The sequence below is a fragment of the Triticum aestivum genome, chromosome 2D, assembly GCF_018294505.1.
Source record: "Triticum aestivum cultivar Chinese Spring chromosome 2D, IWGSC CS RefSeq v2.1, whole genome shotgun sequence".
In the NCBI taxonomy this organism is placed as follows: domain Eukaryota; kingdom Viridiplantae; phylum Streptophyta; class Magnoliopsida; order Poales; family Poaceae; genus Triticum; species Triticum aestivum.
The window spans coordinates 354,842,192-354,986,370 of NC_057799.1; positions in this window are offsets into that span (position 1 = coordinate 354,842,192).

Genomic DNA, 144,179 nt, shown 5'->3' on the forward strand with positions numbered 1-144,179 from the left:
TCGTAGGAACTTTTCTATTGAATATACGCTAATGTTTATTTTCCTTTGAAATTATGGGAGTATAGGAATCCATTCATATGAACCAAGTGGCTCTAAAGCTATGAAAATGATATCATGTTTATTTCCTTTGAAATGTGGAATATATGAATCTATTCCTATGAACCAATTGGCTCTAAAGGAAAAAATCCTATAAAAATCATATCATATAGAGTTCCTATGATATTCCTCCACACCAAAGGATGGTTGAAATTGTTGCAGGTGGTACGACGGTCTTTCTTTGTAGACTCCTCCCCCATCTTTATAGTTACCTCTCGAAGATGAATGAAATGATATGTACTGGGTATTCTATATGTGCATTTTGGCACACGAAAACTCGGTAAAAGTTTGCTTTAGCGCTTGCTTTACTAGGGTTCCTCTCTTTCACTCTCTCATGCTCTCCAGATCTAAGCAAGACATAGGTGGCCACACTCTCTCTCTGCTCACGGCCGGTCACAAATCCAGCCAGATGCAACGTTCACGCTGTCGTCGGTGGTGAGGGAGGAAACCAATGGCTGCCCACGCGTCCCGATCGGCGGCCGTGCCGTTCTCTCCGAGAGAGCACCGGCTCGGGAGGGCCTCCGACCCCTTCTTCCTCCCTGCGGTATTGTGGCCAAGATGCGGCCTCCCGACGCCGTCTTTGCCAGATGCCGACGACCCTCAGGTATATATTCCTTCGAAACCTGCCTTGCTCTACTGCCCCAGCTCCCCACATGGCTGCGTGTGGATATTTTTCTACTTTCGTCGGCTGTTCCAAAGCCACCTAGACTTTTACTATTATTAGAGGTAAAGCTAGTTCATACAGTCAAATCTAAGAGTTGGTTCAAACAGGGAAGAAAGTGGGAAAGCTATAGCATGAATCTAGGACTTGGTTCTAAGAGGAAACGGCGGAAAGTAGTAGATACTGGCTACCCAACCGGTCTCTTGGTTGAAAATGCAAAGAAAGCATGGTGGATGGCGAAGGGTGGGGGGAAGTGGACCTGTCTCTTGGTTGAAAAAGGAAAGAAAGTTAGGGGTGTTGGGGGACAACGCAAATGAGAATGAGCAGGTCTAGATTTCCTGTGCTAACATAGGAAAATGTCGTCGAGGAGATAAAAAATGGGACAAATGCATACATGCTGCCTGAGTGTTTGCCGCTCTCGACAACCACATCTGCCTCACCACTTTATGCCCCTGCTGTCCCTACGCCCATATCGCTACCGTTAATGTAAAATCACATGAAGCATTAAGCAATGCCACCTAATGTCACTATAAGTAATGGTCTAGTGCCGTCGATAAATTGAAGCAATGCCACTACCATTTTATGAAGTGCTTCCGTCTTGCTTTATTTCCCATGAATTGTGTTTTTGCAGTTACACTTAAATCTCACACCGCTAACATTGCTTCATCCCAGTGGAACTGCACAAATTTGATTGCACATTTACTGACCATGTGCTACTCTCATGACAGTAATACTAATGCTATTGTTCTGCATGTTAATCTAGTGGCAGTGTTGATGTGATGTGATGCTACTTACTTAAGGGCACTTTCATACTGTCAATCTAGTGCCAATTATAACACAATAGATGCTGCTGTTAATCATACGCCACTGCAAATATCTGTCACTGTTTAAATAACCGTATTTCGTATTTGCGCAAACAGGGATGTCTGTCTCCATATCGTTTCTCTCTGTGGAATCGAAAGTACACACCTCAGTTTTTGTACAACTGCACAAAATGATATGGCTATTCCTAGCTGCCGTCCTCTAACCACCACTCTTCCAGGTATTACTACATTGGTAGTAACTAGGTAGAATGACCAACGTAATCTAAAAGAAGCTGATTCGTACGTTTTACTTCTTGATTGCAGTGCAGGGATGAGCGAAAACAACTGCATCCTAGTCCAGAATGCACTTTCTACGAGGTGATCCATGGATCGAGGACTAGCTGGCACGGCTGCACGGAGGTTTTTGGGATAGGTGCGCCGACAAGAGGCATTGTGGTCTGCTTATTTATGCAAATAGCGATGCTTAAATTTAGTGAAACACACAAGAATTTCAGTTGGTCAGTACACTACATGGTTCAGTTCAGCATTCCAGCCGAGAACACAATTATAATTGGTTATTCTGGAATGAGAGAACCTAACCTTGGATGGTGGCAACAAGAAAAAACCAGAGTGAACTCCAGGAAATTTAAGCCTGCCGGGAGGCCCTTTGCTCAGAGAAGCCTTGCTTGTTTTTTCCTGATTTGTAAACCTTCTCACAACTTTGCCTTTTGCTATGAACTAGTATATGTTTGTTATGTTCTATGAATCATTGAGATGTATAAAATTGCTTAACTTATGCTTTTCAAGTTTTTTATGAAGCCGAGTTTAATGTGAGTGTTACACATGAACGCTGGACTAGCGTGTGAACGTTTGGAATTTACATTGTGGCCTGAGTTAACTGCATGAACCACTGTAACAAGATACATAGGAGTAGTTGCTTATTTGTCAGACATCAGATTATTGATTGTTAGCTGGTCGATAGCCTAGTGTTGAAGCGAGCTGAGCCAATGTGCCGTGTTTTGCACAACTGCTTACAAGTGTGGTAGCACCAACAGTGTTTACAAGTACTTATGTATACGTCAACGCACAGTTCTCGAACGAGTACTCTATTTCATCAAACACAAACTGCTCGTATGATAAACCGTGACAACTTATGTCTTACCATTCCATATTCATGAAAAAACTAGTGAGGACGCATCTGTTTTGGCAACAATTACGATGGTTCTCACATGATTCACGGGCACACAAAAGTAGCAGCAGTTCCCATAGACGGATTCAAACAGAGTACTAGCCCCAGAGGGCTCGATAATAGGCAAGGTTCGGATAATTAGACACAATCCAAACTACTATTAAACACTAGCTGGGGCAACTATTTCATGCCTCGATCTAATTTGGGCTGGACACAAGACGGACCTTGCCATGAACATCATCGAGGATGTCCGGCAGCAGCTCAATCATGTGAACCTTCATGAAGATAACCTTGTGTCCTTGCCACTCATAAACTTGTTTGTGGAGGCATGCCATGTCATCTTCCTGCGTAAGCTTGACAAGAACAGTATGCCTCACAAAGGAAGGAGTAGCTTTGAACTTCTTGTGCTTCAGTACACCTTGGACAACACGCCTGACAACAGTGAGGCTGGAATACAACTCGACATCGGCATAAGCGCAAATGGCTTCCAGGATCCAACAGCCTAAGAACTCTGTTTTCCCAGTGCGTATATTCAGGTCATCCGCCTCATAGCGAGTGACATGTACAACCACACAATCCTTGTCTGCATCAGGGCTCTAATTGAAACAGAAACAAATTCTGAATTACATTCCAGTATAAGAAACACAAGTTATTTAAACCACTATGTATAGCATGGCATCGAAGCTAATAGAATTTTGCATTATTCATCACCACATACTTAGATGAAAAACCACAATCAAGATTGGCAAAGAAGAAAATCACCTTGGGCAGCTCAGCAGGGGGGGACACATCCTCGAAGGAGGAAAACTGCTCCTGCAGGGCCACGGGGGCTGTAACCTCAAACAGGGTGTTGACCATCTCAGTAGTGGTCGTGAGCGTATATGGGGTCGGCTCGGTGGCTGCCGCCATCTTCTTGGAGCTCTCTGTCTCGTGGGCATCAGCCTCCCGCGTCTGCTCCAATATCGGTAGATCTTTGCCTGGTTCTCCTTGGTCCATTATGAAACTGACGAATACTAGGAGACCACTGAAAGGAAAACACAATCTCAATGAAAATGAAACAAAAAAGAGAGTGAGGATCGGTTATGGCTTTGCAAAAGTTCTTTTTTTTATCTGAACGAAAATATACCAACATCACGGATCCGCTTACCTTCCCTTCGTTGGGAGAGAAGAACAGTGGCAGATGCGAGTGTTGGCTTTCTTGAAGACGGTGAGGGAGAAGGGGATTCAGCGAAGAGTGAAATGATGGTTGCTTCGTCTGTCAAACTTACACTGCGGGGAGGTGGGGTTTTGTGATACGACGGCTCGTTACTGCCGTGCTACAACCGGGGTGACTCTCCGCCTGCATACTGTATTCTAATTTGGTGGATGGCATTTGCGCCCGCGCACTGCATGGCCTGCATGTCGGTGAACAAAAGTAAAACGACATTCAGTAGAGGGAGACGTTTCGATGACCTGGGAGGAGCCAGAAGCGGTAGTGTATCCACTGTACTAGTAGTAATTGTTTTTCTGGGTAGCTGTAGAGTGTCTCCACTGTACAAGTAGTAATTGTTTCTCTGGGCCCAAGACAAAATAGCCCATCCACCCTAATAAATAATAAAATCAATTCAAAAGCCCATATATTTACTTAATGAGAGGCGCTACCCACACCCAGCACACCGCCCCCCAAAAAACCTGGGTGCTCTTCTTCCTCCTCACTCCCACCCACCTCACGTCAGATCGCTCCACTCGTACCCCCAAATTCCTCACCTCACTCCTACAGAAAATCTCAGCTCCCCTTCTTCCTCACTACTATAGAAAAACCCCAGCCCCCCTTCTTCTTCGCTCGCACTACAACTAGGCTCGTCATTCGTTACTCTGCTCAAATCCGTGAGCGCGACGTGACGCCCTCGAGGAAAATGGAGTCGGCTGACCCCAGCGCCAAGAAGATGAGGCTCCCGCCAGCGGCGACGCGTGTTGTTGATCCCGCACCCGACAACGCGGGGAGAATCGGCGACCCCGCCCCCACCAGATCCCAAGAACCCGTAGAATCTCGGGTGGACCGCATCAGCAATCTCCCGGACGCCGTCCTTGGGGAGATCATCTCGCTTCTCCCCACCAAGGATTGCTGCTGCACCCAAGTCCTCTCAATTTGGTGGCGCCCTCTATGGCGCGCCGTGCCCCTTAGTCTCGACTGTCGTCAGCTATCTCTCTTCAATGATTTCGAAATCCCCAGAGACATCATCTCCTCCCACCAGGGCTCCGTTCAAAGCCTCTGCATCCCGTCATGCTACCTGAGCAAGCATACCATGCCCTGCACGGTGGACGCCTGGCTAAAATCCACTGAATTCACAGAACTACAGCTGCTTGAGTTCTACTATTCCCCTGGAAATCACCTACCAGATACCGAACGCCATCTACCTGTGCCCTCAGCACCGATGTCCATCTCGCGGTTTTCCTCCTCTCTCCACACCGCCACCTTTCCGCTGTGCTACCTACCAGACAATCTGGTACTAAACCTTCGACTCCCATTTCTCAAGAAACTTTCACTTGTGCGGGTTCGTATATCGGAGGCCTCATTGCACAGCATCATCCACTCCAGTTGCCCTGCCCTGGAGTGCTTGGTGCTTGTTTTCACAGTTAGAATCGGTTGTCTCCAAATGAAGTCGCCTAACCTTGTAAGAATTGGAATTTCTTTTGACGGAAGGCACCTCATCATCCAAGATGCCCCTTCACTTCAAAGGTTGATCCTTGATTCTAGTTATTCACCGTCGCAAATAACCGTCCTCTCTGCGCCTAAACTGGAGACCTTGGGTGTAATACATGATCTCTGTGCTCATTTCAAGATGGTGTTTGGCTCCACAGTTCTTCAGGTACTTATATTATCATCTACACTTGTAACCATAAGCTGCATTTTAAATTTCTGTGCATAAGTTATATATCATCTTGGAGTACACATTTTGTACTAATATTATGTTCTATGCTCAATGAAGAGTTTCTCCATGGATAGCCTATCAATGGTGCTGGATTCTGTCAAGATCTTATATATCCAAATGAATAGTTTTGATCTGAACAAGATTATTGGCTTGCTGCAATGCTTTCCATGTCTAGAGAAGTTGTATATAAAGGTGATAATTTCACGCACATTGGAAGCCCGCATATAGTGTACTAGAATTAACCGTTCAGCTGTTGCTATTTCATCACACTTTTTTTAGACCTTAACTGTTTTCAATCTTCATGTCTATTTAGGCAACAGGACGGGGTAAGAAAGTTATAACCAATCGGTGGATTCGTAAGCACCGGGATTTTCTCACTTCTCATGACATTCGATTGAAGACAATAACGCTAGAACGATATGTAGCCAACCATGCAAACACTAGATTTGTCACATTCTTCCTGCTGAATGCGAGGTTACTATTGTCCATCAGGCTTAAGTTTATCAGCAGCATGGTTTTGACGGATGGGTATGTCGAAGAGCAAAAAAGGAGTTTCAGGTGGGCAAAAGAGCTTCTGAACATGCCGGGCTTCTATTTACAACATATTGTGGTCATAATCCAGTAAATTTTACGACCCAGGATGTTCATTCTATGGACCTGACCGATCCATTTGACTATGACTGCCGAAAATAGTGCTGGAGTTAGATGTTGTTGCCCTTTTCAACCTGGGTTTTGTCTAAACCTGATGAACAATTAACCCTCGTGCTTTTGTACAGTTTGTAAGTTGGAGTTAGATGTTCTTGCCCTTTTCAACTCGGCTGTGACTGTCATATTTTCTTTGAAACAAGGCAAATGGCTTGCCATTCGTTTAATTTAGAGTGGAATATTGTAACAAATCCCAACCAAGGGAAATAACATCACTCTCGCCGGCTGCTTGAGCTCACTGTGCATTACAGAAGCCAAGTGATTAGCCCCACCAGCACCCACAAACTTATTTCGAACTTACACACCAAATGGGCTGTTAATTTTCATAGGAAAGGCTACATGACCATGACAGATTTGGATTCTGACATTTGGGACCCACGAGGAAATAGCCTATCCAAGGTGGTGTCGAATTACTAGCTAGTCAACAAATGGTTCTGCCTACCAACCATTGGATTGACATCCAACATCTGTCGCGTATCATCTATCTCTTGTCTTCTTCCTCCAGCCGCCCAAACCAAACCACCCCGTCGGCTCCGCCTGCTCCCGCCTCCCATGGTTGGCTGCGCCTCCGTCGCCCTACCGTACCCTCCAACGTTGGCCCGTCCTTCCCTCTATTCCCCCACACGTCCTGTTATTCTCCGGCGACGTCAGCCCCAACACGCACCCGCACCCGAACCAGTCAACCCTCGTACTCCCCTCCGCCTGCGACTGGACCGGTGCATCTTCCATGGCTCCTGTTCGTTCCGTCCGAGGCCTCACCGTCGTCCTCGGCCTTGGTTCGCTCGCTGTGCGCGGTGCGCCGCCCTCTTGCGTTGTCAACGTCATCAACAACTGAGACTACCAAGAAGATGACTGTACATGGAGAGGATGACAGTAGGGACCCACCAGTGTCATGGCAGTACGCAAGCAAGTGTCGTTATTACAAGCCCAAAAAATGGTTCCTCCTAATGGTTGGACATCTGGGGCTCACGCCATTGTCAACGTAGTCAATAAATGAGAGAATTACACAACGAGCGGCTGACACCAGGGACCCAGCAGGTCGTGCAGTTGTTATTTACTTTTTTTTGAGGAACAAGCAGTTATTTATACTAATTTTAGCAACAGATCAGGGTAACAACGGGGCTGTGCGGGGGCTGTGGCCCGTCTATCCAGGGTTTTATTTATGTTTACCACATCATGAGCCCAGTTGTGTTTTTTTTTTCTTGCTGAAAATGGCTAGCCCAGTTTTGTTTTTTTAAGAAATACCCAAACGAGGCCTACTTGCTTTTTCAGCCCTGTCGGGCTGCAAATCTTTCAAGACGAGAAGAGTTTCATTCGGTTTGCCCAGAAATGGGTTGTACATTTTTAAAACACATCAAACCGGGAATTAGTTTCAATTTTTTTCATTACAAGATTTTAAATTCCATTGATTTTTATGCGTGGACAATTATTTGGATTTTATATTTATATAAATTATTTTTCAAAATAGTTTGAATGTGACTCGATATTTCGGGATTAAAAACAATTGACCGCACCGAAATATGCAAAATTCCGTACAATTTTTAACCGTGGCCACAATATGGGGTGTAATGCTATCAAAAAGAAGATGGGCTCCAAAAAAATTCTTAAGAATTAGCAAATGGGCTGTAAATTATTAGAAATAATGGCAGATGGGTTGTATGCTGTTTTCCACAGATTTGAGGCTGACTTGTGCGCCTACTACAGGTTGACGCGTATGCTTCCCTAAAAAAAGGATGACGCACACGCAATGCCATGTCAACTTAGTCAACACACGAGAGCAGTGACTGTTGGATGTCCATCCAAAGGCCGTCGTGCTTCTTCAATCTCTGCTCTTCCTGCTCCAGCCGCTCAAACAAGCACCAGCGGGACTGCCTGCTCCCTCCTCCCGCGGCCGGCTATGCTGCCGCGCAGGCCTCACCGCCCCATCGTACTCCCATCGCTGGCTTAGCCATCCCTCTACTCACCCACACCTGCTGTTATTCTCCGGCGACGGCAGACAAACCAGTAAACCATCGTACTCCCCTTCGCGTGGGAAACAACTGCCGAGTCTTCCCTGGCTCCGTGTCGTTCCCTTCCTATCCCTCGCCATCGTGCACCGCCCTGGTGCTCTCGGCGCGGCATGGTCAACGAGGTCAATGAACGACATCCATCGGAAGTGGACTGTACGTGGAGAGGCTGATAGCTGGGTCCATGGACGCACGCAAGGAAATGCCTCCTTATTACGTGCAAAATAATGATTCCTCCACCTGACAGCTGGGACCCACCGGAAGGGCCTCTGTATTTCATGAAAAAACGTTCCCCCTGCTGACAGGTCAGACCCACCAGCTATATCTTCGCACGCAAGGAAGTGCGTCCTTATTACGCACAAAAAAGTGAATACCCCCTGCTAGCTTGGACCCAACATAGTGGGAGGCTGACTTGTGGGCCTACTAAGTTGATAGGGACGGAGGGCTTTGTCAACTTAGTCAATATGAACGATTCTAGCTCCAGTGACAGTACAATGTCCATCGAACGGCCATCGTGCTTCTTCAACCTCTAGTCTTCTTGCTCCAGCCGCCCAAAGCAGCGCCAGTCGTGCCGCATGCTCCTGCCTCCCGTGGTCGGCTGTGATGCCGCGGAGGCCTCACGCCCCCTACTACTCCCACCGCTAGCCAGGCCCTGCGGCGACGGCAGCCTCACACCGCAGTCGAACCAGTGAACTCCCGTACTCCTCTCCGCGTGGGCATCCACTCCCGTGTCTTCCTTGGCTCCGCGTCGTCCCCTTCCTAGGCCTCGCCGTCGTCCACTGCCCTTGTGCTCTCGGCGCGGCATGGTCAACGTGGTGAAGGAACGACTTCTATCGGAAGAGTACTGTACGTGGAGAGGCTGACAGTTGGGTCCATGGCCGCAGCAAGGAAGTGCCTCCTTATTACGTGGAAAATAATGATTCCTCCACCTGACAGCAGGGACCCACTAGACGGGCCACCGTATTTCACGAAAAAAATGTTTCCCCCCTGACTGCTGGGACCCACTAGCTACGTCTTCGCACGCAAGGAAGTGCGTCCATATTACGGGAAAAAAACGATTCGCCCCCTTGACTGCTGGGACCCACCAGCTACATCTTCGCACGCAAGGAAGTGCCTGACAGTCGGGACCCACCTGGTCGAAGCGTACGTAGCATTGTCATTCTGGTCGCGAACATGTATGTACATATGATCGGTCGGTCTGCAGGCTGCAACGATGAACCATGGCCGTGTAAGGAAGGGCTCTTGTCATAGTAGAGGCGCGCACGTGTCGTAGTAGAGGCACGCACGTAGCATGTACACGTACGTACAGCGGCCAGGGTGTAAGAAAGTAAATACGGCCACGTACGTACATACAGGCGGGGTCTCGAACGCCTACTCGCGCATACGTATGGCCAGGGCTCCTGTACATGGCTGGGACGAAACAAAGAAACTGCATCGTCGTCGTGTTCATGGGGAGGCAACGAAATGCATCGTGTTCATCGGGAGGCAACGGAACGCGTGCTATTCATCGGGAGCCAACCGGCTTGGACGGAACATCCGAAGGAAACAAGGCCTGGTGTACTGCAGAACGGAGGAAACGTCCTTGTGTTCGACCGGCCATGGTCAAAATGGGATCATATTCATCGAGAGGGGTCTGGCGTACCACAAAACGGAGGAAACGGACTTCTCTTGGACCTCCTACGGTCGAAACGGGGTCCTGTTGATCGGGAGGGGTGTGGCGTACCGCAAAACGAAGGAAACGGACTTGTGTTGGAGCGCTACGGTCGAAACGGGGGTCCTGTTCATCGGGAGGGGTGTGGTGTACCGCAAAACGGGACTCCACGGGATACTGTTCATCTCCACCGTCGACCTCCTCCTGCCTCCACGGGCTACTGTTCATCCACCGTCGACCTCCTCCAGCCTCCACCTGCGACTGTTCATCCATGGGCTCCTATTCATCCAGCCTCCACCGCGCGCTCCTCCACCGGCTACTGTTCAACCAGCCCTCTCCACGGGGTCCTGTTCAACCACCCCTCCACTGGCTACTGTTCATCCAGCCCTCCACCGGCTACAGTTCAACCAGCCCTCCACGGGGTCGTCCTGTTCATCCAGCCCTCCACGGGCTCTTGTTCATCCACCCCCAACCGCTCGATCGATAGGGGTACTGTTCATCCAGCGGCAACGACCTCTACTACCACGGGGTCCTATTCATCGGCCCCCCACCGGGAACTGTTCATCAAACCCCGCAACAATGCTCATTGTTCATCCAGAGGCAGTAGTTAACAGCAGTAGCGAAGGAATCGCTCGATCGGGTTCAGTTCACAGCCATCGATCGATCGCTCGGGTTCAGTAACGCGTAGCCTGCAGTGCAATCGCTCGGGATCAGTACGTGAATGCCTTGCTCGGGTTCAGTTAGAGCCCAACGCCTCGCACCCACGCACGTACGTGTACAAGAGAAAAACGCATCGCTCGGCCCCCGACCACCCACCGTAACCGGGAACTCCCCGATATTTTCCGCGCCCTCGCTTCTACCACGGTTGTTTCCGTCATGGACGGCCCAAAGAATGTCATGCAGCTGTGTCTCCGGCCCGCCCATGACGAAAAGCCCATTTTCTGTCATGATTTTTTGTCATAGAAGTAGGAGCCCACCACATCTATGATGATACCTGGTTTTGTCACAATTATCGTCATAGAAGTGTCATAAGCATGAAAGAAAAAAAATTGTTCGGCTCAAAATGTCACGGATGTGTCTTTTTTTTGTAGTGAAACTTTGCGCGCGGTGCCGCGGACACCATTCACTTTGAACGATTGTGTGCATCGCAAATGATTCTTCTACTTTACGCGCATGGGATGAGTTTGATAATTCAAATTTCGGTGGAAATTTCCCCGGGTACCTCATTGCATAATTTAACATCTCTTGCTAATTTGGGCACACAAAAGAGAGTACAACACAGATACCACACTTACTAAATCGAGCAATTTTAGTAATTGAACAAAGCCAGTTGATCTAAACATTGCTGTAACAAAAGACCAGCATTAAAACAAAGCCTAAGTACGCATAATTTTAACAAATCCGCCGCTGCGCCGTCCTATGCATCGCCGATGTGAGATGAGACGTCGATGACTTGTCCTGGCGACATGCCGCCGTTGGTGGACTCCGCTTCCCCCCTGCTGAAGTCGACCGCTTCCTCAGCACCGCCCTCAAGGTTGTAGTACTCATAGTAGTGGCTGCGCCTGAGCTCGTGTTGGTACTCCACCGGCGATTCCTCGACGGACAGGCTCATATCTACCTTGACCTTGGCCACGCGCAACTCCTCCTCCCGGCGCTCCTCGATCTCCGCCGCCTCCTGCATCTCTAGCTCCCGCTCGGCGATCTCATGAGGAAGCAGGTGCTTTATGGCCACCGTTGCCTTTTCGGACATGGGTTGCATGCTGGATTCCGAGGTGGCCTGAAATATCTTGGCGTGTGCGTCCTCGATCTTGGCATGGATGGCCTCGACCCGGGCCAGGGCGGCACAGACGGCAGCTCGAGCACTCTCGGCGTTTGCAGCCGCCGTCGCAGCAGCAGCTGCAGCCGTCTCAGCTGCTGTAGGTGCCATGTCGGCTGCCGCAGACGCCCTCTCGGCGGATGCGGCTGGGCTCAATGCGGATGCAGCGGCGCTCTCGGCGTAGGCGGCCGTGCTCTCGGCACAGGCGGCGGCGCTCGGGGAGGACGCGGCCATCGTACGGGCCTTCACGAAGCGTTTCCACGGTGTCATCTTTGCAAGCAGAGGGTGTGGGAATGGGGATCGAGATTCGTGGATTCAGGGGTTGCCGGCACTGGAGCAGACGAGCCGATGAAGCTTAAGGAGGAAGACTTAAATAAACCCAGAAATTTTCATCGCAAATGGTTCCTACAAAACAACTGTGTGTGATGTTCTGGTTATTTTTTATTAGCTGTGAAAGACGAATTTGGAGTAAAGTGGCAACGGATGGTGTTTTAAATGTACGAGAAAATTTCTTGTACTAATACAACTGTCATGTCAAATTTTGGAAAATTTCAGGGGTCATTTGACCTTTTAAGACATTTAAGTGATTTTCTAGCCATTTAATGACCGTAATTCAAATTTGAACTACATGTACATGCAGCAGCTAACCATAACGGTTTGAAAAGTCATATTTTGTGTACTTGTGTGCGATTCAATTCCATGTGCAGTAAATTGGAAGGAATTTTCAAACATGTTGGTCTAACGGCTATGACACAATTAAGGATGGAGTGCCATGGCATTTAAATTCCAAAAAAATAAAGAAAGATCAGAAACACATGAAACCTTGCTTGATGTAATGTCATGCTGCCAAGATGATGTGGTAAACAATTTGGCATGTTTAACGAAAGTTTGGACACACACCCCTCACAGACCGAAGCAACTCACTAGAAGGCTCGTGGTTCCGAGAGGGAACAATGCATGTTTGATGATGAACGGGAGATAGCTTCCCCTTACGGCCTTCAATATTTTTCTACATTTAACGTGCACTAATTCAACAATCATGTGAAAATTTGGAATATTTCAGGGGTCATTTGACCTTTTAAAGACATTTAAGTGATTTTTTAGCCACTTACTAACCGTAATTCAAATTTGAACGACATCTACATGCAGCGGCTAACCATAACGGTTTGAAAAATCATATTTGTGTACTTGTGTGCGAGTTAATTCCATGTGCAGTAAATTAGAAGGAATTTTCAAACATATTGGTCTCACGGCATGGACACATGCATAGAGTGCCATGGCATTTTAATTCCAAAAAATTAAAAAATTGTCAGAAAAACATGAAACCTTGCTTGGTGTAATGTCATGCCACCAAGATGATGTGGTAAAAAATTTGGCATGTTTAGCAAAAGTTTGGACACACACCCCTCACAAACCGGAGCAACTCACTAGAAGACTCGTGGTTCCGAGAGGGAACATTTCATGTTTGATGACGAATGGGAGATAGGTTCCTCTTACGGCCTTCAGTTTTTTCTATGTTTAACGTGCCCTACTACAACTGTCATGTGAAAATTTGGAAAATTTCAGGGGTCATTTGACCTTTTAAAGACATTTAAGTGATTTTCTAGCCATTTAATGACCGTAATTCAAATTTGAACTACATCTACATGCAGCGGCTAACCATAACGGTTTGAAAAATCATATTTGTGTACTTGTGTGCGAGTTAATTCCATGTGCAGTAAATTAGAAGGAATTTTCAAACATATTGGTCTCACGGCACGGACACATGCATGGAGTGCCATGGCATTTTAATTCCAAAAATTAAAAAATGATCAAAAAAATATGAAACCTTGCTTCATGTAATGTCATGACACCAAGATCATGTGGTAAAAAAAATTGGCCTGTTTGACGAAAGTTTGGACACACACCCGTCACAAACCGGAGCAACTCACTAGAAGGCTCGTGGTTCCGAGAGCGAACAATACATGTTTGATGACGAACGGGAGATAGCTCCCTCTTACGGCCTGCAATTTTTTTCTATGTTTAGCGTGCACTACTACGACTGTCATGTGAAAATTTGGAAAATTTCAGGGGTCATTTAACCTTTTAAAGACATTTAAGTGATTTTCTAGCCATTTAATGATCGTAATTAAAATTGAACTACATCTACATGCAGCGGCTAACCATAACGGTTTGAAAAATCATATTTGTGTACTTGTGTGCGAGTTAATTCCATGTGCAGTAAATTAGCATGAATTTTGAAACATATTGGTCTCACGGCATGGACACATGCATGGAGTGCCATTGCATTTTAATTCCAAAAAATTAAAAAGTGATCAGAAAAACATGAAACCTTGCTTGATGTAATGTCATGCCACCAAGATGATGTGGTAAAAAATTTGGCCTGTTTGACGAAAGTTTGGACACACACCCCTCACAAACCGGAGCAACTCACTAGAAGGCTCGTGGTTCCGAGAGGGAACAATGCATGTTTGATGACGAACGGGAGATAGCTTCCTCTTACGGCCTTCAAAATTTTTATACGTTTAACGTGCACTACTACAACTGTCATGTGAAAAATTGGAAAATTCTAGGTGTCATTTGACCTTTTAAAGACATTTAAGTGATTTTCAAGCCATTTAATGACCGTAATTCAAATTTGAACTACATCTACATGCAACGGCTAACCATAACGGTTTGAAAAATCATATTTTTGTGTACTTGTGTGCGAGTTAAAAAATCATCAGACGATGTAAATATCTGGTGTTCAAAAAAGAAAATGTAAAGATCTGGCAAGACAACCGGCCCCCACACGATTGGCACTCTGTTTCGCATCTCGAGGTTTGGTAGGTGAGTGGTGGGGGTTATTAATCAGACAGGGATCTGTAATGGAAACCGTCAGCTATTTAGTTCACACACGGATTTTGGTGCAAAAATCATGTGTAATTCAAACTACAGTACTTGTAAATTCCAGCGACCGGCATGTGTACTGTTCCCGTCAATCTAGATTCCGACCGCCAATAAATACTACCTTGCTCATGTCGTCCCACCTGCATTCTCATCTACATCCTCCCCTCGCTCGCCCCCTCTCTCTCTCTCTCTAATCTCTGCCATGGCACCACCGGTCTGCCCACGCACCGACGAGGAGTCGCCGCCCCCGAGGATGCTCACTCGAAGAGCAGTGACGAGGACCCCTACGCGCTGCCGGGCGAGGTTGCGTCGGACCCCCCAACTTTGGATTGGTTTTGGGGCCAGTACAACCTTTGTCTGTGGAAGTCGCTGCCTTCGGCTGAGAAAGCCAGGCAAGTGGCGTCCAAGAAGGAGATGGCGTAGGAGGAAGCCAGGTACCAGGCAGCCTGTGAAGCCCGTGATGCCACCTGGAAAAATGAGGCGGTGGAGCTTTGGGGGCGGGCGCGTCATCGTGCAGAGGTGTACGAAGACGGGTACTTCACGAGGAAGATCAAAGGCGCTAGGTGCCTCATCGCTGCGTGGAGGTGGGCCGATAAGCTCCAGCGTGCCACCGACATGGAGCTCCGGTGGGCGCCCACCAAAATGGCAAGATCGTTCGTGCTCGTCCGCCAGCAAGAGGTAGATCGGTACATCAAGTGCTACGAGGCGGAGGAGGCAGAGTACTGCCTCCACGCTGGGAAGACGCCGCACGCCAGGGAGCTGCTGGCGAGGGGCTACTGGAATACTGCCCCATGAGGGATTATTAGTTTTAGTATTGTTCGTTTTCAATTTTATGCATTTTACCTAGTAGTTAAGTATCATCAAGTATATGTGATGATATTATATATATTCTGTGATGAACTAATGAACAATTAATATATATATATATTATGAATTCCATTTTCTATCTGTTTTTTATATTAATTTGAATCTAGCTGTTATCATCCACATATACAGAATGGAAAGCATATATATACACATTGAAACAGAACATATAAGAACGGAAAACAGAGTACACACAATGAAACAGAGCAGTAAACAGGGCAATACTATGATTGCTGTGAATACATAGCTATCCACGTCAAAATGACTCAACAAAATAAAACACGTCCATGAGACCATGACCAGCAGCCCTTGCCTACGGTAGCTCTTGGCTCTGCCTGAACTCGTGTAGGCATTCGTCCAAGCGGCCGACATGCTCGCGGTACATCTGGAGCGCGATCTCGAGCTCCAAGTTGGCTATTTCATCGGAGATCACCAGCTCGAGGATGCGACGGTCATGTTCCTCTACTGCGCCCAGGTGGACACCTAGGCCAAGGAGGCGATCGAGCCTACCGACCAGTGCGTTGGCATCGAGCGGGCCGCAGACAAGGCGAACGGCGCGACCCATGCGAACGGCACGGCGGGCGTCCGGTGAAAGTACGGCGCGGCCGGCCTCTGGTGCAAGTACAGCGCAGACGGCTTCTGCCCACTCCTGGCGAGGAATGGGGGTCCTGACGGGACGTGTACCCAGCTGCGATGCCCTGTCGCCAGTAGGCAAGCGCAGATGGATCCGCTCTTGTTGTGCGTTGCGCCGCGCCTCTTGCTCTGCGGTGCTCCAATGGCCTCGCCATGCGGCGAGCCGCAACCTATCGGCATGGACGCGCCTAGCTTGCTCTGCTGCTCGCCATCGATCATGTTGTGCGGCGAGCTGCAGCCCCTCAGTGCTGGCATGCCTATCCTGATCCGCGGCGCTGAAGCGCTATGCACCAAGGGTCTGCTCAACCCTGGCGATGACGCGCATCACGGCATCGTCAATCGCGTTGCCATGGTGCCTACTCATTTTCCTCGTCGATGAGGTTGATAGCAGAGGCGGCGCTTTGGTGGGTTGGCATGCTTGGAAAAGGTGGATGTGCTACAGGCGGCGCTTGTTGCCTCCGTTCGTCGCACGCTGCCTAGGTTTGTTTACGCGCAATATCGCTAGGTGGCGGGAAACCGGTGAGGAAATGGCGGGAAACGGTGGCGTGTTCATAAAAGGCCCTCAATTAATGGAAACTTAGCATAGAAGGAACATCGAGCTAGCACAAGAAGTAGATGATGATCAGATGATCATTTATCCTAGTTAATTATGCATGTAATAGTTTACTTTGGTGTGTGGAAATGTCATGTGTGTACTAGCCACCTATGTAATTGGATGTTTGCCGCGTATTACACACATCTTGTTTATGTGAAACGTTTCTGTTCTCTTAGCTCAACTCAAACAGTTTATCGGAATGAACTTATGCCCTCCATTGCACACACCTTGATCTGGCTGAACCGTTTCTGTTGCGTTGCCTAACCGAAAATAGTTCATCCGAGTGAACCGTATGCCGTATATTGCACACACCTTGATCTGGCTGACCGTTTCTTTTGTGTTACCTAATCACAAATAGTTCATCCGAGTGAACTGTATGCCGTATATCGCACACGCCTTCATCTGGATGCCCATTTCTTTTGTTCTGCCACATCGTAAACAGTTAATTGAACTGAACCGTATGCCCCTCATCGCACATGCAACTAAAATCTGAACCGTATTTGATATATCCTTCATCGCAAACGTTTTGCATCTTTTTTGATGGGTTTTTTACATCACCGTTTGCGATTAATGCATCACACACAGTTTCCTCAAAGGGTCTCTGATCGTAGTGTCGTGTTAGCAGCATCCTGCAGCAGTGACACGATATATGTTGTCGGGCTCAAGGTGAGTCTGTCATCCTTATGCTAAACCAACATCTTTCTCGTTCTAGTGATGCCGACCACAAACCGAATTATCTCATAATCCTTGTCGCACGCCCATGCTTATCTTGGTCGGACCACACGAGGGGCCCAGAGTATATCTCTCCTGATTGGAGGGCAAATCCATCTTGCCAGACCATGTCTCGCAGCATGGTCTGGACAAGCCCAAAATCTACCTTTATAACTACCGAGTCACGGAGTAGCGTTTGGTCGCCCAAAGCAAGTCTGTCACCATCCCGGGTACATGCGCCAGCTCAGGTCTTAGGACATAGAACGTATGTTGTACTAGAGACTCACAGATGACATATCGCTGCGTCTCATAGGTGGGTCAGTCCGAGTCGGACCTTATCTCGACTCGGATCCGACTACGTCGAATCCGACCAGATACTTTCGAGTCCATATTATTCGGCTAGCATCCAATGCTCCATGGCAAATGAGACCGAGCCATCCATCGTGTCATATGCTAGTCTAGTCGGCTACGCATCCACACAGCCCTTTCGACTAGGGACCTTTTAGCACAGTTATCATACAATGTATACTCCCACAAACAAGTCACGTACTTGCTGATACACATCATTGATAACGTCCAAGGACTATCTCTATTCATAAACACATGGGAAATATCATCATACATGATTGCCTCTAGGGCATATCTCCAACATTTCCAACACGCAACTTCTTACCGCATCTTTTGGACTTTGCAAAAAGCTCGGCGAGACCATCCTCCTCCGTAACTAATTGTGCATCATAGTTGGCCCAGATTGGAGAGCGTCTCGGATGAACGTTCTGATTTGGATCAGCCATGTTCACTAGTACGCGTCGATGCTATACAAATGGTTTTTAACCCCTTTCCGCGACGGCATTTGGAACCGTCGCCAAGTGAGTGTGGGCGATATGGGGTCCTTCCCACACGACCCAGAAACCATTGGGGATGGGCGAGGGGCTACTGACGATCGCCATAGAATAAACGTATGAGAAGCCGCCCCAGTCCCACATGTTACATCTCGACGTTACGTTTCTGATCAGAGAGACATCCCAAACGATTACACCGCTATAGTCGTGTGAAAAAGGTGGACATCAACATTTAATCTGCTGATATGTTTGTGATAGGTACGTTATCGCACACGGTTCAAGAATATAAAATGTGTGCGGTGCCTCTACCAACGCCAACGTGTCCATTTCCATAACTGTGTGAGATTGCTATTCTTATCACACACACACACACTGGTTTGAAACGTTGCCATATTACCATGAATCGCACATGCATATGATATGAAACTATGTGTGCATCCGTCGGGCATCGCAATTCATGTCAAACAACCGTCTGTTCTCTTTTTTCATCGCACACGCTATTTTCTTTCTAACCGTGTGCACATTATTTTATTAGCTCCTGTATATTTTTCTTTTTTCCTATAATTTATTATTCGAATTGGAAATTTTGAAATACGAAACGTGCAATTCAAATTCTCAGCACAATGGTTCAACAACGAATCCATAAATAAAATTGTTAGTACAATATGTTCAGTAATTATGGGATTAGACATCAATTAACTATGATGAATACCGCCTTTAAATATTGTGGGGTGAAGACACAAGTGTAAATCATTTTGACTGCTGATGGTGTTGAAGAAGCGGAATGCCCATAATGCGCCTTCCTTCATGTCATAGGCACAAACCACTTTTGTCCAACCCCTTGTGACGATCGCCCGCCCATCCTTCACCGCCTTCAGGAAGACTTCTAGAGCATTATCATGGTAGCATGAATTATATACTTTAACGTTAGTTGCCTCCAATCTGGTCATGTAGTTTGCAAGGTAATCATCAGTAAACAGCTTCGGAAACCACTGAAAAGAGAAAAATATCAGATACTAAGGTCTACTAGCTAGAGTAACTTGTTGTGGGTAGGGGGGAAAGGCAACACATTACTTACCATCCTAAAGATCACTGTTGTCTTGGACAAAGTGTAAATAAAGAGCTTAATTGCAATCACTCGTTTCTTTGGCCTAACAATCTTTCTTAGTTTCCTCACTTGACGCTTGTTCATGAATATCTCATTGCTCCATACGCAAAAGGGATCATAGCGTGGATCAGTACCGCTCATATATGTACCTACAAGCAACTAGTAAATGTTAGAAGCTAAAGTAAGATTGCACAAATGATGTAAAATACAACTACCTACATTCCTAAGTACAAGTATTTTTTTAGAGATTCAATCTGAACTACACACGGATGTATATAGAATTATAGATATTGTTTAGATTAGAATCTAGATTCACTCATTTTGCTCCTTATGTAGTCTATATTGGAATCTCTAAAAATACTTATATTTAGGAATAGATGGTGTATAAGACACGGGATGCAGCTAACCTCGACGCAAACAACAACATCACCCATTGTAGCCCTGTCTAAGTACATGGAAAGCCAATGTTAACTACAACAGGGTTAACATCCACCAAAAATAGCAAATGGTAATAAAACGGCAACATCTGTAGTGATATCTTCATTGCGAAAGAGTAGCACTCTAGCAAAGGGATGGATTAAAAAATGGATACAACTGTTAATTGCAACAGGCTTAACAACATCCTAATTCATGTTTTGTAACTTTGTAGCATTGAAATACAACTATTTAAAAATGGATACAACTGTTAATTACAACAGGATTAATGGCCATTGAAACCGGTACTGATAAAAATGCAATTGGCAGAGTTAAACATCACAAGGCAGGTGCTGCCAGAGCAGATAATGGCCTAGTTGTCTATAAAAAGGTAGGGAAAATAGCTAAAACATGTTATGCATGTTTACTACAACATGCTTAATACGTCGACCGTACAAAACATAGCCATTAATTGCAACTGGTATTGGTAAGATTGAACTGGTGAGTACATACTTGGTAAGTCCTGATAGGTAGTTGTTGGGGCATTCATCTTGGCCAGAGCCCGCCCAAAGTCAGCGGCGGCGGAGGCGAGCTGTTCCTCTGGGTCGAAGCATGGATCAGTGCCACTGACATGTGTACCTACAGGCAACAAGTAAATGGTAGAAGTTAAACTGCAATTGCACAAATGATGTGAAATACTGTAAGACATGGGATGCAGCTAACCTCGACGGCAAACAACAACATCGGCCATTATGGCCCTGCATAAGTACATGGACAGGCATGTTGTGCAACAGGGTTAGCATCCACCAAAAATAGCAAATGGGCAGCATCTCTAGTATATCTTCATTGCGGAGAGTAGCATGGTAGCAAAGGGACAGATTAAAAAATGGATACAATTGTTAATTGCAACAGGCTTAACATCATCCTAAGTCATGTTTTGTAAGTTTGTAGCCATTGAAATACAACTGTTTAAAAATGGATTCAACTGTTAATTGCAATAGGCTTAGTAGCCACTGAAACCGGTACTGATAAAAATGTCATTGGCAGAGTGTAACATCACAAGGCAGGTGCTGCCAGAGCACAAAATGGCCCAGTTGTCTATAAAAAGGTAGGAAAAGTAGCTAAAAGGTGTTAGGCATGTTTACTAGAACATGCTTAATACATCGACCGTACAGAACATAGCCATTAATTGCAACTGGTATTGGTAAGATTGAACTGGTGAGTACATACTTGGTAAGTCATGAGAGGTAGTTGCTGGGGCACTTCATATTGGCCAAAGCCCGCCCAAAGTCAGCGGCAGCGGAGGTGAGCTGTTCCTCCGGGTCAAAGCGTGGATCAGTGCCACTCACATGTGTGCCTACAGGCAACCAGTAAATGGTAGAAGTTAAACTGCAATTGCACAAATGATGTGAACTACTATAAGACATGGGATGAAGTTAACCTCGACGGCAAACAACATCATCGTCCGTTATGACCCTGCGTAAGTACATGGACAAGCATGTTAAGTACAACAGGGTTAGCGTCCACTAAAAATAGCAAATGGGCAGCATCTCTAGTGATATCCTGAGTCATGTATTGTATGTTTGTTGCTGGTATTGGTGAAATTGAGCTGGACACGGTAATATTTGAACATCACACAGTTGTGCAGTACTGAAATAAACAAGGCACGAACATGCTTAATACATCAACCGTACAAATCATAGCCGTTGCAAGTGGTATTGGTAAGATTTAGCTGGTTAGATCTTACCTGTTAAGTCCTGGGGGTAGTCCCTGGGGCACTTCATCTGGGCCAGAGCCTGCACCATGTCGGCGGCGGCGGAGGTGAGGTGTTCCTCCGGGCCAACACGCACAGCGGCCATCGCGCCATGGACCGCCATCAGCTCCTGGTGGTGGGGAGTTGGAGGCATGAGGATGTTTCGCAAGTGCCATTTAAGCAATAAGGCTGGGGCCATGATAGAGATCGGTGGGTTACCTGACCAGATCCGAATAGAACGTAGATGTGGTTGAAGCTGTGGTTGCGGCGGCGGCGGTTTGAGTGCCGGTAGGGGGAAGCGCCGGGGGGGAAATACCAAGGAAATTTAATGGGTGGGGATGTGGTTGGAGGAACTTGAAACTTGGGAGGGGGAAACACACAACACAGACGAACCGCGTAAAATACTCGTGTGCAAGAAAACATAAAATTGGCAGATCCCGTCTCCAAAAAAATGTACACGTGTAGTTGATTTTTTTCGGTCAATGGTACGTCTGGTTTATTAGCAAACATCGCACAAATAACTGACTTATGGATCATTAACGCAAAAAACGCAGACGGGTACGGTATAGAAACCGTGTGTTTTGTGATATTCTAATGATTAATGTAAAAAACGCACACGGGCACACATGCTAATCAATGCTCAAAGCCCTCAAAGGATGCCCTTACCGACATTGTATGTTAATACTACAAACTTAAAGTACTACTGGTAATTTTCTCTAATACTACAAACTTAAACTACTTCTCACATGTTGCCATCGGGGCATGTTGGCCAGACGCCGGCGTTCTTCTTCCCGACCTTGTAGGCGGCAGCCCACCGTGCTTCGATCTTCGCCAAGCTCTCCTCACCATGGCGTGCTGCCTTTTCTTTCTTGCGGCGGCGTGACTCTTTCTTCTTGACTGCTTTCTGCCTTTTCCGCTCTTTTGTTCGGCTTTGGCCGCCTCTAGATCCACCGCCCATTCGGCCATGGCAGCCTCAAAGTCCGCCCATGTAACTATGTGGCTGCCGGCGACGATGAACTCGGCGCGGCGAGATGCCATCGCTTCCTTACCATGTGTGCAGTCACGGGCGGCGAGGAACGTGGTGCGGTGGGATGCCATCGCTTCCTTACCAGTTACAGTGAGCCGCAGTGCCATGGAAGACGCGTGGGGAGAGCTCTAGGACGGAGGGGTCGGGCAGCCGTACAGTGCGGTGGTATTCAAGAGCTCAATGAAAAATGACAATAGAAATTTGGCTTCCCTTACAATTTTGCTCGTTCATTATCGCACATGGTTCATCTCTGTCGCTTCCGAAAATAGTGTGCGCTGAGCCTATTGTGTGTTGCGTTATGATTGGCCGGAACCCCAGCCACGTGGATCGCGTGTGTGCACCGTAGGATGCTCCGCAATCGAACAACAATCCACGTCCCTCACATCACACCCGTGCAGATGTAGCTGGATTGGATTTATATGCGCTAAATGCCTAGAAAATGCACATAATCCCCTAAACATGCAAATGAGCCCGGAAAAATGCCAAATTTGAACACGATGATTTGCAGGGTGTATGTTCATCATAGAAAAAAACTCCAGGGCAAAGAACAAATAAAATTTGGATTCCCCTTCAATCTTGGTGATTTTCCTCTCGAAAGCATGGAACTTCCTTGGTGATGGTTCGATTTATGAAGGGCGTGCATGACGACATAAGCCAAACCTTCTCAAATTTTTACCAGGGCATGGTGAGGTCATACCATGGCACCATGCCAGGCGTCATGTTTTTCAAGGATTTATTTCATTTTTTCTATAGTTGAAAACACAATAAACAAACGTTTGTGGTTGACTCTTGCCACATATTTCATCGAAATATCTGTCCATTCCTTGTAAAAGGCATGTGAATTTACTAAATGGCACAAGCATGGTTTTCCAAGCCGTTTTTGTGCACCCTTTCATGCACCGATTGTTTGAACTTGAATTATGTGCATTAATGCCTAGGAAATGCACATAATCCCCTAAATATGGTAAATGAACCCAGAAAAGTGCCAAATTTGAACACGGTGATTTACAGGGTGTATGTTCATCGTAGAAAAAAACTCGTGGACAAAGGACAAAGGAAATTTGGATCCCCCTTCAATCTTGGTGATTTCCCCTCGAAACCATCAAACTTGCTCGGTGATGGTTCGATTTATGAAAGGCGTGCATCACGACATAAGGAAAGCATTCTCCAATTTTTACCAGGGCACGGTGAGGCCATACCATGGCACCACACCAGGCGTCATGTTTTCCAACCATGTATTTCATTTTTTGTATAGTTGTTAACCCAGTAAATGACGCATTTATGGTTGACTATTGCCACACATTTCCTTGAAATATCTGCCCATTCCTTGTAAAAGGCATGAGAATGTAAAAAATAGCACGAGCATGGTTTCCCAAACCATTCTTGTGCACCTTTTCATGCACAGATTGTTCGAATTTGAATTATATGCATTAATGCCTAGAAAATGCACATAATCCCAAAAATATGGTAAATGAGCGCGAACAAATGTCAAATTTGAACACGTTGCATTTGAGGCGGTATGTTTGTCGGCGTTCTGGGAACGGGGGTCCCCAGACTTGCCTGCCTGCGGCCCATGGTGTGGCTGAGCCAGCAGGCCGTACGGCCCATCTTCATCAACAAGGCATCCAAGACCCTCGCGAGGCGGACGACGCAAGACCTCCTCAGGAGTGGCCTAGTCAGGCAGGCTCACGAGGAGCGGAGATATCAAGGCGGGGCAAACCCCACAAGGCTCTCGTGACGTGAGCCATGACGATCGGCGCCAGGCGAGCGCCAGCGAGCGCAGCGTCCTTGTTTCCTCTTTGGTGCTAAGGAGGCCAGCGCAGGCGAGGAGTACCGAGGCATCAGGAAAATGTTGCTATATCGGTGCAATGAGACCAAGACCAGGAGGACGGCAAGAAGGAGGTCATCGTGGAGCCCAAGACGGCGTAACCACCAGAACCTTTCGCAGGCGAAGACCACTTTTGACAGGATAGCTTGTACTAGCTGTCCCCCTTCAAATTTGCCCGCCGTTTTTGGCTCCCTTCCCGTTCAATATTTGGGAAGAGGACCAGGGCCTATATAAGTAGAGCTAGCCACCACAGTAGGGGGATCAATCAGTTCACCCAGCTCTCACCCGCTAAGTCACCAAGCACAGGAACACCTCAACCTCAGGAGGCTGTTCTTCCCCTTGTACTATTCATCATCAGCCCTAGAGGCAATCCACCACCACCACACTGGAGTAGGGTATTACACCACAACGGTGGCCTGAACCAGTATAAATCCCGTGTCTTTCTGTGCCGTGAGTTCGTCGAGTTCGTCTGCGAGATCTTAGCGAGCTAGGGCGTAGATCGGTAGGAGGGAAAGACTTCGCGCGCACCCCAGTGTTCGAACCTTAAGGGTTTGCCGGAACCCCACATCCGACATTTGGCGCGCCAGGTAGGGGTGCGTCGGAGCTTCTTCTCCGCCAATCGACTTGCCGACGCTCCGCGATCAAGATGTCCGGCGACCCAAGAGCTGACTCCGACCGCTGGGCAGCCTGGCCGGCCCGGGCGACGACGCCCGCTCATGAAGACCTCGACCCCGCGCTCCAGGCAGCGCGGGCGTCGTCCAACGCTGCAGGGCACGGGCGGCGTGGCCAGACATCGTCCACCCCCACTCCACGACAGGTACGAGCCGCTGCAAGGGCAGCAAGCCACGCCGAGGGAATGGCGCCGCACTCGCGGGGAGAGCAGGCGAACATGCGGGCATCGCTCACCGTGGCAAGGGAGCTGCTGCGGTGCCGGCTGATGGAGAGCGGCCGGGACACGCTGCTGGAATGCGTTGCTGAGCTGCTGGACGCCTCGGCCTCGGGAGCGCCGCCTTTCTACTATCGACTCCTTTCCAGGCCGTTACGGGGACTCATGGCGGGCCTCACCACACCCACGCACCGTCAGGCGCGCATGGGGGCTTCGTCAACACCAGCGTGGCCGGCAGCGCCAGAGGCTCTGCCGCCTTCATACCACCCGCATCAAGCACGAGCACAAGCATCGCCCCCCATGGTCCCGGCGAGATGCCACACTACTATCCTCAGGACGCCACGCTGGTCCGGGCAACATGGAGTGTGCGGCACTACGGCGAGGTGTTCGGGGTAATAGCCCCGGAGGCCTACGTGCCCCGCATGACGGACCAGGAGTACACAACGGAGGACGACCCCGGCTCGTTCGTTGGGGAAGATTGGGAAGAAGGGGCGCTAGGAATCGAAGCCTTCCAGGAACCTCCGGGGGACCACCACGACCGCGTGTGCAACGACCACTACAGGGTACCCCTAGTCCCTCAGGAGCAAGCTTACACTAACCATGAGTCGCAGGAGGAACAGATCACCACGACGGCCGGCGGCCCCAGCTCGACGGCCTCCCTGCCGGCAGGGGGATCACGTTGGGGGCTGCAGGAGAGGGGTCGAGAGCCAGGCCCCTCCCCACGGCGCGCGAAGCCAGGGGACACCCGGAGGTAGGCCCTCTGCCGGGGAGGCTTCAACGACCCTTCCCCAGGCAGAGGACCTGTGGTCGCCGAGGGCACCGCTGGCGTCCTCTTTCCCTCTTTTGTGTCGTCCCGGTGACCGGTCGGCTCAAAGGAGGTCAAGGGTGGCGCAAGGCGGGGCCCTCGTCTAGTGATATGAAGCAAGGCCGGTACCTGTGAAGAAGTCCCAGTGCCTGTGAAGCTCGCCGCCCGTGACACTCTCACATAATAATGAGTTGGGGCTGTACACGCCCCGGAGTCTCAGGGGTGCCGGCCTCAGGCCCTGGGGCTCCCTCCCACGCCTAGTGGCAGCACTTAGCTCCGCGCTGGTGAGAAGGCTTGAAGACCAGAATACTAGACTAGGTGCCGGATGCGGCCTTTCGCTTTGGATCTCTCTTTCTGTAGCTTTGCTTTCTGGATCTGGATTTAAGTTGAAGCCGAGTTTTTATCGTTGCGTGCGGGGGGTGCCTTTTCTCGCTCGAGCCCTTTAGGGCGTATCGACCCGATGCCGCAGGACTGTTCCTAGCCTCGAGGAGTGAATCCGAGAGGCGTGACTAGCTCGATGGAGCGAGTACTTTAAACTGTAGTGAAAAGTACAGATCGACCGGAAGGTAGGTTAGGGAGCGGAATAGTTTATAACGGAGAGAGCCTTTCCTTTAGAATTTCTTGCTTTTTGGATCTCGTTCCGTCTGGGACTCATGTCCGTCGCCTTCCCCTCACGAGCTCCTCGCGAGCGGGACTGCGCGAAGCACGTGCACGCCAAGCGCGCGCTAGCACTGCAACTGGTGCTCATCTCTTGTGGGGCCCCTTCTGATGGGGCGACAAGCTCTGCAGGATTCTCAGAAACTCGACGCCTCGCGACCCAGCTCGAAGCTGGCGCTGACTAAGGTAAACCATGACAGAAAACTCGCACCTGGATTCATGAGGACACAAACTCACATCGCATAGGAAAGTAAAAACTGCAATTTGCTTACATGAGGGGCTCCCCCTCTCAAAATGCTCTTACAAGTTTTCCAAGGGCCATGCCCGAGTTTTGTGTGCAGGATGAAACGACAGGAGAACATGGGATCAGCCAGAAATGTCGCTCGCTACATCACCCGCGGACGCATCACTCGCGTCGTCATCGTCTTCGTCGGCATCGTCGCCACCATCGGCGATGCCCCCGTCGCCGTCGTCAACCACGTCGCCTTCGTCTGCGACGACCACCACCGCGTCATCCTCCGAAGTGAAGGCCCTGACCAACGCGTCCACATTGTCCTCAACCCAACGCGCCAGGTCGCCCCGGACGACCATGGGTACGGGGGCGATGGCGGCGTAGAAATCAAAGTTCGGGTCGGCATTCAGGAGGTGGCTGAAGACACGGGAGAAAGCGCGCTCAAGCAGGCCACGACCCCTTTCCTCCACAAGCTGGCGAGCTCTGGCAACTCGAGCCTCCAGGCGCGTCACCACCTTGGTGAAGAAGGTCAGGTGGCTCGCATAGTCATTCGAGTGAGGGGTCGGTGCATCCCCGTCGCAAATATGGCCCAGGGCGGTATTGGCCCTGTTCCGGAGCTCCTGAAGCATGGGGGCATGCTCGCGCTCCAGGGTTCATCGTTGGAGCACCTCCTCCGTGTTTTGCCGTTCGACGGCCTCAGCGTCACCAACCCGCCTCCGAAGGGAAAGCAGCTCGGCGCGGGCGGAGGCCAAGTCCGCCTGCGCCGTAACCTGGGCGGCGGCTGTGGCTCCCGCACGCTTCTCAGCCTTATCCAACCTGGGCCTGAGGGCAGCGGCCCTGCCCGCGTCCTCCGTACCGGCGAGCTTCAGCTTCAGGTCGTACCTACCCTCCAGGTCTGCACGAACCTCGGCCACCCGGCGATCCACCTCCTCCTCGACTCTGGCCTCGCGAGCCCCGACGACATCTTCTGCTTGAGCAACTTGACGCTCCCTCCTCTCCAGTTGCTCGAGCTCGAGGCTGCGCTCCACGGCTTCCAGGGCCAGCGCCTCCTCACGCTTCCAGACCTCCTTTTCCTTCGCTAGCGTCCCCCTCAGCGATGCAAGAGCGGCCCTGCGTGCTTCCACCTGCTACTCAAGGGACGCGCTCCAGGCCTGGAGCTCCCACGCGCGCTTCTCCGCAGCCTCGCAACGGCGGTCAGCCTCGTGAGCCTCTTCCCAGGCTCGCGAGCGGGCTTCGTGGGCGACCTTGAGGGACGCCTCAGCCTTCGCATTCTCCAGGTCGTGCTGATAGAGACCGAGGTTGATGGCCACTCTCAACTTGCGCCGCTCCTCCACCAGCCGGAGACCTTCAGCCTCAAGGCGTGAGTCGACACCCGTGAGTTCTTCACCAAGTCGACTCATCGCGCCCATCGCCTCCTGGAAGAGCTCGTGACGAACTACGCTCCGCCCACGCTCGAGCTCGAATGCTCGGCCCACCTCGTCCTCCACCTCGGGGGCTGCGGGCGGGGCGCCAAGCAGCGCACCACCTCCAGGCAGGGGGCTGGGGGCTGGCACTGCACCTGACGTCAGCCAGTCCTCGCGAGGAGCCCGAGCCAATCGGGGCACGCTGCTTGAAGAGGAGCCGAAGATCAAAGCCAACCAGCTACTGTCCGTGAGCAAAGGAGGAGTCTTGGGCATGCCCGCCAAGCTCCACGCCAGACCGTGGGGGAGGGGTGGCCAAGCCGCGGGCTCAGCGCGCCATGAAGGCGGAGACGCTCCCCCAACCGACCCCTCTCCAGGGGCGGTAGGCGGACCAGGAACGCTCAGGGCCGATGGGGGAGTTGATGAAGGAGGAGGCCGCTTCTCGGAAGATGCAACAGCTTCAACGGAAGGAGTCGTGAAGGACTTACGTCAGGATAAGGAGACTACACGCAGGAAGCCATGACAACAAGATACTTACGTGTCAATAGCGATGTACTTTCGCCGCTTCAACGGCCCGAAGATATTGCTGCCGCTAGGGGATCCTTTCCTCTTGCGGAGCTCCTCGAAGTCCACACAAAGATGACCGAAACGCTGGACATGACGGCCGGTGCGCGGCGGGGCCGAAGAAGATCCCGGAAGGATGTCTTCAGGGGTGCCCGATTGCGGCGAACAGCCGGGCACCGTCTCACCACAACCTCCCGAGGCTCCTGGAGCCTTAGCCTCGGGAGCTGCATGCCACGCCTCCTCAGTGATCAACGCCTCAGGAGGGGGGTCGCAAGCCCCCGAGGACGACACCCTAGGATCACCACTCGGCATGTGCTCCTCAGTACTCGAGCCATCGGCCCTCGTCGGAGCTCGCCCTCCCGCACCTTCACCTGGGGCGAGCTCGGCACCGGCGGCAAAGAAGGGAACCACAACGACGGGGTTCTCACGGGACCCCACCAGGCCGATCGGGCGCAGCCCCCACTCATCAAAGGAAGGCATGCTCGCGGCAAATGCGGCTTTGTTCTCACAGCGGTACAATAGGCAGCTGTTTCTGGGCATCTCATCCGGCAGAGGGATACCCGATAGGACCATGAGCACCGTTTGTCACATCGCAAGAGGAAGCCCCTTCTCCTGAAACCTCATGTGGTCCTGGCTGCGGAGCAAGTCCCACATCGGGCTGGAGCGGCGCTGAAGTGGGATGACTCGACGCTTGATGAACTGCTTCACCACCATGGGCGCGGTCACGCCGAGGTCCTTCAACCACCTCATCCTGGCCAAGACGGGGGCAAGGCAAGGGCTCGTGAGCTTATGATGGCCCTAGCCGGAGTTTGGAATAGCAGGCCCCGCCGGAACTTGGAGCAGAGGGCTGAGCACGCCGACATCAACAAACACCCATCGTATGCGGAACTCGCTCGTGGATGAAGGAAGCTCGAAGTCAATCCCCGCGCCCGCAGTCGCGGCCACGGCCTGGAAGCCCATGCACCCCGAGCTCTGCCGGGGACCGGTCAAATGCAATGAGAAGAAATGGCGGAGGAGGGCCACGGAAGGAGCGATGCCCACCATGGCCTCGCACAAGAAGGCGAAGACGACAAGAAGGGTCACATATTGAGGGTCGAGATGGAGCATGTGGATCTGATAATGCTCGAGCACCGCGTTGAAGAAGGTGTAGAAGGGAGGAATCAAACCAGCCCAGAGGGCATCAATGAAGATCGGGACCTCAGTGGCTGCCCGAGCCATGCGAGTGTGAGATGCGGGCCAAGCCGCTATCTCTCCCCACTCGTTGAAACTGGAGGCAAGCATGGGGCGCACCTTGTCCATGGCCTCGTCGTTGAGCACCCGAGGCCGTCCGAGCGCCGGCTCAAAGGACGGAGGCGCAGTTGGCAGAGACAGAGGCTTCTTCCCCTTTTCAACTTGTTTCGGTGCCATGGCAATGAAGCAGGCGGAGCGCAAGTCAGATTGGAAGGGCAAAGCAGGGCCTCGAGGAAGCAGGGAAATTGGAAGAGCCAGGCGTGGGCAAAAGAAGGATAACTGTGTGAGATGCGGGGGCCGCATAGCCAGGCGATTCAAGGGTAGCGTGGGGAAGCGGAGACGCCCACGTCCAATCAACCGCCACCCGTCAACCGAGGCCGCAGACTTTTGCGGCCCGCGGTGCTTCGAACTTGACCCTTGGCTTCGCCGCGAAGCCAAGCCCAAGCGCACCTTGGGCCCGAGGGCTACTGTCGGTGTTCTGGAAACGGGGGTCCCCAGACTTGCCTACCTGCGGCCCACGGCGTGGCTGAGCCAGCAGGCCGAACGGCCCATCTTCATCAACAAGGCATGCAAGACCCTCGCGAGGCGGACGACGCAAGACCTCCTCAGGAGTGGCCTAGTCAGGCAGGCTCACGAGGAGCGGAGATATCAAGGCGGGGCAAACCCCACGAGGCTCTCATGACGTGAGCCATGACGATCGGCGCCAGGTGGGTGCCAGCGCGCGCAGCGTCCTTGTTTCCTCTTTGGTGCTAAGGAGGCCAGCGCAGGCGAGGAGTATCGAGGCATCAAGCAAAGGTTGCTATATCGGTGCAACGAGACCAAGACCAGGAGGACGGCAAGAACGAGGTCATCGTGGAGCCCAAGACGGCGTCACCACTAGAACCTTTCGCAGGCGAAGACCACTTTTGTCAGGATAGCTTGTACTAGCTGTCCCCCTTCAAATTTGCCCGCCGTTGTTCGCTCCCTTCCCGCTCAATATTTGGGAAGAGGACCAGGGCCTATATAAGTAGAGCTAGCCACCACAGTAGGGGGATCGAGCAGTTCACCCAGCTCTCACCCGCTAAGTCACCAAGCACAAGAACACCTCAACCTCAGGAGGTTGTTCTTCCCCTTGTACTGTTCATCATCATCCCTTGAGGCAATCCACCACCACCACACTGGAGTAGGGTATTACACCACAACGGTGGCCCGAACCAGTATAAATCCCGTGTCTTTCTGTGCCGTGAGTTCGTCGAGTTCGTCCGCGAGATCTTAGCGAGCTAGGGCGTAGATCGGTAGGAGGGAAAGACTTCGCGCGCACCCGAGTGTTCGAACCTTAAGGGTTTGCCGGAACCCCACATCCGACAATGTTGATTGTTGGAAAAAATTGAATAAAAAACTAGGACAAAAATTTGGATTCCCCTTCAATCTTGGTGATTTCCCTCTCGAAAGCATGGAACTTCCTCGGTGATGGTTCGATTTATGAAGGGCGTGCATGACGACATAAGCCATACCTTCTCAAATTTTTACCAGGGCGTGGTGAGGTCATACCATGGCACCATGCGAGGCGTCACGTTTTTCAAGCATTTATTTCATTTTTTCTATAGTTGAAAACACAACAAACAAATGTTTGTGGTTGACTATTGCCACACATTTTGTCGAAATATATGTCCATTCCTTGCAAAAGGCATGAGAATTTACTAAATAGCACGAGCATGGTTTTCCAGGCCGTTCTTGTGCACCCTTTCATGCACCGATTGTTTGAACTTGAATTATGTGCATTAATGCCTAGGAAATGCACATAATCCCCTAAATATGGTAAATGAACCCGGAAAAGTGCCAAATTTGAACATGGTGATTTGCAGGGTGTATGTTCATCGTAGAAAAAAACTCATGGACAAAGGACAGAGGAAATTTTGGATCCCCCTTCTATCCTGGTGATTTCCCCCTCGAAACCATGAAACTTCCTCGGTGATGGTTGAAAGAACATGCGGTGCCCCCATGTTTGGTTTTGGTAATTGATGACAATCTCTATGGACTAATGGTTGCCTTGAGTTATATTTGAAGGATTTGTCCATAGGCATTTCTTTAAGTTCATGTGTTGGCTTCAAGGAGTTTATGTGGTGACCAAGGTGTCATTAAGGAATTATCCAAAGATTGGTCATGTGAGAGTTGAGCTTATTGCAAGCATGTCTTGGAGAAGAAGATTGTGTGATCATTCTTGTATATCTTCAAGACATCATCCAAATGAAGAGAGTTGAAAAGATTCATGGTTGATCAAGACTAAGTCAAGAGTGAATCAACTTGATCAACTCACAAAGCATAGAAGATGTACCGAGAGGGATCAAGTGATCCCATGGTGTGGTGAGCATTGTCAATTACGCTTTGTGTACTAACCCATGATCTTCGTGAGAGTTCTTTGTGGGGTTAGGTTGCGGTGTGCAAGTTCAAGTGAAGCATCATGAAGAGATCAAATGCTTGAAGCTTTCCATCCATTGTGGTGACAATGGACTTGTGAAGATGTTGCGGTGTGCAAGTTCAAGTGAAGCATCATGAAGAGATCAAATGCTTGAAGCTCGCCGTCCATTGTGGTGACAATGGACTTGTGAAGATGTGCGGAAGAGTGGCTCACCCATAGTGGAGCATGGGGGAGCAATCAACTAGTCTTCATCGAGCCAACGCAACCAAGATAGGTGGTCCAACTTGAGGGAGTCAAGATCGTCATCATCTAGCTCAAGTGGACCATGTGCAAGGCAAAGGTTTGCTCTTGATAGGTTTTCTATTTTACCGGTCTCATGATGGTAGGTGGGAGACCGGGTTATAGGATCGATTGCCATACTATCAAGGGGGGCTCTCGATGAGTAGCTTGATCGTATCGTTCATAGAGAGCTCAAACCATTGCATCCTTGCATCATCTTTATTGGTTCTTGTTTGGTTCTTCTCTTTGTGAGTTTTGGAGCTTATGGTCATCTTGATGACAAGCTCGAGTTCATCGAAAACAGAGTTCACTCGCATCTTCTATGATGTTTTCGATGTTGGAGGTTATGCAGGTTCTTCTCGGTTGGAGGTTTCACTCACTGTTTTGATGCTACTCGTCTTCCTCTATCCAACAAGCTTGAGTTTGCTCAATTCGGAGCTCATATGCAGAAGTTATGGCAGTTTTGGTTTCCTAGCGGTAGTACCGCGGGCCGGAGCGGTAGTACCGCTTGGGTGCTACAAGCAGTAGTACCGCTCTAGAGCGGTAGTACCACTCCTGAGCGGTAGTACCGCTGGTAGCCCCCAGCCGTAGTACCGCTGCGGTCTCGTGCTAGTACCGCCTCGATTCGAGGGGTCTTTTTTCGTGTCGGGTTTTACGGTGCTGGCCACGACAGTGGGGGCCGTTGTACCGCTCGTATGCGGTAGTACCGCCCTGCCACCACGGTAGTACCGCTCTAGGCCCAGCGGCAGTACCGCGAGGGGGAGCGGTAGTACCGCTTATAGGGGCAAGCGGTAGTACCGCTGGCCAAGCGGTAGTACCGCTCTCTGTGGGGCTGAAGTGGGGGTAACGGTTGGATTGTTCCCCCCACTATATAAGGAGGTCTTCTTCCCCAATGGACATTATCTCTTGAGCTCGTGTTCTTCCCCCATTGTTGACCTTCTTCGAGCTTGCTAACTCTCAATCCCTCCATGGATTCTTGCTAGTTTTTGAGGGAAAAGAGAGAGGAGATCTAGATCCACATTTCCACCAATCACTTTCTCCTCTATGTGAGGGGAACCCATTGGATCTAGATCTTGGAGTTCTTGGTGTTCTCCTTCTTGTTCTTCCTCTCATTTTCCTCCCTAGCATTAGTTGCTTCGGTGGGATTTGAGAGAGAAGGACTTGGGCACTCCATGTGCCCTTGCCATTGCATTTGGTGCATCGGTTTGAGTTCTCCACGGTGATACGTGGAAGTTACAAGTTGAGAAGCTTATTACTCTTGGGTGCTTGGTACCCTTGAGCTTGTTCCTCTTGGGTGCTTGGGCGCCCTAGACGGTTGGTGGTGTTCAGAGCTCAATCATTGTGGTGTAAAGCTCCGGGCAAGCGCCGGGGTCTCCAATTAGGTTGTGGAGATCGCCCTGAGCAATTTGACGGGTTCCGGTGACCGCCCCCAAGGGTTGCCAAAGTGTACGGGTTCGGTGACCGCCCCCAAGGGTTGCCATTTGTACGGGTTCGGTGACTGCCCTCAAGGGTCCCTTAGTGGAATCACGGCATCTTGCATTGTGCGAGGGCGTGAGGAGATTACGGTGGCCCTAGTGGCTTCTTGGGGAGCATTGTGCCTCCACACCGCTCCAAACGGAGATTAGCATCCGAAAGGGTGTGAACTTCGGGATACATCATCGTCTCCGCGTGCCTCGGTTATCTCTTACCCGAGCCCTTTACTTATGCACTTTACTTTGTGATAGCCATATTGTTTCTTGTTATATATCTTGCTATCACCTAGTTGTTTATCTTGCTTAGCATAAGTTGTTGGTGCACATAGGTGAGCCTAGTTGTTGTAGGTTTGTGCTTGACAAATTAACCGCTAGGTTTATTCCGCATTTGTTCAAGCCTAAACCGTAATTATTTTAAAGCGCCTATTCACCCCCCCTCTAGGCGACATCCACGATCTTTCAATGGTTCTATTTATGAAAGGCGTGCATGACGACATAACGAAAACATTCTCAAATTTTTACTAGGGCACGGTGAGGCCATACCATGTCACCACACCAGGCGTCATGTTTTCCAAGCATGTATTTCATTTTTGTATAGTTGTTAACCCAGGAAACGACGCGTTTATGTTTGAGTATTGCCACACATTTCCTTGAAATATCTGCCCATTCCTTGTAAAAGGCATGAGAATGTACTAAATAGCATGAGCATGGTTTTCCAGACCGTTCTTGTGCACCTTTTCATGCACCAATTGTTCGAATTTGAATTATGTGCATAATTAATGCCTAGAAAATGCACATAATCCACTAAATATGGTAAATGAGCCTGGAAAAATATCAAATTTGAACACGTTGCATTTGAGGCGGTATGTTGATCATTTGAAAAAACTAAATGACAAACTAGGACGGAAATTTGGATTCCCCTTCAATCTTGGTGATTTCCCTCTCGAAAGCATGGAACTTCCTCGGTGATGGTTCAATTTATGAAGGGCGTGCATGACGACATAAATCAAACCTTCTCAGCTTTTAACCAGGGCACGGTGAGGCCTTACCATGGCACCATGCCAGGCGTCATGTTTTTCAAGCACGTATTTCATTGTTCTACAGTTGATAGCCCAGTAAATGACGCGTTTGTGGTTGACTATTGCCACGCATTCCCTTGGAATCTATGCCCATTCCTTGTAAAAGGCTTGAGAATTTACTAAATACCACGAGTATGGTTTTTCCAGACTGTTCTTGTGCACCTTTTCAAGCACCAATTGTTTGAATTTGAATTATGTGCATTAATGTCTAGAAAATGCACATAATCCCCTAAATATTGTAAATGAACCCGAAAAAGTGCCAAATTTGAACAGGGTGTTAGCAGGGTTTATGTTCATCGTAGAAAAAAACTCATGGATGAAGCACAAAGGAAATTTGGATTCCCATTCAATCTTGGTGATTTACTATCGCACACGATTCATCTCCGTCGCCTCTGTGAACAGTGTGTGTTCACTCACACATCCAAAAGGAAAAAAGAAAACCCTCGCCCACTTTGTCCCCACCCACTCGCCGCGGACTCCTCCACAACTCTTGTAAGTGCATCTAGTGCCCCTTAGTGATTTTGGTGTATTAAAGACTTATAGGTTAAGGGACTAATGCGTTTGTGAGTGTACACATGTCTATAAGTCTATGAGGAGTTTGATATTTACAGAGAAAGTCGACCCCTAAAAATGAATGTCTTCAATTGAAGACTTTGGCTTTCTGAAGACTTTGAAAGTGAAGAAATTGGTGTGACCGTGAAGACTTAATATTCATGCAAGGAATATGAAGCGTGAAGACTTTTGTTTTCATAGTTTCATTTTCTCTTTCTTGAGTCATAGGAAACACCATACTGTTAAAGGGGGTCGAGGTAAAACTAAGGAAAAGTTTCCAAGTGATGCTCATCTCAAAATCCTACACCTACCAATCCTTTCGAGTGAAGCCATTGGAAATCTCATACAGTTCAGTCAATTTCTTCAGTGACAGAGACGAAAACCTTCTGGTCTCTGAGGAATTTGTTCTAACTGAGGAGTTAGGAATTCGCAAGTGCGGATTTCCTACAAGTGAGGAACATGATAGCCCTGAGGAATTTGAGAGCTAAAATTTCCGAACGTTGTTGTGCTACGCGCCAGCTGTCCCAAAATATCTACCCACCTAACGGTCATATCATTGAAGGGCATTTATGTCTTATCATGTTGGGCTGCTCCCTAGGCTATAAATAGCCGCCCCCTACAACCACTAGCTGGTTGGCTGCTCTGAGAGAAACTGACACTTGACATTGAGAGCATCCCATCCTCCGATGACTTTGAGCGAAAATCATCAGTGAGGAAAACCCAAACCCAAACACCTACAAACCCAAAGTGATTGAGCATCACTGAAGAGATTGTTCCTGTGTGGAACCGATGCTTGCTACCTTTGAGGACTGTGCATCCTCCAGACGGTTAGGCATCATGGTCTAGAGCCTCCAAGAGGAAATTGTGGATCACCGAGTGCCCGGGTCTCTGAAGGTTTAGAAGTCACCTGAAGACTTACCACGAGTGATTGGGAGAGGTATGTGTGACCTTAGCTCAAGGAGAATACGGTGAGGACTGTGTGTCATCAGGTTTAAATACCTAGCCGCTCCAACCAGACGTACGACTGTCACAGCAGTTGGAACTGGTCTACCAAATCACTGTCTTCTCCGAGCTACTGGTTCTATTTCCTCAACCCTTTCATTTCCTCATTACTGTGTTGTTGCACTTGATTGTTACTGTTTGAAGAATTTGATTGAAGACTTTCTCAATTTCCTCAATCCTATTTCTTCAGTTTGTTTGTCTTCAGCCTGCTTATCCTGTGTTTATGCTTCCTGTACTCAGTGCTTGTTTTCATTTCATCATGATGACTGTGCTACTGCATTGTTATGCTTATATTTGAGTAATTATTCCGCTGCTATTTGTTCGTGACATAGGAATTTCCTCACCTTGAAATTCCTCAGTGACGAATTTGTAAAAATCGTCTATTCACCCCCCCTCTAGGAGATATAACGCACTTGCAATTGGTATCAGAGCAAGGTACTCCCTTGTTCTGTGTGATTTTGGTTTAACCGCCTAGAGTTTTAGTTATGTCGACCGCAGGTATGATCAAGGTCTCTGCTGGGTGTCCTACCTTCGATGGTACGGACTACCCTTACTGGAAGAATAAGATGCGAATGCATCTTGAGGCAATTGACAACGATCTCTGGTACGTTGTGGAAAATGGCGTTCCCTCTGTCACTCCTACCATCAACGCTGCTGATGTGAAGAGATTCAAGCAACTTGACTCTCAAGCGAAGAACGTCATATGTGGCCATCTGAGCAAAGGGCAGTATGGCAGAGTGAGTGCTTTGGAGACAGCTAAGCTTATCTGGGATAGGATGTCCAAGGTCAACGAAGTAGTCTCAACACAGCGTGACTCTCGAGTTGACGTTCTTTGCAATCTCTTCAACCGCTTCAAAAGACTCGACAATGAAAATGTTCAGCAAACCTTCGATCGCGTCACTGACATCTCAAATGAGCTTCAAGCACTTGGTGCCACTGACATCACCGACCATGAGGTGGTGAAGAAATTGCTGAGATCGCTTGATTCCTCATTTTACACTCTTGCACCGAGGATACAAGAAAGTGGAGACTACAAGTCACTTGATCCCGCTGATATCCTCGAGAGGCTAAACACTCATAAGTTCCAACTTGCTGAGAAGAGAGGTCTCTATGGGACGAGCTATGGCAGATCACAGGCTTTGAAGGCCAAGGAAGTCTCTGAATCTGAAGGTGAGGATTCTGGTAGCAGCCTTGGTGATCCTGAAGAACTGAGCCAAGAGCTAGCAATGCGCGTGAGGAAATTCCAGAAGTTCTCAAGATGTGGTCGCTTTGGTAAATCCTCAAGAAGTGATGCATGAGATCAGATTCCTCATCCCGTGACTACAAGAAGAGAACTTGCCACAAATGCAAGAAACCTGGTCACTATATTCAAGATTGTCCTATGTGGGAAAAGGAATCAAAGAAGAAGAAATACAAGGATTACAGTTCTGATGACTCAAAGAAGAAGAAGAAATCCTCGAGGTCTTCATCTCACAAGAAGAGCATCTCCAAAAAGGCTCGGGCATTCGTTGGCAAGGAAATGGACTCTGAAGATGAATATGAGGAAAATGAGGAAGAGGAAGCATCTGAGGAGTCAGAATTTGGTGTGGCGAGCCTAGCCCTCGCTACTGCTTTCGTCAGCAAGTCCATCTTCAACTCTGAGGAGAACGACTTCCCCAACACGGCTGATGACGGCAATGATGACTATGCTCCCACCTATTGCTTCATGGCAAAGGGTGCCAAGGTACTCAAATATCCCTCCTCTGAATCAAGTGAGGATGAATCTGATGAAAACCTCAAGCCTAGCTACTCTAAAGTTGCTAAGATTGCTATGAAACAACAAAAGGCTTTTGAAAAGGTTCAAAATATGCTAGACAAAAGAGATGACCTGTCGGGTGAAGAAATGGATCGCACTCAAACCCTGACTGATAATATTCAGAGACTTCAGTCCAAGTTTGATAACCTTCAGAGTCATCATAACACTCTCTTATCTGATCATGAGAAGCTTTCTTATGAATTTCTTCAAAGAAAGCAAGATCTTGAGAAGCTAAGGGTGAGTTATGAAGATCTTCAAAAGGAGCATGATTCATTGCTTGCTCAACAGATCAGTGCCGCTCAGGAAGAATTCATTCCACCATGTTTGAAATGCATTGAACATGAATTTGCTAATTCTTCACCTAAAAGTTCAAATGCTTCTATTGCTGCAAATTCTTCAACTGTCTCTGCTATCGCGAATTCCTCATCTGAGGATGCTACTAGTATCACTAACAATGCAGGGCTGAAGGAATTGTATGTGACAGGCATGTACAAAAGCCTCAAAGGGCATCAAGCACTTTGTGATGTGCTTAAAAGGCATATCCTCAACAGGAACCCTAGGAAAGAGGGTATTGCCTTTGAGAGGAAACTCAATGCTGATGGGACCTACTGGAAACCTGAGCAGTACCCCAAAACCTGATGGGTTGCTGCAAAAGGACCTCCCGTAGATCCATCCACTTTATTTGGCTTTACATGTGAATCTTCATATTCTTCTGATGAGTCATTTGACTCCAACCATAAACTGTTCAAAAATCAGAATGGTGAAGTGTTTGCTAGATATGTTGGCACTAACTATAGGAATGGTCCCCCTATGAAGAAAATCTAGGTTCCCAAAAGGTGCCTTGAAAGTCTTCAGGTGAATGTCATCATGACACCACCTGTGAAGAATAGGAACCCTAGATCAAATTCTTCATCATAACACTCTCTTATCTGATCATGAGAAGCTGCCTTATGAATTTCTTCAAAGAAAGCAAGATCTTGAGAAGCTAAGGGTGAGTTATGAAGATCTTCAAAAGGAGCGTGATTCATTGCTTGCTCAACAGATCAATGCCACTCAGGAAGAATTCATTCCACCATGTTTGAAATGCATTGAACGTGAATCTGCTAATTCTTCACCTAAAAGTTCAAATGCTTCTATTGCTGCAAATTCTTCAACCGTCTCTGCTATCACAAATTCCTCATCTGAGGATGCTACTAGTATCACTAACAATGCAGGGCTGAAGGAATTGTATGTGACAGGCATGTACAAAAGCCTCAAAGGGCATCAAGCACTTTGTGATGTGCTTAAAAGGCAGATCCTCAACAGGAACCCTAGGAAAGAGGGTATTGCCTTTGATAGGAAACTCAATGCTGATGGGACCTACTGGAAACCTGGGCAGTACCCCAAAACCTCATGGGTTGCTGCAAAAGGACCTCCCGTAGATCCATCAACTTTATTTGGCTTTACATGTGAATCTTCATATTCTTCTGATGAGTCATTTGACTCCAACTATAAACTGTTCAAAAATCAGAATGGTGAAGTATTTGCTAGATATGTTGGCACTAACTGCAGGAATGGTCCCCCTATGAAAAAAATATGGGTTCCCAAAAGGTGCCTTGAAAGTCTTCAGGTGAATGTCATCATGACACCACCTGTGAAGAATAGGAACCCCAGATCAAATTCTTCATATGGACCAAAGTCTTCATATGGATCCAAGTCCTCATATGGACCACATTCATCACGTGGATCAAATTCCCCCATGGATCAAAGTCCTCATATGAACATCATTGTGCTAACACTTCTGTTTCGCAGGAAAGATCTAAGGGCTATGAATATGTGCATTATTCTTCAAACCATTATGTTCATAAGTCCTCGAAGAATTTCTCTGCTTATTCATATGCTTACTCTAGCCCCTCTTTCTCTTATGCCACCTTTCTCTTATGGAGCTTGTAGAATGACGAACTCTTTCCCACCCCTCCAGATGTGGGTGGTGAAGAAAAAGAACTAATCTCTTATGCAGGGTCAGGTCTCCAGACGAACTTAATCATCTGAAGAATTTGCTGGAGACCTGAATATGCTTGAAAGGACGCAAGCTAATCATGAAGAAATGAATTTTCATTTCTCATGTCCTCATACTGCTATATATGTTCTATTCCTTGATGAAATTGATTTGGTGAATTTGATGTCATATTGTTCACTGATGAAGTATATGAGTTTGTAAGTTGCACTAATTCATCTGCAGGATGATCAACCAAAAGCTACTGAGTGGGTCCTCAATAGTGGATGTACAAATCGCATGACTGGTGACAGGAACTTATTGATGGACACTGCTTTATCTCCATCACATCTGAAGCATATCACCTACACTCACAAAGGCAAAAGCAAGGTATTGGGTCTAGGTAAGGTTGCGATCTCAAAGGATCGACACATGGACAAAGTCATGCTTGTCGAGTCCTTAGGATTCAACCTGATGTCTGTCTCAATGCTTTGTGATCTTGATATGGTTGTTGTCTTTGGCAAGTATTGTTGTGTTGTGATCATGGAAGCTGACCATTCCAAAGTCTTCGAAGGCTTTAGGAGAGGAGACTTGTATATTGTATATTTCTCTATAGGACCACAACCTGCTACATGTCTACTTGCAAAAGCTTCAGAAGGCTGGCTATGGCATCGATGACTTGGTCATGCTGGCATGAGGAACTTGCATACTCTCGCGAAGAAGAAGCATGTCATTGGCATCGAGGATGTCAATTTCCTCAAGGATCACCTGTGTGGAGCTTGTGAAGCTGGAAAGATGACCAAGGCCAAGCATCCCTCAAAGACTATCATGACTACCACTCGTCCATCTGAATTAATTCACATGGATCTCTTTGGCCCTACTCATTATGCCACATTCACCAATGTTGCATCTTTATATGGCTTTGTTATTGTTGATGACTATTCTCGTTACACATGGGTGCATATCATTAGTTACAAATATGAAGTGCAGGAAGTCTTCAAACGATTTTCCTCGAGGGCTTCAACCAACTTTGGAGTGAAGATCAAGCACATCAAAAGTGACAATGGGACCGAGTACAAGAATACTGGTCTTGATGATTATCTTGATGAACTTGCTATTACTCACGAGTTATCCGCTCCTTATACTCCTCAGCAGAATGGTGTCGTGGAGCGCAAGAATAGGACTCCTATTGAGATGGCTTGCACTATGCTTGATGAATACAAGACGTCTCGTCATTTCTGGCCCGAGGCAATTGATACTGCGTGCCAACTCATCAATAGGGTATATCTTCACAAATGCTTCAAAAAGACCTCATATGAACTCCTCACTGACAAGAAACCCATCACAATTCTAAATTTGCACCGAAAGCACATGAAGGTTTTATGCTTGGTTACGGAAAGGACTCGCACACCTACAGAGTCTTCAACACCGTTCATCACAAGGTTGTTGAAACTGTAGATGTGCGGTTCAGTGAAACTAATGGCTCGCAAAGAGAGCACCTACCTCCCGTGCTAGATGAAATGTCACCTGAGGAATCCATCAAGTTCAAGGCTACTGAGGATGTCATTCCTACCAAAGAATCTGCTGAAGAAGTCATTCCAGAACATGAAGAACAACAAGCTGGTGCACCTGAAGAAAATGGATCTGAAGAAAATGCTAAGCCAGCTCAACGTCGTCAACCCACTCATCCTCGCGTTGCAAATGAAGTGCAGATCGAGAAAATCATCAGCGACATCAATGCACTAGGTCCTCTCACACGCTCAAAAGCTTCACATTTTTCTAACTTTCGTGGGCACTTTGATTTTGTCTCAATCATAGAGCCCACCAAAGTAGATGCGACATTTCTGGAGCCTGAGTGGATTCAAGCGATGCAAGAGGAATTACATCAGTTCGAGCTCAACAATGTCTGGGAACTTGTCAAGCGACCAGACCCCCGCAAGCACAATATCATCGGCACCAAATGGATCTACCGCAACAAGCAAGATGAGAATGGCCTTGTGGTGAGGAATAAGGCACGGCTTGTAGCTCAAGGTTACACACAGGTTGAAGGAATTGATTTTGATGAAACTTTTGCACCAGTTGCTAGACTTGAGGCTATTCGCATATTGCTTGCTTATGCTAACCATCATAATATCATCTTATATCAAATGGATGTGAAAAGTGCATTCCTCAAATGTAAGCTTGAGGAAGAAGTATATGTTGCTCAACCCCCATGTTTTGAAGATCCAAAGCATCCTGACAAAGTCTTCAGACTCAATAAGGCCCTCTATAGCCTCAAGTAGGCCCCTCGGGCGTGGTATGATACATTGAAGGAATTCCTCATGAAGAAAGCCTACAAACCCGGTTCACTTGACCCAACTCTTTTCACCAAAACCTATGATGATGAATTATTCGTGTGCCAAATATATGTTGATGATATTATCTTTGGTTGTACTGACCAACGTTATAGTGACGAATTTGCCTATATGATGAGTGAGGAATATAAAATTTCTATGATGGGAGAATTGAAATTCTTCTTAGGTCTTCAAATTCGTCAACAATGCAACGACATCTTCATGTCTCAGGAGAAATATCTCAAGGATGTATTGAGGAATTTCGGCATGCAAGATTGCAAAGGCGTCAAAATCCCTATGCCCACAAATGGCCATCTATGCACTGATGAAAATGGTATTGACTTCGATCAAAAGGTATACCGCTCCTTGATTGGCTCTTTACTCTATCTATGTGCATCTAAGCCAAATATTATGCTTAGTGTTTGCATGCGTGCCCGATTTCAAGCTACACCGAAGGAATCACACCATAAGGCTGTGAAGCATATTCTTCGATGTCTAGCTCACACTCCAACACTTGGATTATGGTATCTCAAGGGCTCATCTTTTGATCTGATTGGATATTCTGACTCTGACTATGCTGGTGATCGTGTGGACCACAAGTCAACATCAGGCACATGCCATTTCCTCGGACGATCCTTGGTATGTTGGTCCTCGAAGAAACAGAACTGCGTATCACTCTCTACTACTGAAGCTGAGTACATTGCTGCTGGTTCGTGCTATGCTCAATTGCTATGGATGAAGCAAACCCTCAAGGACTACGGCATCAATGTGAAGAATGTGCCTCTCTACTGTGACAATGAGAGTGCCATCAAGATTGCTCATAACCCAGTTCAGCACTCGAAGACAAAGCACATCCAGATTCGTCATCATTTTCTTCGTGATCATGTGTTGAAGGGCGACATCTCCATCGAGCATGTGAAGACTGAAGAACAGCTAGCTGATATCTTCACAAAGCCCTTGGATGAGAAGAGATTTAGCAAGTTGCGGTGTGAGCTAAATATCTTAGAATCTTCGAATGTTCTTTGAAAAGGACACACATCCTAACACTTATGCAAAATTGATGACTTAGATGTGCAACACACGAAGTAACGATTTTCTTCAATCAATGAAGACTAACCCTCTAAGTGTGAAAAAATTAATGAAAATTTGATTCTCAGAGCCATACGACAATTGTACGCGGCGTCTGAAATCATCATTCTTATATGGTGGGTCACGCCCTCAACAAATGTTGAAAAATCTTCGATTTGAGTTTTTCTTCAGTTTTTGAAATTCCTCAGTTGTTCAAATTCTTCAACTTTGCGGAGTCTTTACTATTTCCATCGTTGTTCTTCATTGACTATATATATTTGAGTTTTCAGTCCTCTACAACATTCACTTATTGCTAATTCTTCAAATTGACTTTTCTGCTAAGTGAATGTGATCGGACCCGTCCCCCTCTATGCTAAACTCAACCCAGTCTGTTGACAAATTATTCATGTGCATTCTATTTGAAATCGGTTCAAAATCTTCACTGTGTCCTTGCCACCTGAAGAATTTGCGAACGAAACTTTAAAATATTCTTATCTGAATTTTCGGCTTTTGCCACTCAAACTGTTCCCCATCCCACGATAAGATTTATCTATTCACCCACGATCTCCACCTCTCTATACGTGGGTGACACATGTCGCTAGGATGAGAAGGGCCAGGGGCACGTTCGTCCATTTTCCTCGGGTGAGCGGTTTTTCACCTCAGTTATAAATACCCCTCACCCTCCTCAGACTGCATTTGCCCCACTCAACCTCACTCCCCTCGCTCGAGCTCTCTGATCTAGCGCCACCGCTACTTCCATCGTCGCCGGTGAGGAAGAGCTTCACTGCCTCGACCTCATCGCCGTCGTACTCGCGCCGGCCGCGGAAGTCTTCACTCTGCCGCCGCCGTAGCTGTCTTCCGCCGCCAAGTTAGGGCGTGGAAGATCTGAACGGACAAACCTCCCATCTAAAACTCCCAGTTCATCATGTTCTTCGTCAAGAGTAAATAAAATTTATTTTTACAAAATCTTCAAAATGTGTTTATTCTTCAACTTCCACACTCTTAAACACCTCACACAAGCATCTATTCTTGATCTGTCTCTCTAAGAAACGTTTTTCTTCAAGATTCCTCAATTGTGTGGATTTTTCAATCTATACAACTCTGGAACCTAAGTCAAAGAATGCTTAGTGAAATTCCTCAAGACACCTCTGGTCAAATTCCTCAAACTTGTTCATTTTGCAAAACTTCTAAGAACGCATATGACCTCTCCAAATTCTTCGCACCTATACTCTGTTCACAGGTACACATGTCCGCTGCTGAATCACTAGGATCTCATCAACTTAACTCATTTGCAGTGTTCCTCGAAGACAAATTACATACCTCTTCAGAGAACTCCGTTGTTCAAAATCCTCAGCTGAAGAAAATGGCAGATGGCAAGAGACCTCAGAAGGGAGGCAAGAGACCAGAAGTAAATACAACGTTTGAGATCCCTGATGACGTTTATGCAGAATATTGCACTCCTGATGAAGCCAAACATGGCAAGGAGAACAAAAATGAGCGCAAGGTGCGCATACAGAGGATTGAGAGAAGATGGGCACGGGAATGGAGGGAGTACAGATATGTCACTCCTAAGTACATGAAGAAATTCGCACTACACCCTCCTTGCCCAAGACCTCCATTGGCACCAGGCCAAGAAGCTCGTCCCACTAGCCTCAAGCGCGATGAGGACTATCCTGATGAATGGGCCAAGCGTCAAGCTAAGTTGGCCAAAATGGCCAAAGAAGCAGTGAGGAAATTCAATGAAGATTCTGCTGCTGCCGCTGCTGAGGCCTCTGCTAGCAAGCCCAAGAAGGCTATGCCCAAGAAGCTAGCTCGCAAGCCCAGTTCCTCAGAAATGCCCTCACGGCCAAGCTCATCAAAGCCCTCACGGCTTATTCCTCAAGCAGCTCCAGTTCCCCATGTTGCAAAACCTTCAGCTGCTCTTGCAAAGTCCTCAACACCTGCGCATCTCGCCTCTTGCCAAAGGACCACAGGTATCTCTATTGCTTCAGGAGCATCTACAAGTTCTTCAGCTCCTCCTTAGTCCTCAACTGGCCGAACATTGCTGAAGACAAAGGCCACTGCTGGATGAGGCACAAGACCAAGTCCTCACAAGAAGCAGGTTGCCTTCCATGTGCCGTCAAGTGAAGACGAAGCTGATGATGAGGAACTAGATGAAATCATTAGAGACAGACAGCAAAGGGCCGCTAGAGCCAAAGGCAGTAATGTGCCATTGATGCTGGATCCCAAGTTGATCCTAGACTTCATCGACCTATGGCATAAGGACCCCAACACTCCTTTGCCTGAGATGAACCTCACTCCTGGCCAAAGTCATATGTTGACTACCTTCATTGGTGAGGAAAAATGGAAATTTGAACAAGGGAGGAAGGTGAAGAAAGCTTCGTACAAGAAAGAGTGCTTTCTCAAGCAAAATGTTTTGAAGCTATCACCTGATGAACTTGTCGCTCTGCAATCAGAAATCAAGAGTCTCAGTGATGAATTTGACCGATACTATGCTAACTGGCTGGGAGCCAAAGTCAGGTTCGTCAAGCTGACTAAGGGATTCACCTCAAATGTTGCAGCCTCAACGCAACGTGAAATTCCTCAGGCTGAAGCATCTGCTCATCCTACTGAAGAACATGCCAGCACCACTGATGAAGATCAGGCTGCTGAAGAAAATGAGAGCACCAGGGCTGATGAAGACATTCAAGCCACTGAAGAAACTGCCAGGGCAACCTCTAGTGTTGCGCCTGAAGAACAAGCCAGGCCAGTGGAAGCATCTGCTGCTGTGCCTGAAGAAACTGACAATGCCAGGGCAACTGCATTAGTTGCGCCTGAAAAATTGCACCAAATTCCTCTACTCCTCCTGCACCAACGACAAGTCCTATCCTTCCTTCTGCATCAAAAGCGAAGAAAACCAAAGCTGCGGAGCGAGCAGTTGTGAAGAAAAGGAAAGCATCTGCCTCCTCAGAGTCTTCAGCTCCAAAGAAAGTGAAGATTTTGACGAGCTCCTATGAAAATCCCATAGATGTTGTTCCTTGTATCAAGCATGCCATCAAAGGAGATTGTTCCCTTTGGTGAGGAATATGTGATTCCAAGTGAATCTGATGAAGAAGATCCTTCTGCTGCTACGTCTAGAGCAGTTGGATGAAGAAATTGAAGTGGACAATGTCACTTCAACTCCATTGGTATCATCGCCCATGCCTCAGTTCACAGCTGAAGAGGCAGGCGTTGAGGAAATTGATGAAGAAGATGAAGAAGTGGATATTGGGTGTTCAACGCCAATTCTGAATGATGACTTCTGGAAAGTCATCACCCCAATTCACCAGTTTACACTCCTCTGCAACAGATTCCTCAGTCCCCGGTTCAAACTGAAGAAATTCACACGGGCTCTGAAGAACATCAAGCTTCTCTTCTCACTATTCATGAAGAAGTTCCAGCCACTAGTGTTGATGTAAATGTAGCTGAAGAAATGGAGACCCAGGCTGCTGCTAAAGACACTGTTCCTGAAATTCCTCAGCCTGCGGCTCCAGAGTCTGTGATTCAAGAGGCAGTGAAGACTACGACTGACAATCCTCAGCCCAAGCCACATAATCCTTTCTCTAAGAAGCAGAAGTTCAAGGCTGAAGACTTCCTCAATGAGCATATATTCTTCATGGATTACAATCCGTATGACTCTGCAAGACTTTGTCGTAAGCGCTTCTGGACAGCGAGTCAAATGAATTTCTATTCTTCATTGTTGTTTGATAAAGACAAGATCTTTGACCATGAGCAAATTCCTCATGTGGAAATGGATTCGCTGCCCTGCTTCACCCCAGTCCTCAGTGTTCTTCATGACGTTGGGCTGCTCAACTTCTGCACCGACATCTGCAACTAGAATGAAGAACTCATTCTTCAGTTCTATGCCATGATGCACATCACAGGCAACGTCGAAGATGTGAATTCATGGGTGTTGGACCGGATGTCTGAAAACACTCACTACAAAGCACCGACCTCTGAATTACTTCATGCCATCCCAGTCAGTCCTCCTCCTAAAGGTGCATGGCTCATCTATGCTGACCTTGAACTCTCAGATCATTTGATGCAAGTGCTGATGAAGCCTTTGGAGCCAGGCCAAGCTCCAAGGACCAAATTCCTAGTCAAGGAATTGCTCTATGTGCCAAGGACCGTGACAGGATATTGACCAAGACCCTCAGTCCAATCAAGGGCCACAACTCTGATGAAGAAGAGATTGTCGGCATCATGAAGAATTTGCTTTTCAACATCATACATGGTATTCCTATCAACTACCATGATTTCTTCATGAGGACTTTGGCCAATGTCGCTCTTTCACCGTTTGAATTGAAGCCTTACGCTCCCTGGATCATGAGATTTATCAGATCAAGGTCTTCAATCGACTACAAGGCAGACACTCTCAATCATGCCAGCTACTTGCCCCCAATTGAAGTCCTCAAACGGACTATTTCCTCAGCTGATGAGAAGGCAAGGCTGCTGTTATTGATGAAGGCACTTGTCCATTGGATGGACAGTTTCGCAAAGCAGCATCCTACTCCACCAATGATGACTCTGCCACTCATGACACTGCTGCAAATGCTTCAAAGCAAAATCCTCAAGCCACTGCTCCAAGGGTGATGACTAGTCGTGAGCTTCTCCTCAGTCTTCATCAGAAGGTTGATCGCAACCACAAATGGGTCAAGCGACAGTTTGGTTCAATTCTTCAGAACATGACAATCACGCAGCACTCTGTGCAGAAGAACCATTACTATCTGCATGAAGTGTTTGATCGCACCTGGGCTGTATTGTCTCACCTCTACGGTGAAGAAGATCTCAAGAAGATGGGCTTCAAGCAGGACTTTGACTGGTCTCAGCCACCTTCGAAGAAATTCAAGAAGGTCAAAGTTCCTCACTTGGTGGCCTGCTCATATTCTTCATCGCGCGAGACTGATGAACATGAAGACTTGGACGACACTGCGGCAGGCCCTACATCAACGGATGACCCCAACAACGCTGGCGCTCCTCCATCGACTTCATGATGATATTCTCCAGGGGCATTAGTCCTCATTTTTCGTCCCTTTTGGTCATTCGATGACAAAAGGGGAGAAATTTGAGTTAGTCTTCAAGCGGGTCTATATATATGGGCATTTTTTGCTAAGTTACCACTCCCGTTCTTCTGAAGATTTTTGTTCGATCCAGTTGTAAACTTATTTCCGATGGTGGTTTGATACCTTTGCTCTGTTTTCTGCATGCTATTTCCTCATATATGTTAATACATGCATGCTGAATTACATCAGTCACCATATTTCATCATGCATCTCAAATTCTTCATATCATATGTTGAATGCGTGTATGAATTACAAGATATATGGGGAGATCTCCATGATTCTACTCTATAATGTGCATTGCTATTCAAAGCAAATTCCCCCCATATGCACATCTTCAGGGGGAGTTCTTCTATATCTTGCAATCAAATTCCTCAATACAGTATTTACACTTCATATGTTTATCCCCGTTGAAAACTTAACCTATATTGTCATCAATCACCAAAAAGGGGGAGATTGTAAGTGCATCTAGTGCCCCTTAGTGATTTTGGTGTATTGAAGACTTATAGGTTAAGGGACTAATGCGTTTGTGAGTGTACATAGGTCTATAAGTCTATGAGGATTTTGATATTTACAGAGAAAGTCGACCCCTAAAAATGAATATCTTCAACTGAAGACTTTGGCTTTCTGAAGACTTTGAAAGTGAAGAAATTGGTGTGACCGTGAAGACTTAATATTCATGCGAGGAATATGAAGCATGAAGACTTTTGTTTTCGTAGTTTCATTTTCTCTTTCTTGAGTCATAGGAGACACCATACTGTTAAAGGGGGTCGAGGTAAAACTAAGGAAAAGTTTCCAAGTGATGCTCATCTCAAAATCCTACACCTACCAATCCTTTCGAGTGAAGCCATTGGAAATCTCATACAGTTCAGTCAATTTCTTCAGTGACAGAGATGAAGATCTTCTGGTCTCTGAGGAATTTGTTCTGACTAAGGAGTTAGGAATTCGCCAGTGCGGATTGCCTACAAGTGAGGAACATGATAGCCCTGAGGAATTTGAGAGCTCAAATTTCCGACCGTTGCTGTGCTATGCGCCAGCTGTCCCAAAATATCTACCCACCTAACGGTCATATCATTGAAGGGCATTTACATCTTATCATGTCGGGCTGCTCCCTAGGCTATAAATAGCTCGCCCCTACAACCACTAGCTAGTTGGCTGCTCCGAGAGAAACTGACACTTCTCATTGAGAGCATCCCATCCTCCGAGGACTTTGAGCGAAAATCATCAGTGAGGAAAACCCAAACCTAAACACCTACAAACCCAAAGTGATTGAGCATCACTGAAGAGATTGTTCCTGTGTGGAACCGACGCTTGTTACCTTTGAGGACTGTGCATCCTCCAGACGGTTAGGCGTCATGGTCTAGAGCATCCAAGAGGAAATTGTGGATCGCCGAGTGACCGAGTCTGTGAAGGTTTGGAAGTCACCTGAAGACTTACCACGAGTGATTGGGCGAGGTCTGTGTGACCTTAGCTCAAGGAGAATATGGTGAGGACTGTGTGTCCGGGACTGTGTGTACTCGGGTTTAAATACCTAGCTCCTCCAACCAGAGGTGCGACTATCACAGCAGTTGGAACTGGTCTACCAAATCACTGTCTTCACCGAGCTACTGGTTCTATTTCCTCAGCCCTTTCATTTCCTCATTACTGTGTTGTTGTACTTGATCGTTACTGTTTGAAGACTTTGACTGAAGACTTTCTCAATTTCCTCAATCCTATTTCTTTAGTCAGTTTGTCTTCAGCCTGCTTATCCTGTATTTACGCTTCCTGTACTCAGTGCTTGTTTTCATTTCATCATGATGACTGTGCTACTGCTTTGTTATGCTTACATCTGAGTACTTATTCCGCTATTATTTGTTTGTGACTTAGGAATTTCCTCACCCTGAAATTCCTCAGTGACGAATTTGTAAAAATCGCCTATTCACCCCCCTCTAGTCGATATAACACACTTTCAACTGTGCACCTCATCAACTTCTATCGCGGCGGCCACCCTAAGCTCAACGGCTGTTGTCGGCGGGCGTACGTCGTCCTCCAAATGGCACGGGATTTGGCCCCTACCGCTTTCCGCCGCCTATCTACACCAACATTCTAGACTCAGGTCAACTGGGGTTTTCTGCGGGATTGGGCCGGGGATTTTTCTCATGGAGAAGGTAATCAACTTAGCAAAATATTCACTCATCTCTTATCGTAGTCCGTCCGTCGCTGCTAATCAACCGGCGGAAATCGCCGTGGAATCAATTTTGTTGAAGCTGATTCGTGGGTGTTCATTCTTGTGTCCACAGTGCGAGCACAAATCTGGCAAGTGTGATCGCGGTCAGTCGGAAACGAAGTTCTATCTCACCATTACGGATGACTTCAAGGAGTGCTCGGTATGTTCAATCTCAACCTACCACGGTCGGCATGCCTAAATTTGTGAACATATACCATCTGTTGCTACATTATCTATTTTGAATTCTATATTTTTATACTTTGCTTTCATCTATATATTGATTTGTTCTATCACTTACTCCCATATTTGCATCTTTCTCTGTTATTTCAATATATCTAATTTACGATCTTAATTTTCATTTCAAGCAGTACATCCGTTGCTTTGCAAGAACAGGAGTAGAAGGAAATCTTGGGCTTTACTTTGTTGATGACTCCCAGGATTTCATATTGACAACGCATCATGGATTTACAATGACGGTTGGCGTAAAACATGATAAAGCTGGTCACTCCTATTTTAATGCGGACCTTTGGAGAAAAATGTCTAAGTGTTATGAACTGAAAGCTGGCAATAAAATTCTAGTGCGTGCACCACAGCCTGGTCTAATTTACATGGATGTTTACTTCCCCTATGTCATCAGCCGATCAAAGTCTGATCGAGGTTAGTGTCCTTTCAACTTTCTCCATGTTGTCATATTACTTAGCAAAATTGGGGTATTTGTTCTGACTAATTGATCACTATTTAAGCAAGCAATTGTGATTTCATTTGCTGACTCCGTTCCTAGGAAGTAACAAATTCTATTTACCAATTTATGCGCACTATATATTCTTCTGCCATGTTCTGAATAAATAATACCTTTCCACCTTTTAATCAGGATATGTTGGATGCATAGTGAACGATCTGTATGTTACTAAGCGTACCAAATTTCACTGGAAGGACTTGAAGCATGTCATAAACTTTGTTGATAATCTGACAGAGATAGCACAGCGTATGAACGCTAGATTTTGGATGGGATTAGTTAGACCTATGGTGCACACATTGAACAAGACCAACTATGTGCACAAAACACTGGTAAAAAGTCTTATTTTAATGTTGATGCTCATAAACTATATATATATATATATATATCTTCAACGATATGTCACAATTAGTTTTTATTCTACATGTCAACAGAAATTGCCCGCTGTAGCAGTTCCTGGATCGATTTCCCGGCGTGGTCGAATTACACTTGTGCCTGCTAATAACGCCAAAGTGATTGCAAGGTACTGCATTTCTCGCAGAAATGGAACCATTCAAATTAACAAGTTCTCGCTTGTCGTGGCAATGCATCCATATTGGAAAAATGGAGACACTATTCTACCCATGCTCTACCAAGGCACAGGAGGGCTCTTCCTTTTCATTGACGAGATGCCGAGTCACCATGATCAAGCTGCTTCCAGCGGATAGTTGTGGTTGTTGGCCCTCAGCCTCTTAAAATGTGCTAGTTGTTACTATGTTAAGTATGTAGATATGGACCATATGGTTGTTGGCCCTTAGCCTCTTAAAATGTGATAGTTGTTACTATGTTAAGTATGTAGATATGGACCATATGGTTGTCAAAACCATGTTACGAAGATCCTCCTTTTGTCGTATAGTGTAACCACTATATATATGTTACTCAAATGCTGTTACCCAAGTTCTTAAATTTTCATGAAAAGTATTAGTATCGTACACAGTTCATTGAGTTTAAGCGTGTGCCCGATGTCCAGAAGGCATTTGCATATTAACTGTCCATATTGCAAATTCACACACATGTTAACATAAGGAAACGTATGTGTAACTTACTAATCATCGCACACGGGTACTCGCAGACGCATCGTGTGCGATACTCCTAGCCATTGCAAGCAACTAGTTTGCATTTTTCAAAGTTTTTTGTACACACAGAATCGCACACGAACTAACTGTATTAACCGTCTGTGTTGTAATTTCTCATCGCAAATAGTTCATCCGAGTCGGCTGTTCGCCATGTATCACACACATCTTGTTTACACGACTCGTTTGTGTTCTTTTGGCTCATCGCAAACAGTTCATCCATGTGAACTGTATGCCGCATATCACACACATCTTGTTAAGTTGAATTGTTTCTGTTGTGTTCCCTAATCAAAAACAGTTTGTCCGAGTGAACCGTATGTCATATATCGCACACACATTGATATGGCTGCCCATTTCTATTGTTCTGCCTCATCACAAACAGTTCGAATGGATTAACCGTGTGCCCTGCATCGCACACGCAACTAAAATTTGAACCGTATTTGATGGCTCCGCCACCGCAAATATTTTGCACCTTTTTTGACGGTTTTTTACACCACCGTTTGCGATTAATGCATCGCACACAATTTCGTCAAAGGGTCTCTGATCGTAGTGTCGCGTTAGTAGTATCCTGCAGTAGTGGTTTGTGTATGGAAAATGAGATGGAGTTTGAGTGTGAGAAATGAGAAGGGTGGGCATCCTTTTTATAGCAAAAAATGGCACGTTACCCATATTATGAAAGTTAGGCACGTGAGGCAACAACAATGCATAAAATAAAATTTGAGGAAAAGTATCATGTGGGATAAATCTTGAGCTTTATTAGTGGCTGCCTCATTAAAACCTTCCATCCCTGGGAAGTAATAGAGTACAAGGCCACGCTCTAGAACTACAAAAGGGAAAGAAAATTACAAAAAGATAAGAAAATTAGAAAAGAAAAAGAAAAGGACTACACTACAAGCCTACAACTAGTCTTCTGGCTCATCTTCTTCAAGGGTCATATCTCCAAATGCGGCTAGCAGTTCTGTGTTTTCTGCAGTGTGTTGGGCTCTCCTTCTTGATAGCTCCACATCTTTCATGGACATCAGTGATCTCACCATATCAGGGGTGAGACTAGTTCTTCTCTCCTCAATTATTCTTCCATCAAGGCTGAAAGCAGACTCCGATGACACGGTAGAGATGGGTACCAATAACACATCACGTGCTAATATGGGAAAGTATCGGATATGTAAGCTTGTGTTCTTTCCACCACTTCAGCATGTTGAAGTCCTCCTCATTATCTAAATCGTACATGACTTTGTCACTGTTGAGGTACTTCGCTAACTCCCCGCCACCTTGAAGCATAGATGTTGATGTGGAAGAGCTTCCGACGGTAGAGAGGGACGAAGAACCAAAGATATTGCTCCATGCTCCTTTCATTTTACCTGCAGTAGGTGCTGGTGGAGGTCGTTGCATTCGAACTCCCGCATACTTTTGCTCATACTTAGCAAAAACTTCCTAAAGCTTTTCATGAGCCTTACTGAAGTCATCAGTATAATCTAAACATAGGGAAAGAGATGGTACATTGAGTGCACTATGATACCCTTCAAGTTTAGCTCTAGGATCCAAGATAAATGCAAATGCATACAAGAGTGGAATTTGTTCCCAATATTTTAAATACTTGGTTTTCATGTCAGCAACAACATTAAGTAATAATCGATCACCTTCATATGCTTTCAAATGACTAGCAATGTCTAATATAGTATGCACCATCAAAGGAGATGTCGGGTAATAAACCCCAGACAAAGTAATTGTTGCATCATATAACAACTTAAGAAATGTAGTCAGTGCTGTAATAACATGACAAGCATCATTACTGATTAGAGGATCAACCCCATAATTTGCATTAATAAAACCATTGAACGAAATTCTGTCTCGGATAACTTCCTTAAGCATCATATATGTAGAGTTCCATCTAACATGCATGTCTGAATTAAACTTATGAGGAGTTGTGCCTGGATCAATGCAATATCTCCTATAGTTTGCAAGTCGTAGAGTTGAATGTGAAAGATAACATAACAGTGTGTATGACTTCAACGTGTGGTTCTCATAAATGTAAAGCACCTTTAGCAATAAGATTAATGATATGGCAAGCACAGCGTTGATGCATTAAAAAGGATGCAACATATACGGAGAATATATGAGTCAGGGTATTCATTGCACTAGTGTTTGCTGAAGCATTATCCAAAGTTATGGAGAAAACCTAGTCGACAAGATCAAAATCATTCACAACTTCGAGTACAGCTTCAACAATGTTTAGACCACTATGTGATACATCAATTAATTCAAATCATATGACTCTTTTTTGTAGATGCCAATGTTCGTTAACATAATGAGCTACCACACTAATGTAGTCTTGCTTAGCCCAAACAGTCCAGATATCAGATGTTAACGACACTGGAAAAGTGCACGTAGAAAATTCATCTTTTTTTCTCTTTACCAGTTTGGTAGCTTCTTAATATCCCTAGATGTAGCTTGTTTAGAAACTGGTCAATAATTAGGATTATGACAAGTTTGAATATATTCTACGAAATTGTCAGATTCACCAAAGCCTAGTGGTAAATCATTAGAAGCAATAAGACGGCATAGACCTTCTCGTTGAACATTAGCATCGTAGGTGAAAGTGTGTGCGGTACCGTCAGGGTTGAACCTGAGCTGAGTTTGCACCACTGCCGAGCTCGACGCGGTCGTTGCATCCGTCCTGGCATGGGCCTCCACATGCCCCTTCAGGTGGCCGGTTCCTGCCTTGGCTTCTCCGGTATATAACTTCTGGCACCTTTTGCACCTTGCATTGACCTTCTAGACACCGGCCTGTAAGTGCATCTAGTGCCACCCCTAGTTGGTTTTGGAGTATTGACGATAAACATGGTTGAGGGACTAATGTGTTTTGAGAATTGCAGGATAACACAGGTAGTAGTCCCTCATTGATTCGGTTTACCTACCAGAGATGACCCCTAAAAATGTATGAAGACATTAAAGACAGTGGTGGTTTGTGAAGACATTCACGTTGAAGATAATGACATGTGAAGACATTCACTTGAAGACTATGGAGTGCGAAGACATAGTTTCTTTCGTAGTTTCCTTTTATTCTTTATTAAGTCATAGGAACCACTGTACTCTTCAGTGGGGTCCAAGTGAACAAAGTCAGATGACTAAAGTGATGCTCAACCAAAATCCTATGTCTTCGAGCGAAGACAATGAGAGCAAATCTTATCCTGAGTTGGATGAGTCAGGTGTGCTTGTAGCCCAAGCCAAGCTGCCGCGTGTGTTTGAAATCCGACCGTTGGACACATGTCGGTTCCTTAGTGACCCAGGGTCATTTCGGACATATCATGTCGGGTTGCCTCCTTGCTATAAATAGCCCACCCCCTAGACCATAAATTTGTGGCAGCTCAGAGTTAGTGCACAACTTTTGTCGTTTGAGAGCAACCCACCTCCGAAGCCTTTAAGAGAGAGATCCTTCCGAGGACAAAGCCCAAAACACCCATAGCCAAATAGTGTTAGGAATCACTGAAGTCTTTCTGTCTGCGTGACCTGAAGACTTGTTACACTTGAGGACTGTGCATCCTCCAGCCGGTTAGGCATCACGTTCTGAGGATCCAAGAGTCATTGTGGATCGCCGGTGAACGGAGTCTGTGAAGGTTTGGAAGTCTACCTAGAAGACTTACCAGAGTGATTGGGTGAGTACTGGGTGTCCTTAACTCAAGGGAAATAAGGTGAAGACAAAGTCTTCTGAGTTCAGTCTCAGCCTCCCTAACCAGACGTACAGTTATCACAGCAACTGGAATTGGTCTACCAAATCCTTTGTCTTCACCAAGCTATTGGTTCTATCCCCTATCTTCTTTACATTTCAGTTTGTCTTCGTGAAGTCATTGCTTGTTTGTCTGATCTGTTTGACTTCACTATACGAAGACTATTACCTATTTGGCTTCATACTGTCTTCCATTCTGATCCATACTACCTAGCTGCTATTAGTCTTTATGCTATCACTATATTTCTTACTTTACTATACCCTGTCAAGTGTAGTTTATCTTCCACTGCATATCTTATAGGTTCAATTACTTGTTTGTCTTCAAAAGGCCTCATGTTTTGAAGACTTTCATAAAAATCACCTATTCACCCCCTAGTCGATAACTAGCACTTTCAATTGGTATCAGGGCAAGGTGCTCCCTTGTTCTGTGTGATTCGGTTTAACCACCTGGAATTTTAGCTATGTCGACTGCAAGGACAATCAAGGTCTCCACTGCGTGCCCAATCTTCGATGGCACTGATTACACCTACTGGAAGAATAAGATGTGCATGCATCTTGAAGCCATTGACATCAACCTCTGGTATGTCGTCAGGACAGGCGTTCCCAAGGTCGGTGAAGGTGTCACAGCTGCTGATGTCAAGAGATTCACACAATTGGACTCGACTGCCAAGAACATCATCTGTGGTCATCTGACCAAAGGCCAGTATGGCCGTGTGAGTGCTTTGGAAACTGCGAAGCTAGTCTGGGACTGGCTGTCCAAGGTCAACGAAGGCGTCTCAACTCAGAGAGACTTAAGGATTGATGTTCTTCGTAATCTCTTCAACAACTTCAAGAGAAACGACAATGAGAATGTCCAGCTCACGTTTGATCGCCTCACAGATATCACCAATGAGCTTCGCGCTCTTGGCGCCACTGAGATCACCAAGCATGAAATTGTGAAGAAGCTACTGAGATCACTTGACAGCTCTTTTGACACTTTGGCCCCGATGATTCAAGAATGCCCTGACTTCAAAGATCTCGAACCGTCTGACATACTTGAGAGGCTCAACACACATGAGTTCCAGCTATCTAAAAAGACAGACATCTACGGCCCCAACTATGGCAGATCCCGTGCTTTGAAGGCAAAAGTTGTTTCCTCATCTGAAGAAGAATCTCACTGCAGTTCTGGTGATCCTAAAGACATTGGCAAAGAGCTAGCAATGCTTGTGAGTAAGTTCCAAAAGTTCTCCAAGAAGAATCGCTTCGGAAAGTCCTCAAGATCTAGCTCAAGAAATGATGAGGCTTCTTCTTGTGATTACATGAAGAGAGCATGCCACAAATGCAAGAAGCCATGCTACTACATATCTGAGTGTCCTCAATGGGACAAGGAAACTAAGAAGAACAAGAAGAAGAAGAGCAAGGAATATGATTTTGACAACAAGAAGAAGAAGAAATCTTCAAAGTCTTCATCAAAGTCTTCGTCTCACAAGAAGAGCTCATCTGGCAAGGCTCGTGCATTCATTGGCAAGGAGATGGATTCTGAGGAGGAGTCTACTTCTGAGGAGGTGGAGGTGGAGTCTGATTCTGGCATGGCAAGCCTGGCTCTAGCTTTGACATTCGTCGCCAAGTCCATCTTCAACACTGAAGATAATGGTCACGTCACCGACGCTGAAGCCAATGATGAGGACGACTCTGCTCCAACCTACTGCTTCATGGCACGAGGTGCCAAGGTAAACTCACGCGATGCTTACTTTCAAACCTCCAGTGAAGATGACTCTAAGTGTGAATCCAAACCTAGCTATAAAACTCTTGCTAAAACTACAACTAAACAACAAACTGCTATGGAACATATTCAAAAGTTGTTAGACGAAAGCGATGACCTGTTGGATGACGAAATGAATCGAACTCAGTCCTTAATCGAAGACATAAAAAATCTTCGTGTTTAGTATGAGGAACTTGAAAGTCATCATTAAACCCTCTCAGCTACTCATGAGAAGCATTCATATGATTATCTTCAAAGGAAGCAAGATCTAGAGAAACTGAGAGCATCTCATGAAGATCTTCAAAAGGAGAACGATTCACTACTCGCTCAACAGATCAGTTCCGCTCAAGAAGATTTTGTGCCACCATGTTAAAATGTCTTGAGCGTGATATTGTTATCTCTGTTGCTGAATGTTCCACTACCTCTGATGTTGCAATATCTTCAACTGCTGATGGGGTAACTAACCCCTCTACCGAGGACACCACTACTATTGCTGATAAGAATGCTAGATTGAAGACATTGCTTGAAACAAGCATGTACAAAAGCCTCAAAGGGCATCAGACACTATGCGATGTCCTCAAGAAACAGATTCTGAGCCGAAACCCTAGGAAAGAGGGTGTTGGTTTCGAGAGGAAAATGAATGTTGATGGCTCTTACTGGAAGCCTGAGCGGTACCCCAAAACCACATGTGTTGCTACAAAGGGCCCTTCACTGGACCCATCCACCATATATGGTTTCACTTGTGCTAACCCCATTATCATTGATGAATCCTTTGACGCCAATTATAAGTTGTTTAAGAACCAGAATGGTGAAGTGTTTGCCAGGTTTATTAGTACTAACTGCAGGAATGGACCACCTTTGAAGAAGATCTGGGTGCCCAAAAGTTGTCTTGAGAAGCTTCCCGTGAATGTCGTCATGACACCACTTGGGAAGAAGACAATGTCGGCATTCTGGGAACCAGGGTACCCAGACTTGCCTGCCTGCGGCCCACGGCGTGGTTCCATCAATGGCCTGGTATGACCCATCTTCAGCATCGACAAGACAAGACCCTCGCAAGGGGCCAAGCCTCGCGAGGCGGACGACGCCAAGACCTCCGGAGGGAGCGGCCACCCTAGGCTGGCTCCTGAGGAGCGGAGATTCCTATGGAGGCACTCACCTCATGAAGTTGAGGTGGCGTAAGCCATGACGACCAAGGCCAGGCGGGCGCCAGCAAGCGCAGTACAGAAGGTTCCCTCTTTGGTGCTAAGGAAGCAAGCGCAGGCGCGGAGTCCCAAGGAATCAGCCAAAGGTTTCCATTCCCGTGCTACAAGACCAAGACCGCCAGGGCTGTAGGACGGATGTCATCGCTGAGCCCACCATGGCATCATGAGCAGAAGCTTTGCAGGCGAAGACCACCTTTCATCAGGATAGGATGTACTTCTTGTCCCCTTTCAAACTGGTCATTGTGGAATCCCTTCCCGCCTACATTTTGGGGGAAGAGGACCGAGGCCTCTATATATAGGTTAGCCACCAACATAGAGGGAGGCATTTGATCCGGAGCCTCACCACCACACACCCAAGCCTCGGGAGCTTGTTCTTCCTCTGTACAAGTTCATCCTCAGCCCCTCGCGAAGCTAATCCACACCAAAGCAGGAGTAGGGTGATACGTCTCCAACGTATTTATAATTTTTTATTGTTCCACGCTGTTTTATTATCAATCTTGGATGTTTTATAGTCATTTTACATCATTTTTTGGTACTAACCTATTGACATAGTGCCAAGTGCAAGTTGCTGTTTTTCCCATGTTTTTTACATCGCAGAAAATCAATACCAGATGGAGTCCAAATGCCACGAAACTCGATGATGATTTTTTATGGGCCAGAAGGAAGAAGTTGGGCCTTGGTTGCACCTGGGGGGAGTCCCGAGGAGGGGACAACCCACCAGGGCGCGCCAGGAGGCCCAAGCGCGCCCTGGTGGGTTGTGCCCACCTCAGGTGCCCCCGGACCACCTCTTTGCTCTATAAATACCCCCAAAATACCAGAACCCTAGGGGAGTCGATGAAATATTCATCCAGCCGCCGCAGAGTCCAGAACCACCATATCCAATCTAGACACCATCTCAGATGGGGTTCACCACCTCCATTGGTGCCTCTCCGATGATGCGTGAGTAGTTCTTTGTAGACCTTCGGGTCCGTAGTTAGTAGCTAGATGGCTTTCTCTCTCTCTCGCTGAATTCTCAATACAATGGTCTCTTGGAGATCCATATGATGTAACTCTTTTTGCGGGGTGTTTGTTGGGATCTGATGAATTCGAGTTTATGATCAGTTATATCTTTTTATATCCATGAAAGTTATTTGAGTTTCTTTGATCTCTTATAGCCTCGTATTTCTTCTCCGATATTTGGATTTTGTTTGGCCAACTTGATCTATTTATCTTGCAATGGGAAGAGGTGCCCGGTAATGGGTTCAATCTTACGGTGCTTGATCCCAGTGACAGAAAGGGAACCGACACGTATGTATCGTTGCTACTAAGGATAAAAAAGATGGGATCTATATCTACGCAATAGATAAACGGATCTTGTCTACATCATGTCATTGTTCTTATTGCATTACTCTGTTTTTCCATGAACTTAATACACTAGATGCATGCTGGATAGCGGTCGATGTGTGGAGTAATAGTAGTAGATGCAGGCAAGAGTCGGTCTACTAATCTTGGACGTGATGCCTATGTAATGATCATTGCCTGGATATCGTCATAATTATTTGAAGTTCTATCAATTGCCCAACAGTAATTTCTTTACCCACCATTTGCTATTTTTTTGAGAGAAGCCACTAGTGAAACCTATAGCCAACGGGTCTTCTTTCTCATACATTTGCTTGCGATCTACTTTTCCTTTGCATTTTTAATCAGATCTATTAAACCAAAAATACAAAAACACTTTGCTGCACTTTATTTTATTTACGTCTATTATTTCAATCTATTACCAATTTCTGGCAACGTTACCCGAAAGGGATTGACAACCCCTTTAACGCTTCAGGTTGCGAAGTGTTGTTATTTGTGTGCAGGTGTTGTTTACGTTGTGTTGCTTGGTTCTCCTACTGGTTCGATAACCTTGGTTTCTTCACTGAGGGAAATACCTACCGTCGCTGTGCTGCATCATCCCTTCCTCTTTGGGGAAATACCGACGTAGTCCTAGCAGACAGGAGCTTTTCTGGCGCTATAGTCAGAGAGCGATCAAAAGGAATTTCCAGCGCCGTTGCCGGGGAGGATCAAGTCAAGATAGTCCCCCGCCGACTTGCCAATTTCTGGTGCCATTTCCAGGGAGGATCTTCAACCTAACCAGGTTCCTAATCACAAATCTCATCTCCACGCAATTTACATTATTTGCCATTTGCCTCTCGTTTTCCTCTCCCCCACTTCACAAAAATTTGTCGTTTTATTCGCCTCCCTTTTTGTTCGCCGTTTTTCCGTCCACTTAAGTTCCTTTCTCCGTTGTTATGGCCGATCCTAGAAAGGCTAGGGGATTCCTCCCAAGTTTTAATACTTTGGATAGCCCCTCCGTCCTCTCCAAGCTCATAAATAATGATGCTGTGGAAGGACTTACCGGTGTTGTTAAGGAAAATGTTAACAATTTTGACGAGGACAATCCCGGAATTTTTCGTTATCTGCTTGATGAATCTTTGAAAGATGCTTGGGATAGGCTGTTGAGAAGTCGAGCTAGCTATGTGCCCCAATACAGATAGAGATATACCTGAGAAGTTTTTATGCTAGTTTACCTTCTTCCTTTAAGGAAGTTTTGAATTCTATATTTGAAAACAGTTTTCTTGAAGGGGATGCCATAGATACTTATGAAAAAATGAAAACCATATTTGGGCACCCCAAGGGAGAAAATTTTGAACCAACTATCCTTCTATGCTTTTATCAAAATGAAATAATCAAAGAGATGAAAGCTAGTTTAGATACGAATTTTCATAACGTGCCTAATCTTTCTTCTGCTATCAATGGTCATGTGCTTTCACAAAATAGAAGATTGAACGCCATTGATAGGAAGTTTTCTATTTGCTTTCAAAAGGACAAGGATGACAAAACTTAGATCCTTGCTTTATGCCTAGCTAAGGGCGTAAAACTATAGCGCTTGTTGGGAGGCAACCCAATGAATAAATTTTATTTTTGCTTTTTGCTTTCTGTTCTTGTGTGTTAGCACAATTATGCTACTGTTATGATTGCGTTTTTTATGTTTTAGTTAGTTTGTGCCAAGTGAAGCCTTTAGGATCTTCTTGGGTGATAGTTGTTTGATCTTGCTGAAAAAGACAGAAACTTTGCGCTGACAAAAATAATTTTCGTAAATCACAGAAAAGAGCTTTTGCTCTGATTCTTTTTTCAGAAGATTAATATACAAATTACCCTGGTCGTCCTAATTTGGTAGAATTTTTGGAGTTCCAAAAGTATTCGCAAAAGTCAAATTACTACAGACTGTTCTGTTTTGATAGATTCTGTTTTCTTTGTGTTGTGTGCTTATTCTGATGGCTCTATGGTTTTCTTTATGAGTTATTGCCATAGAAAAGTTGGAATACAGTAGATATAATACAAAAACAAAATATGAATTGGTTTGATACAACACTTATAGTAGTAATTTATTTTTCTTACACTAACGGATCTCACGAAGGTTTTGTTGAGTTTTGTGTGATTGAAGTTTTCAAGTTTTGGGTTATCTTACGATGGATGAAAGAAGGATAGAAGAGCCTAAGCTTGGGGATGCCCTGGCGTCCCAAGCTATTATCCAAGAATGAGCAACCAAGTAAGCTTGGGGATGCCCCCGAGTGGCATCCCCTCTTTCTTCTAACGACCATCGGTATTTTACCCGAGGCTATATTTTTATTCGTCACATGATATGTGTTTTGCTTGGAGCGTCTTGTATGATATGAGTCTTTGCTTGTTTTATTTTGTGTTTTAAGTCATCAATACTTGCTGGACACACCTATTTGAGAGAGCCAAAATTATATCATGACTTGTTAGATTTGCTCTCTATGGTTCACTTAAATCTTTTATGAGCTAGGACTTGCTCTAGTGCTTCACTTATATCTTTTTGAGCATGGTGTGCTTAGTTTTTTTTGAAGAAATACTCTCTTGCTTCACTTAGATTTATTTGAGAGTTAGTTAAAATTTTGAAGAAATTCTCTCTTGCCTCACTTAAATTATTTTGAGAGAAAGAAAATTTGTTATGCTCATGATCTTCACTTATATTTGTTTGAGCTTATGAAAAGCAACACATGAAAATTAGTCCCAAAGTGATAGATATCCAAGAAGGATAAAGGAAAGGAAAAGAAAAAAATGTCATGAAGATCATTGGACAAAATAAACTTGATTCTTAGTAATAGTTTTCAGATATGATGATGTGATATGTGAGTTATGTTGATGAGTAATTGTGCTTTAGTAAGAATATTGGTGTTAAGGTTTGTGATTCCCTATGCATGCACGAAAGTCAATAGTCATGCAATGAAAATTATATCCTACTTGTGGTGCATTATTCGGTGTTAATTATGCTTAATGCTTGCTTATGAGATTATTCATTTCTTGGTTGGTCGCTTCTCAATCTTTTTGCTAGCCTTCATTTTTGCACTAAGTATGACCTCTACTTGTGCATCCAAAATCCTTTAAACCAGTTTTGCCACACGAGTCCACTATATCTACCTATATGCGGTATTCTTTTGCCGTTCTAAGCAAATTTGCATGTGCCATCTCTAATTTTCAAAATAAACTTCTCTTTTGTGTATTTGTTTCACTCGCGGAACGGTAACGGGTGGCTGTGTTATTCTCATGATGAGTGTTTATTCACTTGTCATTGTACGAGAGTAAGGCAAAGGTCTTAGGGATGCCCAGTCCCGAAATGCAAAAATGAATTTACTTTATGTTGTCAAATAATAAATTCCTTGGAAAGTGTTGGTATGGAGGGCACCCGTGGATACGGTTAGCCATGGAAAGTGAAAGAATGGTGGAAAAAAGAATAAACTTTATTTTCTGTTTGGGAACTGTCGGTGTCAAAACCGGCAGATCTCGGGTTGGGGGTCCCGAACTGTGCGTCTAAGGTCGATGGTAACAGGAGATGGGGGACACAATGTTTACCCAAGTTCGGGCCCTCTCGAAGGAGGTAATACCCTACTTCCTGCTTGATTTATCTTGATGAATATGAGGATTACAAGAGTTGATCTACCACGAGATCGTAATGGCTAAACCTTAGATGTCTAGCCTCTATGATTGTGATTGCCTCTACGGACTAAACCCTCCGGTTTATATCGACACCGGAGGGGCCTAGGGTTGTACAGAGTCGGTTTACAGAGGAAGGAGTCTTCATATCCGAACGCCAAGCTTGCCATCCACGCAAAGGAGAGTCCCATCCGGACACAGGAGGAAGTCTTCTGTCTTGTATCTTCATGGCCCATTAGTCCGGCCCACATCATATAGCCTAGACGCCCGAGGACCCCTTAATCCAGGACTCCCTCAGTAGCCCCTGAACCAGGCTTCAATGATGATGTGTCCAGCGCGCAGATTGTCTTCGGCATTGGAAGGCGGGTTCCTCCTCCGAATATTTCAAAATAGTCCTCGAACACAGAGAACGTGTACAGTTCTGCAAAACAAGCTTCGTAAAGAGTATAACATTTAACAAGTCCCATCTGCTGACATCTTCTGTAGTGGGACGCCACATCTCCGCCCGGTCAGTATTTCGAACCGTTTTTTAGCCTCCCGCTCCGTGTTTCGAGATGCGGTTTCCATTGGCACGTCTTGTCGAAGCAGAGACCGTGTCCCCTTATCATGGGATTCTCATCAATATGGGCGTGGGTAATCCAACCGCGCTTTCTGCACGGCCCTTGGGGAATAGGCGAGTTTTAAGGCCAATGGGGAGGCGCTTGATATTCGCAGCCTTTATAAAGAGATAAGGATTCACCCTTTCACCCACGCCTTCTTTCTCTCTGCCCACCCATTCTCGAGCTCCAGTGCCCAAGCTTCCATCCTTTCCGCCTCAAAAAAGCACTCCGGCCATGTCCGGATCTGGAGTGCAGGGCAAGTGGATGGCCTCCTCTGTCACGGAGAAGGACATTATGAAGCTCCGGGAGGCGGGGTACTTGGCCCAGGAAATCGCCCATCGGCTTCCGGCCAAGGGACATATCGTCCCCACCCCAAAGCCCCATGAGTGGGTGGTGTTCATTCCCCACTTCGTCTGCGGGTTAGGGTTTCCTTTCCACCCATTCGTCCGCGGACTCATGTTCTACTACGGGCTAGATTTCCATGATCTGGCCCCAAATTCCTTCCTCAACATCTCGGCATTCATTGTCGTGTGCGAGGGCTTCCACCGCATCTCACCCCACTTCGGATTGTGGCTGAAGATCTTTAATGTAAAGCCGAAGGTGGTGGGTGGTCAACACGCAGAGTGCGGAGGCGCTATGGTGAGCAAGCTGTCCAATGTCCCATGGCCCAAAGGTACCTTCATGGAGACCGTCAAAGGGTGGCAGCAGTAGTGGTTCTATGTCACAGAGCCCCGTGACACCACCTGGGCTGCGGCCCCCATATTCAAGTCCGGGGTCCCAATGCAGCTCACCTCCTGGCTAGAGAAGGGACTGGACTGGGCTTCGTCGGACGAGCTGACAGCGCTGCAGACGCACATCAAGAGCATGGTGGACAAGAACACCAAGCTTGTCAATGTGATCCAGGTGATGCTTTTTCGCTGGATCCTTCCTTGCCAAAGCCGGACTTGCAATTTGTGGGAGTTCGATCTGGCCAAGTGAGGGAGTCCTGGATTAGGGGGTCCTCGGACAGCCGGACTATATCCTTTGGCCGGACTGTTGGACTATGAAGATACAAGATTGAAGACTTCGATCCGTGTCCGGATGGGACTCTCCTTGGCGTGGAAGGCAAGCTTGGCAATACGGATATGTAGATCTCCTCCCTTGTAACCGACTCTGTGTAACCCTAGCCCCCTCCGGTGTCTATATAAACTGGAGGGTTTTAGTCCGTAGGACAACAAAAATCATACCATAGGCTAGCTTCTAGGGTTTAGCCTCTACGATCTCGTAGTAGATCAACTCTTGTAATACTCATATCATGAAGATCAATCAAGCAGGAAGTAGGGTATTACCTCCATCGAGAGGGCCTGAACCTGGGTAAACATCGTGTCCCCCGCCTCCTGTTACCATCCGCCTTAGACGCACAGTCCGGGACCCCCTACCTGAGATCCGCCGGTTTTAACACCGACATTGGTGCTTTCATTGAGAGTTCCACTGTGCCGTCACCATAAGGCTTGATGGCTCCTTCGATCATCGGCAACGATGCGATCCAGGGTGAGGTTTTCCTCCCCGGACAAATCTTCGTATTCGGCGGCTTCGTACTGCGGGCCAACTCGCTTGGCCATCTGGAGCAGATCGAGAGCTACGCCCCTGGCCATCAGGTCAGGTTTGGAAACTTGAACTATACTGTCGACATCCGCGGAGACTTGACCTTCGACGGATTCGAGCCCACGTCAGGTGCGCCGCACAATCACGACGAGCACGATTTAGCTCTCCCGTCGGACAGTGTTCGGGAGATCACACCTGCAACTACTCCGGCCCTCAATCCGGAACAAATTGCGCCATCTGAGGACGGGTGGATGGACCCCGCCACGGAGGCCGCACACTCAGCGGCAATAGAGCCGAATATTGACTTCACCTCCTCCGAGACCCGTGTTGCCGAACCATTGGATTCGTCCCCGGCCATGGACTCCGAGCCGCCGGCGTCTGTGCCTATCGAATCCGATTGGGCATCAATCATGGAGTTTACCTCCGCGGATATCTTTCAGCACTCGCCTTTTGGCGACGTGCTAAACTCGTTGAGGTCACTCTCCCTGTCAGGAGACCCTTGGCCGAAGTATGTCCGGCTAGAATGGGATGCGGAGGACGAAGAAATTCGCTCCCAACCCACCACCCACTTAGTAGCCACTGTCGACGATATAACCGACATGCTCTACTTCGGCTCCGAAGACATCGACGGTATGGACGACGATGCAGGAGAGGAACAGGAACCACCGCCCACAGGGCGCTGGACAACCTCTTCATCGCACGATATATATATGGTGGATACACCCAAAGAAAACAATGACGAGGAACGGAAGGATGCAGCGAAGGATAGCTCCCTCGAGAAGCAACCAAAGCGACGGCGTAGGCGCCGCTCCAAATCCCGCCTCGGCAAGAACAGCGATGACAGCGCAAGAAAAAATAACACCCCGGTCGACTCCAAAGGAAATGACGACCACACAGACCAAGCAACAGAACAGGACGAACCAGTGGACGGCGAACATAGTACGGAGGCGCTATCCGATCTCGGCGACGCCGAGGATAAAGCTCATCAACCTCTCTCTGGAGAGTAAAACAGTCCGGACGACGATGCACACATCATCCCGGAAAGGCACTTGGAACAAGAGAACCTCCGTAGAAGGCTTATTGCCACCGCGAGGAGTCTAAAGAAGCAGAAGCAAAGGCTTAAGGCCGCGCATAATACGCTCAATAGTAGATGGAACAAAGTGCTTGACACTGAAGAAAAGTATGGTGGCAGACGCCACACAAAGAGCTATCCAAAGCGCAAGCTGTTGCCCGAATTCGATGATGAGGCCTTAGAGCAAAGGCTTAAGGCCACACATAAGTTAGCACACGATCCACGCGAGGACTCGCATCAAAAGGCCGGCGTGACCAGATCCATCTACGGATCTAGGAAGCGCGCTCAAGCGCATAATCAAAACCGAACACTACAACCGTCAGAACGCCATGACACATCCAAATACAGGGGTGCCGCACACCCCCTATGTTTCACCGATGAGGTGCTGGATCACGAATTTCCAGAGGGATTCAAACCCGTGAACATAGAGGCGTACGACGGAATGACAGACCCTGGGGTCTGGATTGAGGACTTCATCCTCCATATTCATATGGCTCGCGGAGACGATCTCCACGCCATCAAATATTTGCCACTCAAGTTGAAAGGACCAGCTCGGCACTGGCTGAAGAGCCTCCCCAAAAATTCAATTGGAAGTTGGGAGGAGCTTGAGGATGCTTTTAGGGCTAACTTTCAAGGGACCTATGTCCGACCTCCGGATGCAGACGATTTAAGTCATATAATTCAACAGCCCGGAGAGTTAGCCCGAAAGCTTTGGAACAGATTTCTCACTAAGAAGAACCAAATCGTCGACTGCCCGGACGCCGAAGCCTTAGCAGCTTTCAAACACAGCATTCGAGACGAATGGCTCGCCAAACACCTCGGCCAAGAAAAACCAAGGACAATGGCAGCCCTAACAAGCCTTATGACCCGCTTTTGCACGGGCGAAGATAGCTGGCTGGCCCATAGTAGCACCAGTGACGCAGGCACATCTGAAGTCAGGGATGGTAATGGAAAACCACGACATAATAAAAGCAAGCGTCGGAATAACGAAGACAGCCCAGACAACACGGCGGTAAACGCCGAATTTAGGGGCTCTCGACCCGGTCAGCGGAAAAAGCTTTTCGAAGGCAACAGAGATGGATCATCCAGCCTAAACAAGATTCTAGACAAATTATGTCAGATTCATGGCACCTCCGATAAACCTGCAAATCACACCCACAGAGAATGCTGGGTCTTCAAGCAGTCTGGTAAGCTAAACGCCGAACACAAGGGAAGGGAGACACCAAGCGAAGACGAGGATGAGCCTCGTCAGCAAGACACTGGGGGACAGAAAAAGTTCCCACCAGAGGTCAAAACAGTGAACATGATTCACGTGATGAAGAGGAGAAGCAAACATGCACTCCGAGACACACGCGCCGTAGAGCCCGTCACCCCTAAGTTCAACCCTTGGTCAGCCTGCCGGATCACTTTTGATCGCAGGGATCACCTGACAAGTATCCGGCACGGAGGATTGGCTGCCTTGGTGCTAGACCCAATTATTGACGGATACCATTTCACCCAAGCCCTCATGGACGGCGGCAGTAGTCTTAGTCTGATATATCAGGACACAGTCCGCAAAATGGGGATAGACCCGACAAGAATCTACCACAGTAATACTACCTTTAAAGGAATAATACCAGGCCTAGAGGCCCATTGTACGGGCTCTCTAGTACTAGAGGCTGTATTCGGTTCTCCCGACAACTTCCGAAGTGAAAAGTTAACCTTCGACATCGCTCCATTCCGAAGCGGCTATCAAGCACTACTCGGAAGAACATCTTTCGCTCATTTTAATGCAGTACCACATTACGCTTCTCTTAAGCTTAAGATGCCCGGTCCACGTGGAATCATCACAATTAGCGGGAATAATTGAGCGTTCCTTGCGCGTGGAAGAACGTGTGGTGGCTTTAGCAGCCGAACACTAAACAGCCTCTCCAACCAGAACAAATGATCGGTCATCAAGACCGCGGACGCGGCTAGATGAGTCCGGCGTATCACTAGCTATAATAGCTTAGTTAAACATGAGATTGGTTTGAGGGATATACCCCCATAGGCGGTACCAGGGGCTTCCTGCATGTAAAAAGGACTACAGTTCGGCTCGACCTTACTTATCTTGAATTTTAATGGTTTATTGAGAATAAACAATTTTTCGCACGAGAACTTTCACCTAAGTTCTTCTCTTTTACAAATGATAATCGTGCTACACCCTTCCAGGATACGGCACAACGGAGACACAGGCGCAGACATGCAGCAGGGCCCCGCTCAAAGGTTTTTTTAGATTAAGACCCTATGTAAACCTTTTTTACTGTCTCTTGTTGCTTCACATCCTCCGGATACTCAGTATAACCGAGAGGGATGCTGACGTTGTTGGCATTTCGCCACGTCAGAATAATGCACGTACCTGGACACTTGGGGTTCATTATCAAGGGCGCTACTCAGCCCGGTATATGTTGTAAAGACCGAATACCTTAGGGAGTGTTCGGCGTCGCGAGTTTGGCCTTATATGCATCAGCTCCGAATCATGTATTTGGTCAAATATTGGGTTTGCCCGGCTCCCACGTTTTTGCTACCTTACGTTCCGCTCTATCGGCTAAGGTGGCACCGGGAGAACTACTGCGATTGTGCCATGGTTCATCCGGATGAGCACCTCAGTAGAGAAAGCCGAAAACTGACTGTCATGATAAAGCGTGAGACTGGTCAACCACTCGATGACTCATCGGAATCTTCGGGATTCCTCCGCATTAATGAAGGACTGGTTTCTCCGGTCATGTACGTATGCGCACCATATTCGGATAGACGCGGAAATACCAGGGGCTATATCGTAGCCCCACTGTCAAACTCCTATGGTTAAGTGAAAGTGTTAAAGCAATATAGTCCGATTGCCTCGTTCGCCATGCTACCACCTCCTTCATGGACCAAGACGTTGGATCAAGTGTGAAGACACGCTTTTGCGAACACCCCTGCATTATATGCATGGGGGCTGAAGCCGACGACTGCAAACTTTCAGGATATATATATACATACATAAACGACCACACAGGAGCCATAATCATACTTTCAGGCAAAAGTATAATCATAGCCTTTCTAATTCAAATAACATTGTTCTTACAATTGGGATACATGTCACTAGAACATGATACTCTTCGAGCACTGAGCCTCTATTAAACGAGCGCCTTCTAAGACTTCTTCAAAATAGTGCTTGGCCGATACCCGGCCTACCGCCAAACTCTGGGATGCAATAGCGGTGGCATCCATCTCTGCCAGTATGTCTTGACATGGGCAAGAGCCATCCGCACACCCTCTAGGCACGCCCACCTCTTCACAGCGTCGATATGCGGCACAACACCAAGGAATTGTTGCACTAAGCCAAAATAACTATTCGGCTTTGGTCCTTCCGGCCAAAGATGATCCACAACAGACCTCATGGCAATCCCGGACAACCTATGGAGCTCGGCCCACTCGGCCATTTACTCATTTAACAGCAACGGACGCGCCGGAGCATTGAACTGCGACCAGAACAACTTTTCCACTTCGTGATCTTTTTGATCTTCAAAAAACTTGGTCACATCAGCAGCACTTGCCACCAAATCCAGGTACGCGTCCGCAGAACTCCATAATTGATCCAGAAGGGCATATTTAGGATCTCCGAACTTTGTCCGCAACAAAAAGGCCTTCCCAGCCGTGATATTTCCGGCTTGACGTAGCTCCTCCTTCGCCGCTGTGATTGTAGAGCGGGCTTCCTTGGCTGCTACCGTGGCTTTCTCCAGGTCCGCCGTCTTCGTTCGGTTTTCCTTTTCAAGAAGCTCATAACGGTCGGCGGCATCTTTCAGCTCAACAACCATCTTGGCTATTTTCTCTTTGCTCTGGCAATGGGTACCCTGTTCGGCTCTTAGCTCTTCGACCGCCTTTAGGGCGGCCGCATCACTCCTCCTGGCTTGTTCCTTGGCTCGGGCAAGTTCCGCCCAAAGGGTCTCCACGGCGGCAGCCCCATCTATAGTCACAGCATATTACAGATACTAGCATCGTGCTCTTCTTAATATGTGTTGATCATAGGAGAATACGTACCCTGTGCCTCGTCAAGTCGCTTGTTTACAAGCATGATGTCGGCATCTGCCGCATCAAGTTGCCGCTTCAGTTCAGCAAACTCACCAGTCCGGCTAGCCACCGGACCCTCAGCCGCCTGCACATGAAAGCAGCACGGTTATTACCTGGGACTATGATCCTCTATTTGTCGTCTTTTTTGACAGCAACCAGAGTCTCAGGGGCTACTATCTGCATAGGGCACACTTAGCATGTGCGGTACCGTCAAAAAATATATATTACTTTGCGTACCTCAAAGCCTCTCAGCAGGCTCATAAAAGCTTCATGCAACCCGCTTTCGGCGGATGAAATCCTCTCAACCACCGTACCCATTAGCGTACGATGCTCTTCTGAGATAGCCGCTTGCTCCAGAAGATTCATCAGTGCGTCTGGTCGCGCACCGGACAGCCCCGGAATCTTTCTGTTGCTCTCCTTAGGAGCCGAATACTTCGGACTTCGGGTGGCCGAAGGGTTACCCTTTGGCCTGGGCGGATCGGGAGAAATCCTCTGTGACGACACCTCAGGTTCGTCCGCTTCACGAGGCGGGGAGGCACAGGGAGGTGTTTCGCTCTCCATCATCTCCGGAAGAAGATCCCCCGAAGACGAACTCTGTCGAGAAGGGCTACGATCCGAACTACAAGACATACGTCTCGGTTATTGTTCTCAGAAACGAAGCAGGGTATATTTATTATAAAGCACTTTTGTTTACTTACAGCTCGGTGGAGGGCTGGTCCCCTTGCGGGTACTGTGCGGTAAGGATGCCCTCCGGGGTAGGGTCCTCTGACAAAGGTTTCCTCTCTCGTTTGAAAGCCGTTGTTTACAATTCTTCAAAGGCGGCCCTTTTCCTTCCTTGGGGAGGGGGGATTTTAGATTCTTCTCCCCGGTTATCCTCCTTCGCGGAGGCACTAATTCCCCCGGTCTGGATGAATAATGAGTGCGGCCCGCTTTTGGCTGCTTTGTTCCTCCCTTTATCTTCCCCTGATGGCGCTTGATAAGGCGCAAGCTCAAGCATCCTGGCTAGTATAGGATCCGGTGGGCCTTCGGGAAGGGGCGCTGGACACCTGATCATCTTCGCCTTTTTTATCCAACCCTGGTCAGAAGGCGACTCTTCAGAATGATGTTGTGGCAAATTAAAAGACAACGTGTTCGGCCGCGGAATTACTTACTTGGGTATCTGGACGATTGCAGATCAGACCCGCATCCTCGATGGTGTCCAGACACTTTACTTGTGATCCAAAGAACAATCCATACATCTCTTCGTGCGTCATGCCGAAGAAGTGCTGAATAGTTCGCGGTCCTTCCGGGTTGAACTCCCACATACGGAGAGGTCGATGTTTGCAAGGCAGGACTCGACGAACTAGCATGACTTGCATTACCTTGACGAGGCTGACATCTCTCTCGAGGAGATCTCGGATGCGGCTCTGCAATGTCGGCACATCATTTGCTGGCCCCCAGTCCAGCCCCTTGTTGACCCATGACACCAGTTGTGGTGGGGGACCCGAGCGAAAAGCAGGGGCGGCAACCCACTTAGTACCACGGGGAGCTGTGATGTAAAACCACTCCCGTTGCCATAAGTTGGACACCTCCGGGAAGTAACCCTTTGGCCATGGAGCATCGGCGCCTTTGCTTACTATGGCGCCTCCGCATTCTGCGTGTCGCCCATTAATCATCTTCGGCTTCACATTAAAGGTCTTGAGCCACAAGCCAAAGTGTGGGGTGACGTGGAGGAAGGCCTCACACACGACGATGAACGACGAGATGTGAAGGATGGAATCCGGGGCCAGATCATGGAAATCGAGCCCATAATAGAACATGAGCCCCTCTAACGAAGGGATCTAGACTAAAGCCAAGCCCTCGGAGGAAGTGGGAAACAAATACGACACTCTCGTTGGGCTCGGGAGTAGGAACGACCTGCCCTTGAGCAGGCAGCCTGTGCGCGACTTCGGCGGTCAGATACCTGGCTTCTCTTAGCCTCTTGACGCCCTCCTCTGTGACGGAGGAGGGCATCCACCGACCTTGAAGGTTGGATCCGCACATATTTGAAGGTCCGAAACGCCTAGCCTGAGCCTTGGGTGTTGGAACTCGGGGTGGGGGAAGGATTCGATTGAGCACGAGAAGAAAAGGGCAGGCCTTGGCCCCTTTATAAAGAGGGTGAATATCAAGCGTCCTCCGCGTGGCCGTTTGGAACTTGCCTAAAATCAAGGAGTCATACCGACAGGCCTGATTGGTTTACCCACACCCGTATTGATGAGAATCCCGTGAAAAAGGGGACACTATCTCTGCTTCGACAAGACGTGCCAATAAAACTGCCTCGCAAAACGTGTAGTGGCAGGCTGGGGAAAACGGTTCGAATAATGACCGGGCCATGGTGTGATGCCACGTCATGAAAAGTTGTCAGCAGATTACATTTGTGGAAATATTATTCTCTCTATGATGGTATGGGGAATTTGTTTTGCAGAGCCGGACACTATCCTTGTGTTCAAAACCTTCTGTGGGGTATTCGGAGGAGGAACCTGCCTTGCAATGCCGAAGAAAATATGCGCGCCGGACTCATCGTCATTGAAGCCTGGTTCAGGGGCTACTGAGGGAGTCCTGGATTAGGGGGTCCTCAGACATCCGGACTATATCCTTTGGCCGGACTATTGGACTATGAAGATACAAGATTGAAGACTTTGACCCGTGTCCGGACGGGACTCTCCTTAGTGTGGAAGGCAAGCTTGGAAATACGGATATGTAGATCTCCTCCCTTGTAACCGACTCTGTGTAACCCTAGCCCCCTCCGGTGTCTATATAAACTGGAGGGTTTTAGTCCGTAGGACAACACCAATCATACCATAGGTTAGCTTCTAGGGTTTAGCCTCTACGATCTCGTGGTAGATCAACATATCATCAAGATCAATCAAGCAGGAAGTAGGGTATTACCTCCATCGAGAGGGCCCGAACCTGGGTAAACATCGTGTCCCCTGCCTCCTGTTACCATCCGCCTTAGACGCACAGTCCGGGACCCCCTACCCGAGATCCGCCGGTTTTGACACCGACACCAAGCACCAGACCTTGCAACAGTTCTTCGGTGCTACACACAAAGGCATTTGGAAGGTGCTTTTTAAGGCCAATGAGACGTGGCCGAAGGCGACCGAGGACCGTGGGTACGACCTGACCCATCCCGCTAGTCTAGTAAATTTTCGTATTTCAAGGCGTATCCTTCACCCGTACATTCAAGGAAGATGTCTAAGCTTCCCTATCTGTCTTTTCAGGGCTGGACAACGAAGGCAGAGCGGATCCAGTATCCGGCTCCGCAGCCCGAAAACCCAGCAATCCCACTTCTGACGAAGATGCTGGTTCCGGCGCCCTACCAGGCGCCGGAGAAGAAGGCCAAGAAGAAGGCCAAGGAGACTAGAAGTGGCCTCCGCCCTGAAGGCACTTCGGACTTGATGTCCGAAGACGCCGAAACCCACTCCTCCCCCGCCACCGAAGACGAGGAGGAGGAGGAGGAAAGCAACTCTCCCCAAGAGGGGGGAAGGAAGAAAAGGGCGGCCTCCACGGATCTGGAGGCAGAGGCGTCCAAGAAGGGGAAGGTCTCCCTCGCGGACAACTCCGCGTTGGACACTGATAGCAGTTCCGAGTGGCGCCCCAGGGAGAAGCACCTGGCCGAATCGTAAGTACTCAAAGCCACTTATACACACATATATACAACTTCTTTACTTCGTGGTTTTAATACGCCGAATCATGCGCTGCAGTCCGGCCCACGCCCGCCCCCAGCGATCCTCATCTTCGGGGAATTCGCTGGATCCCAATGTGATGGACAGAGGGTCGCCTCCGCCGGCCTTGCGCTCCCTCTTGGGGATATGGGTAACGTATATCATGCTCACTGTTTTAACTTGGGGGGAAACTTCTTCTGTCCCCCTGTGTTCGGCGGACGGGGCTCCTCGTCGTCGTCCTCACTTTGCGACCCTTTCTCCTTGTCCTCGGTATTTAACTTCCCGGCCTGTTTAAAGACCCAACAGCTTGTGTTGGTATGATTGGCTGGTTTATCGGGGGTGTCATGGATCTGACATGGACGATCGAGTACGCGGTCCAAGCTGGATGAGCCCAGATTGTTTATTTTAAATGGCTTCTTCCGCTGGCCGGACTTGGAGCCACTGAATCCGGCGTTGACCGCCGTGTCATTGGTATTGTCACCGTTGCTTCGACGCTTGTGCCTGTTTTGTCGGGGCTTGCCGTTGCTATTTCTGGCTTTGGAGGTGCTAGGTTTGCTTGCAGTGTTATTGCTACGGGCTAGCCAACTATCTTCGCCCGCGCTAAAGTGGGTCATAAGTGCCATGAGGGCTGCCATGGACTTCGGCTTTTCTTGGCCGAGGTGTCGACGAGCCATTCGTCGCGGATGCTATGCTTAAAGGCTGCTAGGGCTTCGGCATCCGGACAGTCGACGATATGGTTCTTTTTAGTTAGGAACCTAGTCCAGAATTTCCTGGCTGACTCTCCGGGCTATTGAACTATGTGACTTAAGTCATCGGCATCCGGAGGTCAGACGTATGTACCTTGGAAGTTGTCGCGGAAGGCGTCTTCCAAGTCCTCCCAGCTGCCAATAGAGTTTTCTGGCAGGCTGTTTAACCAGTGCCGAGCTGGTCCCTTGAGTTTTAGCGGGAGGTATTTGATGGCATGAAGATTATCACCGCGGGCCATATGAATATGGAGAAGAAAGTCCTCGATCCATACCACGGGATCTGTTGTTCCATCATATGATTCAATATTCATGGGTTTAAACCCTTCTAGGAATTTTTGCTCCATTACTTCATCAGTGAAGCAGAGGGGGTGTGCGGCGCCTCTATATCGGGCCAAGTCGCGACGTAGCTCGGATGGAGTCCGTCTGCGGTTTTCGGCCCGGGCGTGGTTATGCTTGTCACGTCCGGCTAGATATCCATCGTTGCGCATTGGGGCACGCCCCCGCGATCCGTAGATCGATCTGGTCTGACCTGCCCTATTTTCCAGGTCCTGCCGCAAGTCATATGTATATCCCCGAGCTATTGTGTTTCTACCTTTACGGCGGGGTGGTATGGGCTGGTGTTCGGCTTGAGTTGCCGTTTTGTCCCAGCCACGTGGTGGTCAGTCAGCCGCGTTACACGCTAATGGTACGGGCTCCAGTGCCTCATCATCGAATTGAGGTAGCAGTTTACGCTTCGGGTAACTTTTGGTTGGGCGCTCGAGGCCGTATTCCTCGGCAGCCAGGACATTAGTCCACCTGTCGTTGAGTAGATCTTGATCAGCTTGAAGCTGCTGCTGCTTCTTTTTCAAGCTCCTTGTAGTGGCTATTAGCCGGCGCTTAAAGTGCTCCTGCTCGAGAGGTTCCTCAGGAACGATAAAGTCTTCGTCGCCGAGGCTGACCTCATCCTCGGAGAGTGGAAGATAATTGTTGTCCTCCGAGTCTTTGTTTACAGCCTGTTCATCAGGGCTAACTTGCCCATCTTCTCGATCGTCCTATTCGGAGGTTGGCTCGACGGGGTTTTCTTGGTCTTTGGCGTCGTCCAGAGTATTGTTGTCTCTCGTGTCGGTATTGCTGTCTTTTCCACAGCGTGATTTAGAGCGGCGCCACTGACGTCGGTGCTTTGGTTGTATCTTAGGAGGTTTGCCCTCTACTGGATTTTTCTCGTTGTCGCCGTTACCCTCTTTGGGTGTATCCACCATGTACACGTCATACCAAGAGGTGGCTGAGGGAGTCTTGGATTAGGGGGTCCTCGGACAGCCGGACTATATCCTTTGGCCGGACTGTTGGACTATGAAGATACAAGATTGAAGACTTCGTCCCGTGTCCGGATGGGACTCTCCTTGGCGTGGAAGGCAAGCTTGGCAATACGGATATGTAGATCTCCTCCCTTGTAACCGACTCTGTGTAACCCTAGCCCCCTCTGGTGTCTATATAAACCGGAGGGTTTAGTCCGTAGGACATCCACAATCATACCATAGGCTAGCTTCTAGGGTTTAGCCTCTACGATCTCGTGGTAGATCAACTCTTGTAATACTCATATCATCAAGATCAATCAAGCAGGAAGTAGGGTATTACCTCCATCGAGAGGGCCCAAACCTGGGTAAACATTGTGTCCCCCGCCTCCTGTTACCATCCGCCTTAGACGCACAGTTCGGGACCCCCTACCCGAGATCCGCCGGTTTTGACACTGACAGTGGCCGTCCAACGTCCGGTAAACGGCGGGTTTTGGGCCTGCACTTCTCCGGCATCGTCGTCCATACCGTCGATGTCTTCGGAGCTGTAATCGAGCATGTCAGTTAAGTCCTCGACAGTGGCTAATAACTGGGTGGTGGGTGGGACGTGAAATTCCCTGCTCTCAGCCCCTAGTCCGGGCTGGGCGTAGTTCGGACGTTCCTCCTGTGTAATGACGAGGGATCGGATCAAGTCCAGAGCCTCGCTTAAAGGCGAGGTTTGACCAGGGAGAAAAGAGTCCGTGTAGTACAGTGGGATGGAGACTTCTTGGCCAAGCTCACACGATGCTGACTCCGAGCGTTTGGAGCCAGTGTCCAGAGAAGAGTCTGGCTTCTTGATGGTTCCCACCGACACTACTTCCTTCGGCTCTCCCGTATTGGGCTTAGTGGCCGCAGATAGTCCGGCGGGATCAGGAATCCCGTCTTCGGACCTGGCAATGCGCTCCAGATCTAAGGCCAGAGCGGAGGTTGGGGCCGTGAACCCTTGGAAGATCAAGTCTCCTCGGATATCAGCGACATAATCCTGATTTCCAAAACTAATCTGGTGACCTACGGCGTAGCTGTCGATCTGCTCTAGATGGCCAAGCGAGTTGGCCCATAGTACGAAGCCGCCGAATACGAAGATCTGGCTGGGGAGAAAAACCTCCCTCATGGCAGCATCGTTGTAGATGATTGACGGAGCCATCAAACCTTCTGATGAAGACACAGCAGAATTCTCAATGAAAGCACCAATGTCTCTGTCAAAACTAGCGGATCTCGGGTAGGGGGTCCCGAACTGTGCGTCTAAGGTCGATGGTAACAGGAGACGAGGGACACAATGTTTACCCAGGTTCGGGCCCTCTCGACGGAGGTAATACCCTACTTCCTGCTTGATTGATCTTGATGACTATGAGGATTACAAGAGTTGATCTACCACGAGATCGTAATAGCTAAACCCTAGATGTCTGGCCTGTATGATTTTGATTGCCTCTACAGACTAAACGCTGTGGTTTATATAGACAGCGAAGGGGCCTAGGGTTGTACAGAGTCGGTTTACAGAGAAAGGAATCTTCATATCTGAACGCCAAGCTTGCCATCCACGCAAAGGAGAGTCCCATCCGGACACAGGAGGAAGTCTTTTGTCTTGTATCTTCATGGCCCATCAGTCCGGCCCACGTCATATAGCCCGGACGCCCGAGGACCCCTTAATCCAGGAGTCCCTCAGGAACCGCCTATGGCATATCTAGCATGGAAAGTATTCGGAACTCTGAGTCATTTTCGTAGGTGGGATGGATACAGCTCCCAAAATGTTTTTATCTCTAATTTTTTCGCTTTGAGCTCTGGCACCTCCTCAAATCCCTACATCCCTCTGCGAAGGGCCTTTCTTTTACTTTATGCAAATTTTTTTGAGTCTCCATCTTCTCTTATAAAAAGCACCAACTAGGAGACAATATGATCGTACTTAAGTATTGGGTGTAGCTAATATTCGAGTGTGTTTCATGAATGGATCAATGTTTGAGCATGATGGGCTAGGGATAAATTATTTTAGCGTTGATATTTTGAAAGACATGGTTGCTTGTTGATATGCTTGAGTATCTAAATTATTATGTCAAAACTAGACTATTGCTTTGAATCGCATAAAAGTCCAAATGTCCATGCTATAAAGAAAAGAGTATGATATGACATGATAAACAACACTCCACATCAAAAATTCTGTTTTTATCACTAACCTACTCGAGGACGAGTAGGAGTTAAGCTCGGGGATGCTGATACGTCTCCAACGTATCTATAATTTTTTATTGTTCCATGCTGTTTTATTATCAATCTTGGATGTTTTATAATCATTTTATAGTCATTTTATATCATTTTTTTGGTACTAACCTATTGACATAGTGCCAAGTGCCAGTTGTTGTTTTTTCCATGTTTTTTACATCACAGAAAATCAATACCAGACGGAGTCCAAATGCCAGGAAACTCCATGATGATTTTTTATGGGCCAGAAGGAAGAAGTTGGGCCCTAGTTGCACCTGGGGGGAGTCCCGAGGAGGGGACAACCCACCAGGGCGCACCAGGAGGCCCAGGCGTGCCCTGGTGGGTTCTGCCCACCTCGGATGCCCCCGGACCGCCTCTTTGCTCTATAAATACCCCAAAAATACCAGAACCCTAGGGGAGTCGATGAAATATTCATCCAGCCGCCGCAGAGTCCAGAACCACCAGATCCAATCTAGACACCATCTCGGATGGGGTTCACCACCTCCATTGGTACCTCTTCGATGATCCGTGAGTAGTTCTTTGTAGACCTTCGGGTCTGTAGTTAGTAGCTAGATGGCTTTCTCTCTCGCTGAATTCTCAATACAATGGTCTCTTGGAGATCCATATGATGTAACTCTTTTTGTGGTGTATTTGTTGGGATCTGATGAACTTTGAGTTTATGATCAGTTATATCTTTTTATATCCATGAATGTTATTTGATTTTCTTTGATCTCTTATATGCATGATCTCTTATAGCCTCGTATTTCTTCTCCGATATTTGGGTTTTGTTTGGCCGACTTGATCTATTTATCTTGTAATGGAAGAGGTGCCCGGTAGTGGGTTTGATCTTACGGTGCTTGATCCCAGTGACGGAAAGGGAACCGACACGTATGTATCGTTGCTACTAAGGATAAAAAGATGGGATCTATATCTATGCAATAGATAAACGGATCTTATCTACATCATGTCATCGTTCTTATTGCATTACTCTGTTTTTCCATGAACTTAATACACTAGATGCATGCTGGATGGTGGTCCATGCGTGGAGTAATAGTAGTAGATGCAGGAAGGAGTCGGTCTACTAATCTTGGACGTGATGCCTATGTAATGATCATTGCCTGGATATCATCATAATTATTTGAAGTTGTATCAATTCCCCTACAGTAATTTGTTTACCCACGGTTTGCTATTTTTCTCGAGAGAAGCCACTAGTGAAACCTACGGCCCTAGGTCTTCTTTCTCATATATTTGCTTGCGATCTACTTTTCCTTTGCATTTTTATTCAGATCTATTAAACCAAAAATACAAAAACACTTTGCCGCACTTTATTTTATTTACGATCTATTATTTCAATCTATTACCAATTTCTGGCATCGTTACCCAAAAGGGATTGACAACCCCTTTAGCACATCGGGTTGCGAGGTGTTGTTATTTGTGTGCAGGTGTTGTTTACGTTGTGTTGCTTGGTTCTCCTACTGGTTCGATAACCTTGGTTTATTCACTAAGGGAAATACCTACCGTCGATGTGCTGCATCATCCCTTCCTCTTTTTGGGAAATGCCGATGTAGTCCTAGCAGACAGGAGCTTTTCTTGCGCTATAGTCAGAGAGCGATCATAGGGTCTTACACCGCAAGGTGGCCCGAATCTGGGTAAATTGTTGTGTCTCTTTCCTTTCCCGTTCATTGAGCTAGGCTGTGAGAGCGGCGAGTTGGTAGGCTGGGGAGGTTGAGTTCTTTGCACGCGCCCCAGAGTTCGAACCTTTCTTGGGTCTGCGGAACCCTGAATCCGACAAACAAACCCCAGACCAAAGGCTTCATATGGCCTAAAGGCTTCATACAAACAGAGGACCTCACAAGGTCACCCTAACGCCAATGTTTTGCTGGGAAATTATCATCAGACTCATGAATATGAGTGTGTTTCGACTAACCGCTATGTTCACAAATCAAATAACTTTTCTGCATATTCTTATGAGTATTATTCACCTCCTGCTAAACTATTTGCTAGGGCTCCATAGCCAAAGTTCTCAGATGTTGCACTTAGACTCATTGCTTCTAAGCCACCCCTAAAGATGTGGGTGGTTAAGAAGAATGAACTTCTCTTACAGGGAAAGGTCTCCAGCCGGAAATCAATGACTTCTGACACCAATGCTGGGGACCTAAAACATCTTGTGGGATGCAAGATAAAGTGCCAAAATGGTCTAACCATGTATTTTATCCCAGGGTTTCTTGACAAGCATGCTATCTTACCAAACAAGAATCTTAACTTTGATAATATGCTTGTTCGTTATATGTTTGTGCTTCATAACACTCTTGGTGAAGGCTATCCCGCTAACTGCACTGTAGGGTATGACTCCAAAAGCTTCTGAATGGATAATGGACAGTAGATGCACTAACCACATGACTGGTGATCGAAGTCTTCTCATGGATTCAACCCTACGCCCATCTACTAAAAGTCACATCACGTTCGCTGACACTGGTAAAAGCAAGGTATTGATCCTAGGTAGAGTTGCTATCTCGAAGGATCAACACATGGATAAAGTGATGCTTGTTGAATCCCTTGGTTACAACTTAATGTATGTCTCAATGCTTTGCGATCTGAATATGACCGTGATATTTGGAAAATATCATTGTCTTGTGCTTATGGAAACTGACAGATCTCTAGCCTTCGAAGGGTATCGAAGAGGTGATCTGTATATGGTAGATTTCTCCGCAGGACCACAGCTTGCCGTATTTCTTCTAGCAAAAGCTTCAGAGTGTTGGCTTTGGCATCGAAGGCTAGGACATGCGGGCATGAGGAACTTGCACACTCTTGTGTAGAAGAAGCATATCATTGGCATCGAGGGCATCAAGTTCAAGAAAGATCATTTATGTGGTGCTTGTGAAGCCGGGAAGATGACTAGGGCCAAGCATCCCTCGAAGACAATCATGACTACATCACGCCCCTTCGAGCTACTACACATGGAATTATTTGGCCCTACTCATTACTCTACCCTTACTACCACTACACATCTCTATGGATTCGTTATTGTTGATGATTATTCAAGATACGCCTGGGTGCACATAGTTCTCTATAAGACTGAAGTGCAGGATGTCTTCAGACGCTTCGCCAATCGTGCCATGACCAATTATGGCATCAAGATCAAGCACATCAGGAGTGACAATGGCATAGAATTCAAGAACACCGGCCTTGACACTTATCTTGATACCTTGGGCATCACACATGAGTTCTCTGATCCATACACACCTCAGCAGAACGGCATCGTGGACCGCAAGAACAGAACCCTCATTGAGATGGCACGCACGATGCTTGATGAATACAAGACTCCAAGAAAGTTTTGGCTCGAAGCCATTGATACTGCTTTCCACATCATCAACAGAGTTTATCTTCATAAGTTCTTCAAGAAGACATCTGTCGGTGCAACAAACCCTGGGTCTGTTGCCCAGACTGTGCACAAGCACGGGGACGAGATTGAAGCACCAACCCAAGTCAGAGTACAAGGGACCAAGAGATTCGAAGGACCAACATGCAGATCAGAGGGGCCGAGATCAAGACAGAGAAGCAAGATACCATCAGGACAAGGGCCTCCTTTGCCGGGCAGGCGAGCTCGGCAAGGGGCCAGGCCACCCCCGAAGAAGATGTCTAAGACGTCCCTGCAGGGCCTCTCGGGACACGTGGAAGCAAAACCGCCTCACCAACTACTCTGCCACGACCCACGTCGTCGATCAGTGCAGTGACAAGCCGCAAATTAACTAAGTGGCAGCCATTCACCACATGGCAGCCTCTCCCTACAGGAAATACCTGCAGATGACACCCATCCTGCGACGTGTCAAGCAAGCAGGCGTGGAGCTGGCGAAATAGCCCGGCAAGCCTTACCGGGCAACCAACGATGTGACATTGAGCGGGGCATTTAATGCGCCCTGTCAGCCTGCAGAGTTAGGTATGATAGCACTGTTTGCTATCTTATCAGTGCATAATGACTACTTTGCCATTGTGGTAACCCCTTGATCTATAAAAGGAGGCCCATGGCAACCGTAGAAAGGGTTAGAAGGTTGGATAACTCACACACCCATACGCGCGTAGCCACGTCGCCCTGAGGCAACCCCTGCCGGGCAGTGTGCTACGCCTCGCCACCACCTTTCCACCATCAATCCACCAAACCAGGAGTAGGGTTTTACGCCTCACGGCGGCTCGAACCTGGGTAAAATTGCCTGTGTGATCCCTGCCGTGCTGCCCCACGCTCATCTGCTCTTTGTGCAACGCGACGCCCCCCTGCCGAACCAGCAAGGGGCCTTCTGGTCCCATAGGTGGCCGTGGTTTCCCGCGACATCTTTGGTGCGCCAGGTAGAGGGGTCGCTTGCGCAAACCTGAAGGCGTGTGCAGTGCGTCATCTTCATCACCATCTTCATCTTCAACGGCGCCATCGACCATGGCGCCCAAGAAGAAACCCGGTTCTTCGGCTCATCCATCCACCTCGAAGGCTCCGCCGCCCGGAGCCTCTAACGTTGCGGGGGGCGCGAAGACACGCGAGGACGCGGACGCTGCTGGGGATGTGGTCAGAGTAGGCGGCACCATCACCACTTCCCCCGCGGCCGACGTAGGAGTAGGAGACATCGGAGGAGCGCAGCATCAGCAACACCCCGACGGAAAAGCTCCACAAGGTCCGGGTGAAGGGGCTACTCCATCTGCGCCCCTTTCTCCCACCGACGGGAACAGCCGCAGCAACAGCGCTCGGATCGAGGCGAATCGCCGCAGTCCGGCCGCTCCCACCACGGGTGCGGCTGCAGCACGTGTACCTCCCCCGAGACGAGTCGACCAAGCCACTGCGCCGGACGGAGCCACTGGCCCTCGAGCGCCTTCGCCGCACCACCCTGCCATCCAGGTGGTCGCCCCGCAGCAGTGGGGGCGCAGTGCTGCCGCCGCTGGCACCGTCAGGAGCCGAGCGACGGTGTGATCGACTTCATCATCACCCATGCCAAGTACAGCCTTGGAGGCCATGGCACGGGCTCAGCTGCTACTGAGGTTTCCGCCAGCGGCCGAGCAGATGGACGAATGGCGTGCCACCATCCAAAGTCTGCTCAGTTTCGCCGAAGCTGGGGGCTCACGGTGAGCTGGCCCGCCACGGCCTCCCCAAGCGATAGCAACGGCTCATGCTGCTGACCGTATGGAAGGGGACATCCCCATGGTCCAGTCCCCGCCACAGCAGCCAGCGCGAGCGCAAATGATCAAGACCCTAACGACGTCTCGATGGCCTCTTCTGACCCTCGAGCGCGTCTAGGCCATCGACGTGCCCCGGAGGATAGACGGAGAGGAGACACGCGCGTCGTTGTCGAGCAATGCCGCGACGACCTTCGCCGGACCGATGGGTGCGACGGACCTGACGTCGACGAGCCCGCGCTCGGTATTGGCGGGTGCCTACCTTTCGAGGTTGGCTGCCCTGGATTTACTCGTGAGTTGCGGCAATTCCATTGGCCGTCCGTTCGCCCGTTCAAGCCAGAGATACCTGAGAAGTACGATGGGAGGCTGAACCCGGCAGAGTTCCTGAGCATCTAAACCATAGTTGTTCAGGCTGCCGGGGGAAGAGATGAGAAGGTGTTTGCCAACTACTTCCCTTTGGCCCTCAAGTCCAATGTGAGGTCTTGGCTGATGCACCTACCGGAGAACTCCATTTCATCGTGGGCTGACCTGTGCCATGAATTCATTGGCGCCTTCACTGGCGGTCATCAAGAGCCCGACAGGCCCGGCGACTTGCAGCTCCTCCAGCAGAAGGAAGGAGAAACCCTTCGTAAGTATTTACATAGATTCAGCAAAGTTCATAGAAACATCCCAAACATCCATCCAGCAGCTGTGATAGCTGCCTTCCAGTCCAATGTGCGCAACCGTCGGATTCGTTCCAAGATGAACGTGCGGTTGCCCAAGACTGTGAAGGAGCTCTACACCATGGTGTATAAGTGTGCTCGGATGGAGGAGGGAAGGAAGTTGCCCGGATAGGAAGATTTTGCCAATGTCGATTCAGAGGAGGATGATGAATCAACCAGTCAGAAGAAGAGCAAGAAGCGCAATAAGAAGCGGAGGGATAAGGCAGTGATGACTGTTGAAGGATCGGGTATGCCTAGTACCGGCAAGAAGGCCAAAGCTGAGGCCCCCGGCAAGGAAGTTGCTGTGTGCGCTGACTGCCGGGAGGCCGCGGCTACCGAGAAGGCCAGGAAAGGTGATGGCCGTATTGCAAGATTCGTCGGACCAAAGGCCACGACCTTCAAGAGTGTTATCAGGTTTAGTAGCTTGTCAAGAGACAAAGAGCAAAGTATGAGAAGCGTGACAAGGAAAAGGGTCAGAATGTTGCTGGCGGAAAGAGCCGAGGTGGTGAAGTAAATCGCCCCGGCAAACCCTTTTGGAACCAAGGAAAGCCCGCCAGAGGTCGAGAGAAGGAAGCCTGTGATGATGAGAGTGATGGAGGGGAGGAACAGGAAACCAGTGAGCAAGAGTTTCAGAAGGCCACTGACGCCTTGTGCATTGACGGGGGTGCATCTCTGCACATCTCTCACCGCCAACTCAAGCGGTGGGCGTGAGAAGTCAATGTCGTGGAACCAGCGCCAGAGGCACGGAAGCCGCTCAAATGGTCTCGTACGCCCATCATCTTTGACGAGGAGGATCATCCTAGCCGTACCACTGCGGTAGGGTGTTTTCCATTGTTGGTCTCCCCAACAATTCGCAAACTCAAGGTCACAAAGATGTTGGTGGACGGCAGGGCCGGGTTGAATCTGATCTCCCCAGCAGTTATTAGCAAGCTCCAGATAGCTGAGGAAGAGATAGAGGTTACTGGCACGTTTCAAGGACTTAATCCCGGCAGGAGCCATCCTAAGGAAAAGATCATGTTGCCGGTAACGTTTGGGGTAGAACTGAACTACCGGACTGAGAGGATTGTGTTTGATGTGGTCGATCTCCCCCTGCCGTACAATGGGATTCTTGGACGCCTGGCCCTGGCTAAATTCATGGCGGCATCCCACTATGCCTACAACACCTTGAAGATGCCTGGGCCACTAGGAGTCATCACCATCCCATCAGATGAGAAGGATGCAATCTTTTGCATGGACAAGATGTACCGGGACGCGGTCGTGGCAGAGGCAGCGGCAGAGTAGCTCCCTCTAAGGAAAGCAAAGGAAAGAAGAGGGATTGTACATACTCCGGCAAAGGGTCCGGGAAGCGTGCCCCCACTGAGTGCACGGCACCCGTTGACGACGTGCCGTAGTGTTCCAACAGCAAGAGATCCAAGGTCGCTGCACCCCAAGTGAAGAAGGTCCCGGCAGGGCTGGCTGGCGTTGATGGTACTTTCACTATTAGCGCCACCTTCGATGACAAATAGGAAAGCGCGCTCCTTGCCTTCCTACGGGCGAATATCGATGTGTTTGCCTGGCAACCATCTGATATCCCCGGTGTTCCCAGGGAGGTAATCGAGCACCACCTTGATGTCTGCCCACATGCCCATTTGCTCTCCTTTCTGGATGCATATTCCGGGTATCACCAAATCTTCATGTCCAAGGAAGATGAAGAGAAGACGTCGTTCATCACTTCATGTGGTACATACTGTTTTTTCCGCATGCCATTTGGATTAAAGAGTGCCGGGTAAACTTTTGCAAGGGCAGTCCCGATTGGTTTTGAGCCACAGCTGCACGGAAACATAGAAGCCTATATAGATGATATTGTGGTCAAGACCAAGGATAGGGCCACCCTTATTCAAGATTTGGAGGAGACATTTGCTAATCTGCGCAAGATCAATTTGAAGCTCAACCCGGAGAAGTGTGTATTTGGTGTTCCCTCCGGAAAGTTGCTTGGGTTCTTTGTGTCCCATCATGGGATCGAAGCCAAGCCCCACAAGATCAAAGCTATCGAGCAGATCCAAGCACCAACGACAGTTAAGGACGTGAGGCATCTGACAAGATGCGTTGTCGTGCTAAGCAGATTCATCTCCAAGTCTGCTGAGCGCGCCCTGCCATTCTTCAAAATTTTGAAGAAGGCAGGGCCCATGAAGTGGACCCGGAAGCAGATGCAGCTTTGCAAGAGTTGAAGGCCTACTTGTCCTCTGTGCCTACCTTGGTTGCTCCCAAACCCCAGTAGTCGTTGCTGCTGTACTTAGCGGCAACCAACCAAGTGGCCAGTGCAGCCTTGGTAGCGCAGCGATAAGTAGATGAGGCGGAGAGTGAACAAGGACCGGCAGAGTCAGAGAAGGATCAGGACAGCAATGAGCGTGGCAACAAGAGCAACCCCAAGGACGCGGCAAGGAAGAAACTGGTGCAGCACCAAGTGTACTTCGTCAGCTCCTTGTTACAGGGGGCTTGATCGAGGTACTCTGGCATACAAAAGTTGATCTTTGGTCTCATCATGGCCTCAAGGAAACTATGCAACTACTTCCAAGCCCATGAGATCATGGTTGTTGCTCGTTTCTCGTTGCAAAGGATACTCCCAAACCCTGAGGCTACCGGCATGATAGTGGAGTGGGCTTTGGAGTTATCCAGTTTTGGTTTGAGGTTTGAGAGCACATCGACTATTCAGAGCAGGGCATATGCAGAGTTTATTGCAGAATGGAAGCCAACCCCTGATGAGGAAGTCACAGAGACAGTTATCCCCGGCAAGGAATCGCCCCAAGAATGGATTATGTATTTTGATGGTGCTTTTTCCCTACAAGGTGCAGGAGATGGCGTGCTTCTTGCCGCCCTTTCCGGGGAGCACTTGAAGTACGTCGTCCAAATGCACTTTGCCCGGGAAGAAGCAACCAACAATACAACAGAGTATGAAGGGCTCCTTCCCAGGCTCAGGATTGCAGCTGAATTGGGAATTAAGAAGCTGATCATTCGAGGAGATTCATAGCTTGCGGTGAGACAAGTCAACAAGGATTACCAAAGCCCATTGATGGAGGCATATGTCGAGGAAGTGAGGAGATTGGAGGAGCGCTTTGACGGATTACAATCAGAGGACGTACCCCGTGCGGAAAACAGCATAGCTAATCATCTGTCAAAGTGTGCTGCGCAGAAGCTTCCTGTGGAACCAGGGACCTTTGTTCTCCATCTCACTCAGCCCTCCGTATCCCCAGCAACAATGGCCCGGAAAAGGAGAAAGTTGTACTCTAGTAAGCCTCTCTTGGTAGAGCCATCCGCTCCTGGCAGAGACCCTGCCGGAAACAACTCCTCGCAGCCTGCCGAACCACACCCTCCAGCCGGGCCCATGGACCCCGCGAACGAGGCATGTGCTCCCGCAGCAGAGGAGGTGTCGCTAGTCCTCATTGCCGAGCCCCAGGCTCCAACTTGGGCAAGGCACATTGTACAATTCCTCCAAACCAGAGAGCTTCCCGGCGACCAAGATGACGCTGAAAAAGTAGCCCGGAGGGCCAGTATGTATGAGTTTGTCGATGACACTCTATACAGAAGGAGGCCCAATGGTGTGAAATTGAAGTGTGTCTGTCGTGAAGAAGGAAAGGAACTGCTGGCTGAGATACACAAAGGCATGTGCGGCTCCCACATTGGATCAAGGGCATTAGTTGGGAAAGCATTCCGGCAAAGATTCTATTAGCCCACAGCCCTCCAAGATGCGGTCGAGCTAGTCACCAAATGTGAAGCCTGCTAGTTTCATTCCAAGAAAACAAACCTGGCTGCCCAAGCTCTTCAAACAATCCCTCTATCATGGCCATTTTCGGTCTGGGGGCTCGATATCCTCGGCCCCTTCCCCCGAGCAATTGGGGGCTTCGAATTCTTGTTCGTTGCTACGACAAGTTTACAAAGTGGCCGGAAGTGACTGCCGTGAGAAAGGTGACTGCTCAGTCAGCTATCAAGTTCTTGAAAGAATTGGTGTGTCGTTTTGGAGTTCCGGCAAGGATCATTACCGACAATGGCACCCAGTTCACGAGCTGCGCCTTCATGCAATATGTTCATGCCCTCGGATGCAAGATCTCATTTGCTTCTGTGGCACACCCCCGGAGCAATGGACAAGCTGACAGGGCGAATGCTGAAGTGCTGTGTGGACTCAAGACGAGAACCTTTGATACGCTCAGAAGCACGGCAGGCAGTGGATCGAGGAGCTGCCGGTAGTCCTCTGGTCCCTCAGAACGACACCAAACCAAGCTATCGGGCAGACTCCCTTCTCCCTGGTCTATGGGGCAGAAGCAGTTATCCACACGAAACTCATTTACGGGTCGCCTCGAGTGCTTGCCTATGATGAAGTAGCGCAAGATCAGCACCGGCGTGATGATGATGTGCTACTCGAGGAGAACCATCTTCGGGCTGCTACGCGTGTTGCACGCTATCAGCAAGCCCTGTGTCACTATCATAGCCGCAAGGTTCACACCCGGTGTTTTGTGGAAGGTGACCTTGTCCTTAGGTACGTTCAGTCCGCCAAGGGTACAAACAAGTTGTCACCAAAGTGGGAAGGCCCTTACTGGGTAGTACGAGTCACCAGACTTGGCGCAGTCCGTCTGGAGACCAGAGATAGCATTTAGTTGCAAAACTCATGGAATATTGAGCATCTCCGCAAGTTCTACCCGTAAGGCGCAACTGTCGGGCCCTGCCCGGCAGCCACCCTTTTGTACAGGCCTTGCCTCAGCTGCATGTAACACCTTGTACAAAGCCAGGGCGATGACCCTGTGCAAGAGAAAATAAAGAAGCGCCGTGGGGGGCCCCCGACCAAGATTGCATGCATGCATGAGCATTCCAAAATCACAGCATAAGCATTTCATGAGCATTTGCATATGCATATAGATAGGTTCGCATCCTGCATTCATTCTCATCTACATGAAGCTGCAGGTTCCTGCCGTGAACTTGGCTTCGATAAGGAGTTGAGAAGATTGCCCGGCACTGTGATCCCCGGCAGAAAGTTCTACCTCCTGTCTGTTAATGTTCTGTAAAGCTATAACTTGTGCATAAGGAAACCTCGTCACTCTTTTGAGACTTAGGTGCTCCCATCCTTGACTCGAACGTTGTTTCAGTCAGGATGGTCGCAGTGGCCTTTGGTAAAACGAACTTGGCGTGGGGCTGGTCCCTTTGTCTTTTGCCCGGTAGACGTAGCTCTCCGGCAGACAAAAAGGGTGTCGGCAGGATAGCCTGCCAGGGAAAACTCGTTTATTTACACTAACGAGGCATCTCGCCTCTGCATGGAAATATACATGCACGGGTTCCCGGCAAGGTTCATATTTTTCATTGATACGCTGATACAAGTACAGGCATTATAGAACACAAACATGGACTCGAGAGATTACATTGTTTGAATTAAAATTTGGTAAGCGCCTACAGATTTAAGATTGAAAAAAGATAAGTGCCCCGTAATGCCTTTGCCCCTGTCCATCTCCTACAGGAAGAGGTCGAAGAGGCCGGAGGCGGGCACAGCTAGGATTCGGCACCTCCCCAGGATCAAGACGGGGCCGCTTCCCAGCAAGGAGGAAGAAAACAGAGGAGAAGTAGCGCAAGGATGGGTGACTCCGCTCTCCTCCGCCCCTCCTTTTATAGGCGGACCGGGGAGGGGAGCCGCTCCCTCAATGGGCGGCCACTGTCCTCCTCTGCCAATTCAAGACGACCGGGCCCTCGCCTTGACGCTCTCCCACGCCACACGCCTCCGCTACCTACTCCGCGCGATGCATGTAGCATACGTGGCAAAGGATAAGGGCGTGGTGGGAAGAGTGATTTGGCAGTTTCTACCCCGTGCGTTAAAGCCATTCACGGGCCATTACTAGGGCGGCCCCACCACTATTGGCTTTACATGGCGTGCGGAGAAACCAGAAACTGGCCCGGAATCAAGGCTAATGAAGAAGCAAAGAAGACCTCAAGAGACCAGCCTCTTCAGCAACCCCGCGTGTGCACTTATTAAGCCCTACCCCGACGATGCTTGGCAGCACGTTCGGGGCAGGCCTGGGGGCTTCTATCGGTGCAACAAACCCTAGTTCTATTGCCCAGATTGTGCACAGGCACGGGGACGAGATTGAAGCACCAACCGAAGTCAGAGTACAAGGGACGAAGAGATTCGAAGGACCAACATGCAGATCAGAGGGACCAAGATCAAGCCAAAGAAGCAAGATACCATCAGGAGAAGGGCCTCCTTTGCCGGGCAGGCGAGATTGGCAAGGGGTGAGGCCACCTGAGGGAGTCCTGGACCAAGGGGTCCTCGGGCATCCGATCTGTTATCCGTGGGCCGGACTGATGGGCTGTGAAGACATGAAGACCGAAGACTGCACCCGTGTCCGGATTGGGCTCTACTTGGCGTGGAAGGCAAGCTAGGCGACCGATTATGATATTTCCTCCTATGTAACCGACTCCATGTAACCCTAGATCTCTCCGGTGTCTATATAAACCGGAGGGCATAGTCCAGATAGGACAGATTCATTACCATATACTCATAGGCTAGACTTCTAGGGTTTAGCCATTACGATCTCGTGGTAGATCAACTCTTGTAACACTCATATTCATCAAGATCAATCAAGCAGGAAGTAGGGTATTACCTCCATAGAGAGGGCCCGAACCTGGGTAAAACATTGTGTCCCCCGTCTCCTGTTCGGGACCCCCTACCCGAGATCCGCCAGTTTTAACACCGACACCACCCCCCGAAGAAGACGTCTAAGACGTCCCGACAGGGCCTGCCGGGATATGCGAAAGCAAAACCACCTCACCAACTACTCCGCCACGACCCACGTTGTCAATTAGTGCGGTGTCAAGACGCAAAGTGACTAAGCGGCAGCCATTCGCCACATGGCAGCCTCTCCCTACAGGAAATACCTGCAGATGACATCCGTCCTATGATATGTCAAGCGAGCAGATGTGGAGCTGGTGAAATAGCCCGGCAAGCCTTGCTGGGCAGCCAAAGATGTGACGTTGAGCGGTGCATTTAATGCGCCCTGTTAGCCCGCAGAGTTAGGTATGATAGCACTGTTTGCTATCTTATCAGTGCATAATGACTACTTTGCCATTGTGGTAACCACTTGATCTATAAAAGGAGGCCCATGGCAACCGTAGAAAGGGTTAGAAGGTTGGATAACTCACACCCCCATACGCGCGTAGCCACGGTCGCCCTGAGGCAACCCCTGCCGGGCAGTGTGCTATGCCTCGCCACCACCTTTCCACCATCAGTCCACCAAAGCAGGAGTAGGGTTTTATGCCTCACGGTGGCCTGAACCTGGGTAAAATTGCCTGTGTGATTTCTGCCATGCTGCCCCACGCTCGTCTACTCTTTGTGCAACGCGACGCCCCCCTGCCAAACCAGCAAGGGACCTTCTGGTCCCAAAGGTGGCCGTGGTTTCCCGTGACAACATCCTATGAACTTTTGACTGGTAACAAGCCAAACGTTAGCTATTTCAAAGTCTTTGGTGCTAGGTGCTGGATCAAGGATCCGCATCACACTTCTAAATTTGCACCGAAAGCACATGAAGGTTTTATGCTTGGTTGCAGAAAGGATTCACACACCTACAAAGTCTTTAACCTCTTTCACTATAAAGTGGTTGAAACTGTGGATGTGCGGTTCGATGAGACTAATGTCTCACGAAGAGAGCACCTACCAAATGTGCTAGATGAAGCTACACCAAGTGAATCTATCAAGCTAATGGGTATTGGAGAAATCATACCTATCTGGCAACAGGTTGAAGAGGAAATCATCATTTCTGCACCTAATCAACAAGAAGACAATGCTCAGCCTGAAACCAATGTTGAAGATGAAGACAACAATCAGCGTGGGCAAAATCTTCGCCCAGTTCATCCTCGGGTTGCAAATGAAGTCCAAATTGAGAAGATCATCGACAATATAAATGCACCTGGTCCACTCACTCGTTCAAGAGCAACACAACTAGCAAACTTCTGTGGACACTTTGCGTTTGTCCCTATATCTGAACCCAATAAAGTTGATGAAGCCTTCATGGAACCTGAATGGATTCAAGCTATGCAAGAAGAGCTTCAACAGTTTGAGCTGAATAATGTCTGGGAGCTAGTTAAACGTCCCGATCCTCGCAAGCACAACATTATTGGCACCAAATGGATCTATCGCAATAAACAAGATGAGCATGGTCAAGTTGATCGAAGCTCGCCTCGTTGCCCAAGGTTACACACAAATGGAAGGAATTGACTTCGACGAAACCTTTGCTCCTGTAGCTAGGCTTGAAGCCATTCATATACTGCTAGCCTATGCCAACCACAACAACATTCTTCTGTGCCAAGTGGATGTGAAGAGTGCCTTCCTCAACGGCTAAATTGAAGAAGTGTATGTTGCTCACCCACCTGGTCTTGAAGATCCAAAGCATCCTGACATGGTGTACAAGCTCAATAAGGCACTGTATGGCCTCAAACAAGCACCTCATACTTGGTATGACACACTCAAAGACTTCCTGAAGAGCAAAGGCTTCAAACCTGGTTCTCTAGATCCCACTCTCTTCACGAAGACATATGATTGTGAACTGTTTGTATGCAAAATCTGTGTGGATGACATTATCTTCGGCTGCACTGATAAAAGATACAGCAATGAGTTTGGGCATATGATGCAAGAGAAATATCAGATGTCCATGATGGGAGAGCTGAAATTCTTTCTTGGTCTTCAAATCCATCAATAGAGAAATGGCATCTTCATATCACAAGAGAAAACCCAATGCTTAGCCAACCAAAGGTCAACTGGGCCCTGACGACACTGGTAAAGAGTTTGATCAAAAGGTATACCGCTCCATGATTGGTTCTTTATTGTACTTATGTGCATCTAGGCCATATATAATGCTTAGCGGTTGCATGTGTGCCCAATTCCAAGCGGCACCAAAGGAATCGCATCACCTCGTTGTGAAGCGAATTCTTCGATATTTGGCTCACACCCCAACGCTAGGATTAAGGTATCCAAAGGGCTCAGAGTTTGATCTAGTTGGATTCTCATATGCCGATTATGTTGGTGACAAGGTAGATCGCAAGTCCACGTCACGCACATGTCACTTTCTTGGACGATCTCTTGTCTGCTGGTCTTCAAAGAAGCAGAACTATGTATCACTCTCCACTGCCGAATCTGAATACATTGCTGCTGGATCTTGCTGCGCTCAGCTTCTCTGGATGAAGCAAACTCTCAAGGATTATGGCATCAACATGAAGCACGTGCCACTTTACTGCGACAATGAAAGCGCCATCAAGATTGCTAACAATCCAGTTCAGCACTCGAAGACAGAGCACATTCAGATCCGTCATCACTTTCTCAGAGATCATGTCATGAAGGAAGACATTGATATCATTCACGTCAACACTGAAGAGCAATTGGCAGATATCTTCATGAACCCGTGGATGAGAAAAAGTTTTGCAAGTTGTGGTGTGAGCTAAGTATCTTAGAATCCTCGAATGTCCTGTGAATGGACACACATCCCAATGCTTATGCATATTGATGACTTAGGTGCGCAGCACACGAAGTAACGTATATCTTGAATTCTTGAAGACTTACCCTCTAAGTGTGAATACACTAATGTGGAATTTGACTTCAGAGCGCCACGATAATTGTGCGCCGTGTCTGGGTCTAATATTTCCTATACGGTGGGTAACGCCACCACCACACTTTCTTGAATATTATTTTCATTTGGCGTCTTCATTGCTTTATCTTCATAATTTGGTTTGTCTTCAACATTGGTCTGACTTCATAGTTTATCTTCGCAATGTTGATGTGGTCCTCACTGATATATATACATATGTGTTTTGTCCTCTACAACATTCACTTATAGCTATGTCTTCAAGTTGCTATTTTCTAAACTAAGTGAATGTGGTCGGACCCAAACCCCTTATGTGCTTATCCCTCAAATTCTCTCTCTCTCTCTCTCTCTCTCTCTCTCTCTTCATATGCATTATGTTGACATGTGTCGAATGTCTTCACTGTGTCCTTGTCAGCTGAAGATACAGAGACACACATTTAAAATTGGCTTTAATGTTCTTATCCTTTTTGCCTGAATACCGGAGAAGCCGGAACGACCACCTGACAAACCAGGCGCGCATGGGCACATGGCTCAACCTTCAATAAGTTGCATGCCTGCCACGAGTCCTTCAGATGTGAACCTCCAGGGGCACCTGCGTAATTGCACTGTGCCGCCCTCCTCCTTATAAATACATCTCCCCCTCGCGGTCATTATCTCTTCTCCTCCCTCGACGTCTCGCTCAAACCCTAGCGCCACCGCTAGCCTCAGTCGATGCCGGAGACAAAGCGTTTTGCTGCCGTAACCTCTCCGACGTCGTCTTCACGCCAGCCGCGGACATCATCTTCTCCGCCACCGCCATAGGTGTCTTCCGCCGCCAATCTAGGGTGCAGGAGATTGGACTGCTCGGCCTCCTTCCGCCTTGTCTAGCAGTTCGTCGTGTAGTAAATAGAACTTGCTTTTTACCACTTATTTGATCCGTTGAAACTGTCCACATATTCCAAAAGTGGTTTGTACACTTCCAAATCTATATCCTCTGTTTCTGTATCTCATAACTTGCAAGTATGTTCACTTATGCATCACAACTAGTTAGATTCCTCACTTGTACTTATTCATGGATTCGCACAAATCTGGAACCAACTCACATCGATAAGTGAATGTCTTTGCACTATGAGGTCAATGTCTTAAAACCGATTTATCTTCAAAATCTTCTGAGAATGCATATGACATCTTCCCCTTCCCTCACATCTCTAATGCTGTCACAGGTACATGTCTGTGGGAGAATCCCTTAGTTCTCCTAGTATGCATTCGTTTGTAGAATTCTTATAGCATCACATTGAATCACCTGAAGCCAGCTCTTGTCTGACAAGCAGATTAAAGCCAAACACTGTAGTGAAGCCTTTTAGTTTGAATCCAATGGCAACAAGCAAATCTGCAAAGAAGGGTGGCAGGCAGCGTCGGGACAACACTGCTTTGGACCTACCACCAGATGTTTATGAGCAATACAAGTCTGACCCAGAGGAAACCTATGGTGAATGCAAGACTCGAGTCCAATGGATTCAAAGATATTGGGCAGAGCAATGGTTTCTGTACAACTTCGTCACAAATGAGTATGCGAAGAAGAATGGAGTGAGGCCACCATGGGCTGATATTGTGTATAAGAAGGTGCATCCCAAGACAAAGACTGAAGCCATTGCAAAGGGCTTCTATCCTAGCATGGTCAGAGGACCATAGCCTGAGAATGCCAACGCCTCCAGTCTCCGATGGTATGGTGAAGATGAATTGTTTCAGCAAAATCTTCAGTTTGCAAGAGCTTCTGCTATGCAAAACAAGAAGTACCTGGGAATTGACTTCAATCCTGGTCCAGCAGCTCCAAGGCCAGATGGCAGTCATGAAGCCGATCAGAATATCATTGGCCCCTTCAATAGCTTCAATGGGCTTCTCTCCCACATTGCTGCCCAAAGGGCCACTGTCGAAGAGGCTGCTAGTGAAGAGGAACATGCTGAAGTTCTTGAGCCCCCGAAGCCAAAGAAGAAGTCTAAAGCTTCAAAGCCTTCTACTGCTCCAAAAGCTTCAAGAGTGAAGCCACTGCAATCTGCACCTCCTGAATCCAGTGTGCATTCTGAGGATCAATCCCGCATCTCCAAGAAGTCCAAGAAGCCCAAGAAGATCTCTGGACATGACCACACCCCTGCTAGCATTCTGCGAACTGAAGAGAATTTTATAGATCCGTCAAGCAATGAAGATCTTGCTGATGATGCTCTGGAAATGCTCATCAAGAGCGAGCGAGAGGCCGAAATCTTTAAGGATTTGCCTATCTTTGATGCACATATCCTCAACAATTTCATCAATGAATGGTTTGAAGATCCTACTCTCATCATTGACGATCTGCAGCTGCCCATTGACATCGGTGTCACATTTCAAGGCAGCATAGCCAAGGAGCTTGCTATAGCTCAGAAAATTGTTGAGCAAAAGAACAAAATTGACTATGAGAAGGCCCAGTTCAAGAAGCATATGGCAAAGCTCAGTGTCGTTGATTTCGAGAACTTCAAACAAATGATGATTGACCTCAAGGCTTAGTTCAAGAAGAAACGTGAGGAAGCCAAAAGCTCTCATGAGCGCATGAAATATTATGCTGAGAAATGTGTCCAGGCTCACAATGAGGCTATAAAGCAAAAGGCTCTTGGGCGTCCAGGCATTGACCCCAAGCTGGCTACCAAGAAGAAGAAGAAGAAGCCTGCTGAAGCTGAACCCGAAACCCCAAGGCTGGAAAGACGAAGCATTATCTTCCCTGCCAGTATGACTGGCACGAAGCCAAAGGTCCCTTTTGCAGCTTCTGAGGAGAAGAAGACTAAACTGGTTGAGGCTGAAGCCAAAAAGAGGAAGCATCTTGACACTTCTGATGCTGCTCCCTCCCAGAAGAAGCAGAAGACAGAATCTTCAAAGTCTTCACGCAAAGAACGTGGTACTCCCCAAGAACGATTGATCATTGAGCCCATCTCTATTGCACTGCCTGCTTCCACCAATCGCGAGCCTCGTCTCGCTGTGCATGAGCCTGCTTCCACAGAGGCTCATGAGTTTGAAGATATTCCAGCTGCTGACTCCACCGCAGCTAAAGACATTGGCCATGATGACAATGTTGAAGATGATGAAGTCCTTCCTCAGATCCAGCCCAACCCGGTATCATCGCCTACTCCAACGAGCAGTGAACTCATAAACATTGGCGGTCCCACGATGCCAATCACACAAGATGTATTCTGGGAAGAGCAACACCCAAACTCCCCATTGCATGAAGTCATCCCTCGCACTCCGCCCGCTCATGTCACCACTCCGGTGCTTGAGACCCTGCAAGATACACCAAAAGACATGGAGAAGACCACTCCTTCACCAAAGGCGTCGCCCTCTTTCAAAAGGCTTTGCAGAGGCCCTAGACCCTCGGTCTCCATGTCGAGCATTCCTGAAGAGGATGTGCATACCACCAGCTCAGTAGCATGTCAAGTGTTTCCTGAAGCCATCCCTTTAGCAACTGCTCAAGAATCTGAAGCCAAAGCGGTTGACGATATTCCGGCTGCATCTGCCGATGAAGAAAACGAAGAAGGCCGTGAAGTTATTCCCCCTACCACTGATCCAATTGTTCAAGAAGAAGAACTGTTTGTGCCAGACCCTCCAGTCCATGAAGCCACTAACGTTGAGGCAAATGTGGCTGCCACCACCACCACTACTGAAGCCAATGACGTTGTCAAGGATGAAGACAATGTGCAGCCCGAAGTCATTGCTGCCACACAAGACATTGCGCGGCCATCCACCTCGGATGTGGCCATTCCTCCCCCTGTGCCTCACACCATGGAATGTGCGTACAATCGTGGTGAGCTCGTTACAGTCCGGTGGCCTATCTTGATACCACCCATTGCTCCTGGTCCCCAGTATGACTATCACGTGGAGCAAAGGCCTGAAACGCAGAAGCCAAAGCCCAGGATGCCAAGGCTTCCAAGTGTTGTCACTACACAAGGCTCCTTCAGTGTGCTAAGCTTCAGAGAGCACAACACTTTCTTCGACTCAGCCAAGAACCCCTTCAGGAAGCCAAAGATTTCATCTAACAGGTTCTGGAGCCACCAGTAAAGGAGCTACTATTCATGCATCCTATATAATCAAGACATGATTTTCCCCACAAACATCTTGATTGTGATGCCATTGCTGGGCTGCCATGCCTTGAAGAAGCCCTAGACTGCTTCCGTGAAGTTGGGCTGCTCCCATTTTTCACTGACAAGGAGCATTGGAATGAAGAGCTTCTTCTGCAGTTCTATGCCACTCTACACATATCAGGCTACAACAGGGATCCGAAGACATGGGACCTTGTGTGGATGACAGGGGATGTCCATCATGAAGCCAAAGCTCAAGATATCATCGAGCTAACTTCCCTTCCCACTCCTGGTGATTTGTATGAGCCAGGTTGTTAGCTTCATGTGCAAGAATTGCAAAGTGTATTCCAGAGGCCTGAGCCCAATATGAGTCAAATGCTCAGTATGATGAAGTCATTGCCCATTGATGCCGAATATCCCAAGGAATTCTATGTCAAAGACATCAAGTACTTGCCCCGCACCATTTATCACATTCTGAGGCGTACTCTGTGGCCAATCAAGGGACATTCTCCCGACGCCAAGCTTGAAGGCACCATGAAGACGTTGGTCTTCTACATCATCAATGGCATCAGGTTTAACACTCAAGTTTTATGCTCCATGGGTCATGCGGCTGATAAAGCTTCACTCATCCATCAACTATCAAGCTTCAGCACGCAACCATGTTATATTCTTGCCTGAAGTGGACATGTCTCCTGAAGCTATTTACCCTGTGCCTGCCAAGGAGCCAATACGCGAAGACAATGCCGCATTTCAAAGCTTCTCTCAGCCAATTGAAGGTACTCATGTGCCAAATCCTCCTGCTCCTACTGGTCTTGTTGCTGGTCAGCTTCGTTTGCTGCATCGTGCCAACACTGATGCAACAGCCAGCACGGTAGCACAAAGGCCTCAAAAGCATGCTCGTGTCCTGGATGACAAAGAGCTTCTTGTATCTCTTCACCAGAAGCAGGACAGGCATCATGATTGGCTGAAGCGCCAGATGCAGAGTCTGCTCATTGACGTCAATCAATGCAACCTTACAACCAAGAATTCCTTTGTTACTCATGAAGCCTTTCGGCGGTTGTCGGTGTCAAAACCGGCGGATCTCGGGTAGGGGGTCCCGAACTGTGCGTCTAAGGTCGATGGTAACAGGAGATGGGGGACACAATGTTTACCCAGGTTCGGGCCCTCTTAATGGAGGTAATACCCTACTTCCTGCTTGATTGATCTTGATGAATATGAGGATTACAAGAGTTGATCTACCACGAGATCGTAATGGCTAAACCCTAGAAGTCTAGCCTATATGATTATGATTCTGCTCTATGGACTAAACCCTCCGGTTTATATAGACACCGGAGGGGCCTAGGGTTGTACAGAGTTAGTTTATAGAGGAAGGGATGTTCATATTCGAACGCCAAGCTTGCCATCCATGCAAAGGAGAGTCCCATCCGGACACGGGAGGAAGTCTTCTATCTTGTATCTTCATGGCCCATCAGTCCGTCCCACGTCACATAGCCCGGACGCCCGAGGACCCCTTAATCCAGGACTCCCTCAGCGGTCCTGGAAGAGCCTCACAATGCTCTGTTCTGAAGACGATCTTCGAGAAGATGGCTTCACTGAACGTTTCAAGTTTGATACCAGGCCTCCCCAATTTGCAAGCTGGCGTCCAACTCCTTCCCTTGAAGATTCTGACTATTCATCTTCAGCTCCCACTGTTGCTGCGCGAGTCATAGATGAAGAGGACGACGCCACTTCACCAGCGATGGCTTCACTGCATCACGATTCTGCATCAGGCCCCTCTGCACCGCCCAACTCCAACGTCGACCCTGCTGCCCCAACATCTTCACCGACTGAGAATGAGTAGACACTCTGTGTCTTCAAACCTTTTTGGTCCTTACTGAAAAAAGGGGGAGAAGCATATGAGTTGATAGTCTTCAAGCGGGTCCATATGGGTCGGGTGCTTATTTTTGCCTAAGTTTTTATAACACTCGTTCTTGAACTATTTGTCTTTTGAGTTGTAACACTTAAACTTGATGGTCGTTTGCCACTTTTGCTGCTACCTTATGATGCGATGATAAATTCTGCATGAAGTCATTCTGCAGACGCCCATTTCTCATTATGCATTTCATTATCTTCATTACTCTTACGTATGCATGATGAATTGTCTTCATGTGTTGAAGAGGATCTCCACAAAGTAAAACCTGCCATGTGCATTTGCATTCAAAGGCAAAATATTTATATGCACATCTTCAGGGGGGAGCCTTTTCCAACCTAATAAGACAATGCACATGTACTTTAACTTTCACATACTTTTATCCTCGTTGAAAACATCAACCAGTTTGTCATCAATCACCAACAAGGGGGCGATTGTAAGTGCATCTAGTGTCACCGCTAGTTGGTTTTGGAGTATTGACAACAAACATGGTTGAGGGACTAATGTGTTTGTGAGAATTGCAGGATAACACGGGTAGTAGTCCCTCATTGATTCGGTTTACCTACCAGAGATGACCCCTAAAAATGTATGAAGACATTGAAGACAATGGTGGTTCATGGAGACATTCACGTTGAAGATAATGACCTGTGAAGACATTCACTTGAAGACTATGGAGTGCGAAGACATAGTTTCCTTCTTCGTTTCCTTTTCTTCTTTATTGAGTCCTAGGAACCACCATACTGTTAAGTGGGGTCCAAGTGAACAAAGTCAGATGACAGAAGTGATGCTCAACCAAAATCCTATGTCTTCGAGCGAAGACAATGAGAGCAAATCTTATCCTGAGTTGGATGAGTTAGCTGTGCTTGTAGCCCAAGCCAAGCTGCCGCGTGTGTTTGAAATCTGCCCGTTGGACATGGGTCGGTTCCTTAGTGACCCAGGGTCATTTCGGACATATCATGTCGATTTGCCTCCTGGCTATAAATAGCTCACCCCCTACACCATAAATTGGTGGCTGCTTAGAGTTAGTGCATGGCTTTTGTTGTTTGAGAGCAACCCACCTCCGAAGCCTTTGAGAGAGAGATCCTTGCGAGGACAAATCCCAAAACACTAAAAGCCAAAGAGTGTTAGGCCTCACTAAAGTCTTTCTATCTGCGTGACCTGAAGACTTGTTACACTTGAGGACTGTGCATCCTCCAGCCGGTTAGGCATCACGTTCTGAGGATCCAAGAGTCATTGTGGATCACCGATGAACGGAGTCTGTGAAGGTTTGGAAGTCTACCTTGAAGACTTACCAGAGTGATTGGGCGAGGACTGGGTGTCCTTAGCTCAAGGGGAATAAGGTGAAGACATAGTCTTCTGAGTTCAATCTCAGCCTCCCTAACCAGACGTACAGTTATCACAGCAACTGGAACCGGTCTACCAAATACTTTGTCTTCCCCAAGCTACTGGTTCTATCCCCTATCTTCTTTACATTTCAGTTTGTCTTCCTGAAGTCATTGCTTGTTTGTCTGATCTATTTGACTTCACTGTACGAAGACTATTACCTGTTTGGCTTCATACTGCCTTCCACTCTGATTTGTACTACCTAGCTGCTATTAGTCTTCGTGCTATCACTATATTGCTTACTTGACTATAGCCTGTCTAGTGTAGTTTATCTTCCGCTGCATATCATATAGGTTCAATTACTTGTTTGTCTTCAAAAGACCTCGTGTTTTGAAGACTTCCATAAAAATCGCCTATTCACCCCCTCTAGTCGATACCTAGCACTTTCACGGCCACCACGGATATTTCTTCATCGAAATGATCCCACACCGCGGAGGTTCTATGACAAACTCTCGTTGCACCCTTTGTGGTGGAGGAACCGGTCCCACAACTAGAATTGTTGTGAGCTTCGGGTTCGGGAGTGGGGTTTGTATGGGTATCGAGAGTGGGATGATCGATATAGGCATGTTGCTCGGCTGGGGGATTGGTAGTGGGATTGGAGCTAGGAGGGTAGAGGCTATAATCCATATCCCCAAGACCGAAATCGGAGAGTGGGAAGGCTAGATCATCGTTGTGGTCATCCATGTTTGAGTGTGATAAATATGTGTGGTGGGCAGCCCTACTTATAGCAAAGAAATTGAATTTTCGGACAAATTTGACCCTCCAACGGTCAAAATTCGAAGATGTGGATTTTTTAAAGAAAAACATACCCTAACCCCTCCAACCCCCTAAACCCCTCTAAAACCCCTCCAACGGCTCCCCCGCTCCTCCCGCATCAACCCCTCAATGTTCGGCAGCCCCCCTCCCCCATCGATCGAGGCAGGCCAGGCATCCCATGTCGCGTGCCTCCTGTGGTGTCGTGCCACGTGACTAATCGTGCTTGTGCTGAGGCTGGCGGCCCAGGCACGGCCCAAGGCGTATTGCGTGCCTGGTGATACGTCTCCAACGTATCTATAATTTTTTATTGTTCCATGCTATTATATTATCTCTCTTGGATGTTTTATATGCATTAATATGCTATTTTAAAGTATTTTTCGACTAACCTATTAACCTAGAGCCCAGTGCCAGTTTTATGTTTTTCCTTGTTTTTGAGTTTTGCAGAAAAGGAATATCAAACGGAGTCCAGACGAGCTGAAAAGTTATGGTGATTTTTTATGGACCAGAAGAAGCCCACAGAGCATCGGAGTTAGGCAAGAAGAGTCCCGAGGTGACGGCAAGGGTGGAGGGCGCCCCCCCAGGGCGCACCCCCTGTCTTGCCGCTGCCTCATGGACCCCCCTGACATGAAACAGGCGCCAAAAATTCCTATAAATCCCGAAACCTCCAGAAATAAACCTAGATCGGGAGTTCCGCTGCCGCAAGCCTCTGTAGGCACGAAAAACCAATCGGAAGCCCGTTCCGGCACCCTGCCGGAGGGGGAAACCATCAGCGGTGGCCATCTTCATCATCCCGGCGGTCTCCATGACGAGGAGGGAGTAGTTCACCCTCGGGGTTGAGGGTATGTACCAGTAGCTATGTGTTTGATCTCTCTCTCTCTCTCTCGTGTTCTTGATATGTCACGATCTTGATGTACCGCGAGCTTTGTTACTATAGTTGAATCATGTGGAGTTTCTCCCCCTCTACCTTCTTGTGATGAATTGAGTTTTACCTTTGAGGTTTCACTATTATCGGATTGAATACTATTATGGATTTGAGAACACTTGATATATGTCTTGCATCGGATACACTACAAAAAAAGACACATCCGTGACATTTTGGGCCGAACGACTTTTTTTCTGTCATACATATGACACTTCTATGACGATAATTGTGACAAAACCCGGTATCATCATAGATGTGGTGGGCTCCTACTTCTATGAAAAAAATCATGACAGAAAATGGGCTTTTCGTCCTGGGCGGGCCGGAGACGCAGTTGCATGACATTCTTTGGGCCGTCCATGACGGAAAAAACCGTGGTAGAAGCGAGGGCGAGGAAAATTTCGGCGAGTTCCCGGTTACGGTGGAAGGTCGGGGGCCGAGCGATGCGCGTTTCTCTCGTACACGTACGCGCGTGTGTGCGAGGCGTTGGCTCTAACTGAACCCCATCGAGGCATTGCGCTCTAACTGAACCCGAGAGATTGCACTATAGGCTATGCGTTACTGAACCTGAGCGATCGATCGATGGCTGTTAACTGAACCCGATCGAGCGATTCCTTCGCTACTGCTGCTAACTGAAGCCGATCGATTGGATGAACAGTGAGCGTTGCGGGGGGGGGGGGGTTGGATGAACAGTGAGCGGTGGCGTTGCCTCTGGATGAACAGGACCCCGTGGTGTGGAGGGCTGGATGAACAGTAGACGGTGGAGGGGTGCCCATGGAGGGGTGGTTGAACAGGACCCTGTGGTGTGGAGGGCTGGATGAACAGTAGACAGTGTAGGGGTGCCCATGGAGGGGTGGTTGCACAGTAGCCGGTGGAGTAGCGCGCGGTGGAGGCTGGATGAACAGGAGCCCGTGGAGGCTGGAGGAGGTCGACAGTAGCCCGTGGAGGCTGGAGGAGGTCGACAGTGGAGATGAATAGTATCCCGTGGAGTCCCATTTTGCGGTACGCCACACCCCTCCCGATGAACAGGACCCCCGTTTCGACCGTAGGAGGTCCGTTTCGTCCGTTTCGCGGTACGCCACACCCCTCCCGATCAACGTGACCCCCGTTTCGACCGTAGGAGGTCCGTTTCATCCGTTTTGCGGTACGCCACACCCCTCCCGATCAACAGGACCCCCGTTTCGACCGTAGGAGGTTCGTTTCCTCCGTTTTGCAGTATGCCACACCCCTCCCGATCAACAGGACCCCATTCCGAACGTAGGAGGTCTGTTTCCTCCGTTTTGCGATACGCCAGGCCTCGTTTCCATCGCCTGTTCCGTCCAAGCCCTCCCGATGAACACGACCACGCATTCCGTTCTGACCCAGCCGGTTGGCTCCCACGCGTTCCGTTGCCTCCCGATGAACACGACGCATTCTGTTCCCTCCCCATGAACAGGACGCATTCCGTTGCCTCCCCATGAACACGACGACGACGCTGTTTCTCCATTTCGACCCAGCCATGTACACAAGCCCTAGCCGTACGTATGCGCGAGTAGGCATTCGAGACCCCGCCCGTATGTACACATACGTGGCCGTATTTTCTTGCTTGCACCCTGGCCACTGTACGTACGTGTACATGCTACGTGCGCTCTACTACGACACATACGCGCCTCTACTACGACACGTGCGCGCCTCTACATCCACCAGTATATATGTACGTACACGTTCGCAACCAGAATGACAACGCTACGTATGCTTCGACCAAGTGGGTCCCGACTGTCAGGCACTTCCTTGCCTGCGAAGATGTAGCTGGTGGGTCCCGGCAGTCAGGTGGGCGAATCGTTTTTTTGCCCGGACGCACTTCCTAGCGTGCGAAGATGTAGCTGGTGGGTCCTAGCAGTCAGGGGCAAACGTTTTTTTCACGAAATACGGTGGCCTGTCCGGTGGGTCCCCGCTATCAGGTGGAGGAATAATTATTTTGCATGTAATAAGGAGGCACTTCCTTGCTGCGGCCGTGGACCCAGCTGTCAGCCTCTCCACGTACAGTCCACGTCCGATGGAAGCCGTTCCTTGACCACGTTGACCACGCCGCGCCAAGAGCACCAGGGCGATGGACGACGACGAGGCCTAGGAAGGGGACGACGCGGAGCCGGGGAAGACGCGGCAGTGGATGCCCACGCGAAGAGGAGTACGAGGGTTCACTGGTTCGCTGCGGTGTGAGGCTGTCGTCGCCGCAGAATAACAGGGGGTGTGGGTGAGTAGAGGGATGGCTTGGCCAGCGGTGGGAGTAGTAGGGGGCGGTGAGGCCTCCGCCGCATCGCAGCCAGCCACGGGAGGCAGGAGCACGAGGCACGACCGGCACTGGTTTGGGCGGCTGGAGCAAGAAGACCAGAGGTTGAAGAAGCACTACGGCCGTTGGATGGACATCGTAGGGTCACTGGAGCTAGAGTCGTGCATATTGACTAAGTTGACAAAGCCCTCCGTCCCCGTCAACTTAGTAGGCCCACAAGTCAGCCTGCCACTATACTGGGTCCCAGCTAATAGGGGGAGTATTCATTTTTTTGTGCGTAATAAGGAGGCACTACCTTGCGTGCGAAGATATAGCTGGTGGGTCCGAGCTGTCAGCGGCGGTAACGTTTTTTTCGCGAAATACAGAGGCCCTTTCGGTGGGTCCCTGATGTCAGGTGGAGGAATCATTATTTTGCGTGTAATAAGGAGGTATTTCCTTCCGTGCGGCCATGGACCCAGCTGTCGGCCTCTCCACGTACAGTCCACTTCAGATGCATGTCGGTCGTTGACCACGTTGACCAGGCCGCGCCGAGAGCACCAGGGCGGTGGACGATGGCGAGGCCTAGGAAGGGAATGACACGGAGGCAGGGAAGACTCGGCAGTTGTTTCCCACGCGGAGGGGAGTACGACTGTACGAGGGTTTACTAGTTCGTCTGCCGTCGCCGGAGAATAACAGCAGGTGTGGGTGACTAGAGGGATGGCTAGGCCAGTGATGGGAGTACGGTGGGGCGGTGAGGCCTGCGCGGCAGCACAACCGGCCGCGGGGAGGAGGGAGCAGGCAGTCCCGCCGGCGCTTGTTTGAGCGGCTGGAGCAGGAAGAGCAGAGATTGAAGAAGCACGACGGCCGTTCGATGAACATCCAACAGTCCCTGCTTGTGCGGCAACCTTTTTTTAGGAAAGCCTCAAATCTGTGGAAAACATCGTACAGCCCATCTGCCATTATTTCTAATAATTTACAGCCCATTTGCTAATTCTTAAGGTTTTTTTGGAGCCCATATTCTTTTTGTTAGCATTACAGCCCATATTGTGGCCACGGTTAAAAAATTATAGGAAATTTTGCATATTTCGGTGCGGTCCAAACTGTTTTTAATCCCGAAATTTCGACTCACATTCAACTGATTTTAAAAATAAATGTATATCAATATAAAATCCAACAAATTCTCCATGCATAAAAATTAATGTAATTTAAAATCTCGAAATGAAAAAAAGATATTTGAAACTAATTGCCGGTTTGATGTGTTTTTAAAATGTACAGCAAATTTCTCATTACTAATAGGCCATTTTCTCGGCCAGCCGAATGAAGCTCTCCTCGTCTTGAAAGATTTGCAGGCCAACAGGCCTGACAAAGCGACTTACTTGGCAAATCACAAAAAACTGGGCTGTGGCCGTGGACCCAGCTGTCAGCCTCTCCATGTACAGTACTCTTCCGATGGAAGTCGGTCGTTGACCACATTGACCACGCCGCCCCGAGAGTACCAAGGCGGTGGACGATGGCGCGGCCTAGGAAGGGGACGACGCGGTGCCGGGGAAGACGCGGCAGTGGATGCCCACGCGGAGAGGAGTACGAGGGTTCACTAGTTCGGCTGCGGCGTGAGGCTGCCGTCACCGAAGAGAAACAGGGGGTGTGGGTGAGTAGAGGGATACCCTGGGCCAGCGGTGGGAGTAGTAGGGGGCGGTGAGGCCTCCGCGGCATCACAGCCGACCATGAGAGGCAGGAGCACGCGGCACGACCGACGCTGCTTTGGGCGGATGGAGCAAGAAGACCAGAGGTTGAAGAAGCACTATGGCCGTTGGATGGACATCATACGGTCACTGGAGCCGTTCATATTTACTAAGTTGACAAAGCCCTCCGTCCTCGTCAACTTAGTAGGCCCACAAGTCAGCCACCCACTATGGTGGGTCCCAGCTAGCAGGGGATATTCATTTTTTGGTGCGTAATAAGGAGGCACTTCCTTGCGTTCGAAGATATAGCTGCTGGGTCCGACCTGTCAGCGGGGGGAACATTTCTTTCGCGATATACAGAAGCCCTTCCCACGTATAGTGCACGTACAATGCGTAATAAGCAGGAACTTTCCTTGCGTGCGACCATGGACCTCGTGGGTCCCAGCCGTCAGGCTCTCCACGTACAGTGTAACACCCCGGGTGTAACTTTCCATATTTGTAACTCCAACTCTTGCCATTTTCGGCTATGTGTTATGTTATTCCCTCGTGGTCGGGTTTTGTTTTTCGTTTTGCATTTCGTTCATGTCATGCATCTCATATCATGTCATCATGCGCATCTCATTTGCATACGTGTTCGTCTCATGCATCCGAGCATTTTCCCCGTTGTCCGTTTTGCAATCCGGCACTCCCACATGCATCGGCGCACCCCTCTTGTTTTCTTTTCGTGAGCGGGTTTTAAACATTCTTGGAATGGACCGAGGCTTGCCATGTGGCCTTGGTATACCACCGGTAGACCACCTGTCAAGTTTCGTTCCATTTGGAGCTCGTTTCATACTCCAACGGTTAACCGGGTAACCGCAAAGTCCTTTTGTGTGTTGCAGAAAAAAAACCCTCCAAACAGTCCAAAAACCCATCTAAGTTCCCTCCATGCTCTCAGGCGTTCGATCATGATCGTGTGGGCGAAAACCGTGCCTCATTTGGACTCTCCTAGCTCCCTATGCCTATATAAACACCTTCCCCTCCGAAATCCGGGTCCAAACCCTAAAAATTCGCCCTCCGCCGCCGCCGGACGAATCGCCACCGCCGCCCGAGCCTGTCAGACGCCGCCACGTGGGCAGCTCCACTGGCGCCCGCCGCCGGCCCGCGAGGCCCGCGTCTGGCCCGCGGGGCCCGACCGCCGCGCCCGCGCCCGAGCCTCCTCCCGCGCCCCACGCCGCCGCCCTCGTCCTCCCGCTCCTCCGCCGGAGCCGCGCCCCGAGCCGCCGTCGCCGGACCGCACCGCCGCCCGCCGGTCGTCGCCCGCGCCGCCCCCGACCGCCTCCGCCTCGTCGCCGCGGCTCCGTCCGCCTTCCGCCTCATCCTCCGGTCCCCGCCGGCGCCTCCTCTCCCCTCTCCGTCAAGTACTCCGGCCGATCTCCGGCGAGCCGCCGGTCCTGCCTCGATTACCGTGCGCCAGATCCAGATCGAGACCGAAGGTTGAATTTCCCCCCTCTGATTTCTGCCAAGTCCCGTAATCCTCACAATATGTTGTCCTGTTCATCACATCATATCTCCTTGTAGACGGCTCCGTTTTGCGTGCATGATATATCAAAATGTTCACCACGAGATGCTCTTCATTTTGTTCCATTGTGCCATGCTTGTTGGAGTTCATCTTGATGCCCAAATCTCTGGTGCAAGAGTGCTATATGATGTTTACTGCTGTTATTTATCAGAACTTGGTGTTTTGTTATTTTTGTTGCATTTGATGTGTGCATCTTCTGGGCATGAGTTCTACATGTGTTTTGACTAGGCCATGCCATATTTACAGGAGTGTATGCCATGTTTTTTTGTGATCTATGTGGTGACTAGCATAAGCATGCAAACTAGGCTTCGTGATGTTTCTGTTTTCAGGGACTTAGAATTTTGCCAAGTCTGTTACTGCTGTTATTTTGTTGCCATGTATCCATGTGTCTACAGTGAGATCCATGCTTATTTTGGGTATGTTCAGTAAGGATGTTTTGTAGATATAGTTGTGATCAATCCATCCATGCCTCTTTTTGTAATTATGGAGTGCCATAGCATGTCTTAATTTTGCTCTATTTTTGCTATAAAATATTCCCTGCAGAATGTTAACATGATATTCAATTTTGCCAAGGTTGTTGTAGTTGATCCATACATGCTATGAACTTTCTCTTGCCATGGATAGCTTCATAAACATGCCGTCGTGCTCTAGGTATGATTTTTTTGTCAGAAATTCCTTTTTGATGAGTGAATCAAGCTCACCAAGATGCCCTCATAATTTCTGTTAATGCCATGCTCTGTTTTCTGCTAAGTCTGAAACCTGTTAACGAAACTTGCTATGTTTACATGGGTGCCATCATATCTTCTGATCCTTTTTGGCCCATGGCCACTAAGGGACTTTTGTTCTATGCATTTTGTATGTTCATTCCGTGCCTTGTTTTGCTATGTTAAGTTCCTGTAGCATGTGTTTTTCTTGCTCTGAACATTGCTACCTGATGCTGCTTCAGCCATGTCCAGTATTTTCTCTTAGTCTGCTATCCTGATATCTTTTGCACTTCTGCCATGCTTGTTTGAAACTGTTATGGTGTGATCTAGCCATAGCTCAGTGTTCATATTTTGTCAAGCATCTCCTGTAGATTACTGCCATATGCTTTGTTGCTATGTTGGAGTGCTGTAGCATAGTTACTTGATGTATTCTAAGTGCTATCATGCTGTTAATCGCAGAATCGTGTCATTCTTGTTTTGCTTGCCATTTGCAAACCGTGCATCCGTTTCCGGTGATCTTTATATCGATTTCGACCAAAATCATCTCATCTTTCCAGTGGCATACTTGGTTTGCCAATTTACTGCCTTGTTCATCCTTTTTCCTCCGGAGCACGCATATGCATCGAATATCACATCTCGCATATCATGCATGTATTGCATCATGTTGCTTGTGCGTTTTCCCGTGATTGATTGTGGTTCCATTACTTGTGTTCTTGCTGTGGGTAGAGCCGGGAGACGAGTTCGTGAACGAGGAACCTGTTGAGTACGCTTATGAGGATCAAGCTTTCGACAACTCTGAGAACCTTGCAGGCAAGATGACCATACCCTCTCCCTCAAAAAAAAGAAGACCATACCCTCGAAATCATTTCTATCTTTGCTTTGCTAGTTGTTCGTTCTATTGCCATGCTGCGCTACCTACCACTTGCTATATCATGCCTCCCATATTTTCATGTCAAGCCTCTAACCATCCTTTCCTAGCAAACAGTTGTTTGGCTAAGTTACCGCTTTTGCTCAGCCCTTCTTATAGCGTTGCTAGTTGCAGGTGAAGTTGAAGTTGGTTCCATGTTGGAACATGGATATTTTGGAATATCACAATATCTCTTATTTAATTAATGCATCTATATATTTGGTAAAGGGTGGAAGGCTCGGCCTTATGCCTGGTGTTTTGTTCCACTCTTGCCGCCCTAGTTTCCGTCATACCGGTATTATGTTTCTTGAGTTTGCGTTCCTTACGCGGTTGGGTGATTTATGGGACCCCCTTGACAGTTCGCCTTGAATAAAACTCCTCCAGCAAGGCCCAACCTTGGTTTTACCATTTGCCTACCTAAGCCTTTTTCCCTTGGGTTTTCGCGAGCCCGAGGGTCATCTTTATTTAACCCCCCCCCCCCGGGCCAGTGCTCCTTCGAGTGTTGGTCCGAACCAAGCCGCCTGCGGGGCCACCTGGGGAAACTTGACGGCTGGTTTTGCTCGTAGCCTGTCTCATCTGGTGTGCCCTGAGAACGAGATATGTGCAGCTCCGATCGGGATTTGTCGGCACAGTCGGGCGGTCTTGCTGGTCTTGTTTTACCATTGTCGAAATGTCTTGTAAACCGGGATTCCGAGACTGATCGGGTCTTCCCGGGAGAAGGTTTATCCTTCGTTGACCGTGAGAGCTTATAATGGGCTAAGTTGGGACACCCCTACAGGGTATTATCTTTCGAAAGCCGTGCCCGCGGTTATGTGGCAGATGGGAATTTGTTAATGTCCGGTTGTAGAGAACTTGTCACTTGACTTAATTAAAATACATCAACCGTGTGTGTAGCCGTGATGGTCTCTTCTCGGCGGAGTCCGGGAAGTGAACACGGTTTGAGTTAAACATGAACGTTAGTAGTTTCAGGATCACTTCTTGATCATTTCTAGCTTCGCGACCGTTGCGTTGCTTCTCTTATCGCTCTCATTTGCGTATGTTAGCCACCATATATGCTTAGTGCCTGCTGTAGCTCCACCTCATTACACCATCCTTTTTCCTATAAGCTTAAATAGTCTTGATCTCGCGGGTGTGAGATTGCTGAGTCCTCGTGACTCACAGATTCTACCAAAATAGTTGCAGGAGCCGATGATGCCAGTGCAGATGATGCAACCGAGCTCAAGTGGGAGTTCGACGAGGAACGTGGTCGTTACTATGTTTCTTTTCCTGATGATCAGTAGTGGAGCCCAGTTGAGACGATCGGGGATCTAGCATTTGGGGTTATCTTATTTTCATTTGGATTTGACCGTAGTCGGTCTATGTGTGGATTTTGGATGATGTATGAATTAATTTATGTATTGTGTGAAGTGGCGATTGTAAGCCAACTCTCGTTATCCCATTCTTGTTCATTACATGGGATTGTGTGAAGATGACCCTTCTTGCGACAAAACCACAATGCGGTTATGCCTCTAAGTCGTGCCTCGACACGTGGGAGACATAGCCGCATCGTGGGCGTTACAAGTTGGTAATCAGAGCCATCCCCGACTTAGGAGCCCCCTGCTTGATCGAATCGCTGGCATTGTTGAGTCTAGAACAAAAATGTTTTGAGTCTTAGGATTTTATATATCGGAGAGTAGGATTCTTTTTACTCCTCAGTCCCTTCGTCGCTCTGGTGAGGCCTCCTGACGTAGAAGTTTTGACTCTTCTCTCCTCAAATTTCACTAAAAAAAATTAGGATCACGCGGGTATCTTGGAATCGTTCTGATGGTTTTGTGACGAGAACATTGTTCTTGGTGCCTCCTGACATTTAGGGGTTGTGGCAGTGTCCCGGGGAGTTGAGCTCCGAGGTGTTGTCGTCAAAATTTTATCGTTGCAGTTCTGGAATACCTGAGTTTCGCCGACATCGAAAATCTCTTTTATGCAGTTGTTGGTGAGATCACCTCGACGCCACCCAGTACTGGGGCGGGAGTTTGGGAGTATTGCCATAACTCGTATAACGGATGCTTTTCGAAGGTTGAGGTACACGATTTCCGAAGGTTTCTTGGTTATGTGTTGACGGATGGATACAGCTGGATCTAGGGATTGCTAGTTTGGGTGATATATTTTGTGTCCCCTGGATCCCCAACACCAGATTGCATAACCAGAAAGTTTCGGGAGTTTATAGGTGGGATTCAAGTAGCTCTTAGCATTTCTTCCCGCAGATATTTGGTTTGTGATTGGGTAATCCTTACCACCTATTTGTTCCAGTCGTACCTTTTTATTTTATTCATCAATCTCTTATCAAGTGGCTTCTCACCTTAATGGAAGTGTGATGATTTACTATGGAATTCATTCGTTCATCCTCGTTCGAATGTTTATTGTGAAGACTATATGTTGCAATTTCTATCCGTTGATTCAATTTGCCTATCTGTCTATCAAGATGCTAACGGATGTCACCCTCTTCAGGATGGCTCCGCCAACGCGTCAGAATCCGGAACGCAATGAAGGGAGTCAGGCGAACCCTCTGCCACCACCTCCGCCTCCAGAGGCATGGCAAGCTATCATGGCAGCCACCAACGCCAATGCTCAGATGATTTTGCAACTCTTGCAAGAACGCACCCAAGGGCAAGGCAATCAAGGAAATCAAGGCCAAGGCAACAATCAGCCTCACTTCGCTACCCTCAACCAGTTCCTCGCAAATCAGCCCAAGTCTTTCAGCTATTGTGTCGAGGCCACATACGCCGATGATTGGCTCGTGGACATCAACAAGCATTTTGAATGTAGCAATGTCAGGCCTGAGGACTTTGTCAAGTTCGCTTCTTTTCAACTAAAGGATCAAGCTGCCGAGTGGTATCAACAATACAAAGATTCCAGAGGAGGTCGTGTGATTACCTGGGATGATTTCCGCCGAGACTTCAAAGCTCACCACATTCCACAAAGTGTTGTTGAGAGCAAGCATGAGGAGTTCCGCAATCTCAAGCAAGGCAGCATGTCCGTGTATCAATACAATACTCAGTTTCAGAAACTCGCTCGCTTCGCTAAGCAAGACGTTCCTGATGAGAAGAGCATGATCTATCAATTCAGAGGTGGCCTTAGAGAAGATCTGCAATTACCTCTCGTGCTTTTTGAGCCGACCAAGTATGATGATTTCTACAACATGGCTCTGAAGCAAGAGGCTGCTCAGCTCAAGTGTGAGGCTTCTAAGAAGAGAGTCAGGGACGCAGTTCAGTCTTCTTCTTCCTCACTAGTGGCTACTAAGCAACAAAAGTTCTGGTTGCCGCCTCCTCCTATGTTTCGTCAGCCTTTCCAGCAGAAGAACAAAGGTGGCCATGGATCTTCCCACCCACCCAACACTGTCTATCAGAACAAGTCTCAGAATCAAGCTCCAAAGTCGAATGCTCCTTATCATCATCCACTCTCAGAGGTGACTTGCAACAAGTGTCAGCAGAAAGGTCACTATGCTAACAAATGCTTCAACCAAAGGCACCTTCCGCCTCCTCCTCCTGTGAGATCTTCCAGCAATGCAGTGGTCAAGCATAATCCCAAGTCTGCAAAGGTGAACATGATGAATGCAGCTCAAGCGGAGGAATCTACTGATGTGATAATGGGTAATCTCTCAGTTAATGATATTCCTGCAAAAGTCTTATTTGATACCGGTGCATCGCATTCTTTTATGTCATATCCTTTTGCATCGAAGCACAATTTTGACACAGAGCAATTACCTAGAGCAATGCAAGTTATTTCTCCGGCTAAGCATTTGAGATCTACCATGTTGGTTCCGAATGTCGGTATCAAGATGGGAAACTATAAATTTCTGGCCAAACCAATTGTCCTTGGTGAGTCGGATATTGATCTAATTCTCGGGATGGACTGGCTTTCTAAGCACAAGGCTCAACTTGATTGTGCTGCCAGAGAAATTAAATTGACACACTCTTCTGAGGATGTTATCATCTATGCCGCTCGTGATGAAACCATTCGGTTATTTTCTCTCAATGAGAAGGGCGAGTTGGATGCTATTTCTCAAATTCCAGTCGTTTGTGAGTACCAAGATGTCTTTCCAGAAGAGCTTCCGGGTATGCCTCCGCACCGGCCAGTTGAGTTCGTTATCGATCTTGAGCCCGGCACTGAACCCGTTTGCAACCGTCCTTACAAGCTTGGACCCAAGGAGCTGAAGGAATTGAAGAAACAGCTCGATGAACAAGAGCGTCTGGGTTTGATCAGACCAAGTTCATCTCCATGGGGTTGTGGTGTTCTTTTTGTCCAGAAGAAGGATGGCACAGACCGACTTTGTGTCGACTACCGTCCATTGCACAAGAAGACAATCAAGAACAAGTATCCACTTCCCAACATCAATGAGCTATTCGAGCAACTCAAAGGTGCTAAAGTATTCTCCAAGCTTGACCTTCGAATGGGTTATCATCAGATTCGCATTCGTGAAGAAGACATTCCCAAGACAACATTCAGAACAAGCTTTGGTTCTTATGAATATACTGTCATGTCTTTTGGCCTTGTCAATGCTCCTCCAACATTCTCTCGAATGATGAATTTCATCTTCAACCCCTATACCAATGAATTCGTCCTGGTGTATCTCGATGATATCTTAGTCTTCTCCAAGAATAAGAAGGATCATGCCAAACATTTGCGGTTGGTGCTCGACAAGCTCAGAGAGTATCAATTCTATGCGAAGTTTTCCAAATGTGAGTTTTGGCTTGATGAAGTTCTTTACCTTGGTCATATCATCTCTGCCAAGGGCATCGCTGTTAATCCCGAGAAGGTGTCTGTAATTGTGAATTGGGAACCTCCTCAGAATGTCAAGCAGCTCCACAGTTTTCTTGGTCTTGCAAGCTATTGCCGAAGATTCGTTGAGAATTTCTCTAAGATTGCAAAGCCTCTTTCCAACCTCCTCTAGAAGCATGTGAAGTATGTCTGGACTTCTGAGTGTGACGTTCCTTTCAACACTCTCAAAGAGAAACTCGTCACAGCTCCTGTCTTAACTCCTCCTGACGAATCCAAGCCATTCGAAGTTTTCTGTGATGCTTCTCTTCAAGGTCTCGGTGATGTGTTAATGCAAGAGAAGAAAGTTGTGGCCTATACCTCTTGTTAGTTGAAGCCGAAAGAAAAGAACTACCCCACTCATGATCTTGAGTTGGCGGCAGTTGTCCATGCATTAATAACATGGAGACATCTCTTGTTGGGAAGAAAAGTGGACATATTCACCGATCACAAGAGTCTCAAGTACATCTTCACTCAGCCCAACCTCAACCTCAGGCAAACTCGATGGGTCAAAATGATTCAAGAGTACGATCCGAGTATTGAATATACTCCAGGCAAGGCCAATGTCATTGCAGATGCTTTGAGCAGGAAGGCTTATTGCAACAGCTTAATTCTCAAGCCATTCCAACCGGATCTTTGTGAAGCTTTCCGCAAGCTCAATCTCCAAGTTGTTCCTCAAGGCTTTCTTTCCAACCTCATAGTATCTCCTACTTTGGAAGATCAAATTCGTGAGGCACAACTTCTTGATACCATGGTGAAGAAGGAGAAACGTGGTATTGACAAGGGTCTTTCCAAATACAAGTGCTATCGCGTTGATGACAGAGACACTTTATTCTTCGAGGACCGGATTGTGGTTCCTAAAGGTGATCTAAGGAAAGTCATTATGAACGAGGCACACAATTCTCTTCTTTCCAGTCATCCTGGAAGTACGAATATGTACCATGACCTCAAGCAGTCGTATTGGTGGACTCGAATGAAGCAAGAAATCGATCAATTCGTGAACGAATGTGATGTCTGTCGAAGGGTGAAAGCAGAACACCAACGACCAGCTGGTCTCCTCCAACCTCTTGCTATTCCAGAATGGAAGTTTGATCATATCGAAATGGACTTCGTGACTGGATTTCCCAAGTCCAAGCGCGGAAATGATGATATCTTCGTTGTCATCGACAAGCTTACTGAAGTGGCTCATTTCCTTCCAATCAAAGAATCTGTCACAGCAGCTCAGTTGGCAGAGCTACACACCTCCAGGATTGTCTCCTTGCACGGCATTCCACAAGTGATTTCTACATATCGTGGAAGCATCTTCACTTCTATGACTCTTCATATAGTATAGTCCTCTTCCGATGACTCTCGTATGTTGACCACGCCGCGCCGAGCGCACCGAGGCGGTGGACGACGTCGAGGCCCCAGACTGGAACGACCCGGAGATGGGGAAGACGCGGTAGTGGAGTCGCAGATGGAGAGGAGTGGGAAACTTGACTGGTTCGGGTGCGGGGTGGGCCTACACTCGACAGAGAATAACAGGAGGTGCGGAGTGGAGGGATGGCCTGGCCGTCGGCGGGGTAGCGTTTCGCTGAGGAGCGCAAAACAACACCGCTGGACGCCGAAGGCTGGAGCAGGAGGTTCCGGCAGCGCTGGGGGAAGAAGACGAGAGATTGAAGAAGAATGCCGGCCATTGGATGTAAATCCAACGCCTTCTTAGGCTTTGACCTACTGGCCCACATGTCAGCCAGTCCATTTGTTTTTTAGTCCATTTGGTGGGCTGGGTGAAACAATGATGTAGCATCTATGCAGCCCGTTTAAATCCCATTTGCATTTTTCTCGAAATCCACGGACTTGCTGGGCTGGGTGAAAATATCATGTTGGGCTAGACGGAGAAATGTTATAAAAACATAAACACATGATTGCACGTCAGTAAAATCTTTGCAAGCTTATGTACGCAATCACTAGGAGTTAACTTGCCAAGTTATATATAAACAATTATTATTATTATTTTGTAAGAACTTTCAACTTACGAAATAAAATATCATTTTAATTTGGTGAGTTAATAGTACATGGGGTATTATTATTTTTTAGGCTAGACGTGGGACAGTTGAGTTGGTTCTAGGGGAAAGTACTAGGAGAAAACTCAGTTTACATCGAAAAAGAAAGTGCGAGAAAATTCAGAGACCTGCTGGGTCCACCTGAGGAGGGGAATATGTTGGGAGGAAGGAGATTCAAAGCACGGCAGCCGAGTGAACTAGTTTTTTTTACGGACAAGTGAACTAGTTTACATACATAAGCAAATAGCCACTAAAAAAGCAATTAGGTTAATGGGTTCTTAAAAGAAATATTTCGGACAAAACAGATAATTACGACACATAGGCTAATGCATGAAACACTCAGATGATAAAGGTGCTTATAAACAGATAAAGTACAACATCTAGACCTTCCTGGCACGCTTGATCATGACGCTGCGGCTGTCCGTGTACTCGTCGGTTACGGGAAGTAGACAGGCCCTCATGTCCAAGATCTGCCTGTACATGTCGTAGCATGCGTATGCGTCCTTGGCCGCGTAGGTTATGTAGGCTAGATTCAGAGGTACCTCCCACATGTTCAGGTCATCTTCTTTCATGTTGGCGTATCAGGGGTCGATGATGGTCTCAGCGAGGTCAACCACAGAGTCCTTCTCCTGCCCATTGCTGATGATCTTGTATTGCTTCTGGATGTCGACAAGCTTGTTGCACCAGATGGCCGAATCATCGCGTTCTTCCTTCTCTCCACCGTAGGGAAGGTGCAGTCGGCGCTGCCGATGAAACGGGCGAATGCTCCAGAACCTGGTGCAGCCATAGGACAGAGGCGAGGCAGAGCTTCACCGAGTCTGTATCGTTGGTGTACATCACATTCAACTTGGTGCAGCCATAGGACTGAACGGCGAACTCAAAGGGGAACTCCTTGCTAAAGTCCATATCCAGCAGGCTCACCCCTCGGATCCCCATTGGAGTCTCTTCGAGTGAACGAGTGTGTAGGCGGTGACAGCAGTTCGTTTTTCAGCTCTTGGGGAACTGGATTCAACAGTAAGCTGAGTGTGTACAGGCGACAACAGTTACTACCCTTCCCTCGTCCGCTGCACGCCCGGCAGAAGATGCACCCTCGGCCACACGTCGGTTCACGAGCGGGTCTGTATTGGTACTGTAATAACAGGAGTTAGTGGTCACTTTACTTAAATTTAATTAGCTTTAATAGAAATTTATACTTAAAACAAGCAATGCATTCGCTCGTTCTATCAGTGCCACAAATCAACATGCACAACAATTAGAATTATTATTCTCAGGACGCACACGATCAGCACATTTGTCGCACTTTCACAAAGATAATACTACCAAGTTTGAACTGTTTGTTATGGTTGTTGTCCTCTGCATCATCATGTCGTGTTTCCCAGCTTGCAAGATTCAGAACCAACAAATAAGATCCAAATAATAAGTACAACAAAGATGCCTACACATCTCATTGATTCCCAGCTTGCAAGATTCAGAACCAACAAATAAGATCCAAATAATAAGTACAACAAAGATGCCTACACATCTCATTGATTCCCAGCTTGCAAGATTCAGAACCAACAAATAAGATTCAAATAATAAGTACAACAAAGATGCCTACACATCTCACTGATTCCCAGCTTGCAAGATTCAGAACCAACCCATTAGAGCCTTTTGATAAAGTGAATATCGGGATTAAATCCATCTTGGCTAGCCATGTCATACAATCGAAGAACTTGGCGAATGCTCTTGACCGTCACAACATCTGTAGTTGAGTATTCCTGTTTGCACAGCACAAAGAAGGAGACAGGAGAGCATGATTTCGCTTTAATAGCGGCCTCCTTGAACTCAACCTCCAGCTCTACTTGGATGAGGTCTTCCTAGAGTTCCATGATTCAATTCATGCGCCTTTTTCTACAGTTCACCTAAAATGAAGCAAAGATTGCATCATTCAGCTAGCAAGAAGTGCTTGCTCTTATGAGCTGGCAGGTTCTTCTTTAGTAGTTGCACTAAAATTGAGGAACATTAAGGTTGGTTGTCCGGCTCATGTAAGGTGCAACTATAATTTTCTTATCCTTTTGTGCAGTTCCACTAAAATAAAGTGCCATTGTGGTGACAGTGACGGCTCCATCTTGCAAAGGCTAATAAAATGTTGCACGAGATTACCAGCAGAACTTGACGGAGATTTTGGAAACTCCAATCACCATTTTGTGCAGTTCCACCAAAATTGAGAGATGTTGCCCACGTGACATTTTAGTTGAACTGCACAAGACACTCATTCCAAAAAAAGTGTTTTGTGCAGTTCACCAAAAGGTCACAATAGCAACAAGGTGAAATGGATATCCCTATCTGCACAAAAAGATAGAAAGTAAACAGTTGCTGGTCAATAAGAATATACGAAACATATACAAAATGAAAAGAAGCATCTTAATTATGTTCATGGCAATCACGCAAGGACAGTAGAAATTTTAAAATGTCAGCAATTCTTCATGTTACCAGAAGCATTACGATCAACAATGAGATTCCTCAAATATGGGATTACTTTAATGGTGGCATTGCTTGTTTACCAGACACAGTAAATCAACAACAGCTAAAGAGTTGGTTTAAGGGCATGGGACCGTGGGGACACCAGGACACTCAGCAGCGTAAAGGAGCAACTTACTTATCATACTGGGGAAAACAGCAGGAGTGCCATTTGTAACACAGTTTAATTGCATCTTATCACTGGAGGCATTAGATTAACAATAACACTGGTTAGACATGTCCCTAAGGTAACAGTGCGATCGCTTCATTCTACATGCACCCTTACATTAACAACAACAAAAGGTTGGTATAAGGACATGCGATAGTGGACGCATCAGCACAATGTACCTACAAGGAGGCATAAAGTGGTGATGCCGAGTTTGTTCATGCTATGTGAGGGCAGCAAACCTAATCCTGGAGACCCTGTACTATGTGAGGGCAGCAAATCTAATCCTGGAGACCTTTTACTATGTGAGGGCAGCAAAGCTAATCCTGGAGACCTTTTACTATGTGAGGGCAGCAAATCTAATCCTGGAGACCTTTTACTATGTGAGGGCAGCAAACCTAATCCTGAGACCTTTTACTATGTGAGGGCAGCAAATCTAATCCTGAGACCTTTTACTATGTGAGGGCAGCAAATCTAATCCTGGAGGCCTTTTACTATGTGATGGCAGCAAATCTAATCCTGGACATACTCTGTTGACTTGTCCACCAGCCGCCACTTTCTATCCTTTTTTCAACCAATAATAGATCTGTTCCTTATCCAGTTTGTACCGCGTTTTCCCATTATTTCCCTTTTCAACCAAGAGACCGGTTGGGTATCCGGTCTCTACTACTTTCACCATATTATTTCCTCTTTGAATCAAGTCCTAGATTCATGCTACAACTTTCCCCCCTTTCTTCGTTGTTTGAGCAAAGCCCTAGATTTGAATGCATGAAGTAGCTTTACCTCTAATAATACTAAAAATTTAGGTGGCTTTGGAAGAGCTGATGGGAGTAGAAAAAGATGCACATGCAGACACGTGGGGAGCTGGGGCAGTAGAGCAAGGCCGCTTTCGAAGAACTTATACCTGAGGGTCGCCGGGATGTCGGCGGCGGCAGGTCGGATCTGCGGACAATACGGCAGGGAGGAAGAAGGATCGGAGGACCTCCCGAGCCGGCGCTGTGTCGGAGAGAATGACACGGGCAGAGGATCGGGCCCCTCCGGCAGCTGTGGGTTTCCTCCCTCGGCGGCGATGACCGCGTGAACGATGCACCTTTTAGTCCTCTACACACACCGGCCGAAGAGATCCGGCCGGATCTGTGACCAGCGGTGAGCAGAGAGAAAATGTCGCTACCGCTGTCTTGTTTATATCTGGAGAGGATGAGAGAATGAAGAGACCAACCCTAGTAAAGCAAGCGCTCAGGCCCTTGCGTCCATATATAGTGGAGTGATTATCTTTTTTTTCTCCACAACAAGCGTTTCAATTTGTGTACATGGCATTAAAGAAAAGAAACTCTCTATTTAAGGTGACTACTGTACGACTCCTACTTACTACTAGTAGTACTACAGTATTGTTCACTTGTGTTCCCCGCCCCTCCATTCATTGAACAACCCCACGGGTGAATAAACATACAGTAAGTACTGTATTTATATAGAACGAACAAGCTTGAACTATTTTTGCGTAGTTAAAAGTTGAGGGCGGGGCTTTTCCCGGGCAGTACGCGCGGCAGTTTTCGGGTAGGCGGTTTGACGGAGAGGCGAGGAGGGTGAGCGAGTGGGCCTGTGCGATTTGACGGCGCGTTACTGCTGGAAAGACTTGTGATATGACCACTCACTATAGTCATGAATTACTGGCGCTCCGACTGGGGTGATGCCCCCCTTCCGTTCCGCGCTCTAATCTGGTGCATGACACGTCGACCCGGATGCTGGCTCTCCCACATGTCGGAGTAGTATGAAGGAGCAAAGAATGATGCGGTATATACTAGTACTATACTACTCCCTCCATTCCTAAATAGAAGTCTTTGGAGAGATTTCACTATGGACCAGATACGGAAAAAAAAGAGTGAATCTACACATAAAATGCATCTATATACATCCGTATGTGGTCCACAGTGAAATATCTACGAAGACTTATATTTAGGAACGGAGGGAGTACTACTCAGGTCGGAGGAGTGCGAACCACGGCAGCCCAGTGAACCAGCAGTGCGAACCACGGTAGCCCAGTGAACCAGCAGTAGAAAACAATGTGGTGATATGGCCATAAAAAACAATGTGCTACGGTCCACACTGTAGCATGTACAGTAACACTCCTCTTTGTTTGGATCCCTGAGTTGGAGCTAGTTTGGGTTGAAATAGCCTCAAATTATCGAAACAAGAGGGGTTAGTTTGAGCTAGTTTGCTCTAACCCAGCTAAAAAAACTAGCCCGGTGAAGAGGTTCTAATTGGGTTAGTTATCCTCGGGCCCACTAAAAGAGAACTAAAAAAATCTCCCCTGCCCGCACCAGATCGCTCCCCCCTCTCGCACGACTCCTCTCTGTTCCCCATAGGGCCGCTCGCCCTCTCTCTCCTCCAGCCGCCCTCTCCTTCCAGCCTCCGCCGCCCTACTCCGGCCGCCCTCTCCCTCCGGCCTTCGAATGTCTCCCCGCTCCCCCTTCACCAGTCGTTTTTCTCCCTCTGTCGTGCGCGGCGGCGGCGCATCTACCAGGGAGGTCGCGAGAGGGGTGAGTTTGTTCGTTCCTTCTCTGTCTCACGGCCATATCATTGATCTTGCCTGCTCTAGCGCTAATTCTGATTTGGAAAAGTTGATCCCGATCAAACTTGGTATAGATTTGTGGTGCACGCATGGAATTGTTTGATGCTGCTTGAGGAGGTAATAAATCTTTCTAGAGGCCCAAAGATTCAGGTCACCTTTCTAGGTATTTCAATTTCAGGCTTGCATTATTCCTAGAGGCCCAAAGATTCAGTTCACCTTTCTAGGTATTTCAATTTCAGGCTTGCATTATTTCTAGAGGCCCAAAGATTCAGTTCACCTTTCTAGGTATTTCAGTTTCAGGCTTGCATTATTTCTAGAAGCCCAAAGATTCAGTTCACCTTTCTAGGTATTTCACTTTCAGGCTTGCATTATTTCTAGAGGCCCAAAGATTCAGTTCACCTTTCTAGGTATTTCAGTTTCACGCTTGCATTATTTCTAGAGGCCCAAAGATTCAGTTCACCTTTCTAGGTATTTTAGTTACAGGCTTGCATTATTTCTAGAGGCCCAAAGATTAAATTCCCAGTCGGCGGCAAGCGGCCCAGCTACCCATGTCGGTGTCGACCTCAACTCGCAAGGGCCGGCGTCGGAGGGGTTCCCGGGGCTTGGGCTCTACAGAGCCTTCCTCCAGAGCGACGATGGCGAGCTCCTCCCTTGGTGCGTGAGGGGCTCCGAGCTCCCTCCCTATCGTGAATGACTTCCGTGATGAGTTAGCTCATTCTTTGTTTCATGAAGTGTTTTTTTATTTTGTGAAGCTTGATTGACGACTTGTATGTATAAGTGGGATATCTCATTTGTATGGACAAAGTAAAAATTATCATGTTTTGCATGCTTGATTTGTATAGATGGTTCGTTTATGTCAATTGTGAGCAGGAGGGGCCACAGAAGAGCCGGCCACACCAAGAGGGTGCTTGGATCCAAGGGAGTTATTTTATTCTGACTAAAAATAGTCTCTTTAAGAGGCTAAAGTTCCAAGCACCCCTGACTAAAGAGGGGCTAAAACTAGTCTTGAGACTAAAAAAGTTTAGTCAGGGGTACCCCTACTAAAATGTGGATCAGTCCTCTCTCTCCTCATTTAACTCCTCTCCTTTAACACAGGCGAGTTCTGGATTGGAGGGTTTGGAGGATAATAAATGCTCATTAACTTGATTTTAGTCTCTTTAGTATTTGGATCCAAGCATGGGTGAGGCTAGCAAGTTTTAGTCCCACTACTTTTAGTCATGGAACTAAAACGTATCCAAGCACCCTCCAAATCCTGCAGGAAATAGGGTCCAAAGTAGTCAAATGATTGAGATAGAGCATTTATTGTCAATCTAACCTTGCCATCCATACACCTCTTTGGTTTAGAGTTAGTTCAGGGTTAGAATCTAACTCTAACCTCTAACTGAGTTAGAGTTCTCCTCGTCTCGGTTCATCGCCATCATACTTTCCCCATTCCTGTGTTTTCAGTATCCTGCAAATCAAAGAGGCCCTTTTTCTGCGGGAAAAATCAAAGAGGCCCTTAGACTGGTTTCGGTCCGGTCATTTTTTATAAACGCGTTATGTCCAAAATTTAATGAACGTGCTCCGGTTTCCACAAAAATAATCTGGTTTCATGTAGTAATTCATTCATTTATTTATTCTTCTGCGGGGGATTTGCATGTAATTCGTGAGGTCTGAAATGTAAAGTACCCCGGCATATGCTCCGAGTCGTGCATGCACTACGACCCAGATGCTCTATGTCCCACATGTCGGCGAATGAGAGCACGTGGAAATAGCCTAGGAGTACATATAGGAGGATAAATGCGTGAAATAATATGTACTGTGAAGCGTAGCCGCGGTTCGAAAAGGAGACCTAAAGTGATGACACCTATAGGTCGCACGCACCCAACTAGTGGTACTAGACATACGACTAATTTTTCCCTAAAAAAAAGAGGCACGAGTGCTCAGTACTCCTATTCTATAAACACGAGTCCCATCTGACAACAGCGTCCGTGCTACAGCTAGCTCTCCTCCCTCGTTTCTCTCTTCTAATTCTAAACTCGGCCGACGCCCGGTGGGCGGGGTGGGTTTGCTCAACTGCGGCCCCACCTCACAGTGAAAACGTTACGACTGGAATAAAAATGCCATATACTCCCTCCGTTCATAAATATAAGCCTTTTTATATACTATTTCAAATGGAATACAGCATACAGATGTATGTAGACATAGTTTAGAGTGTAGATTCACTCATTTTGCTCCGTATGTAGTAGTCACTTGCTGGAATCTTTAGAAAGACTTATATTTGGGAACGGAGGGAGTACTATACTAATAAAACATTAAGGCCACGAGGCGATGCACTGCTGGTTACAGGAGGCAAGAAGAGATGCATCCATCGACGACGTCCACCTCCTCGACTCAGGGCGCCGGCCCACCGAACGGCGCCTAAGTAGCAGCGGCTTTCATGGCCAAGTCGACGTGCTTCTGAACAATGGCGTCCAAAGATTCCAGCCGCTGGAAGAAGGCCAACGTCTTTCTGTCCTCGCTTGCCTTGTAGTGGCCTATGTAGACGATTTCCTCATAGACGTGGATGTGCAGGTCGACGGTTTCTTGCATGGCGAGGCGCTACGCGGCGAGCGTGGCCTCGAGGTGCACATTCTTCGTCGCGACCTCCGGCACCTGCAGGGCCACCAGGGCTTGAAAGAGTTCGTCACCATGGAGGCCAATGAGGGTGGCAGGCAATGAGGAGCCTGGGCACGCGGGCTGGAGCAGTACGGCAAGGTTGTCCGCGCGCTTCTTGACGGCGGTGAACTTGCGGATGGAGTTGACCATCATGTCGTCCATGCGAGAGGTGAAGCCGGCATCGGCGAGGGCTACGATGCCTGCGGTCGCCAGCACCGTCTGAAAACGCTGCACGGTGCGGGGCCGCAGGCCGGCGCCTTGGATGATTTGGCACAGCCGACTGCCACTCGCGTCCATCGCCTCCATAGGTGCTTGTGGCTTCTGGTCACTTGGTCTTGGATTGGAGTGAGCAGTGTTGCGCAGAGACTTGGGAGTAGATGGATTGGAGTGGTGGGGCGCCTTTATTATATGAGAGTCCAAACTCTGTTGCATTCACATCGTGCTGGCTCTATTCTGCTTCTCCAATTAATTCCCTTTGCATGTAATTGAGGATGCATCATTGACCGTTCAATGTCTCGGGAACCGCTACCCTCTCCCTCCTTGGCATTCAAGCACCTATGGACCCGTCGACGACGAGGTGCCTATGGTGACTTCGTAAATTTCAAGATGATAGTGCCATGCGCGTGTGCGATTCATAGGGGTGAGTGTATGCGCATGTATATGAGCGCTTGCGTTTGTACTGTGTAAAAAAACGTAAATGTGTGTCAAAAAGAGACTAGTTAGTATACTCAATATTGTGCACCTCGGAGAGGAAAACGATAGAACTAGTACGTATTTATTTACGGTGCAGATTCACTCATTTTGCTCCATATGTACTCTGTCTCGGTGTAGTCTAGTCACTTTTTGAAATTTCTAGAAGGGCAAATACTCCTTTCTGGTTTACAGGGCTATACTAGCAAGTAGTTGTACGTACTAGTACAATAGTGGGCTCACATAGCAATTTTGTCTCATGCAAGAGCCTGGCTATATGCGTGCTCCAATGTTCGCAACTGCAACATTCGGTTTGCGCTTGGCTCTTCGCCTCTTCGAGAAGACGAACAATGATGTTACTACCGCTGCTTCTACAGTGTCGAATCCACTGCTGCATGTCCGTCCACCGCGAGCGGGACGGATAGCTTGTTGTAGAAGTACTACTCCCTCCATTCCCTTATACAAGGCCACAAACTCAGATTACAGGTACCAAGGTAAAATTTAATAACCGCTTTGTAATCCAACTTTTCTTCTGGTTAACCGGGATCATTAATGCGCCCACATGCATGCAAGGAAGGAATGAGAAGAAAGTAGCATAGTGTCATTATGACTACATGCATGCAAGTGTTAGACAAGTTGCTACTACGAGAAAACATCATTAACTTTTACCTCGATTGTTGTTAGTGGCCTTGTATAGATGTAAAATGTATTTTTCATAGTGGCCTTGTATAAGGAAATGGAGGGAGTACTAAGCAAAAGCCTGTCCTCGTTTGCGAGCAACCGCGCGCATGGGTGAGGGAGAAGGCGTGTAGTAAAATCAAGCTTCTCCTCGTTGTACAAGTTGACGCGACACATCATAGCACTGGCCCCACATGCTTGCCTCTAAACTTGGCTGAAAGACCCGCAGTGTACAATATATTTGCTGCAACCTCTAACATTTACCCACCACAAATTAAAATATATGTGGCCGTATGCATCGTTCTGATGCAGAGGCCGGGGAGTCCCCCCTTTTCAAAAAAAACAAATTAAAATATATATTCCTGTCTTGACCAGATGAGCGTGCAAACTACAATCACCAGGGTGTCAGGTAGGGCCAGAAGACTATTTTAATTAAAAAAAAAACTTTGAGACGGCCACATAGCATGGAGCCGACCCCAACGATTTTAAGCTTACAGGCACGGTACACGCTATCCTAGACTACTCTACACATGAAACTGCCACACGAGCGTCTGGGCTGCGCTTGGCTCTTCGCCTCTTTGGGAAGTCGAACAATGATGGAGTACTACTGCACTGGAGGAGTACTACAGTATGCTTCTGGCCATCTGACACCGATTGAACAGCTGCATGTCCACCGCGTGCGGGAGGGAGAGCGTGTAGCGAAAGCTTCTCCTAGTCTTGCCAGCCACCACGCTCATGGGCGAGCGAGGGATGCTCCTGCCTTTGCGTGTATGACAGGTGGGCCCGACAGGTGTGTGGCCAACCTGTCATACAGCCAAAAGGCAGGTGCAGTTAAGTCCGCGAGGGAGAGGATAATCAAACTTCTCGTTGATGTACGAGTTGACGCGACACATCAAAGCACTGCACTCGATATATTTCAATAATTTGTGTTTACCGATGCATTAATTACAACGCATGCATGCATGTCGTGACTCTCCTTTTGATACTTGCATGTGTTGATTTAATGCACCTTGAAGTAGTATAAAATATGTGACGGTAAAGCTTTGTAATACCCCGGCCCAAGTCGAGAGATGGTTGTGCACGAGGAGGGCGAGATCATGCAGACCGAACAGGACCCGAGATGGAGCTCTCTAAGGTCTCGATGGACCTCACCGTGCTCCACTGCCCCTTGTGCCTCCGCCCCTTGACGCCTCCAGTGTATGAGGTTCGAATACACCTCGTCTGTTCGGCTGATTGAGCAAGGTGCAGGTTTCTTGATTGATGTGTTGTTCGATTGATTTCTGCAGTGCAAGGGAGGGCACCTGGCCTGCGCGGACTGCCGCGTCGAGTGCCCTGAGAACCACCAGCAGTGCCAGAAGTGCGAGCGCGGCGGTGGGTTCGACGTGCGGAACACGGCAGTGGACTCCGTCCTTTCGTCGGTGAGGGTGGAGTGCCTGCACGAAGGCTGTAGGCTCTACGTCACTTACCACAAGCTCGCCGATCACCAGAGCGTGTGTCTGCTCGCGCCCTGCAAATGCCCCGTGCCCGTCTGCGGCTACGAAGGCCCGCCGCCGGCGCTCTACCACCACATCAGCACCGCGCATCCCATGCCCGTGCACAGGATCCAGTACGGCAAGGTGCTCCAGCTGCAAGTGCCACTGTCGGAGCCATGGCTCTTGCTGTTCGCGGAGGACCGCCGCGCGTTTTTCTTGGTCGGCGGCGTGCTCGACATCGGTGCGCCTATCGCCGTGTCGGTCGTCTGCATCAGAGCGGGGGCGTCCCCACTGCCGCACTACGTGGCCAAGCTGTGGGTGAACAGCCCGCCGGGGAGCCCAAAGGCACGACCGACGCCGTCAAGGTGGAAATGGAGGTGACAAGCAGCAAGGATCCCGGCGACGTCGACGTGCAGGAGCTGACCTTCTTGACAGTTCCGCCCAAGCTGCTGGCCCGGGCTAAGCTTGTGTCCCTCCACATTCAGATTGACAAGCTCACGTCCTAAATGTTTCTACAGTGCCTTCTGTTTATCTTAGTAATATGCTAATATAGGGATTACCTTGGTCTACTTTAGCTTAAGAAATGGTGGGTTTTGGTGGCGATGCAGCAATTACTTCGACATAGATCAGTAATTTCCAACAGTCGAACGGATATTTTGTGTCTGTTGGATATAAAGTTCCTTTGGGTAAGAAGTACTACTTGTCATCAAAATGGATAAAAGGAGATGTATGTAGATGTATTTTAGTTCTAGATACGTCCCTTTTTATCCATTTTGATGACAAGCACTCCCTCCGTTCCACAATACATGCCTTCCATTTGTCAAAATATAGATGTATCTAGACATGTTTTAGTATATAGGTACATCCATGATAGAGCCAATCGGATGGTTGAGAACACTACAATTCGTAGCTACAGATGCGTGTGTGACTCCCAGATGCAGAGGCCGGGGGTCATCATCCTCCTTTTCGAGAAAAAACAGACGCATGTGTGAGAGGACGAGTGCATGCGTGCACCTCTTCTCTTCCTGTATAACGTACTACTAAACTCAGAGTACAAGTTTTTGTGGGTGGCACGATGGTGCGTGCGAGAAGTCCCGAGAGATAGGTTTAATGCGTCTGAAAAAAAGACTAGCCTAGAGCTCGCCACGCGGCTATTCCTATCGAACGCCCCATTAACCGTAAGATATGTATACGACGGTGCCAGTTATTGCACGTACACAGCAGTACTCCCTCCTTTCCTGTTTATAGGGCTTAATTCAAAAATCTCACCAACCAAGATGGTGAGTGGTGGAATATTTTTTGTAGTTTGCAAAAGCACCTAATTAATGCTCTTGTTTTTCTCAAAAAATTATGTTTATCAATGCATTAATTGCAATGCATGCATGCATAAAGTACATGCATTGGTCAATTTTCTCTTAATACTTGCATGCAATGAGTTAATGCACCTTGGAATCTGAACATGTGTTGGGGAACAACCAAATTGAGCCTTATAAAATGGAAAAACTAAAATTTTGAGATAAGCCCTATAAAACCGGAAAGGAGGGAGTAGAAAAAGAAGTACTCCATCCGGGAATAGTGCCGCACTTCGAAACTAGAACCGTCAATAAATTTTGAGCTTGCGTCTCATCACATTCCAAATTACTCCACGCTATATTGAATTGCAAACCTGTTCACACCGATCACAACCTAAACGGTTTCCCACTTAGGAGCGTATTAGTACCACGCTATATTGAATTGCAAACCTGTTCACACCGATCACAACCTAAACGGTTTCCCACTTAGGAGCGTATTAGTACTCGGTTATAAATACTAGTATGCCAAGATGACTGCACATTCCTCCTCAACTCCTCATCCACAAAAACAAACAACTCATTCAGCATCCTTCCCTTGCGTCTGCCATGGCCAGCGTGAGTTCTGGGTCGAGAGATTGCCACCAGGGAGAGGCGAGCATGGAAGCAGAAGCACGAGAGATGTCCCGCCTCGCTGCGAGAGCAGCCGACATGTCCCACCGCGCAGAAGTAGCAGCACCGAGGTCCCGCCGCGCCACTGAAGCAGCACCGAGGTCCCGCCGCGCCGTCAATGTAGCAGACTGGTCCGGCCGCGCCGCGGAAGCAGCAGAGATGTCCCGCCTCTCCACGAATGCAGCAGAGATGTCCCGCCGCACCGCGGCGGCCTGGGAAAATTTCTCACGGGCAGGCGACGACTGTTACAGGCGCATGCATGCGATCGTCCATAGCCAGATGGATCAGATCTCAGGCTGGGCGAGGTTGCAGGACGACATGAAAGCCTCGTTTGAACAGGCTACCGGCGTCATCCGGCAACTAAGGGAGGGCAATGAGAGGCTCCGGGCTGAGCGCGACCTGCTGAGGGAGAAGATCGTCCGAAGTGCAGACCAGCAGGAGGAGACCGGTGCGTTGTTGAAGAGGACCGACGTCATCGTCAAGAAACTTATGGACGAGAATGACATGCTCCGCAACGAGCGCCAAAGGCTGGTGGAGGAATCCGTGGATGTTCTCAATCAGCGTCTTGAGGACACGAAAGAGCTCATCGCCGCGGCCTGCAGCAACGCATCAAGAAAGTAGAGATCAGCGAGCCAGATCCTTGTCTTCCTTCTTCTTTTGCCCTTGTGTATTTCGGGCGTAGCTGCATGTGGCTTTTTTTAATTATCTTTCTAATTATGTAAGACAATTAATCGTCCTTATCTTTCTGTGGAAGATCAATGTTGCGAGGCTGGAATGAAGAAAACTCTTGCTGTGGCGACCCTGGCGTTGTTGTTCTTCTAGTTGCTGCTGGGCTTCCTTCAGTTTCCTAGTTTCTTTTGATGTAATAATCGGTTTAGGATGTGGATTGAGTCGTCGGTTGTGAAATGTTGGGTTCTAGCGCGCATGTTTGGCCTTTGTTGGCCTCTTGGGATGTTGCGATTTCAATCTGGTAGCTTTTAGTCCTTCGTGTTAGGCTGGAGTTGTGCTGAACTTCTTGTAAATTGTGGTGGTTTTCAGTAATGAAAATCGGAAGGGGCAAGCCCTTCTTTGATCAAAAAAAATTAATGGTCCTTATATATTCATTAGTCTTGCTATTAGTCGCAGTAGATGCTATATAGGTCCGTCGGATCTTACATCAAGATCCGTGCTTTCATATTTTCTTTTTTCTCTCTTAAATCTCAGTCGAGTGAGACATAGCCATGCCATTAAACAGAGGCTCGGGCGCCATTAATGGAGACCTTGGGAGAGAGGTGGACGGCAGATGGAGGTCAAAGGGCTCTCCTCCCGATAAGCACACGTAGGGGTCTGATCGCACGCCTCTCGGACTCAAATAGCTACCCTGCACGACGCCTCCTAGCTAATAAAAAATGGGGACGCGTGGCGGCACGTAAATGGTACTAGTAAGTAGAACGCCCACGGTTTCAATAATACTTGTGTTTCCGATTGTAACGTGACAACACTTGTTCCAAAATGACTTTGTTGATTGTTAATGTGTGCGCCTTCACAAATCGGACTGCAAATTTACCACAGCATGTTGGTGCCATGTCATGGCACCAAGCCAAGTTATATTTTGATGCGTGTTTTGGATTTACAGAAATTAAAAAACTAAGTTTCTCAATGTTTCCAACCCAGCCACGACGCCCAGAATTTTGAATTTCATTCCCATTTCTTGCTTGGAACCTAGAAATTTACCCGAGGACACACATGTGATTTTTCAACCAACTTTGGTGCACTGGAACATGTGCTTGTATTTCAAATTTGAATTATGCACACAAAGGTGACACGTTCCCTCCCAGAACCACAAGCCTTCTTGAGAGAAGCTCCGATTTGCAAGAAGCTTATACCAAAATTTGTTCCTATTCGGCCAATTTTTCTTACCACGGCATGGTACTACCATGACATGACATGTAACACCCACGATGCGGGTATATCTCCCACGTGTCGAGGCACAACTTGGTGGCATAACCGCATGGTGGTTTTGTCGCAAAAAGGGTCATCTTCACACAATACCATGTAATGAACAAGAATGGGATAAAGAGTTGGCTTACAATCGCCACTTCACACAATACATGAATTAAACATACATCATTCAAGATACACACATAGACCGACTACGGTCAAAACCAAATAAAAAGAAGATAACCCCAAATGCTAGATCCTCGATCGTCCCAACTGGGCTCCACTACTGATCAACAGGAAACGAAACAACACAACGAACAAGATCTTCATCGAGCTCCCACTTGAGCTCGGTTGCGTCATCTGCACTGGTATCCTCGACACCTGCAACTGTTTGGAAGTATCTGTGAGTCACGAGGACTCAGCAATCTCACACCCGCGAGATCAAGACTATTTAAGCTTATGTGTAGGATAGGGTAATGAGGTGGAGCTGCAGCAAGCACTAAGCATATATGGTGGCTAACATACACAAATAAGAGCGAGAAGAGGAGCAACGCAACGATCGAGAAGCTAGAAGTGATCAAGAAGTGATCCTGAAACTACATACGTTCATACATAACCAAGCCGTGTTCACTTCCCGAACTCCGCCGAAAAGAGACCATCACGGCTACACACGCGGTTGATGTATTTTAAATAAGTCAAGTGTCAAGTTCTCTACAACCGGACATTAACAAATTCCCATCTGCCACATAACCGCGGGCACGACTCTCGAAAGTTTATACCCTGCAGGGGTGTCCCAACTTAGCCCATTATAAGCTCTCACGGTCAACGAAGGATATTCCTTCTCCCGGGAAGACCCGATCAGTCTCGGAATCCCGGTTTACAAGACATTTCGACAATGGTAAAACAAGACCAGCAAAGCCGCCCGATGTGTCGACAATCCCGATAGGAGTCGCACGTACCTCGTTCTCAGGACACACCAGATGAACACTACGTACAACTAAAACCAGCCCTCAAGATTCCCCGAGGTGGCGCTACAAGTGGCTCTAGTTTGGACCAACACTCCGAGGAGCACTGGCCTGGGGGGGGGGTAAAATAAGATGACCCTTGAGTCTGCAGAACCCAAGGGAAAAAGGCTTAGGTAGGCAAATATTAAAACCAAGGTTGGGCCTTGCTGGAGGAGTTTTATTCAAAGCGAACTGTCAAGGGGGTCCCATAAATCACCCAACCGCGTAAGGAACGCAAAATCAAGGAACATAACACCGGTATGACGGAAACTAGGGCGGCAAGAGTGGAACAAAACACCAGGCATAAGGCCGAGCCTTCCACTCTTTACCAATTATATAGATGCATTAATTAAATAAGAGATATTGTGATATCCCAACATAAACATGTTCCAACATGGAACCAACTTCATCTTCACCTGCAACTAGCAACGCTATAAGAGGGGCTGAGCAAAAGTGGTAACATAGCCAAACAACGGTTTGCTAGGAAGGTGGGTTAGAGGCTTGACATGGCAATATGGGAGGCATGATATAGCAAGTGGTAGGAAGCGCAGCATAGCAATAGAGCGAACAACTAGCAAGCAAAGATAGAAGTGATTTCGAGGGTATGGTCATCTTGCCTGAGATCCCGCAAGGAAGAAGAACGAGTCCATGAAGAAGACAAACAGACGGAGTCGAACGAACCCTCACAACTCCGGAACGAAACCGAAGCTAACAAGAGAAGCAAACGGGAAAGAAGCAAAAAACATAGTAAACAACCATCACATAAACATGGCATGATGCACAATCAAGTATGATGTATGTCCGGTTTAATGAGCATGGCATGGCAAAGTGCAACAAACAACACTACAAATTAAGTGGAGCTCAATATGCAACGAGTTGCATATTGACGAAATGCCACATTAAAATATTTAGTTCGCTCTCGGTTATGTACCCAACAATATTAAATGTTATTAAACATGGCAAAAGGGTGAAGCATAAGTAAACTAACTATTTAGGCAAATTTAAATGAGGCCGGAAACAACAAACAACAATTCCGGAAAATCCCCATATGCGTATTTTGGATTTGGTACTGTTCTGCCCTAAACACAATTTTAATGTTGTTAAACAGAAAAATGAAGTGCACCATGTTAATCTATGCATTTTTTCACCCCCATTTACATATAAAGTTTATTAAATTTGGAGCTACGGTTATTTAGCTATGAAATAAATCATTTTAACATGGCATTAAGCAAATTAATGCAAACAGTAATTTAAACATTTTAAATATGGATGAGAGTTGCATATTATGAAACTAGATGAAATTCTAAGCACTTTACATGTTTAAAACATTTTAAACCGATGCATGGTTGTTGAGTTATTATATGCATGAACATGAGGGTGCAATCTGTAAACATGCAGTTTTTTCTGGAAATTAGCTAAATTCGCAGCAACAGGAAAAAAACATATCGGGCCGAAACTGGAGGGCTGGGGGAGCTGCTCACATTGGCCAAACAGGCTGGCGGGGAAGCAGAGGCCCACGAGCAGGCGAGGCATGAGGTCGTTGGGCCTTGGGGTCGCGGTCAACGCTCGGGGCGAGCGAGCTGCAGCAGTCGTCTCGTCTCTGCTCGCACGAAGTAGAGGTGCGGCGGGGCGGGACTTGAGGCAGGGCCGGCAGGCGCGGGAAGCGGCGAGTCGACGAGCTCGAGCAGAGGCTTGCGAGGCGAAGCAGAAGACGCCGGCGCACAGGCGAGGCACTGGACGACGGTGCGGAACTTGGCGGATCAAGCAGAGGGACTTGGCGGGACAGCGGAGAAGCTCCAGGGCGGTGTGGCTGGAAGACGAACTTGGCGCGGGGTCGGGGAGGAGGCCGCAGGTGAGGGAGGCGCTCGGCAGGAGGCGAGGCAGGCAGCGGCGACGGGGACGACCATGGATGCTCCTGCGGGCTTCCTGGAGAAGACAGGAAACAGGTGAGAGAGGGAACCAGAGGGAACCGGGGAAGAAGGGAAAGGCATGACACTCATCTGCTGGTTTGGTTGGCCGGCGGCGGGGCTGTCGGGGTGGCCGTCATGGAGCGGCTGCAGCGGGTACGGGGGCGAGAAGGAGCTGCTGGTTGGGTGCTCAAGCAGGAGGTTGGAGGGGGGTCGATGGACTTGGTCACAGGGGAGATCGAGCAGAGGAGGAACTCCACTCCTCTAGATCGGACGCGCGAGGCAGAGGGAGGAGGCTACGGTGGTTGGTAGATGGGATTTGGGAGGATCCCGAGGGAGATGATGCTTTACGGATGTTCGGGGATGATCCGGACCCATCGGTCACGACTGCCCGGGTCGGGTTCGGATAAGTTTCGGATGCGCACGCGAGGGGTCTACGAGCTGGCAAGAGGTTAGGTGGTCACGGTCAAGAGGGAAGCGAAAACCCGATTGGTCTCGGAACGGTCAACGAAAGTAAGGGGGGACGCGGCAACTACGAACGGGTGCAAGCTTTATGAAAACATAGAGCTACAATCCACATGATGACATGATGAAATGCAACAACAACACCAATAAAACACACGACGGTCACGCAAAACATGGAAGACATCTGGAGCGCCGGTCTTGGGGCGTTACAACACTCCACCACTACAAGAGGATCTCGTCCCGAGATCTAAGGACGGCACCGGAGAAAAGCGGAAGAGGAAGAGAAGAGGTAAAGCTAAGTTGCTTCTTTGACAAACGAGTGAAACCACGAACCTTGAGAGATTGAACAAATTGATAGAAAGAATACAATGGAATGAACGAGATTAAAAACACTCCGTTAGCAAAGAGGAACAAGGAACATTCGAGAACCTTGTAGGTTGAAGAATATGAAACAAGAGCTTAACGGATCAAAAGGAATATGAAAGCACACCGGTAGAAAAGAGAAACAAGGAACACCATGTGAACCTTGGAGTTTGCAAAGCTATGAATGACGAGAACAATGGACGAGAAGTACATGCAAGCACTCCGGTTGAAACGAGATGTACAAGGAACGATAATGATCAATTACGATAACGCTCCGGTTGGAAAATGGAAGGGATAGAATATGAACTTGGCAAAATGAAAGCACTTGGATGAGACTCCGGTTAAAAGAGGAATGATAGACACAACACTCCGGTTAAATGGATAAGTAAGAAAAGAACATGATCCTCACAATTCGAGATGATGAGCGAAGAGAGCAACATCACCATGCCTCCGGAAGAAAAAATAGAAGATAGATCATTGGAATAAAGGAATGGAGAAGAAAATGCCAACTTCTGCCACAAATGATCTTAAAAAGCACCCTTCCAAGAAGGTTAGAACGGAGTTGTTGGAAAACCAACAACGAAACGAATAAGCTTGTAGTGGGCTTATGGAAAACTTCTCAAGATAGAGGCGAAATTCTGCCACTACGGAAACACTAATATAATTCATAACACCAACGAGATGAAAAACTTCTTTCACCAAGAGGATAGGAGAAAACTTGGATCATTGATAAGCACCATAATAGCAACATTCCTTAGGGAAGGCTTTAGGTGAAATATGACACAAGATAACTCCAACAAAGAGATTAAAGGATTTAAAATACCTCATTCTTGACAACATGTGAAACATGGAACATGGATGGAAATTGTCAAGAATAACATAACACCACCTCAAAAGATAAGGTAGAAAGAATTGCAGTTCAGAATGCAAGATGAAGAATGCTCGAACTCCTCAAAACAAGACATGCGTTGAGCACCATGTTTATTTGAGAGTATAGCTTGGTGGATCTTAACTCCGAGAGAAATCTTGAAGAACAATTGAAGGATGAAAGAATCCTTGACGAACCACCATGTGAACCTTCCATGAAGAACTTCGGTAATAAAAGGATGATAGAAAGAAATAGAAGTTGAAAACACATGGTGAAGCCTTGCGATGATTTAGAAGGAGCTTTGCGATGTGATAATGCTGAAAACTTGGAACTCCGGAAAAGAAAGATGAAGCAACTCGAACCGAGAATGTGATATAATGAACAACTCTGGAAAGAAGAAATTAATCACTTGGATGAAACAAGAATAAGAATTATGTTATGCATATCCTTCACCAATTTAAATTGATGACAAGAAATGGATTTGGCATGCTACTTATTTCTTTTGCAAGGATTGAAGAGAGATATAGCTCCAACTTGAAGAATTCTTCGACGAATCACCGGGAGGAATGGAAAGAACGAATGAAATGATACGATAATAAAGGAATAGGAATGTTGAACAAACCACTGGTAGGATTATGAGAGAACAAATGAATTGATACGAAGCCAAACAAAGAGGAATCTTAAACAAACCATCGTAAGAATTGAAAATGAAAGTAGCAAAGGCACAATTCACCGGGAAGAATTGGAAAACGAAAGAAGATACTTGAGGGGATTTAGATACACGAGAACGAAGAGATCACGAGCTGATTAGAGAATACTTGAATGATGCACCGGTAAGATTTGGAGAACGAGAGCTGAAAGCTGGAATGAGTAATTCTGAGCTGATGAGCTCCGGAGAATCAAACTGAAAAGACTCATGAATTGCTCCGGATGGGTGAAAAGAATTCTCACAATTGAAAACAATTATGAGCAGATGGCATCATGCTAGAACCATGAATCTTGAAGAGAATGGAGCAAGATTTAAGAGAAACCCTTCTTCGGTCTTCAAATGTTGAGAATGACGATGAGAAACACCACCAGGAATTGTTGAGGCACTCCGGAATGAAAATTAGAAAGGTTGAACCAACGATGAAAAGAATTTGAAAGATCTTGGAGAAAGACATTTGACTGATGATAATTCATTCTTACGTCAAACTTTGAAATGAATTTGAGAATAAATCCAGAAAAATTAGAAGAGTCAGGTAAGATCCTGGAAAAAGACCTGTGGGTTAGGGCCCACTCAGAAGATACACCGTTGAACAATTTAGAAGAGAGATTGCACCGGTAGAATTAAATGGCTCAAAAGAGATAACAACCTCGAGATATCTTGTACAAATTAGGAATGATAACATGAATCTTCTGAGATATCTTCAGCACACCGGAACAAATGGAAAGCGAGAGGTGAATGATTAAGAGATACACCGGCATGAGAAAAACATTTGAAACAAGGAACGGAATGTGACCAACATTGAAGGCTTGAATTTAGTCCACCGGAGAAGAAAAAGAATGAAGAATGATAAACTTGAAGAACATCTTCATGAGAACCACCGGGTAAGAACATTGATTGAAAAGAATGAAGGGACTTCACATGAATAAAATGGATACTTGGTTAAGACATCTGATTCCTTGAAGGAAAAGGGTGGGAGGGCGGGAAAAACAAAGGCAACTTGGGACGGATGAAAAAAACACCGTTGAGAAAACTTAGAGTTGATCTTGCGGATGTTGAAAATGATCGGATCCACTTGAAGAGAAGCACACCGGTTGGAAATAGAATTGGGATGACACTCTTGATGACCAAGAAGGATTAACACTCCCATAGAAACATGAGAACACCACTTGGAAAAGGATTGGAATCAACACTTGACATCGAAGCAACTCGAATACCACAAACCAAAACCAAACAAAGGATTGGCTTGCAAAATAAGCCGGAAACAAACATATGATAGATCCCATATCGTATCATGTGTCTGTTGGAAAGATATTCTAGGAGCTACTTGAATTCCCACCTATAAACTCCCAAAACTTTCTAGTTATGATATCAGGTGTTGGGGATACAGGGGACGCAATATATCTCACCCAAACTAACAATCCCTAGATCCAGCTGTATCCATCCGTCAACACATAACCAAGAAAACTCCAAAAATCGTGTACCTCAACCTTCGAAAAGCATCCGTTATACGAGCTATGGCAATACTCCCGAACTCCCGCCCCAGTACTGGGTGGCGTCGAGGTGATCTCACCAACAACTGCATAAAAGAGATTTTCGATGTCTGCGAAACTCAGGTATTCCAGAACTGCAACGATAAAATTGTGATGACAACACCTCGGAGCTCAACTCCTCGGGACACTGCCACAACCCCTAAATGTCAGGAGGCACCAAGAACAATGTTCTCGTCACAAAACCATCGAAACGATTCCAAGATACCCGCGTGATCCTAAGAAAATTAGTGAAATTTGAGGAGAGGAAAGTCAAAACATCTACGTCAGGAGACCTCACCAGAGCGACGAAGGGACTGAGGAGTAAAAAGAATCCTACTCTCCGATATATATAATCCTAAGACTCAAAACATTTTTTTTCTAGACTCAACAACGTCAGCGATTCGATCAAGCAGGGGGCTCCTAAGTCGGGGATGGCTCTGATTACCAACTTGTAACACCCATGATGCGGGTATATCTCCCACGTGTCGAGGCACTACTTGGAGGTATAACCGCATGGTGGTTTTGTCGCAAAAAGGGTCATGTTCACACAATCCCATGTAATGAACAAGAATGGGATAAAGAGTTGGCTTACAATCGCCACTTCACACAATACATGAATTAAACATACATCATTCAAGATACACACATAAAGCGACTACGGTCAAAACCAAATAAAAAGAAGATAACCCCAAATGCTAGATCCCCGATCGTCCCAACTGGGCTCCACTATTGATCAACAGGAAATGAAACAACACAACGAACAAGATCTTCATCGAGCTCCCACTTGAGCTCGGTTCCGTCATCTGCACTGGTATCCTCGACACCTGCAACTGTTTGGAAGTATCTGTGAGTCATGAGGACTCAGCAATCTCACACCCGCGAGATCAAGACTATTTAAACTTATGGGTAGGATAGAGTAATGAGGTGGAGCTGCAACAAGCACTAAGCATATATGGTGGCTAACATACGCAAATAAGAGCGAGAAGAGGAGCAATGCAACGATCGAGAAGCTAGAAGTGATCAAGAAGTGATCCTGAAACTACATACGTTCATACATAACCCAAGCCGTGTTCACTTCCCGGACTCTGCCGAAAAGAGACCATCACGGCTACACACGCGGTTGATGTATTTTAAATAAGTCAAGTGTCAAGTTCTCTACAACCGGACATTAACAAATTCCCATCTGCCACATAACCGCGGGCACGGCTCTCGAAAGTTTATACCCTGCAGGGGTGTCCCAACTTAGCCCATTATAAGCTCTCACGGTCAACGAAGGATATTCCTTCTCCCGGGAAGACCCGGTCAGTCTCGGAATCCCGGTTTACAAGACATTTCGATAATGGTAAAACAAGACCAGCAAAGCCGCCCGATGTGTCGACAATCCCGATAGGAGTCGCACGTACCTCGTTCTCAGGACACACCGGATGAACACTACGTAAAACTAAAACCAGCCCTCAAGTTTCCCCGAGGTGGCGCTGCAAGTGGCTCTAGTTTGGACCAACACTCCGAGGAGCACTGGCCCGGGGGGTAAAATAAGATGACCCTTGAGTCTGCAGAACCCAAGTGAAAAAGGCTTTGGTAGGAAAATGTTAAAACCAAGGTTGGGCCTTGCTGGAGGAGTTTTATTCAAAGCGAACTGTCAAGGGGGTCCCATAAATCACCCAACCGCGTAAGGAACGCAAAATCAAGGAACATAACACCAGTATGACGGACACTAGGGCGGCAAGAGTGGAACAAAACACCAGGCATAAGGCCGAGCCTTCCACCCTTTACCAAGTATATAGATGCATTAATTAAATAAGAGATATTGTGATATCCCAACATAAACATGTTCCAACATGGAACCAACTTCATCTTCACCTGCAACTAGCAACGCTATAAGAGGGGCTGAGCAAAAGCGATAACATAGCCAAACAACGGCTTGCTAGGAAGGTGGGTTAGAGGCTTGACATGGCAATATGGGAGGCATGATATAGCAAGTGGTAGGTAGCGCGGCATAGCAATAGACCGAACAACTAGCAAGCAAAGATAGAAGTGATTTTGAGGGTATGGTCATCTTGCCTGAGATCCCGCAAGGAAGAAGAACGAGTCCATGAAGAAGACAAACAGACGGAGTCGCACGAACCCTCACAACTCCGGAACGAAACCGAAGCTAACAAGAGAAGCAAACCGGGAAGAAGCAAACAACATAGTAAACAACCATCACATAAACATGGCATGATGCACAATCAAGTATGATGCTTGTCCGGTTTAATGAGCATGGCATGGCAAAGTGCAAGAAACAATACTACAAATTAAGTGGAGCTCAATACGCAACGAGTTGCATATTGACGAAACACCACATTCAATTATTTAGTTCGCTCTCAGTTATGTACCCAACAATATTAAATGTTATTAAACATGGCAAAAGGGTGAAGCATAAGTAAACTAACTATTTAGGCAAATTTAAATGAGGCCGGATACAACAAACAACAATTCCGGAAAATCCCCATATGCGTATTTTGGATTTGCTACTGTTCTGCCCTAAACACAATTTTAATGTTTTAAACAGCAAAATGAATTGCACCATGTTAATCTATGCATTTTTCCACCCCATTTACATATAAAGTTTATTAAATTTGGAGCTACGGTTATTTAGTTATGAAATAAATCATTTTAACATGGCATTAAGCAAATTAATGCAAACAGTAATTTAAACATTTTAAATATGGATGAGAGTTGCATATTATGAAACTAGATGAAATTCTAAGCACTTTACATGTTTAAAACATTTTAAACCGATGCATGGTTGTTGAGTTATTATATGCATGAACATGAGGGTGCAATCTGTAAACATGCAGTTTTTTTTTCTGGAAATTAGCTAAATTCGCAGCAACAGGAAAAAAACATATCAGGCCGAAACTGGAGGGCTGGGGGAGCTGCTCACATTGGCCAAACAGGCCGGCGGGGAAGCAGAGGCCCACGAGCAGGCGAGGCATGAGGTCGTTGGGCCTTGGGGTCACGCTCAACGCTCGGGACGAGCGAGCTGCAGGAGTCGTGTCGTCTCTGCTCGCACGAAGTAGAGGTGCGGCGGGGCGGGACTTGAGGCAGGGCTGGCAGGCGCGGGAAGCGGCGGGTCGACGAGATCGAGCAGAGGCTTGCGAGGCGAAGCAGAAGACGCCAACGCACAGGCGAGGCACTGGACGGTGGTGCGGAACTTGGCGGATGAAGCAGAGGGACTTGGCGGGACAGAGGAGAAGCTCCAGGGCGGCGTGGCTGGAAGCCGAACTTGGCGCGGGGTCGGGGAGGAGGCCGCAGGTGAGGGAGGCGCTCGGCAGGAGGCGAGGCAGGCAGCGGTGACGGGGACGACCATGGATGCTCCTGCGGGCTTCCTGGAGAAGACAGGAAACAGGTGAGAGAGGGAACTAGAGGGAACGTGGGAAGAAGGGATAGGCATGGCGCTCATCTGCTGGTTTGGTCGGCCGGCGGCGGGGCTGTCGGGGTGGCCGTCGTGGAGCAGCTGCAGCGGGTACGGGGGCGTGAAGAAGCTGCTGGTTGGGTGCTCGGGCAGGAGGTTGGAGGGGGGATCGATGGACTTGGTCACAGGGGAGATCGAGCAGAGGAGGAACTCCACTCCTCTAGATCGGACGCGCGAGGCAGAGGGAGGAGGCTGCGGTGGTTGGTAGATGGGATCTGGGAGGATCCCGAGGGAGATGGTGAGTAGGTGGCGGCGGCGGACATGGGATGGATGGGACAGATCCCCTAGGTTTTAGGGTTTGGTCTCAAATTAGACTAGGGGTGGACTATATATATGGAAAGGAGGGAAGTTTGGATCTTCTGATCGAAATCTGATGGACGAGAATAAATATGCTAGGGAGTCCAAATAAGAAACCGACGATGCTTTACGGATGTTCGGGGATGATCCGGACCCATCGGTCACGACTGCCCGGGTCGGGTTCGGATAAGTTTCGGACGCGCACGCGAGGGGTCTACGAGCTGGCAAGAGGTTAGGTGGTCACGGTCAAGAGGGAGGCGAAAACCCGATTGGTCTCGGAACAGTCAACGAAAGTAAGGGGGGA